The following is a 112,041-nucleotide window of genomic DNA, read 5'->3' on the forward strand; positions in this document are numbered from 1 at the left end:
AGCCTCGGATAAGAATGGAAAAGTGGACAAATATCCATGGACCAACCCACAACCTACCTAAAACAGATGGGTTGGGTTGAAATTTTCAACCCACTAACCCGTTTTGACCCATCTCGCCAGATTAACGGGTAAAAGATCGGCCAACTCATGCTAATCCGCTTTTCTTTAATTTAAAAATAAAAATAAAAAATAATTTAAAATATTAACTTTTTTATATTATATTTATATCTTTTTAAAGATGTAAAAATTCAATAGTATTGTAATTTAAATCATTAACCCTTACAACTTCTAATAATTAGTTATAATGGAATAATTTAACATGTAAATGCATTAATTAGTTTTAGAAATTTTTTATATAATTAAATATGCTTTTAATATTTATTTATATGTATATATATAAACAATTTATAAAAATAAAAAAATTTAAAGATAAAAAGTGCTCGATTGCCTGCCTTGTGGCCAAGTAAATTAATATTTTTTGTCATTTTAATATGGCGAGCTAGCTCGACCTAACCCATTTTTGGAGGGCCAAGGATGGGTCAGGCCAAAATGGGTCAGATTGGCCCTTTTTGCCATCCTTAACTTGTGGTTCTTTCTCTTTCTTGTATCCTAGAAGGTGTAAATAACAAATAATTGGAGGTGTTTTTAGCAAAGGAGGCATGGACAACATGGGAGATGTTTCATTAGGAGCGCAAAGAGCACATGGGGTTGTCTTAACCCAAAGGAGAACATGGATCAGTTGCTTGGCTTGCAAAGGAAAAAATATGACGTGTTTAAATGTGTTACATGTTTTAAATCTAAGATCTTAGTTTAGTGGCAACAAATTACGAAGTTAATCATGTTTAAGTTTGATTTAATCTTTCCCTAATCAGTTGGCCTCTCATCAATACATAAAAAGTCTCTACTTTTGTATTTCATATTTTAATATTAGTAAAGAAACTTTGGTGTTTTTATAGAGGATCAAGTGACTACTCGTGTTTTTAGTCTTATCTTGATTTTTATGTTTAAGTGGTGAATCCTCTTCACTCATATTGGATAATCCTTCTAAGTGACATTGTAGCGAATGTTCTAGCTTCAGTTGAAGTTTGTCCAATCACATGCATCCTTCATTTAGTTCAGTTGATCTTCAACCAAGTGAAAGAAAGTTCAGTGAATCTAAAAGCTTCAAGAACCTTCTTCAAGAGTGAGGATGCATGCATCTTTTCAAGGCGCCTTGGCCTCCAAGCAATGTGCTAAGGATTACTTAAGGCTCAAGTAAGCCTAAAAAGCACCTTAGTTCAAATAGTCACTTAAGAATCAAGTTAAAATGTTAAAATTGCAATTCTACAAAATGTTGTATGTTTTAATCGACTATGGAACTTACATATTCGATTAAATTAAAGAAATGCACTCTTCGCAGAATACTATATGTTTTAATTGATTTATATAGTCGATTAAATTAAAGATTGTTGTTGGGTGTGCAGTGCAACAACCCAAGTATATAAGTAAGTATATTAGGTAGTTAGTAGTATAACAAGTGTTGAATTTATAAGATTTAACAAAAAATACTATGTTTTAACTAGTTTTGTCATTCAATGTAAAGTAACAAAGATTTTAATGTGAACAAAACAAGTTTAATTTGTGAAATAAATGTGATATCTGTTGGAAAACACATTAGATTGATAAATGAGTTAATTTCATATGATAAAACTGTGTTGGAGTTCGACCTCACCACTTTTTCCTTCTCTTATAGCAAATCTATCAATACATATGATGATGCTAGTGATCAAGTCTTGGGAGTTCTCTTAGGTGTAACTCTAGGTCCATTTCTAACACCTAGAGCTTAGAATCATCACCCTTTAGTATGATTTTCAGTGGTTGCTTGAACAGATCACCTACACTAAGATCAAGACTCTGTCTCCAACTGCAACTCTAGATTTATTCCTAGCATCTAAAAGCACACAAGATAATTGATTTGACCACAACTTAAAACTAATTCCCACTAAATCTTAAGCCAGTGAAGTAAGACAAGTAATCAATTCATCCAACATTAAACATAAATCAATTAACAAACTTTGAATCAAAAGGAAGTAAACATAAATAAAGATCATACCAAATATAAGAGAGTCCAAAGCAGTTACACCTCACTCCAACATTTAGGAGATTTAGTTCTTCATAATGGGTAGAAAGAAGTTACAACTTGGAGGAAACTCCATCTCCTAATCCTTTAATGATGTTTTATTTAATATAGAAGAAATGTGTACAATTTCTCTTTAAATCTCTCTAAAAATCCTTTAAAAAAGGTCTCTCAAAGGTCTGATCCATAAAATAAAACAGAAACTCTATTTATATAAACTCTAACAACATAACTGGAGTGGTAACTTTTTGTGAGATTTTTTTCTAGGCGGGTTTCCTCCACGAATTGAGCCTTAAGTCAAAGCTTTTTGAAACCTTCCATGATGTTTTCTTCTTGTAGAAGAACATATTTGGTATCACAATTTGGAGGTACACACAATTGAAGATAAAGGCATATTTCAGTTTTTGTTATTGAATAGATGAAATAGATTATTTAGTGTTTCTTTAGGTCAATAAAGTCCAATAAAAAAATTATTCTGTTCATAAATTAAGGTCAAATGATTCTACTCTAAGTTCAATAAATATCCAATTCCTTAATTATTGTATTATTAAGCTTTTAATTCGAGCATTGGTCAAAATAAGATATATAAATAAAAAAATACTAAATATTCATAACATGGTGCTGAACGAAATAAGAACGGAACCTTTTTATGTTGAAATTATGTAGTTGGTGAATTTTTCAGATATTTAAAATAGATTCAATCGTTTACGTCAGCGTTATAGTCTTTGATATTTAAGGAACGCACCTACGCAGTTGGTGATTGCTGTTGCGCGAGCGAAGAAAATGGCTTCGTGGAATTCGTTTGAACTCGAAGTTGTGTACGAGGCTCTGGGTTGGTTCGCTTTCGTTTCCTGGTCCATCAGTTTCTACCCTCAAGTCATCTTGAATTTTCGCAGGAGGAGGTACCATCTTCCTCTTCTCTCATCCTCTATGTTTTTGATTAAACTTAAATATTTTATTATTAATTTTTCTTTTTAATTTAGTGTGGTTGGGCTCAACTTCGATTTCGTGGTACTGAATCTGACAAAGCACAGTACCTATCTCATATACAACGCTTCTCTCTACTTCAGCTCTGCTATTCAGAAGCAATACTTCGACAAATACGGTTATGGAGAGGTTCCTTCTCAAACACTCTTCAATCGTTTATCAATTAAATGAACACGACAACGTTTCATGTGTGCTAAACTCTTCATGTCATATCATATCACGCTCTGAAAGGCAATTTTATCATTATCTGAGAGAGTGGTTCTTCGCATAAATTTCTTAGACTTCTAGGAAAATATGAAGAATAAATAAAATCTACTTTTCTGCATGGTAAAATAAACTTATTTATAAGTTAAAAAATTCAGATTTTTGGAAAAGCTGATGTAAAATACTTTATGATAAATAACTCTACATTAAGTTTTACTGTAGGAAAAAACGCATTTTATTTTTTCTCTTCTAAAAGTGGTTACATTGAAGTTTATGTAAACAAACCCTATATGAATTATGTTTGAATCACAAATTGTCGTATAAGTTTCGTTTATTGAATGTAATATAACTTTAGAGTAGAATGAATGGTGATTCCCGATCGATTGGCTAGTGTAGAAGTGGTTCATATCGTGAGAACAAAAATAGGAATTGCTCTTGAAGGAACGGTTAAGGACTCTTTTGTTATTGTTTTTTGGAGAAAGTTTTGACGATTGGAAAATTGTGAATTGTTTGAGAGTTGAAGTAATATTTGTTGTGTGTATAAACATTTAGAGATCGATGATATGGTTTTAATTCCGCCTACTTCAGATGATACCTGTGGCTGCAAATGATGTTGCTTTCTCGATCCATGCTGTTCTACTGACGGCAATCACGTTGTTCCAGATTGCAATCTACGAAGTAAGAATGATATTGTTGAAAAATGAGAATATTCTTCGTTTTTGTTCTATGGACTGAGTTATCGATTTTTTACTGAACTTAATAATTGTTTGTTTGCAGCGTGGGAGTCAGAAAGTTTCCAAAGTTTCTATTGGAATTGTCTCTGTTGCTTGGCTTATTGCAGCAGTTTGTTTCTTTATTGCTTTGTCAAATCATTCCTGGCTTTGGCTTATCTCCATATTCAAGTATGTTGTCCATGCTTACCTGGTTAATTGCTTTTGTTTCGTTCTTTATGGCCTTCAATTTAATCTCATAGAATATATTCGTGGATATAGTTTTTGTTTTATAGGGGATGTTAATTGTTTTACTACTGAAGATTAGATATTGTTTAGTTTCTGACACCAATTTATGGAGCTCCCATGTGGTAAATTTTTCGGTGCTTTCTTGAGACCACTAATTCATCTCGAGCTGGCATGCTATTCACAGAATAGGAGAAAGCTTATTTCTTTTTCATCAATTACTAAGAAGATAATGTGGTCAATCTAAGCAAACATTTTCTGTTTACTCTTTATTTGGGTTGGCAGGTGCATATGAAATTGAAGATTTGGCTGAAAGTATTTATATTCTAATTTGAGAACCTTTATGATTTATTATTTTGTGACCAATCTTATAAAGAAGACATTTCAATTTTTCATGTGTTGGGGTTCTTACCACCATGGACTCAGCTTACGGTATGATGTTAAGACAAAGCATAGAATCTTCTTCTGTATATCGAACTACCTCAGATCCACCTTTGCTGTAGTGCTACAGTTCATGTCCTGTGTTGATACAAAATATTAGGTTGCTTTAGTCTTTGGATGTAATTAAAGTTTTTCTAATTTTTTTGTTTACGTTGATTTTGTTGCAGCACAATTCAAGTAACTATGACGGTTATAAAGTACATTCCTCAGGTTGGGGATTCTTTTTCAAATTTATTTGTCTTCTTTTTTATCTTTAGACTGTTATTGACATCATTTTTTTAAACTAAAATTTCATGGCCGAAACTAATTTAAGTATCTGCTCCTAAATACTAATGAACCAATTCATGTTCTTTTCCGATGTCCTTCTAGTCATTTCTACTTAAAATTAACACTTTCCTGCTAGTGATAGAAAAACCAAGTTATTAAACATAAGGAGTCAGATGGCAGAGGAAATTTGGAACTCAATTCTTTCTCTCTATTCATGGTATCCTCTAATAGTTTAAATTATTCCTGTAGTGATAGTTGAAGCACCATTTTCTATTGTTGACATCGTTCACAATTTGGGCTTTAGACATATACTTCATGTAAAATAATTGACTGGTTTGGAAAAGTGAGCTATCGTACTGTCCTAGACCCTTCCATTTAAGTGGAAAACGTAACAGATCTAGCTCCAGATCTGTAATAATAAACTCTGAAAACTTGAATGGATTGTTTCATCGATGAAATGGGCCTTATTTATCTCTTTTATGTGAGTGCATTATAACATTGAATTAAAGGAAATTATATATCATCATTCATTTTCTATTCTCTCAACAGAATCAGGCCTGACTTTACATCCTCTCGCAGTCCATGTAATTATGTTTCTTATGAATGTAGGCAGTTATGAACTTCCTGAGAAAAAGTACTGATGGCTTCAGCATCGGTAACATTCTACTTGATCTTTCTGGAGGAGTAGCAAACTATGGACAGATGGTTGTGCAATCAATAGATCAAAGTATGTCATTACTCACATCTGCTAATTATATTTCTTGTCATTTGATTATATATTTTCATATGAACTTATTTTAAATCCCATCTTTCTAGATTCATGGGTCAACTTCTACGGGAATATAGGAAAAGTGTTGCTATCTCTGGTATGGGAAGCTCTCTTGAGGATTCTTTTACTTCTTTCTTGCGTTATAATTGTTTTTTTTTTCATATATTTTGCATGCAGTTGTGATTCAAATACTGATTCTCTTTTTGTTTTGTAATCTTTATTCTAATTTTAAAGTTATACTATTATTTTCCGTTGAAGAATGATTTCTTTTTTATTCAAAAGTGATGCTCACTACCTAGTAGATGCATGTATTGAGAAACCAATTTTTTATTTTGCATAGATCTAGATGGAGCTTGTGCCTGTTAAATTATGCTTGTTTATTAGGTCAGTCATACACTGTTGAGAGAGGCTTGTGACATTGTTTTTTGTGTAATACTCAACTACAGGTGTCTGTATTCTTCGACATTATCTTCATTATTCAACATTATATTCTGTATGCTGGAAATAAATCCTCCAAATCGGATACCACTACGGAGCATGAAGATCAAATCAGAGAGCACCTGGTCAGACCTTCTGATCAATCACCACCAGAGAATGCATAAGATACGATTTGCTTCATTATGTATATTAAACTTCCTACTTGTTGATATTTGTGTCGAAATCAAATTAGGATGTTTTTATTGTCCCATACATTAGGTACACTATATTACTGAGAACTTCAATAACCAGTGTAAAAGTTTTAAGAATTATTGCCGTGTATTCTTTTATACTACTTTGTATCATAAAGTTACATATGATCAAGTGACTAGCATGATATTACCAAGCTACTGAATTTTCTAGTGGTGTTTGTGGCTAACGATCGAATGAAAAACAGATGCAGTACCCAAATAACTTCACATCAAAATTAAGTTTGCAAAAGCCAATTTCATTTAAATTTGATGGTAATATAATAGTTTTGTTTATACTTTTTATATGTAATACTATGCGCACGTTGAATCAAACCATACCTCTACTATAAGGAAGATGCCCCCATTTAAATAGAATGCTTTGTGCAGGAGAAAGCATAAATAACATTCTACCAATAATTTCTCTAAACGAAAAATGCAAGACATGCATATCCAATTTTTGCTGGATGCGTAATTACATTTGATGAGATCCTTTTGAAATCTGAATGCTTTTTAGTGATCAATCTGTTGGTTTTGATCTAGTAAAAAGCTGTCTTTTAGGGAAAATTAAACTCTCAAGTCCTTTTTCACTAACACAATGTATATGCAAATTGAGTAAAAGTAGTAAAAATTGTTCCATTATTTACCTTAATTTCCCCCTTCCTTTTTCGTGAAAATGATGATATTCAACTGAACAAAGTTTTCATTCTTTCATATTAAAACAATAACAAATAGAACTTTTATTCCAATATACTTCATATTCATTACACTTCATTTCAATTCATCCCTGGTTTTTTCCAAAAATCAAACCTGCTACTTCTTGCACCGCTTTGTTTTCTTTTTGCACCCACCTAAATTTTAAAATTCCTGTTTTACCCTTAAATCAAAGTAAAAACCCTGAATTACATTGTCATTTCCATTTTTTTCCCTTCCCCTTGGGCCGCATTGTGCCATTCGTGCGGTACCTCCTCTCATTCGTGGCACTGTTTAAAATGGAATATTATCAAAGCACAATTTTAGCTTTAAAAGCTTGATTTATTCAATAAAGTAATGACTTTATATAGTCAATACAGTAACTAATATAAAAAACAAAAATATCATGTAAACAGAATATAATTAAACGTGGTTGAACATTACTGAACGTGACTATTTTTATGGAACATAAAAACTAAGTATCCTATGCTTGAATATTACTGAACGTGGCTATTTTTATGGAACATAAAAACTAAGTATCCTATTTCTAAGGATAATATTTATTAACAAAAGAATCAAAACGTGGCTGGCATTCCTCCCTTAAACTGAACTGTTATTTTAGTAAATACAGTTAGTTTATCTCCTCAATATGGCATATACCAAGTCTTCCTCTTAACTGCATAAATGCTTCCAGCTTCAAGGCCTTGGTCATGATGTCAGCTAGTTGATCCTTAGTTCCGCAGTATACTAATTCAACTTCTCCTTGGTTTGTCAACTCCCGAAGAAAATGAAATCGAACATGAATATGCTTACTTGGATCATGCATGATTGAATTCTTTGAAAGTTTAATTGTTGAGTTGTTATCACAGTAAATTATACATTTATTTTGCTTAATCCCCAAATTCTCAAGTACACGCTTCATCCAAATACTTTGAGTAGCACAAGCTGTTGCAGAGATATATTCAGTTTCGTTGGTGGATAGTGATACCACAGGTTGCTTCTTAGAACTCCAAGCAACTAATCCATTTGACATCTTAAAAACATATCCTAAGGTACTCCTTCGGTCATCATAGTCTCCAGCATAGTCACTATCACAGAATGCTACCAACATCTCTCTTCCTTCTCTTTTGTAAAACAAACCTAGTTCAGTAGTTCCTCTCAAATAGTGTAGAACCCTTTTTATTGCTTGTTGATGCATAACAGTTGGTGCTTTTATGAAATGAGCCACTAAACTTACACTATACATTAAGTCTGGCCTAGTAACAATTAAATACATAAGGCTTCCCACCATTTGCTTATATGTAGTAGCATCAACCTTCAATCCTCCAGCATCCTTTGTGAGCTTACACCTTGGAACGATTGGATTTTTCACAACTGAACAGTTTTGAAAACCAAATCTTTCAAGTATTTGGTTAACATATTTTCTCTCGCAGATAAAAATGCCATTTGAGGTATGCGTGACTTCCACACCAAGAAAATATCTCATCTTGCCCAAATCGGTCATCTCAAATTCCTTTTTCATTGAGTTTCTAAATTCTTGGAACATTTTTTCACTATTTCCTAAGGTCATCTACATTCAGGTTCACAATAAGAACATCTATTACTCCTTCTTTCTTTGTAAATAACGTGTGATCATTCGTGCTTTTTTCAAAACATTCCTTGAGGATGTATGATTCTATCTTGTTGAATCATGCTCTAGGTGCCTGTCTCAACCCATAGAGAGCTTTCTTTAGTTTATACACCTTGTCTTCTTCGCCGATTACCACATATCCCTTTGGTTGTTCCACATACACATCTTCTGCCAACTCTCCGTGTAGGAATGCACTTTTGACATCTAGTTGATAAACTATCCAACCTCGACTGGCTGCAATGGATAAAGTTAATCGAATGGTGTCCCATCTTGCCACAGGTGCAAATACTTCAGTGTAATCAATTCCAGCTTCTTGAGCAAACCCTTTTGCTACAAGAAGAGCATTATATTTGTCTACTTCTCCTTTTTCGTTTATCTTGGTCTTAAATACCCACTTCACACCAATTTTCTTTGCTTTTGTCGATAAGGTTGTTAGTTCCCACGTTCCATTTTTGTTGATTGCTGCAATCTCATTCTCTATTGCATCCCTCCACATCTGACTTTTGACTGCTTCCTCAAAGGTGGTGGGATCAATTGAATCATATGATGTGAACATGGCAAGTTGCTGCATCTCTTGAGTGAGTTGTTCCACTTTTTGTGCCATTTCTTCTTCGTCGTCTTCTTCTGACAGTCCAGTTCCAGATTCATAGTCCCTCATCCATACTAGTGGTTGTCTTCTCCTTTTTGGGAGTTTGGTTCTTTCATCTTATGTACTTTCTTCTGCATTCTCATTATCTTCTTGATTCGTCACTGTTGAATCTTTACTTCCCTGATTTTCTTCCTCTTCTTCACACTTTATTTCAAGAGAATTAACTCCTTCTGACTTCTTCCAGTCCCACTTTTGCATTTCATCAAAAACTACATCTCAGCTAATAATCATCCTCTTTGTTTCTGGATCATACATTCGGAAAGCTTTGGACTCTTAACTAACTCCCATATATACACACTTGATGCTTTTCTCATCCAACTTCTTCCTTGTAACATCAAGAATGTGAACATGTCCTATGCATCCAAACACCTTGAGATATATGACTGAAGGTTTTCTCTCTTTCCAAGCTTCTTCAGGTGTCATATTTGGTAGGAATGAGGTTGGGCATCTATTCAAAATATGAGTGGCTAGGTTTGCTGCTTCTGGCCAATATTTCTTTGGAACATATCGTGCTGTAAGCATGCATCTCACCATGTTCATCAAGGTTCGATTTCTTCTTTTTACCACTCCATTCTGTTGTGGTGAGTAAGGTGCAGTGTTGTCTTGTGATTCCATTATTGCTACAATAGTCATTGAATTTTGATGAGTTGAACTCTCTTCCTCTAGTGCACAAACATGTTATGTTTTATCCTGTTCCTTTTTCAATCAATGATTTAAACCTTTTGAATGTATCAAAGGCTTCATACTTGGCATGTAAGAAATAAGACCACATTTTTCGACTATAATCATCTATAAAGGTAAGGATATACCTTTTATGACTATGAGATTCAAGAGTAATTGGACCACATATATCTGAATGAATGAGTTGTAGAGGTCTGAAAGCTCTCCAAGTGCTTTTCTGTGGAAAGGAAAGTCATTGCTGTTTTCCAGTCATGCATATGATGTACAACTTGGATTGATTCTTCAATATTTGCAGGCCTTGAACCATCTTCCTATATGAAAGAGTTCGTAGTCCTTTCATGTTTAGGTGACCAAACCTCTGATGCCACAAGCTTTTAATATTTTTAGAAGTTACATTTAAACATGTTGCCTTTGATATATTAGTATCAACAATAGCGATAGATGCCATAAGCACAAACATACGATTTGTAGATATCATAGTTCGTATAATTAGACCTTCAGTAGCATGATAAATGCTACAACATCCATTCTTAATTAGTATAGACAAATTTCATTCTTGAAGTTGACCAATGCTAAGCAAATTTGTTTTGAGATCAGGAATGTAAAATACCTCTGTGATGGTCACAATTCGTCCTTCTAATCTCATTCGAACATTGCCTTTTCTCATGACATTCAATTTGAAGTCATTTCCTAGTTTAACAATATGTCTGAATGATTGATCAAGTTCAATGAACCATTTCTTGTCTCCACTCATGTGATTGCTACATCTAGAGTCCAAAAACCACATTTCATCTTGTTTGTCTCCTTGCATTTCCACATATGACATAAGTAACATCTCCTTTCCTTCATCCAACTTTGTGTGTTCTGCATAGTTGACATATGTGGGACATTCGTATTGAAAATGTCCCAGCTTGTGACATCGATAATACTCAACTGTAGATTTGTCAAAAGCTCTACCTCTGCCTCTTCCTTTGCCTCTGTATCCACCCCGCCCTCTTCCTCTATTACTGAAATGTTCAGTAACTTGTGGAGCATAATAGTCTCCTGTGACTTTCAATGCTTGTTCAGTTATTTCCTACCTTTTTATCTTGTGTTCATGTATAAGTAATGAACTCTGCAACTCATCTATCGTCATTTCATGGATGTCCTTGGATTCTTTGATTGAGCATACAATATAATTGTATTTGTCAGATAATGTACGCAAAATCTTTTCAACAATATGTCCATCCTCCATGGTCTCCCCTACTCCTCTCATGTCATTTGCAATGATCATGACTCTAGAAATGTAATCATTCACGCATTCACCGTTTTGCATTTCTAGAATTTCAAACTCCCTTCAAAGTTGTTGAAGTTGCGCGCGTTGAACTCGAGCATTCCCTTGATACTTTTGCTTCATTGAATCCCAAAGTGCTTTGGAGGTAGCTTTGTTGGTAATGATTTTCAAAATATTCTTGTTCATTGGATTGAAACAAGTAGTTCTTTGCTCGTAGATTGTTCACTTTATGCTCTTCTAGAGTTCTGCTCTTGTGAGTGACTCTAGTATTTTGGGTTCTTCATAACCTTGTTCCACCTTGCTCCAGTATTCCTTAAATCTCAGCAAATTTTTCATTAGCATGGACTAGTGATCATAGGCTCCATCAAACTTTGGAATACTGAGGAAGCTGTGCCGTTAGCCATATGTTTATCCTCACTTCTTTTCTCTCGTGTTTTGCTAATATATGTATCAGGCCCGTGTATGAGCTCTGATACCCGTGTTTAAAATGAAATATTATCAAAGCACAATTCTAGCTTTAAAAGCTTGATTTATTCAATGAATTAAATGGTTTTATATAGCCAATACAATAACTAATATAAAAACAAAAATACCACGTAAACAGAGCATAACTAAAACATGGTTAAACATTATCGAAAGTGGCTATTTTTATGGAACAGACAAATAATATTTATTAACAAATAACTAAAAGATTCAATCAAAACGTGGCCCGTTGGAATACCCAATTCACAGAATAAAAAAAAAAATCTTGAATCACTGTTCTGCATAGCGAGCATAGTCGCGGGTGTATATATATATATATAATATGGTCAAGTCTTCCATGTAGATGCACAAATTATCGAATTTCACGTTTAGTTTTGCTTTTGTGTTTAAATAATAAACTATAAAACATATTTCTAGAACTTGTCAAATGCAAGATTGTTATATAGTTTATTTTTTAAAATCTAACTATTGATAACTCCTAAAATTGAACTGGACTACATTTATGAGATTTTAAAAAGAATATTATATGTAATATTTAACAATCAACACGATTTGTTTATTTACTAAATTCATCTCAGATTGTAACGACTAACTAACATGTGTTCTCGTTATAACAATCAATACAATTTCTTTATTTATTAAATTCATGTCATAGGATGTTCCAAATAATTCCATGATAATTATCGTTTTCATTACATAAAGATTTTATTAAACATGTCATGGCATGTTAGACTATACATGATTTTCTACAAATTTTAAAATATTATGCACATGCACAAGTTAGGGAATGATTAGTGGAATATAAGCATGTTATGGAAAACCTACACAGATATGGTATTATGAGTATGAAAGAAATAGGCTATAACTAACCTTCAAGCAAGATATGGTATTATGCAAAACATACTAGTATTTGAAACGTTAATATTTGTGTCATACCAATATACTTGTTCAAAAGCAAGGACTTGGACCACTGATTTTGCTCTACATTGCATAAAAAAGTTGGTCTGAAACACCATCAAAATAAATGATAAAAGTGCGGATTTCCATTGGAGAAAGCTCCACCTTTAGCTCTTTTGGATCAACGGGTCCTCCTCTTGAAACATGTCTATTTCCATCAGAGCCTTCTACTTTCCAATGAAGTCTTTTTTTCTCCATCTCTGTTCTTTCTTGATTGGCAGATAAGTTCATCTCCTTTACCTCTTTGATCTATTTTTCAAGGAAAGAACTTGAGTTAGAAAACAAGCTAAAAAAAAAGTGTAAAAAACATTTTTATACTCTCATGAAATGAAACCTATCACTTACCTTCCTCCCAGGGAAGAGCTTTTTCAGCTCCACAGTTGCCGTTACAGAGAGATCCTTGTCTTCTTCAATCTATGCATTAGTTTGATGGGCAAAAGAAAATGAGGGACCAAAGCATGAAGCAAATTCATTTTCTATTAACTATTAATTACAGTAGAAAAAGACAATGAATAATCTAATGAGCTTAAAATTCATAAGTAACAACCATGATGTATTTATTTAGTTGGCAAACAATCACCATGGCAGTAATCCATTCTATACAAAACTTGTGCCAGTCTTGGAACAGTTTTCTCCAACACTAATAGGTTCACTGATTTATTCCAACAAAACTGCAATTATTATTTTAGAAGAAAATATGCATTCTCTCCATTCATGTATTAGTCAGTGCACTTTATTTTTAATGCCGAGGCTTATAATTCATTCCAGAAAAATCATGAAATAAACATACAAGAGCAATGGTACCAATAAAACATTACAACTTCTCTTTTCAAATGTGAAGTCAAAGAAAAACTCGAGAGAAATACTAAATAAGATGAAGTGGAGAGACCTCATATAGATGTGCTAACCGTAGAAGAACCCTCCCATCTTCAAGTTCCTGCAAAGTCCAAGAAAATAGATATATTAGAAGCCATAGAATTTGAACACAACAGATTTCATAAATTGTTAGGAACCAAGAGGTAGCAAAATTGAAGGTCTATCTAGAAGGAAAAAAGATCATTTAGTGGGGTAAGGTGTTATTGTTATACAACAAGTAACACGTGTTATGGTTTTATTGATTAATTTCTCAACCCTTTAATTCTCAGGTTTCAATTTGTGCTGCGAGTTCCAGAAAAATTTATGGAGTATCGTTTCTTATTGTTTTAATAGCCATCAGTTGTTGAACATTGGTTATATCAGTAATATGTATTCGATTAGTTATAACAAGAAGGTGAAAGACATATGTATCCATTCATAGAAATTCTTTTTAGTGAATTGAATGTTCCTTGATTTCTTTTTCTCTATATGTCTTTCTCTTTCTCTCCGTTTCCACCCTTCTGATCTTGATGGCCTAACATATGGGCACTTCCTCACACACAACACAAAGAAAACAAAGTTTTGATACCATCATTGTATTAGCCCTGTAAATTCACTTGTTACTGAACAAATACTATTGAGGATAAGGAAATCCCTTTAAGCTGAAGACACATATACCTGTAATGTTATAATAGCGATATTATCAGGTAATGCGTAAGAAGAATCTATTCCTGAAAATGTTAATACATTGGAATTCATCCACTCATCTTTATCATCCTGCACAATGAAATAGACCTTTAGTACCTGATACATGATATAATTCTAAATGTTCAAAATTTATCAAATAAAAAGTAGATATATGTTCAAGAATGTTGAATATAGTAAAATTAGGTATATGATAAATCTTTCTTGTATAAAAAATACATCAAGAGTGATGTAATTATAATAATGAGAATGTGGGTTAAGCCCAAATACAAATAAATAGTAAAAATAACATAATATACATAGGAATTACGTTTTCCTAATTAACATAAAACGCAATATATCTAACACTTCCTCTCAAGTTAGTGCATATAAATCATATGTACTAAGCTCGTTACAAATATAATCAATTCTCAATTTCCGTATGAAAATAACTACTAACTGATCATTTGAGTTGACGAACTTAGTCTTGATGTCTCCAGATACAATCTTCTCTCGAATGCAATGACAATCTGATAGAATATAATGTGTATGATAGGAGGAAACAGATTAAAAAATTAGTTGTTAGGGTTGAGTGAGACTTTCTTTATATAGTGGGGGTCTTTGTAGGTAGGGGGGGAGTTGTTTTTGGATGTTTAGAGAATTGTTGATAGGATCATTACCATCCTGTGTGAAGGGAGCTTTATCCCTTGGAGGCATTCTTGCTATTCTGGGTGCTTAGAATCAATAATACCATATCTTTTCGGTGAGCTTTGGTGTTTTATAGTAGTTTTCTTGGTTTCTCTACCTAAGAACCTAACAAATTGGTCCGACTTTCCGGATAGAGGAAGAGGTGGAAGCATGGAAGCCAGAGTAAATACTTTGGATAGAGGGGGCAACAAACAAGGAAGAGCCATGAGAGAAAAAAAGACAGTATGCAAGAAATAAGGGAAATTTTCCAAGAAATAAAAGAAATGCTGCAAGAACTCATGAGTCATGGGAGGGGCAGACCAACATGAGATAAGACCATCAACCATTGTAATCGTAGGTAAATTATCCGAAAGAGGATAAAGAAGAAAACTAAGATTTGTTATCAGTGATGTGATTTGTGGCACCTGAGTCAAGAACCCATGGTCCAAGGGAAGAAGGTTGAGTTAGGCCAAAAAAAATATAGATGTGCGTGCAACAAAAATAGTGAAACTAGAGTTCTAACGATCCTCATACCATTTAAGAAATTCATAGAAAAGAGTAAATTGGTCTGCGCTATTAAAAGAGGGAGCAGAAGAAGCCACAGAGAGAAAAAACCCTAAAAAACCAAGGTTTTCCAATCAAAGCAACAAGCACATATCCTGAAAGAGGACAAGGAGACGACCTCAATGCAATTGATAATTGTCCAACTAATACGATCCTATCTAGAAAAAAGTACAATCGTTTCCGAATTTGATTCCTCTCATAACATAAATAACGAAAATAAGAGAAGAACACAAAAATAAGATTGAGATGGAAATCCCATAATCTAGCATATTGATGAGTCAGTAAAGATTTTCCACAACAACCTCAATCTTTGATAAGAAAGAGTGTTCTATGACAAGGACCAAGAGAATCCTCTCCCAATGAATTCAAAATTCAAATATTGACTATCAAAAGCTTTAGGCTCTAGATACCATATTGAATAGAGTAAAACTAGGTATAGGATTAATCTTCCTTGTACAAAAAATACACAGAGGTAATGTATTTATAATAATTAAAATGTAAGCTAAGCCCAAATATAAATGAATATGAAAAATAACATAATTAACATAGCGACCATGTTTCCCTAATTAACATAAATGCAATATATCTAACAAGGAACTATTTTGTTTGCAGTATTCAATTTCACCTTTTCAGCAAAGGCTAAAAGAAGTGGAGAATATATTTCCTGGCCAACAGTACGACGCCACTTAGCACCCTCGCCTAAGTGGTCTATTCTGTAGTAATATTTGCCTTGGACCTACAACATAGATTGTTAGTGACATATTACCAGTTATGAAAATCTAAATCATACAGCAGACATTTTCCATGAATAACATTAAACAAAATGCAGGAAAACTGCTCCAGCCAAATACATTAACAGCCAAAACTACACACTGCCAAAAAATTTGGGTAGACATAATTTGTAGACAACATTGGGAATAAATCCTTTTTAGAAAGCAATTGAAAATTGACAAATTTCTTTCTCATTTATATATCAATTAAACATTTCTAAATGTTAGAAAAATGTTTCTAATATTCTTGATAGAGGAGAAATTGCTCCTAGATAGAATACAAAGACTTTATAATTGAAAATCCTAATTTATAATGAATATAATCTATTCCTACAATTTATGATCTGTACACAAAATATAAAATATACTATCAGCTTGTTAATCCTCCTAATTATGAAATGTAATTAAATCTCCTAATTATGTAATTAAAACTGTATAAGGAAATATTAACTGCAACACAAATCATAGAATTTTGACACCCCCCTCAAGTTGGTGAGTGGATGTCATTCATTCCCAATTTGCCAACACTAGACTGAAATGTAACACCACTTACCCTTTTTGTCAATACATCTGCAAGTTGATTTCCAAAGGATACAAATGGTTGTGCTATTACCCAATTTCTCCTTTCATGATGTGTTGATCGACTTCAACATGCCTAGTTCTATCATGTTGCACTGGATTATGTGCAATATTTATTCCTAACTTGATATCATAATACAATCAATATTCAGGTCTTCTAAAATTATCTTTAACCATAGTATTTATCAAATTCCTAAGGCCATGGCTGTAAACCCTACTTGACCTTGCCACAACATTTTTTCTTTTGCTTCTCCAATTGACTAAATTTCCTGTAAGAGAAGTGCAATATCCAAAGGTAGATCATCTATCATCTATAGAACTTGCATAGTGAGAATTTGTGTAGGCTTCTAAGATAATCTCATTCCCCTTTGTAAATAAAATTCCTTTACCAGGAGTTTTTTCAAATACTGTAGAATGTGATAAACAATTTTGAGATGAGTCTCCTTTTGAATTATGAATGAACTCACTTAGAACTCCTAGAGAATGGGCAATGTCGGTCGGGCCTAGTGTGAGATAAGTAGATCCATTTCCTGACCAGTCTTTGATTAGATTGTCTATCCACAGCTACATCTTCAATTGTTTCACCAAGTTTGTGATTTTATTAAATAGGTGTCTCTATTCGTTTGCATCCTAATTTATCAGTTTTAACCAATAAATACAGCAAATATTTTTGTTTGGAGATGAAAATACCATGATGGGAACGAGCCACTTCAATGCCCAAGAAATATTTCAATCTACCTAACTCCTTGATTTCAAATTCTGTTATCAAACATTTTTTTAAGGCTTCCATTCCTACCTGATCATTTCAGGTTAGAACTATATCATCTGCATACACAATTAGTGAGGTAATTCTGCTGAAGTTGAATGCTTAATAAACAATGTACGGTCACTTGGCCTTTGCTTGTACCCCATGATCTTCATTACTATAATAAACCTGTCAAACCATGCTCTAAGAGATTGTTTCAATCGATAGAGTGCCTTCCAGGGCTTACACATCTTTCCTTCCTCGACTTTAAACCCAGGTGGAACCTCCATGTAAAGTTCTTTCTCAAGATTGACATGTAGAAAGGCCTTTGTAACGTCAAATTGTTGCAAACTCTATTTATAGTTATTCATAGTTAGCTGCTAGAGACAATAAATTCTAACTATATTCATTTTTAGGACAAGTAAAAAAGTTTCAAGATAGTAAGTCCCATATGTTTGAGTACTCTTTGCTATAAGCCTAGCCTTATATCTTTTTAGCCATAAGCCTAGCCTTATATCTTTCTAATGTCCCATCTGCCTTGGATTTAGGTAGATCCACCAATTCCCAAGTTTTGTTCTTTTCTAGATCAATCATTTCAACCTTCATAGCATTTTTTCGATTATTACTATTCAGTGCCTCATCCATAGTTTTTGGAACAGTGACAGTATTTAGATGACCAAGAAAGCTTTGGTGACTACGGGATAGTTTGTCATAAGACACAAAGTGTGACAATGGGTACCTTGGCTTTTGAGTACATCCTCAGACACCTTTCCTTACTGCAATTGGAAGGTCCCAAACTTCAATGGCTAGCATATTCTATTCTTCATTAATGTCAGGTATTTTAGGTATAGATTCATATTCATGGACTTGTGGTGATTGAATAACAGAACTTCTCCTTCACGAGTATACCTACAGTGGATGGGTAACAATGAGTTTTCTCTCCAGTTATTTTTGGTGAAGCAACATGACTGACTACACTCAGTAGATGGTGAAGTATTAGTTTCAATAGATGATGAGGTGTTAATGGGACTTAATTTTGGAAGAATGAGGTCTTTTTGTAGAGAATGAATTATCCTTATCTTCAATACACGAGCTTTTTGCCTAAACATATTTTTATCAAATTTATGTCTAATTCAACCTCACAAAACCAGTTTGTAAGATAACATTCATCCCACTCATTATACTTTAGTCTTACTCCTACCAATGTGGGATCTTTAACACATCTCCTCATTATGAGGAATGAACATCTCGAACATAGGATTATATATTTGTGAGTGGTCTAACAAGATGCCCGATAACAGTGGCATAATAATTCCAAAGAACTTGAATAGGATAGGCTGTGACTTTGATACCAATCAGAAAACTGTTATGATATTATTCATTGAGGAGCAATTGCTTAATAACTGAAAATCCCAAGTTATATTGGATATAATCTATTCCTACTATTCAGGAACAATGATCCTATACAATAGATATAAAATATAGCGTCAGCCTATTAATCCTCTTAACTATGGAATGTGATTAAATCTCTTAATTATGTAATTAAAATTGTATAAGAAAATATTAAATGCAGGTCATGGGATTTTGACACTAAATGCAAAATTATGCATTGACATTTTAGTCAGCTTTAGAAAAAGTGGATTGACATTGATTTGTCAAACCTTTTTCTGCCATCAGCATTTTAAGACCCATTTGAGAGAAATTGTCAGCTGATAAAATGAGAATATATACGCAAAATACACATCTAACATTAATAAAAGAAACAAACAACTAAATAACATAAAAATATGCATGAAATTCTTACAGTTAGACCCCTGCAATCACCACCAACACAATCTGTTTCATTTAGAGCCTCTGCAACACCTTTTGAATCATCAAGTAGTAATCTCCTGTTTATGAGAAGAAAGAAATTATAATCCTTTAAAAATGACAAAAATACAATGACAGAATCAAACAGTGAAAATAGACACCATCAAAACAAGACTTAAAAAAAAGGGGTTGCTGCTGGTTGCATGGGTAAGGGGTGGGAGATGGGGGAAGCAATCAAAAGCAATGAGAGGTCTCTTGACCATTGCATATCCCCCGCTAAGTAGACCCTCCTCACCCACTAAGGCACCAATACATTATACAGGTACGGTTGGAATTCATGAAAACTTCAAATTGTAAAAACAACACACCATGACAGATGTTTTTTTGTTCATCAAAATGCCAAATACTTTAAATCGATTGCATATTTCCTTTATAAATACCAATAAATTTAATAGCATTGTTTTTTTCAAAAAGAAGTATTGAAGAAAACCTAACATACTATGTAGTACGCTAGTAAGAAATGTAATTCACTAATTAAAAAGATAAGTAAACAATTATTGATGGCAAGGTCAAACTAGTAAGAATAACATCATTTATTCTTCATAAGAAAAAAATGACATAAATGACAGAAAATTATAGATTTTAACACCAAAAAAAAATACTTTTCACAGTTCTTGTGAAAACTTTAGAGCACAAAAAGTCATGTCAGATCTCAGATGACCAAAATTTGTACTCATGAGTTAATCCTATCACTCCGAAAGAAGCAATCCAAACTCTAGTGTGAAAAATTGGAGATCGTGATGCTGAATTAAGCAATTTATCCCCACCTCTCAAATGATGAAGACTCAACCAACATGCCCACACTTCAAAAGCTGAAGCAGATAAGTTATCTAAAAAAAGTTGCATTATGCTTCACTAAAGTACCAAATCACTAACTAAATTGTACATCTAAGAAATCTTCCCCTCCTTTCTTCCAAAACATTTTAATTATTAAAAGCTTTGCTCCCTTCTATATGCTTACACACTTTACCATAGGTGGAAAAAGACCACATTTCCAAGAAACAAGGCCTTGCAAAGTTCTAAATAAGAGTAGTTCAATTATAATTTCAAGTAACTCCAGTATAATATCAATCTATTTAACACATCATTTGAAGAACAACACATACCTGTGGACCATCAGCTCTATTTGTCCATCTTGTAAGCTGGATCCTCCAATAGATCTGTCCACCAAAACTGAGAATTCTGTTTTATTATCCTCCACGTATATCCCAAGATTAATCTGAAGGATAAAATATATAATATTAAGAACCTAAAGAATGGATATAACTTGTGGAATTTATCAAACTCCTGTGCCATAAAGAAAGCAGTCTGAATTCTGAAGTGTAGTTGGGCATACATCTCTGCAATCAATTCTAAAATGGATTTGCATGTGGATGACTTACAAAGCTCATGAAATAATGATTTCAATAAGCCAAATAAGTTAAAAAAATGCAGTTTATTATTAGAAGTTTCATATTTTAACATACAAGAACAAACAACAGTTTGCAAGCACAACAGTTTCAGCAATAGCATCCCTGCAGGAACGAGGGGGAAACTAGGTCTTGAACACCAATGATGAATATAACAGAAATGTTGTATAAGAGTTCACATACAGGATAGTAATTTCCAGCAGCGGGTTGGTTCACTTCCAGATCCCAGTCAGTTCTGTAATCCCGTATCTGCAGTGAGATGAGTTTCAAAAATTTACTTTACAACTGAAGGAAAAGAAATGAATTTTTTTTGCAGATACTTCTATATGCCATCAACAAATTTAAGATCAAATAAAAAGATATGTTGTTTCCATTTCTTGACTTCCATGAGAGAATTATATTTTGCAACAAAACCCAGCATCTGGAAATAGAAAGATGTTGGAATATCTTAGAATATCAATATTACATCTTTCAGAATATTTGAGTATCTGCAAACATATCACATCAAGTCAATATCAGTTCTAGAAATAACACAATCAGTTATTTTATTGCCTGATAGACTCCCTTGTTTCTTCTCTTAGACTCCCACAACCAAGGTCATCTAGCAGAGTATCTTGTTGATATTATATCTTCAGAATACCTTAGAGTATCTTAAAAATATATCTCTAAGGATCAAATTCTTTATTTTCTCAGTTTCCACGAACTTTAGTATTTTATGATCTGTTTCCTTTTTCAATTCGAATTATTAGTATCAATCTTCATTTTCTCCATTCCCTCTCTCTATACCTTAAACCAAAGAATTTCAACAAAAGAAAATAATGAAAACGTAAGCAAGGTAACATCTGGTGCCAACAATTATGTATGATCTAAATTACTTAGATGTAGTATTACAAGGAACATTAGTCTGATCTGCATACCCTTTTGATAAAATCTCGCCCGTTAGAATCCGTGTAAAATGTTTTGTTGGTTTCCATAGTAGTTGAAATCTGAGTGGCAACTTCTTTACCAGTTCCATCTTCAATCGGTATAGGGCCAACCTGATATTCCACATACCATAAGTTCAAATAAGCTTCCAACATTATCCATAAAATCCATATAAGAATATATCTCAATAGTTATCACGGTATTTACCAGACTACAAAGGAAATCAAGCTGTCACAGACAAATTGTAACATGACTAGGAGAATGACACAAATGTAAATATAATAACCAATTATTTAAAGCTTACGATAAACTCCACTTCAACATGCTCTTTTCCTTTGTATAGTCTGGTAATCTGCGGACATATTTGAAGCATGTTAATTTCTAATGTCAGGTAAAAAGAAGATAAAAAGTCTCATTCATCAACATTTATTACTATAATTATAGAAAAAATTAGGAGCTGGGGCAAATAGAAACTGAAGTAGAACAGGTACTGATAATGGGATTGGTTCCACTTCGCTAGCCCTCATTCATGAAGTGGGACCTACTTTATTAAGTGTTTGGGCCGATGGATAAGACTGTCTCCAGGCTATTTATGGCAAAATTCATTTATTATTTTGCAACAATTGAGACTGCCAAATAAATTACCAGTATGGCACTAAGGGTATTCTCTAAGCTTTATTTACTCTTTTTGTTTACTTAAAGTAAAAGAACATTGAAGTAAATTGCATAATGTAAAATATCAAGACCTGTTGCACCTAAAGTTTTGAAAGTAAGGTGAAGCCATAATTATCATATAGAGGAAAAACTATAATAAAATCAATTGTATTGTCTATATAAATAATTAAGAACTATCATATTAAGATTGCCAAGAAGTTAACATGCAGATCCCGTCTTCCTCTTTACACACCACATTTTATTCAAATTATTATGTGACCACAATTTCATGTAACTAAATGGGAAAGAAGTTTATTATTATTACTAAGAAAATAATATGAAGATGCTGTTAAAGATGTAACAAGCAAAATACCTGATATATCCATGGATTGATTTGTTGATGAACTTCATCTAGTAACGGTCCATTCAAAACAGTTAATAGAGCCTGAAAATTCAAGTGAATGTGACACTTGTTATGGGAATTCGTTTGTTGGGTTAGAATATAGCAGGAAGGACTTCAAACCTTTTTTTCATGGTTTATTGGAAATGTGCCATTTGGACGGAAGACATAGGCCCCGGAATTCTGTGAGGGGAATTAAATTATGAAGTTATATCCAAAATAGAATTGCGAGAGACTTAAAGGGATAAATATGTTTTTAGTTTAGCATTTGAAAATAGGATTATGTTCACTTTTAATTCCTGAAAAAATTATCCACTCTTTGGTCCCTCTTTTGTGGAAATGTGTCATGTATGGTCCCTATTTCCATAAACAAGGGAAAAAAGGAGACAGCTTTTGGGTACTAAAAGTGAACATTTCTATATTTACAGAAATTAAAAATATATTGAACCCGTATGACATTGATATCTATGGTCAAAATGTTTATCTACCTGCGGATCCTTTTGATTGGTTCCATTGTATCCAGAATAGTAGAGGTAACTTAGTTTAACCTGTTCCTCAACCTTACATGTCAAAAAATAACATTTTTAATCAAGTTCTACTTCTTTTGCTTTTACATTTTTCTATCCACGTAAAATTCGAAGCTATAGAATATATGAAAACATGAAACCAGGAAAGAGAACATCACAAAATACAGAGGCATGATTGCACAGATAAAGGTGTTCTAGTGAAAAGGGAATCATGTGGTGCAAAGTGAAGTATCACAAACCAGGTTTCTTATATTAACATAATTGGTACACTTCTCTTGATCAGTAGAAAATGTAAGCTTCAAATTTCCTTGACCTACTTCAAATTTAGACTTTTCACTACTTTTATATGTAGCTACTGACGATCTAGTTGATCCTGAAATCAAATAGAAATCATTTATTTGTTATGAGCATGGAAATTAACTCTTGTAAATTAAATACTAAAGCAATATATATTTGAACCTGTTCTTTTCGCAGTTGAGACAGTGTAGGTGCTAAAACCAAGTGGGGGTACAGAAACTGTAAATGCAAGCCAATACTTAGGTGTCTTAAGTGGAGCCTGACCCATATATGCCCTCGCATAGTAGTTTCTTAAGTCTAAATATTTCTCAGCCAGAGGAAGAAGTTGGGATTCTATTTCTGAACCGTTAGAGTCCTGAACTCTAACATTGGCCTCAGTAACCTGAAGATGGTTGCAACATTAGTTACATCTACACACACAACGGGTAAGTACTATAATAGTTGCAGAGAAAGTTACAGGCCCATTTTAGCAAATATTATATATGTCTAAGTGCATTAAAACATCAATCTCGAAAAACCTTTAACATCATAATAGCTGCCCTAAATAAAAATCTATTAGGAAGTTAGTAGCCAAGTGCACCCACCAGCAGGCTTTGTTAGCTATATATTGGCAGATTCAACTTAAAGCCAATTTGGATTATGCGAACTTTCCCAATACATATATAAACCATACTCCAAGAATTGGGACAGACAATGTTGGACATTCCCAACATCGCCCCTCTATAGATGCTTGTCAAACCATGGCAGCCTATCAAAACTAATTGTTATCAATAAGCTTTGATACCATGTCAAATTTCAACTTAAAACTATTTCTTATCAATTGAAGTTTTCTAATAGTTATATAAGCTTCACTCCAAGAATTGAGGCAGGCCATATCAGACTTCCCAACATACACGCTTAGTTGGTAACTGATTATGTCAGCTCATTTGACAACTAACATAGTCAGTTGGTGTATTTTACATCTAACTTTTATTAGGATGTAATAGACTAAAAAAATATAAATTTGGTGAGTTTGTTTTGGGCAATTTTGGTTTCTGCTTTCAAGGGTAGCCATTATAAATGCTCCCTTTTGTATTCAGCTTCACACAGATAAAAATAATAAAATATCATATCAGTTTCTCCAAGAACTTTCTAACATATTGAAGATACATTAATATTTCATGATTGAAGACCACTAGAAGAACAAAAAAGATAAAGATTATGATTATTTTCATCATATTAGTTTTAATTTCTCTATGTTCCACCATATACTGAATTTAGAACAATCAACAAATACTAGAGTGACATCACTCACCGGAAATCGAATGACTTCATTCCTCCTCCAACCAAGAGAGTTGTAAACCACAATGAGCTAAGCATGGAAAAAACTCGTGAGAAGATAGAATTTAAGAAATAAATATAAAACAATATAACTAATGAAAGGATAACAAAATATGTGATGAATTTACCAAATTCTTCCCTCGAACCAGATCAACTTCTGATGCAGGACAATAACTTATGTTCAAAAGTGGACACTGGAAAATATGAAAAAGGAAAAAGTATATTGAAAATATAAAAAACTCGAACTTAAATATGATAATAAAAAACTATCATATCTAATAGTTATTATAATCTTTTTTGTGATAAAGGGGAAGGCACAAAGCTCACATGTCATTATATAATAACGTAAATTGAACTACATCAAAATATAACAACAAAGATCGGATGGACAAACTGTATATATTAACATGTTAAAACAAATTATTGATTACAGCAAATAGAGAAATATGATATGATTTGATTACATAGGGAAATATCTTATCAAAAAGATGAAGAAAGGAATATAATCCATTAAAAATAAACAAAATCAGGTTTGACATGTCATACACCAAACGGTAATTGAGCCAAGGAATAATAAAGGATAAGAAATCATTTATCAACAGCTAAAATTTTGAAAAAAAAAATTTAAGACAAGGAAGAAGCAAGCCATTTCAGCAAATAATACAAATAGTGAACAAACTTAAAAAGATTCTAGATCTTTTACTTGTTGAAACTTTGTAACTGGGTTTTGACATCTAGAAAGCAATGGTGATTCAACCAAGCAAGCCAGTGATGATGAAACCAATTCCTCTGCCTGCCAAAAAGCAATATGCCACTAGACGATTCACTAACAAATGGTTATACACAGTAACTTGAAACAGACTCTGAAACTGCACCTCCTTGTAGCCTATTGCCAGCCGTTTGGAATAATCATTGGCAACATGCTGCTTTTCTGTGCCAGTGACTGCATCATGGTGTTGAGCAATTGCTAAAGCATCAGCTAATGAGTCTGTATTTGGCCCTGAATTCATTCTCCCCCTAAAAAATTCTAGTTGTCTTGCAGCCTAATAATTTTTTTGTAGAAAGTAAATATCCAAACACTGGTGGACTACGGATGATTATTACCTTGTAAACTATAAATATACAAATCATACCAAGTAATAGCCACTCATTAATCTGACATAGCGTTTGATAGCTGGTCTACTGGTAAAGTATCCTGTCCAGTAACCATTTGCACGATCTGCATAACTGGTATTTTGTTCATGAATATATGAGGAGAAACGTCATACCATACAAATATATAATAATTAAGCAAAATGGATTATGAAACAGCTACAAATTAACTCACGGGAAGAAATCATCAGTCTTGATTGGCCAGTACTCATTGGTAGCAAATTTTGCATCAGTATATATGGATGGCGTAGAGTAAAGAGCATTAACGCGTCCATCCTAAAGTTGAAAAATACTTAACAATCAGAGTTCATAATAACAAGAATAAGCACATGAAGTCAAACCACAAACAAATAAATTCATGTATACGAGTGAGTTACCTTGTTTACATAATGAATGAGTTTGTCCAGCTGCCGGAACCATGTATGTGCATATTGATACTTAAAATCAGTTCCCATTGTCCACATTATATGATTTGTTCGAGTTATGTTTGCCTAATAATAAAATAGTGTAAGATAGCGATTAAGATGATCCTGAATAAAAGCAATTAAAGTTCCCGCTATTCCAAAAAACTCAATAGCAAAATTCAAATTCATATTCAAGCTTCAAGTTAAGAACATGTCAGTTTGGTTGAAATGGATTTCCATTAAAGAAGGTTGGAAACATCTTTTAAAAGCACCAACTATAAGAAAATATGATAGATTATTACATACTAATATCATCTTTTTCTGTTTTTTCCATTTGCTTTAAATTTAAGGTCATGGTTGAGTTCTTGTTTACAGTTTAATATCCTTTTGAAAACTTTGAGGATTGACTCGGTAAAACCCTTTTAAGGTTCCTAGTTCGTCTAACTCTTCCAGATCATCTAATGGTTCAAGTGAGTCTGACTTCATCAGTACATCTTCATTAGTGCTTTTATCTTTTACAAAAGCGTTTGATGACATCAGATTGTCTGCTTGCATCCAGACTTTAACTTCCTCTTAGACTCGTATCATCTAAAGAGTCTACATAAGTGACGTTTAAAACTCAATAGTGAAAGCAATGTTCACAAATTTTTCTTGGCTTGTTTAGGTGTGATTTATTGAACATAGTTAAGGTAGTATGGAACATGTTTGGAATCCAAGTGTGGGTCTAAATCCCACATTGGATAGAAATGAGAAAGTAGAGCACCTTATAAAGGTGAAAGACTCATTAACCCATTGCCTTAAGGTTTTGGGTAGAGAGTGGTGTCGATCCCTAATTTAGTTGGGCTCATATCTCATTGGTATTGTGTCTCCCCGGTGAACTTCCTCCCCAATAGTGAATGCCAAATCAGCAAAGAAAGCGTGAGATATTGGAGGTTGTATATAAAGGTGATAAACACGTTAGACAAGTCCGAATACAAGCTCTCAGAGGAGAGTTTGAACTACAAGCTCTCAGAGGAGAGTTTGAACAGTTGAAGATGGAGTCCAAAGAGCATATAACCGAGTACATAACTCGGGTGGAGAAGGTGGCCAACCGACTCGGATGGATGTACTTGTTGGGTCATTAGAAACCCACGAACAAAGGAGAAGGAGTTGGGATGATCATGTTGAACCTGACGATCAAGCACTATAGGTACAGTTTGACTCAAATCAACTCTCTTGAAACTTGAAACATGCTTAATCCTCTCTTTTATCTAACTTTGTGAATAAGTTTAGCTTAGGTTATACATAGGAGTTTTCATCACTAATTCCTCAAGTTTTGTAGGCAATTTGTGTGCTTTGGAAGAGCATCTAAACTACCAAGAGTGGGAGCCTTGGAAAAGCTGCAAAAAGCAAGTGTTTTGAAGGATCATGGAAGATTTCTCACGCCAGGGCGTCTCAGGAGGGGGGCTGAGCCCCATTCAATTCGCATTTCACTACAAGTTTCACGCCAGGGCGCCCCAGACAGGGGGCCGAGCGTCATTCTTCATGTAGCTCCTGCACAACCCTCGCACCTGGGCGCCCCAGAACAGGGGGGCTGGGTGCAACTTTTGCTGACATGACACCCTAGACCTATTTAAGGCTTCCATTCAACGAGGGTGCCATCTTCTTGGCTGCTAAAGCACGAAAACACCATTTTGGACCTCTGGGAGCTGGTTTTGAGTAGTGGGAACTCTCCATTCTTCCTCCTTGCGTCTCCATCTCTTCCATTTTCTTCCATTGTAAGCTCAAGCTCTCCATGACTATGGAGAGCTAAGTTCATTTTGTTGGGGAATGATGTAACTACGAAACTTTCTTGTAAATGCACTTGTGTTTAATGAATATAAGCTTCTTTCATTTATTGTGAGTGTTTATTTCCTTCTCTTAAAGCTTGTTGTAACTTGATCAACCATAGCATGATTCTTTGGTTTGCTTGATATTGGGAAGTATTGTGTGAACCTTGAACCGGAATAAACACCTAAAGGAAATTGTGTCTAGGGATAGAGCTTGGACCTTTAGTTGTCTTAAACCTCTATTCTTAATGCAGATGAACTTGTTAGGTTACCAAGGGATTGGAATTTAATGAGTGAATCTAGGCTCTCTCTACCAAGGGATTGGGTTTGAGTAACTTAGTAGATTGGCATGAGCAATTAAATGAAGAAGTAGTAATGTGCATTTGCATAAGTGTGTAGTAGGTAAAATCATTCTCCGACGTCTCCATTCCATATCATCTCTAATCGTTTCATTTCCAAGTGTTTTAACCCCAAGAAGTTCAATCTATCACTTATAGATTATGTTTATTTTCATTGCACTGAATTCACATTAAATTGAATTATTCTTTAGTCTAAATTAGTTAGATAATTATACGATTGTAAAGTGTCATACGAGTCTCTTAGGATACGATATTCGGTCTTACCGGTTTATTACTTAAAACGATTTGGTACGTTTGCCAATGAGTTAACAAGTTTTTGGCGCCGTTGCCAGGGACTCAGCGTTAACACTTTACTCTTGAGTAATTTTTAACCAATTCAGGCTTTATTCTTATATTCTTTTTACTGTGAATAATTTTTGTCTTTATTATTTTTGAGGCTAACTTGGTGCTCTAGTACCGTTGTCTCTAGTGTATGCAGGGAAAAATCCGTACTAGAAGCACATCATCTTCTGAACCTCTTCTCTTAGATCCTGAAGTTGAAAAGACAGCCCGAAGAAACAATAGCAGAAGAAGAAGATAGAACAGGGCTTCAAGAGAAACTTTTCCCATACCTGTGACTCTTGAGCAACCCTTCATCCCTACATCTGATCAGGAAGTGGAGGATATGGCTCACAATCGGAATGGTAATGGTGATGGGCAAGCTAGACAACCTTGGAGGACTACTCTACGTTCTCAGGACCTCTCCACTTTAATAGCATTGCTCGGCCACGGGTCAATGCCACAAACATGGAGATGAAGCCTGCTCTCATCCACTTGGTGCAGAGTAATCAATTTCACGGCCTATCACATGAGAGTCCATTCAATCACATAACCAACTTCCTTGAGATATGCAACACGGTGAAGATCCATGATGTACCTGATGAAGCTATAAGGCTCAGCCTGTTTCCATTCTCATTGGGAGGCAATGCCAAGGCATGGCTCAATTCCTTTCCTGAAAACAGCTTCACTACATGGGAGGATGTGGTGGCCAAATTCTGCAACAAATACTTCCCAAAATCCAAAGTTAACAAGGGGAAACAGGAAATATCATCTTTTCAGCAGGATGTTAGTGAGACCTTAAGCCAAGCTTGGGATAGATTCAAGGGGCTATTGAGAAAGACACCCACTCATGGGTTTGATGAGCCTACAGTCCTGAATATGTTTTTGAGAGGATTGAGATCCCAAACCAAATTGATGTTGGATGCCTCGGCTGGAGGAAATATCCGATGGAAGACACCAGAAGAAGCCCATGAGCTAATTGAAAACATGGCTGCAAATGACAGTGAATTGCAGAATGAAAGGGCTCAACAAAAAGGTGTTTTTCAACTACAATCTCAGGACGCCTTGTTAGCTCAAAACAAGATAATGACCCAACAGCTTGAAGCTCTCATGAACAAACTCTCTCAATTGCCAAAAGAGCTCCAAAGTGTGTCACAGGCCCAACATCAAGGTTGTGAGTTGTGTGGTGGAGAACATATAAATGGTCAGTGCACAGGCTAATACCCAAGAAGATGTGAACTACATGGGTAATCAAAACCAGCAAAGTAACTACAACCAAGGGTGGAGACCGCACCCAAGCATGGGCCAAGGACAAGCTGGGCCATCAAACAAACCACCACAACAACAATACCAACCACACCCTTCTCTATCAGACAGGACCTCTAAGTTGGAGGACACTCTCCAACAATTCATGCAAGTGTCCATCACCAACCACAAAAGTACCGAAGCTTCCATCAGAAATTTGGAGATTCAAGTTGGCCAACTGGCCAAGAAGCTAGAGGAGAAGTCTGAGAAGAATTTTGGAGCCAATACGGAAGCTAACCCCAAGGAAGAATGCAAGGTGATCACCACGAGAAGTGGTAAGGTGTTAGTGAGGGGAGAGAAAAAGAACTTAAAAGAGGGTGCTGATAGAAAAGATGAAAATGAGAGAAAAGATGAGAATGAGAGAGAAGAAAAGAATGAGGGAGAAGAAAAAGAGAGTGTTGGAGAAGAGAAGAAGAAAGAAGAGGGGGATGAGAGAAGAAAAAGAAAAGAAAAAGAATTTGAGAAGCCTCTTCCCTATCCACAAATCTACTCAAGAAAGGAGAAGGAGAAACAATTTGGGCGGTTTATGGATATCTTCAAGCAATTGGAGATAAAAATACCCTTCTCAGAAGCACTGCAACAAATGTCGGTCTATGCAAAGTTCATTAAGTAACTCCTCACTAAAAAGAGGAAATACATTGAGGAAGAGACCATTGAAGTGCAAGGCAACTGTAGTGCCATTATCCAGAAGCTCCTCCCTCCAAAATTCAAGGATCCAGGTAGCTTCACCATCCCTTGCACTATAGGGAAGCTAGCTATTGGGAAAACTTTGATTGACTTGGGTGCTAGCATCAATTTAATGCCTCTTTCCTTATTCAAGAAGATTGGAGAGCTAGAACTCAAGCCCACTCGGATGACTCTACAATTGGCTGACAGATCCATCAAGTATCCACATGGTGTGGTGGAGGATGTTCTTGTTAAAGTTGATAAATTTGTGTTCCCGGTGGATTTCGTTATCATGGAGATGGAGGCGGATGTGGATGTACCCCTCATTCTTGGAAGGTCGTTTATGAAGATGGCAAGAGTGCTTGTTGATGTTGATGATGGCAAGCTCAAGGTGAGGGTGCAAGATGAAGAGGTGAATTTTAATGTCTTTGAAGCCATGTCCCACTCCAATGATGAGGGAGAGTGTTTTCAAGTTGATGTGCTTGATGAAGCTTGCATGAAGGTGGAAAGAGAGATACATATTTCATCCCCTCTTGTGAAGACCCTCATTAATGCGCATGAATCTCTCAATGAAGAAGATAAGAGAATTCTTGAAGAGTGTTTGACAGATCTTGATGTGCTGAAGGAGACTCCAACTCAGGAGGTGAAGATTGAAGATCTGAAGACTGATACCATTATTGAAGAGAAAAAGGTGGAGCTGAAGATGTTACCCTCTCACTTAAAGTATGTTTTTCTAGAAGAGGGTAACAACAAACCAGTAATTATCAGCAGCTCCTTATCATCTGATGAAGAGAAGAAGCTGATAGAGGTCCTAAAAAGCAACAAAGGAGTTGTGGGATGGTCTATCTCTGATTTGAAGGGGATAAGTCCCACTTATTGCATGCATAGAATCTTTATGGAAGAGGATTTCAAACTAGTGGCCCAACCTCAAAGACGGCTCAATCCCATCATGAAAGAGGAGGTGAGGAAAGAGGTTCTAAAGCTTCTTGAGGCCAAAATCATTTATCCTATTTCTGATAGCACTTGGAAAAGTCCGGTGCAAATAGAGCCCAAGAAGGGTGGCATGACAGTGGTGTGTAATGAGAAGAATGAACTCATCCCTACAGCGAAATTCCTTTTCTTATCCTTGAGTACACCATGGTCATCACTTCTCTTTCACAATCCATGGTCACAACACTACCTGATCATGGAGGGACATCCTGTCACCAAACCTGAACCATGGGCTCTGATACCATTTGTAGGGAGGTTCAACACACACACATACACATAGATCTCCACACTGGTAAGATATTGTCCGCTTTGGGTCAAGCCCTCACAGATTTGCTTTTGGTACCACTCCAAAAGGCCTCTTACCAATTGAGGTATCTTATATGTATATAAACTCATGTCCATCTCTTATTTTATCCGATGTGGGACTTTTGTTTGTACCCAACATATCTCTAGTCGATGTGGGACTTTGTTAGGTTTCTGAGTAGGAAACCTAATTAACCAAGATCACAGTAGGCAGAAAGGATAATGAAAGAATGAATTTCTCTTATTAATGGTAATAGAATTCTCTAAACAAGATAGTTGAGAGCATAACCTCCCTCATAGGACTATAGTCGTCTGTTAACAACCTCAATAATCAAAAGCATAACCCTAACAATAGAATCTAGCTCTATTTATATTAAATATTTCCAGCCATCTTATACTGAATATTTCTCTAGAATATAGCTCTATTTACTATAAATATCTTATACTGAATATTTCCCTATAATATAGCTCTATTTACTATAAATATCTATAATATAGCTCTATTTACTATAAATATCTTATACTGAATATTTCCCTATAATATAGCTCTATTTACTATAAATATTTCCCGTCCATCCTAACTGCTACAACAGTTAGGATAGTAACTCTTCAATCAATCGGTTCCAGTTCTTCACTTCTTTCCACTGTTCGGCTCGAGCTCTCACTGCCTTCAGCCGTTCGGCTCGACCTCTTCCCGCCTTCCACCGTTCGGCTCGACCTCTCCCCGCCTTCCACCGTTCAGCTCGACCTCTCCCCGCCTTCCACCGTTCGGTGCCCTTCTTCTTCTCTCCTATACTTTCTTTTTCTCTTGTATACCTTCCAACCCCTAACATTATCTATTACCTTATATCCTATCAGACTTCTAACACTTACATTAATATCTTACCCGATGGCTCATTGAATCTCCTTGGTGAATTCTCTTCGAAAGACCCAACACCTCTCAATCACTCAATTCAATTTTTAATTTCTAACCATATTCTTGCATCTCAAGTCAAATAACATTTTTAAGAAGTCTGAAGATAAACACGCTCAACTTACTTGTGATAATGCAGCTGCAACAAAGTCATTCACTCGTTCTTGGACATTGTAATCAAACAATTCCATGTTATCCTTAAGGAAGAAGTAAACAAAGTTTAGCATAACAAAGAACTAAAATAGTTATATATGTGATAACAAAATTAACAAGTTCTTATAATATTACTTGAACTATCGCTGAGTTATCATTAACTTCAAAGTAAAATCCAGCAGGTGGCTCATAATTTTCAGGGAACGCTCCAGCAAAAATCTAGAAGAACAAAAAGGATACTCAACATAATAAAAGGAAACATTTAATTTAAGAGAAACCAATCATAAAAATAAAAAGACTCTTTGTAAGTAAATTTATGTCCAATTCAACCTCGTAAAATCCCACAAAACCGTCTTATAAGATAAGGTTTGCACCCATTTATATACTATAAACTTCTCTTATCTCTAGTCAATATAGGATCTCCAACACATCTCTCTCACATCTTGAACGTGGTACTAGACATTAATGAATGGTTCAATAGCTACCCGATACCAGGTGACACGATAGGCCTAACAAATAAACAAATTTCCGAATAGTAAGTGGCATAATAAGCCGAACAAATAACAAATTCTTGCTAACATAGGCTTTAACACATGGTTCTAATACCATGTTAAGAAGTGGACTTTAAGCCTAACTCAACGCCACAAAACTAGCTTGAGGTTTGCACCCATTTATGTATTATAAACTTATCTTATCTCTAGTCGATGTGAGATCTCCAACAAATACAAAGACTCTTAGTAAGTGAACTTATGTCTAATTTAACCTCACAAAACCGTATTGCAAAGTGAGAATTGCACCCTACTTATATACAATATAATTCGACCTTATTCCTAGTCAATGTAGAATCTCTAACAAAGACAACCATAAAATATTTAAAGAGAAAAGAAATATATTTCTTGATATTCACCTGGGCTGAAGAGCCAAGGCTCTTACTACCCTGCCAGATAACCTCAAGACTCTTCTCCTTTTTGCGGTTAGCCCTATCTTGGTAGTCTATCCGACCAAAGAAAAGTGAGTCAAAGCCAACCTGCATACAAAGTAGAACCAATTGATAACCCACACAGCAAATAATAATTCTGACATATATCTTCTTCAAAATATATTCATTAGTCATTATCAAAATCATGCTTTGCTCATTATGTATTTTAGAAAGTTTTTATTTCATTCCTGCTATAATTTTATTCTTTATTGCATGTGTATATTGGTATTAATGCTAGGATTATGTATTTAAAAACAATCCCATAGTTATAGGGATTTGTTTCCTTAGAATTAGCTATCTATATTTCCCAAAATAACTACCAAGCTTATGTATTTATAGGTCCATTGCCCTCATTATTGAAATACAAGAGAAACATATTCTTTCTAAATTTGAGAGTCATGATAAGATTCATTGCTTGAAGATCTATGCCATACTTCAGCTCCCAACAGGTAGGCCTGCACAGCAGAGTGTCCAAAAGGATCAATTTGCCAACCAATTCTAGGAGTCACACCAAATTCCTCTTTCAGAAATTGATGACCAAGTGCAGTCTGATCAATCATGTCTATGTAATGTGTAACTGCCTCATCATGCATAGACATGGCGCCATTTCTGTAACAAGGAGAAAATAAAGGAAAGAAATAGCATCAATCCCTAAATAAAAGACGATTGAAGAATACCATAATGGATAGATAATTGCCCATAGATATTGGAACCCTCACAAAGGAATTCTTAATCAGGTTGTTTTCACAGTAAATGATGGCTTTCATTTTACAATTGAAGAATGACTTTGTTCTTAATCACATTGAAATCTGTTGTCAGAAAGGTATTTACATGAACTCTAGTTGACCCGAACTAACAAGTTTCTTAACAACATCCTGAACAGCTTCACTTTGATCTCTCCACCATCTCTTGAAAAATGCCTGCATTGATGAAAGTGAAAGAATTAAGAAGAAACAGCCAACACGTAAAATGAACATATAGTTGCATGCTACGTTCGAGCATATAAACATTGACAGGGTAGGAACAAAAACAGGAAATGTAGAAGGAATTTAAATATATATGGAGTTGACGCCTTGGTGTTAGACAAATCCTCAAATTTTCTTGATATTCCTATCTATCAATTTCATTAGCTAGTTAGTCCTATCACACAGCCACACCGAGTTGATCCCAAGAGAGAGCATTTCACATTAGCATTTAAAGAAAGCCTTAAAAGTAGTCCATATTTTCAAAAACATAGTTTTCCTCATTTTCCTAGTATTCCTATTTGTCAATGTCACGAGCATTAACAGTCTAGGTAATTCAAGCTTGTTGTAGGAGCAACATTAATCTGTTGCCACAAGAAGGATGTGAAATATAAATCATGAATCTGGTAAAAAAAGGTTGCAGAGGAAGGCATGAACTACATAAAGGAAATGAAATGCTTTGCCGGATTGTGTCTTGGAACATCACAGCACTACTTTTAGCCCAAAAAAGCAACTTCAAAATTTCCTCTTGTCACGAGCAGTAGCACTTTGATCCAACAAAGAAACTCAAGAAAACAACATATAAGGGATTTAAAAGAAGCCAACTTACCATCTCAACATAGATAAACTTTCTGTTCTTGTCAGCCAACAGCGCGTGCACCATAGAGTCCAACACATTCTGCACACAAGCGCCCTGCACATTGCAACATAACAAACAAGACCCTCAACTTGCAATCTTCAGACACCATTGTTCACAAGTTTAGCCAAAGAAAGAGAATTAAATCAACACCTGAATTGAATTGTTAGAACCAACATAGTACTGATCAACTGTCTTCAACCAACCAACATCGTCATGGGTATGAGCTACCAGATGAACATTGAGCTTGTCAGGGACTATACCCTGTGATGTGTTGTACACCATAAACTTGGATTGCCCACAGAGCAGTATTTCCAAAAGGGTCAACAAAAAGAGCAATTTTTTCGCCATTAGATGCTGAAAATGAGGAATGGTGGATTCACCCATGAAAGGAAAACCGTCTCAGACGCCAAAGAAAAGGTGAAAAAATATAATTTTTCTTAATTTGTCTGCGAAAATGGAAGATGGAACACCTTCCACTAGGTGATCATGCACAGCGGTGATGAAGCAAGCTCGTCAGAGTCACTTCCATGTGTTGTGTTCGAAGGTTACCAGCACACACTGGTGATTTTATCGGCTCTTAGATTTTTTACTTTTTCTTTTTGTTGTTACTTAATGGTAATCAAGATCTCGTCTTGGTAATCATCTATTCTTACGCTGACTTCGCTTCTAATCTAGCCAAAATAAATGACAGAGAAAGTACATCATTTTAAAATTAAATGTATTTCGGATAAGATTGTTTAAATTCCTTCACATTTTCATAACAATTGATAAAAAAAAAGTCTTAAAAAACACTGTTAACACTCTTAAAACAAAAATGATGAATTGACATATATAATGAGTAAAGTTTTTTAACATTCTTTATCAATTTGTATAACAAGACTTAATAATCATGCTATTAAAAAAACTACTAAAGAAAATAATGGCCCTTATTAATATAGTTTGGTGCTGATGAAATCTAAAGAAATACTTGCTTATTTTAAAAAAGTTATTTCCAAGGTTAATTAAATAATAATTGTTTTAAAAGAATTACTAAATAAAGAACACCATGTGGAATCACATATTAATAACAAAATAATGAGTTCAAAACATGTATTAAAATATATTTTATCCGTAATCAAATCGTCTGTCAAAATAAATGGAAGTCTCCTCCATCAGTTGTTAGCATTGTCTTCATTCGTCTGACATAATCACTACAAAGCATTTTCCATTGTATTTTTTAATTTAATAATTAATTAGGTTTTAGGATAACTGACCCAATTTAGATAAAGACAAGTGATTTTTTTTAAAATTTAGATCATAATACACGTATATTTTTATTTTATATATATATATATATATTAATTATTTTTTTTTCGACTTTCTTTTTTATCATATTATATATTTTAAAATATTTTTCTTTCTAAATATATTTTATATGGTGATCAATGTGTTAGATATTTATAAATTATTTCCTCTCTTTATTTTTTTTTTCTAAAACAAAAGTAAATGTGGGGTTTCAGACATATCCCAAACTTGTATAATTTCTTATCCATTTGCTGACTCAGGAATAATTTGAAGTATGAAATGTCGGCCCCACACTTAATCCATGTCTGATGTAGTTTATAGTTTTTTTACTTCATCTTGGATTATATTAACCGATTACATTGGTCTACTTTAAAACAATTTTAAAATTTAATTTATATTAATTAAAATAATTTTAAGTTTAATATAGTGATTTGATGCATAACTTATCACATATATTTTTCATGAAATAAAACTATTTTTATACTTTTAGATATAATTATTATTGATGTCATACATTTTGTTTTATTTAACCATGTTCATTTTATAAATTTATAGAACTAACCTGTCGGATCAAACTCATTTTAATTGCTTTATAAATCATGATTTAGAACATTTAGATTTTTTATTTATTTTAATAACATGTTAAAAAAAATTAAGAAAATATTATATTGTTTCATCAAGAAGTGCAAAGAAATTTATTATCATGCTGTTTAGAAAATAGTTTAAAAGTTGTAATTATTTTAATGATATATTTGATTATTTTAAAATGTTAATAGATTTTAAATAATTGAGTTTTTCTTCCTAAAAATTATTATTAACATTCCAAATTAGTAATATAAAACTATAAAAATAAAACATATAGATGAGAACTTACAAGGAATTTGAAGTTACTAGAACAAGAAATCCTATCATTGATGGATCAAAGATTATCTATTATGTTGCTTTTCTCTCAACCAAACGTTGAATCTCCTGAAAGATGTTCTTCCTAAACTTACACCATTTAAGTGATCATCGCAAAAGAGAAAACATATAAAAAGACATACAACATAAATGCAAGGGTAAGCTAGTAGATAAACAATTCATTTTATTCAAAGAAAGTTCCATCATACATTATATTACACGCATAAGATAAACATTCATCCTAAACATGTCACAGACTTAGACTTGACCATCCAAATACAGTATGAATGTCGAGCTACCATGATTCATGCACTTGTGATGGCCTTCAACAATACCCATTTAAATCCAAATACAAACACCAACCTATGTCATCCACAAGGTTAGTCCGTCAACACCTATATCCTTAATCGGTGAACATAGACTAGGACTTCCTACTACTTTTCACCACATAACAATCAATCTCTACCTGAGATTTGGGTTATTGAGAGCTTCAGGATAAACCGTTGGATTAACTCCAGTCATTCATACAAACAACACTACAAGACACTACCATGTAACCCCTCCACGAGGATCATGAAATTACATCCATTAATACCATTTAGTTCATTCACAAACTACTCATCACAATATTCATATACATCATTTTCATTCTCATATACACCATATACATATTCATTCACTTTTACATTTCATACCAACATAAAACACCATTGATCATGCATTGAAATACCATAAACAACCAAGTAAGTTATCAGAAACTACTTAAAACATAAGCATAGAAGTACAAAGCATGGTTGATGTGTGAATAAAATGTAATTGCATTCATATCTTAGTTTAGGCAATTTGCAAATTTAATTACATTAATTGAATGATTTCATCATGCATTATCTTTGTTTGAGATTATACACTTGAGTTTTGAGTTTTTTTTATAAATTGGTGTTTCTAAGCGTTAAAATCACAACGAAAAGAATTTATGTTCAAAATATAGAGTTGAAACCAAAAAGTTCCATAAATTATAATATTATAGTGTAGTTAACAATTATAAGGTACAGAAAACAATAACCAACCGATCATCCAGCGGACCGTTAATATTATACTTGAATAATTTGAGCAAGAAACCTATTAATATTTAGACTTGATTTATGAAGATAAAGTAGATATATTTATCAATTAACAAAATATTATAAATCAAGTAAGGGATGGATAGGGTTGTGTGCTCAATGAAATCGTAAAAACTAAGTTATTGTTAATCAATGAGAGATTCTGTAACACAAACAGACAAAGAATGATTAGCAATTTGTGTTCACCAATTTTTGCGTAAATATCAACTATCCACCTTTTTTCTTTGTGATGGCTTATTTAATTGTTTGTAATTTATCTTTGAAACAATTTTTTCTATCTTATAATTTGTGTTTCTGTGTTTTGTTTAGTTTTAGATTGATGAGGTTATGAAACGGTAGCTAACTATGAAAGAAAGATTGTAGCTAGCGTGGACAATACCCAACCATAATCAGTGAGTTTTGAACCCTTCACCTCTTTATCATGATATGGGGGAATCAGACGTAAAAGGAGTCTAAAGGATAGTGTGGGGAGAAAGAGGAAGGAGATAAGAGATTAAAAAATAAATAAAAGTTCAGTAATACGTGACACTTACTAACGTCAATTTAATAAAAGTGTCATTGAGCGAAAAAAAATTAAAAGTTAATTTTTGATTTTAAACAATATTGAAACTTATATCAAATAAAAAAATTGAATATTTTTCTTAATTAAACCTTAATATTATCAATAATAAATGTTTTTTAAAGACATAAATTGAAACAGAGGAAGTAGACATAGGATATTCATTTATTCATATTTTAAAGGTTAATTGTTTAGTCCACTTGTGTTTTTGGGCATTATATAATTCAGAAAAGACTTCTAGACTATGTAATGCAAAATCGATGCTTAAAATTAAAACAAGAGAGAATCTGTCAGACAACTCTGTGACCATCCTAAGCCATTGCTGACAAGGAACGATCCTCTGCAGCTGGAGATTTCACTAATCCGAAGAGAAGATCATCTAGCCGTTAATCACGCTCTGATCACAGAGTCATTGTTCATCCACCAGATTTCAGTTCCTGTCTCCTTAGAACTTAAGGATACAGAAGTACAAGCCTATAGAACAGATCCTGTTCAAGTAAGGTCGTGACCATGGTTATTTCTCTGAAGTATATAAACTGTTATAATTTTTGAAAGGTTCTCGATGTGGGACAAGCGGGCCTTCCAATACGACAAATATCCCGCATTGTTTGGGTGCAGTGATGTGTGTGTGCCATCATATAACTGAAATATTTTATTGATAACTGCTCTGGAAACTACATGCCATCATGTCTCTAAATATCATATAAAAGCCTTAAAATTATCAGTTTATGAAGCATTCAAATCACTCAAACATTTCTAATGTTTCCAATCATCATATATCTTACATACCCTCAAGTCAATTGCTGATATGTGAAAGTATGCACTTTCTTGTTTAAGGATAATGATTCATGACTAATAATTAACCTTACTGTTCTTAAAACAATCTCAATTCATAGTTGCGTAGCTCTCAACGAAATTCATGGAATAAATGTGTGAATAGGAATCATGTGCTTTTGCAAAAACATAACATGTCGAAACTTTTGTTGCAGGTGCTTGTAGAATCAGGGATTTGCCTCAGAAACAGTTCTCTAGCCATGGATTTGTTCCGGGAAAGACTTCCTTATATGTCGCTAAGGGCTTATGGATTCTCTTTTTCGTATTTGTTTAATATTTTAATGTTTACTCATTGGGACTTAGACATTATAATTGTTGCAGAATGAAATGTATATTGGCCAAACCAGTCACATTGGTTCTTTCCTAAGTCTTCCTTTTTCATTTTTAGGAGTTAGCACTTTTAATGATTGATGCATGAATTAGTAGTTTATTTTGGGGTTACTTTAGTGGTATAACTTCAAAAAAGGGGATCCAAACTCGGATTAATTCTGCATGAAAATTTCTATAGAAAACTGATGCCTATATCATTCAAGGAACCACAGATTCTGTCGCCGATCAAATTTTGTTTAAAGATATGCACTTTCAGATGAGGAGTGCTGTTTTTGATTTATTTGGGATCCTCATGTTTTCGACGTGGGTCTTCGAAGTCAAATGTCACTTGTTTCAAATCTTGAATTTCGACTTATATGTTGAAAAATAAATTTGATACTAAATGATTTTAAGCAAAATATGAAATGTTTCTTATTGTGTTATTTACCTTCTCAATAAATATAGAGTGAGCTACTCATAGAAGCTAAGCTGACATATTTTATGTACACTAAAGGCAATTAATTTCTAATCAAAGCGATATCTGTTGCAAGTGGTGCAGAAGTTGCAACAGGAGGACTCATCTATTGTAGATTTTAGTTTGTAACAAGGAGTATTATTTTTCAAAGGATGCTTAGTATTGTCAGCTAAGTCAGATGTAATTCCTATCATTTTAATTGAGTTTCATTCTTTGCTAGCAGTGGTTCACTCAGGTTTTTTAAGAACCTACAAACGCATCATAGGAAATTTATATTGGATAGTATGAAGAAGACGGTTCAAGAATTTGTTAAAGCGTGTGATGTGTGCCAACGACATAAACATGAAGTAACGTCTCCAATAGGATTACTTTAGTAGTTGCCTATTCTAGATAGGATTTGGGAAGATATTTCCCTAGACTTCACTACGAGTTTACCAAAATCGAAAGGGTTTCAAGCTATATTTATAGTGGTGGATCGGGTGTCTAAATATGGCCACTTTATTTTGATGAAACATCCTTACACTGCAAGGAAGATTGCTTAATTGTTTCCTAAGGAAATTGTAAGACTTCATGACATTCCATAGTCGATTGTTAGTGATCGAGACCCTTTGTTTATGAGCCTCTTCTGGCAGGAATTATTTCGATTACAGGGAACAACTTTGAAAATGAGTTCTTCTTATCATCTTGAGACCGGTGGTCAAACGAAAGTAGTAAACCGATGTTTAGAAGCTTATTTACGATGTTTTATGTCGAAACAATCCAAATATTGATCATATTGGGTACCCTGGGAAAAATTATGGTATAATACTACTTTTCATGGATAGATAGGAAAGACTCCTTTCGAAATCGTTTATAGGAGAACACCACCTACATTAGTGCGCTTTACATAGGGAGAAACACATGTGGAAGCTGTAGTTGTTGACTTGGTTGATAAAGATGAAGATATTCGACAATTGAAATATCACTTGTTCCAAGCTCAACAACAAATGAAGAAATTTGCAGACAAAAAGGGTAGATTCATGCAGTTGGAGGTAGGACAGTGGGTGTTTATTAAATTGCGACCACACAGACAACTAACCATTGCTCGACGTATTAATCAAAAGCTGGAACTTCGGTATTACGGGCCTTTTTTATGCAGTTGCTGGAAATAAGCCAAAGTACATCCAATTTTTCACATTTCCCAACTGAAAAAGGCTATTGGAAACCATGCAGTAGAACCAACTTTACCAACATAGTTGAGTCTTTGAGGAGGAAGATAAGGAAGAGCCTGAGGCAGTGTTAGTAGCAAGGGAGATTCTGGAGGGTGGTAACATCATCAAACAATGGCTAGTGAAATGGAAGGGGAGAATAGTGGAGGAGACAACTTGGGAAGATGAGGTGCTACTATAGAATCAATTTCCTCCTTTCAGCCTTGAGGACAAGGCTGTTGTTGTAGGGGAAGAGTAATGATAGGACTCCTAATAAGGATCATAAGGTGAAAAGTGAACATGAACCTGTTACTCAGCAAAGAACAATTATAGAAGAAACAATTAGGCCCAAAATATGGAATGTTTATGTCAGAAGAAAGAAAGTGGGGTTAGGAAATGAAAGAGTGAGAAGTTAGTTAAGATGGGAAATGACGTGTCAAGAATCCGAGGATGGAGAATTATGTTATAGGAGAGAGAAAGGAGAGTGTACAAAGTAGGAAGTTGTGAGTCGATTAGGAGGAGAGTGATCCTCTAGAGAAGTCTAATACTATGAGGTTGCCTTGTTGCTGTAGAGTTATCAACTTAATAATATTTTATTGTATAATATTCTAAATAATACAGACTTGGATATTTAGTTATTTCTTGATTTTTATCACTTTATTTCAATGGAACCTCCTCCTTCACTTTTCTTGCTTGTAAATGTGTTCTTTTACACCATTGAAAATTTGTTCTCCATATGAAAATGTGTCATGTGAATGTCAAGGGAAACATGAAGTAAATTTTATGATGTAAATTTTATTTAATATTGTTTTGTAAAAATTTCAGTTAGAGAAGAATGTAAACATCTTTATGTTACAAAGTTTTTCTATGAATTGAGAGTGTGGTAAATTATATTGTTATAAGACGATACCACTATAATTGTTTATGAAAGACAAATGGGATGTTAGAATTTGTATTGATATTAGTGAATAAATGGTCTAGATATAGTTATTTTGATTAAACACACTAATTGAAACACAGGAAATAGACACAGGATATTAATTTCGTTATAGGATAATCATTTCTTCATATTTTGAATTGTATAGCACCTTTTTTAAGCATTATGTAATTCAAAAAGGACTTCTAGATTATGTAAAGCAATTTTTTTTTTCGTAATATTGTTCAACAATCCAATCTAGAGTGTGCAATTCAATGTCCAAAGCAAGAGATCACAGGGGACCAATGAAGATTAAAGGAGATTTAGGAGGTTGAATTGGTTATAAAACTAAAAGGACAAAATTTAGCAATTTTTAAAAAATGGGAGTGTATGAGGAAAATACGTGCATACAATAAGTTATTGGTTGTTTCTCTTTTATTAGTATCCATTGTGTCTTGTACGCTAAAGCTATGTGGATTATCCTTTTCATGGAACTTGCTATCTCTAAGGGATGAACTTAGGTATGGATTCAATGTGACATAGAACTATCATCCAAACTTTTCATAATAATAATTTGATTTTACAATAGCAACGGTTATAATTTTTTGTAAAAAAAGCCTCGTTTTAATAGTCACCAGACACAAACCACGCAAAGTTTTACTTATATTTACAAGAAAACATACATTCCAATGGAACATCATCGGATTGCAACCAGACACAATGCGTAGATGCTACTTTATTGGATGCTTCGATAATTTGCCATATGATTTTCAGCTTCAGAAACTGTGTGGAGAGGATTAAAGTCAATGAAGAATGTCCGGATCTCCATTGGAGCAAGTTCAACCACCAAGTTTATAGGATCAACAGGTCCTCCCCTCACCACCTCAGGTTCTTCAGTGGAACCTTCTACCTTCCAATTTAACTTCCTCTTTTCCATTTCAGCTCTTTCTTGATTAGCAGACAAACTCATCTCTGTTACTTTATTTATCTGAAAAGGATGAGTTGTTAAAAGGAAACCTATACATGGTACATGATATCTGAAAACATAACCTGGAGTAGTTAGTTATCGCTCTTACCTTCTTGTTAGGAAACAACTTTTTCAATTCCACACTAGCCATTATTGAGTAATTATTGTCCTCTCCGATCTTTATATGTAAACAGGCACCAAACAACAATTCATGAATATAGGTTGTGATGTTTGAATACAGAGCAAAATATGTGATACTCAGGACTAATAAAAATAATGGAAAAGTTGTCGTACTTCCTAAAGATTCCAATTGATATCAGAAATCATTCATAGCTAGATTACTAATGTCTTTGCGTGGTTAAGCTTAGTCTATGGTAGCATTGACAACTGTTATTGATCCCTAACAGTGACGTAAAAAATATTATTTCCATTACTTTGATTGAAATGTATACATTTTGCATATTCATAGCATAGGTTAAGAGCAAGTAAAACATATACGTGTCAGAAAATAATTCCAATCATGGTTAAGAATATAAGATTGCAAGCAATCCTTAGAAGATCATTTTGTAAGGGACAGTTTAAATCTTTCATTATTATCAGTACATAAGTAAAAGAAATTACTATACCTCGTAAAGGTGAGCCAATCTTACGAGTACTTTTCCATTTTTAAATTCCTGCGGAAGTACATAAAAACAATAGATACTTATCAAAGATAAAGACAATGTAAAATCTTAGAGGGAATCTTAAACTCATTCTATTTTATCTCTCAATGTTCCCAATCTTCCTTGCACACCTGGAGGGTTAAAAGAGCAACGTTGTTTGGTAAACTGTAGGAAGAATCTATGCCTGAAAATGTTGATGTAGCAAAATGTAACCAATTATCCCCATCCTGCATAACGAGTGGAAGACAGTTAATCAAATGATTAAGCTACCACCTTCTCGGGGGTCTCCCTTCTTTTTACCTGTTCTGTGAAGGCCAAAAGCAGCGGTGAATATAATTCCTGGCCAACTGTGCGACGCCACTTGGCACCTTCACCTTTATTGTCAATTCTAAGGTAAAGTTTTCCTTGAATCTGTAAACATACAAACTTGTACTATTAGTAAATTGTAAGTTGGTGATATGATGGGAGCCAAATTTCAAATGGATTAGTGACTAGGACCACAAAATTTCTCAAGAGAGAGGAACATGAGCAGGAATAAAGAAGCTAGGGGAAGGAATTGCAGACCATAAAATAGACAATCTATTTTGTAAAAATGAAACTTTTTGTTTTTAGATATGTTAGAATACTCTAGAAGCTTCAAGTATATTCTACAACGCAATTATTATATAAAGAGCGCTTTCATTGGACAACATAGGCTCAAAATGCTTTTGATGAATTGAAGAAAGCGATTTCTCAGTTACCAGTTTTGGCAGTCCCTGATTTTACAAAATCATTCACCCTAGAAACAGATGCTTCTAGCAATGGTCTAGGGGTTGTGTTATTACAAGAGGGGAGGCCTCTCGCTTTTTGGAGTCAAGCCTTATCATCGGACAGAGCCCAACAAAAGTCTGTCTATGAATGGGAACTAATGGCCATAGTCCAGGCAGTGAGGAAATGGAAACACAATGCCAAATATTTAGAGAATATGGTTAGAACTGTAAGAAATATCTTCAAATATTATCTTAAAATATTTTAGAGTATCTTAGATGATCTCTTAGGGTTTATTTTTCTTTTATATTTTTATTTATTTCCTTATTTAATTTGGCTCTTTATAATTAGAGGAAAATATATGGTTAAAATCAGATTTATTATATGATTTTATGGGCCTATCATATAATGAATATAGGATTAAAATATCCTTATAATTATTCGTATTTATTGTCATCAGTCTACATAAGATGGAGTCTGATATGTAGTCCATACAACCACTTTTCAGACTCTCTTCCATCCATTTCTCTCACAACAAGAGCAAATTTTATAAATATCTTAAATGTTCATTGCAAGCAGACCAGGATCCACACACAAAAAAATGGTATGTATGGAGAGATCAACTAAATAAAATCACGTGCTTGCACTTAGTAAGACAACATGCATCTCTCAACAACAAAAGTCAATACATCGAGACCTTATCAGAGCATCAAAAATTTCCCCTCACAAATGAACACAAACAGAAATCATTGTGCAAGCAGTTGTAGACGAATTGTTGGAAAGATTTACTTAACCGTTAAGCCCTCGCACTTATCAGCAATGCAAACTGTTTCATTGAGTACCTCACCTACACCTCTTGCATCATCATGAATCAACCTCCTAACAAAATATAAAACCAAATCACAAAAACGAGTAAATGTCAATCATTATTCATTATTTCATTATTGAACTTGGCCAATATAACCCACCTATGCAGCATCACCTCCATTTGGCCATCCTCCAAGCTGGAACCTCCAACTGAGCGGTCCACCAACACTGAGAATTCCACACTACTATCTTGAATATATATTCCTAAATTAACCTGAAGGAATAGTGAAAAGCCATAATATTTATTAATATCTATTCGAAGAACAAAGCAGATGGTCTATAATGCAGAAATATCTATTTCAAACAAATCAACAAGCTTAAGAAATAAAAAAAAAAAGCATGTCTTGCAAGTGAAGCAGAGAGCAAAGATCAATGTGAGTGTAAAACTCTGTATATTGGTTAGTTAGTTAGTATTAACTACAACTTGTTCTTTACTCTAGTTAGTGTAGCTTCTTTGGTTAGGAAACTACAACTAACTTATAACTGGACCGTTATAAATGTAGATATTTGTAAACAAAGTCAATGAGTGAATGTAAAATCTTTCAATTCATAGTTAACAATTTTATTTTCTCTCAACATGGTATCATGGGCTCTTTGGTCCACCTTTTAGATGGCTTCCACTACAAATCAAGAAGGTCCAATTTGCAGGACTCTAGCTCAATGCAACCTTTCCCCAATGATGATTCTCTTCTCCAATTCCAATGGTTGACAATATTGTTTCATCAGATCATAGAAAAACTCAATGAGAATTATTGTTTGTTGTGGTGATATCAAATTAAAAATATTATCAAAGCACATAATCTGTTTGATTCGTTGTCTCCCATATATATGCTTTCTGACTAAGGAATATATTGACTAAATCTTGTCGAACTAGATGGTCAAGTTTGGGAAAAGAAGATCAACTGCTTCTTGTGCGGTGGCAACCATCTCCATCCAGCCCTATGCTTGATGTAGAATGTAGATCTCTGTAAACAAAGTCTATAAGTGAATGTATATTCTTTCAGTTCATAATACAGAAGTTTCATTTCTCTTAACACAATGCTTGGCTTTTAAATAAAAACGTGAAAAGAAAAAAAAATGCAAAAAAAATTCATTCACTCAGGGAAAGGAAAACTTACCGTAGATAGTAAACGAATCCATTCATAAAAAAGTACCTGATAGGATACAACCTCCTACTACAAAGGTTTGAGAGAAGAAATAAAGGAAAACGGGAATAGAGCTATTTGATGTAATTACAAATAGTTGGGAATAAGTAACCATGTCAATAGAGTTAGTTCAAGAATAAGAGAGGTTTGTATAAATAAGTTTGGGGTCAGAAGAAAAAGGAAGGAAAAGAATGTGGGAGGATCTTGAACCCTGGAGGAACAAGAGTTATTCTTTCTGTAATACTTTTCATTGAGTTAAATAACAAGCCACTCAATATTATGATGCTATTAAAAGGACAACAAGATGAGGAAGAGTTGGATACAGAGGAATAATTACTGAGGAGGTGCAGCAGGAAACAACTATCACTGAACAGTATAGCAGGACTCAACTAGAAGATCTCAGAAGTTGTCAGCTCATAAGGTGGTGGCATTATTTGATTGTGGAGCAACTCACTGCTTTATTTCTACCAGAAAATATTCGGTTGACATTGGTGATGGCCATAATAATGTGTGTAGAGGTATGTGTAAATGATTACTACTAGAGTTAAAGGAGTTGACAGTACGGCAAAATATTTTCTTGTAAGGAAAATTTTGATACCTTAACCCTCCAATTAAAAATTAATTGAGAGAAAAAGTTGTTGAAAGCCGAACCTAAATAGATCAAACCTACAGTTTCTATAAAAACAATTAGAAGGGTTTTGCAAGATGAGGGAGAGGGGTACGTTTTGGAATGGAAGCAAATATTAGATACAACAACGTGGCGTACCAGGGTTGTAGAGTGGTTGCACAGGGTCATTGACAAATATTCTCATGTTTTTAAAGCTCTTAGTACTCTCTATCTCTTCAAAGGAGGCAAGACCATGGATTTGGTTTTAAATCGGACTCTCAAATACCAAATATTAAGCCATACAAATATCCCCACTACCAGAAGACAGATTGAAAAATTGGTGATAGAGATGTTGGGAAAAGGCATCATTTGCCGAAGTGTAAGTCCTCATGCTAGATCTATTATTTTAGTCAATTAAAAAGATGAGGGATGACAATTTTCTATTGAATTTAGAGCTCTGAATAAAATTACAATACCCAATAAGAAAACCAAGTACATCACACACAAAAAGAGTCCACATAAGATGCATAGCAGAAACACACGAGCTCTCTCCCCAACATCCTCCAAAAGAATCATAACCTAGCATTAATACCAAAAATGTAACCCCATCTAGGATGTCATTGATAATTAACAAAAAGCTACTACTTAACTCCGATACCAACCTTTTAACAACGGAAACTAAACTTTATTCATCATGTATAGTCAAACTTCAGGATTTAAAATTCTTAACCTCAATTGAAACAAAAAGTTACAAAAAATTAAGAAATTCCTTTCTCCCAAAACTCGTTTCATCTTCACAAATAAGATACAAAACAAGTTTAAGTTAAAATATGTTGAAACAGTTAAAACAACTAAAACAATTAAAATTGTCAGATCCCTTCACCTGAATTGTTACTTCACTCTAACTCTTGATACTTCACTGTTCTGCTAACTGTATTGCGCTTAACTCCAAAAAACTTAGCACTTTTCTCTAACTCAGTATTTTTCTCTCTTTTCCTTTTGCCCTACAGACTCATAAAAGGCACCGTCCCAAAATATGTAGACTATCCCAAAGCTTTTGCACTTAAGAAAACCCTAATCACTACTTCAGGCCTCATTTCACATTTACTACTCTTCTCCTAGCCCAAATTAATTAATCTTCCAATACTTATTTTAATAGCTCTTTTTTCTAAGGAATTCAGCACCTATAAATTCAATTTGACTCAATCTCACCCAATTCAATTGCCATTCACGTAACTGCACCAATTCCACATCTAAATTAAATTTTTGAAAAAGGTCTAAAATAAAAAGTTGTTGGTGGGAGTTGAACCCAATACCTCCCATATGTTACCCAAGTACTCTATAGAAATGAGCTATATAACTAGTTGGCTATTTTACTCATTCTTAAATTTATAATTTGAACTTAACTCATTTTCATTATTCTACTAAATAAAAATTTTCTAGGGTCTTACATTAGGAACTCAAACTCGTGTGAGCACAGCTTATCATCCACAAATGGATGGACAAACCAAGGTTTTCAATAGGCTCTTAGAGGTACAAAACCAAGAGAGTTTAAACTTTCCTTGGGTAGAGTTTTGGTTCAACACAAATTATAATACATCTTTGTTAATGTCTCCTTTTAGAGCACTGTATGACCAAGACCCTCCTGCCTTGTTAAGAGGGACCACAATTATTTCTTGAGTTGAAGAAATTACTCACCAACGAGACACATTGTTAAAGGGGTTACAAGAGAATCTGTTGAAGGCCCAAGATCAAATGAAAAGATATGTTGACCATCATCCTAGAGATGTTTAGTTAGAGGTGGGGAATTGGATGTATCTCAAACTACAACCATGTAGGATGAGATCTTTGTTTTGGCTAAAAAGTTGAACAAGAAGTTGAGTCCATGCTATTATGGTCCTTACAAAATTCTAGCCAAGTTAGGGGCAGCAGCGTATCAGCTGGAGCTTCCACCTCATTCTAAAATTTCACCCAGTACTCCATGTGGCACTCAAGAAAAAAGTTATACACACAAAAGTCTCAACCCCTGCCCAAAGTACTAACAGAAGGTCATGAGTTGAATTTGTTTCCAGAAGATACTGTGTTGTCTCTTTTATCTCTGTAAACTTCATCTTCCTTAAGTTTTCTGATCAAGTTTCTATAAGTACCACAGTACACAAACATAATATAAGTTAAAAATTGGAAAGCGGATAGTGAGTCTTCAATAAAATGAAACATACTGGATAATAATTTCCAGCTATGGGTTGGTTCACTTGGAGATCCCAATCTTGCCTGAAATCTCGAATCTGCAAAACAATTTGTATTAATTGAAAAAGAAAATACATTAAAGAAAACAGGGAACAAAGCTAGATAACAAGCCATCCCCTCAAGAATAATACAAAAAATAAACATCGAAAACTAGAGATTGAATCAAGTAACATGGCTTCCCAAACTCTGCATATCTAATAAAGAAGTGATGAGATAAAAAAGTGTTCAAGATAACACTATAAATAAGTTTGAGAAAAAAATAAAAAAACACTGTCCATGATTTTGTCTAGCATGCTTTCCTGCAAATTCTAGCATTCCTTTCCAGCCAAAATCATCAGAGAACAGAGGAGAGCATGGCAACCGTTATTGACAGATGAAACCCTAATTTTCATGAAGAGAAACTGATGCAACCCTTAAGACAGACTCAACTCTCAAAAAATCCCAAATAATCTAATTTCAGAGAATGTATGCCGCAGATCAATTTAAAATAAGAGGATTTCCTGTTTCCAAACTAGAACAGGACAATAAACACGTCAGGTGACAAAGCAAAGCACTTTCAGGTAGGCCAGCACTTTGTCAGATGTCATTAGTGTTAAGCCTAAATGAAGTCCCTTCGAATTTCACCCACCCATCATGGATCCTATGTGTGAGATCCCCATTATCAAGATGGGTTCAACTCAGGGTTTTCCTATTAATTATATTGTATCTTCTACTTGCAAAAGTGTTGGAATTCTCAAATAGAAAATTTGAATAGTTTATCATAATACAAAGGCCAGCAGAGTTGATACTATAATCTAATAATCACTTGTATGCATAATTTATAATACTAGGTGGGGAGAAAACAAAACAAACCCTCTTAATGAAGTCACGTCCATTAGAATCGGTATAGAATGTCTTGTTGGTCTTCATTGTCGTTTTAAATTGAGTAGTAATTTCTTTCCCAATGCCATCATCCACTGGTATAGGCCCAACCTACATATATATATAATTAAAATGCAACAACTCAAATGTTTCTGATAATTGAAATGAAACAATTTTTACTCTTCCAGTTTGATAACGTGAAAAGTAACCTACTGTGAACTCAATTTCAGCATGCTCTTTTTCCTTGAATACCCTTGTAATCTGTATATGCAAAAAAAAAATTAGACTTCCATGCTTAAGCTGTAAGGAAATAGAAAATTACAAGAGATATAACTTCTAATTTAACTGAAATTTGAGGGGACAGGGGAAGCTGCAGGCATTGGGAGTGATGTGTGAACGGGCACATGAAAGATTATTCATATTGTTAGATGTTAAGATGTGTGTTTTTGTTATTTAGGCTTAGACTATTCTATATTAAGGGCATTGGCCCATATCTTACAATATAAATAAACTACCCTATGTGTATGCTAAACACACAAGGGATATTTTCTCCCAATCTTCTCTATTTCTCATATGGTATCTAGAGCACAGGAATAGTTCCAGTCAACTCCACGGTCTCCGGCACCCATCACTGCCGCTGTTGTCGCCGCCGCCGTTGCCGTCGTCGAAGTTCCAGAATCGACCGGCGACCACATCATCGGAATCGTCTCGGCCGGGCGACCACCGTGGTACGAAGATCGCGGCGAACGGACCACCCACGCGCCTCCACGCGCCGGAGCTTTCCGCCGCCGATCAGCACCGCCGTGATCGCCTCCTCGCCGTCTTTCTGGATCTGTGGTCATTGCGTCAATCGGAGCACTTTGAATTTTTAGGGTTTCTCCCTCTCCATGGCGTCTTCCTCGTCTACAAACACCTCTATTGGTGGTTCATCTTCTGATCCCTCAATATATACCAATTATGTGAATGTACACTTGTCCATTGACAAGTTAGATGGCACAAATTATGCAACATGGGCGTCCGACATCAAACTTTGGTTGAAGAGTCAGGGGTACTTAGATCATCTTACTCAAAATGTGACTACTGCTCCCATAGATGACACTTCCCGCTGGATGAAAATTGATGCTCAGTTATGCATTGTTATAAAGTCCACCATTCACTCCTCACTGAAACAAATGTTTCGATCCTATGAAACATGTTCAGAAGTATGGGCACGAGCGAAGTTGTTATACACAAATGACACTCAGCGTCTTTATGGTGTTTGTCAGGACCTATTAACTGTTATTGGTCCGCGCAATCCTGGTCCCATGGCAGAATATTTGGGTAAAATTCATGCCCTTCTTCATGACTTTAATGATATATTACCTCCTGCTTCCACTCCTGCTGAAGAATTGGAACAACGATCAAAGTTCTTCATGGTGTTGGCATTATACGGACTCTCTGATGATGTTTCTCATGTCCGTGATCAGATTTTGGGTTCTCCTGTCATACCCAACTTTACTTCTACTTGTTCTGCTCTTTTGCGTATACCGAGCAAACCCGTCACTGAGACATCCCCTCACACTGATGATTCCTCTATTATGGCTGCTCAACGTGATGATCGAAGTCGGTCTCGCAAGCCAAGTAAAGGACGTCCAAAATGTGACCATTGTGGCAAGTTAGGCCACAAGATTGATAGATGTTATGCTCTCCATGGACGTCCTCCTCGACTTGTAGCAATGGCAAATTCTGATCCACCTCCCCGATCACCGTCTGCAGACCATCCTACTTCATCTAATATCGTAGATAAACCTGCAATCTTTAACGAATTTCTCAGATGGTATGAGGATCATCAGCACTCTGGTTCCACTACATCTGCATCTGTTGCACGTACAGGTACACCTTTTGTTGGTCTAACTCACTCCCTCGGACCTTGGGTCCTTGACTCAGGCGCCACCGATCATATTACTGGTAACAAGTCCTTGTTTTCTTCCTTGTCATGTCCGGATAATTTACCCTCGGTAACAATGGCTGATGGGTCTAGAGTCTCATCTCATGGTATTGGTACTGTTAATATTTTTCCATCCATATCCATTGATCATGTACTTTATGTTCCTGGGTCTCCCTTCAACTTATTGTCCATTAGTCGTTTAACTCGTACTCTTAATTGTGTTATTTCATTTACTAAAGATTCTGTTTGGTTGCAGGACCGGAGTTCGAAACACATGATTGGCACAGGATGTGAGTCTCATGGCCTTTATCATCTCCGCCCTTCTCCACATGTTGGCGTAGTCATGGAGTCACCATCCCTTCTTCATGCTCAGTTCGGTCATCCTAGTCTTGCCAAACTACAACAACTTGTCCCGAGGTTGTCCACATTATTCAGTTTGTCGTGTGAGTCTTGTCAGTTAGGGAAGCATACTCGTAGTTCCTTTCCTCGTAGTGTCTCACAACGGGCGTCGTCGTCCTTTTCATTGGTTCATTCTGACATTTGGGGACCTAGTCGTGTTAAGTCCATCCCTCATTCTATCTTATTTCCTTAAGACCCTCTGCATCCATTACCTCTTCGAGTTTTTGGGTCTACATGTTTTGTTCATGATTTTAGTCCTGGTCTTGATAAGTTATCTCCTAGGTCTCACAAATGTGTCTTCTTAGGATTTCCACGGTCACAAAAGGGCTATAAGTGTTTTTCCCCTTCCCTCAATCGTCATTCTATCTCTCCTGATGTCACTTTTGATGAGTCTTCTTTTTACTTTTCACATCTATCTTCTAGTTCTGTACCTCTCCCTGTTACTGTTGATATTCCTCTTATCTGTGATCCTCCTGGTGATGCTCCACCCCTTTTGTCTTCTCCTTCTTTAGACTCTCATTCACCACAGGATCATCCTTCACCTCCACCCCTTCAGGTTTATAGTCGCCGTAATTGTCTCCCTCATGACTCACTTCCGGTGCCGCCTCATGTGTCTCCTCCGGCTCCAGCAACTGAGTCTGACTTGCCTATTTCCCTCCGTAAAGGTATACGCTCTACCCGTAACCCTTCCCCCCATTATACTGTTCTTAATTACCACAGATTATCTCCATCTTTTTATACTTGTCTCTCATCCATTTCTTCTGTGTTAATTCCCAAATCTGTGGGTGATGCCTTAACTCATCCTGGTTGGCGTCAAGCTATGATAGATGAATTAAGTGCTTTACAGGAAAGTGGAACTCTGGAGCTTGTCCAATTACCATCTGGAAAGTCTGTTGTTGGTTGCAGGTGGGTGTATGCTATCAAGGTTGGTCCTGATGGCACAATTGATCGTTTGAAAGCTCGACTGGTTGCCAAAGGCTACACACAGATTTTTGGTTTGGATTATGGTGATACTTTTTCTCCAGTGGCAAAAATGACCTTTGTTCGCCTATTCATTGCCATGGCCGCTCTTCGACAATGGCCTCTTTACCAACTTGATGTCAAAAATGCTTTCCTCAATGGTGATTTGCATGAAGAAATTTATATGGAGCAACCGCCTGGCTTTGTTGCTCAAGGGGAGTCATCTGGATTGGTATGTCGTCTTCGCAAATCCTTATATGGCCTAAAACAATCTCCTCGGGCCTGGTTTGGTAAATTCAGTTGTGTTGTTCAACAATTTGGTATGTCTTGCAGTGAAGCGGATCATTCAGTGTTCTATCGCCACTCGAGTGCTGGATGTATCTACTTAATAGTGTATGTCGATGATATTGTTCTCATAGGAAGCGACTATCTTGGCATCTCTTAGATGAAACAACACCTTTGTCATCATTTTCAAACCAAAGATCTTGGCAAACTCCGGTACTTTTTGGGTATTGAAGTAGCACAATCCAATGATGGTATTGTCATATCTCAGAGGAAGTATGCGTTAGACGTCTTGGAGGAAACAGGGTTAATGAACTGTAAATCTGTTGAGACACCTATGGACCCTAACATCAAACTCCTACCAAATCAGGGGGAGCCTTTCTCAGATCCTGAACGGTACAGAAGACTAGTTGGTAAATTAAACTATCTTACTGTTACGCGTCCTGACATTTCCTTCGCAGTTAGTGTGGTGAGTCAATTTCTAAACTCCCCATGTGAAGACCATTGGGATGCAGTTGTTCGTATACTGAAGTATATTAAAAGATCACCTGGAAAAGGTTTGCTATATGGCCCTAACAACGATACAAAAATCGTTTGTTATTCAGATGCTGATTGGACTAGTTCCCCTTCTGATAGGAGGTCTACTTCTGGATATTGTGTCTCTATTGGTAGCAACTTGATATCTTGGAAAAGTAAGAAGCAAAGTGTTGTGGCAAGGTCCAGTGCAGAAGCAGAATATAGAGCTATGGCATCAGCTACTTGCGAGCTTGTGTGGCTGAAACAATTGCTTAGTGAATTGAAATTTGGAGATGTCACTCACATGATACTTATATGTGATAATCAAGCTGCTCTCCATATTAACTCTAACCCTGTCTTCCATGAGAGAACCAAACACATTGAAGTTGATTGTCATTTCATTCGAGAAAAAATCATATCTGGAGATATCAAGACTGAGTTTGTTAACTCAAGCAACCAGTTGGCAGACATATTCACTAAGTCCTTACGAGGACCTAGAATTGATTATCTTTGTAACAAGCTTGGAACATATGATTTATATGCTCCAGCTTGAGGGGGAGTGTTAGATGTTAAGATGTGTGTTTTTGTTATTTGGGCTTAGTCTATTCTATATTAAGGGCATTGGCCCATATCTTACAATATAAATAAACTACCCTTTGTGTATGCTAAACACACAAGGGATATTTTCTCCCAATCTTCTCTATTTCTCATACATATAATAGCTATTTTAACCATATTTTACCTGGGATACCCATGGATTGAGCTGTTGATGCACTTCATCCAATATTGGACCATGCAGGACAGTAAAAGATACCTGAATGAAAACCATACAAAATAAATGTAAATTATTGTCTGGATTGACCATAAATTAAAATCATCAACCATTGAATGTTTGAAAAGAAAAGTCCATAACCTGATTATCTGATTTAATGGGAAACGAGCCATTTGGACGAAAGACATATGCCCCCGAAGCCTAAGAAAAATTTAGTATGCAGTTTTAACAAATATTTAACCAAGTTCATTAAGAATGTTACAGATTAAAGTAAGAAAGTGATCTTATCATAGTTCTAACTAGAAGACAGAGTAAAGGAAAAGCCAGAAAAAGAAACTAAAGAAAATGAGAAAACATGTACACCTTAAGTCAATCTTCTGATTGACAAATGCACTATTTATCCTGCATTGAAAACGGAAAACAAATGTTGGCTCTTTTATTGTTTCTATTTGCTAGGTTAATGAGAGCATATAGGCTCGACTTGAGTGTACTTTGTGCTGCATATACTACACTCTCAACACGGTATTTCATATGGCATAGGGAGACCATGCTATACAAATCATCCCCTTAGAACATAATTCTCTTTTCTCCTTTCACTACATGGTATGATGAGTATATAAAAGCAGCCACCAACCATATAGGGCAACCTGTTACCAAAAAGAGTCCTACCAATGAGCCAACAGCTACTGGTGGGATCATGAGACTTGTATGGTGGCCAAATCCTAATAAAGAAACCAACCACATCCGAAAACAAAGGGTGTGGCAACAATCAAGTGTAGATGCTGATGATTTGATTATAAGAGCAAAACAAGTCTCCTTTCAGCAACGGAGAGGAGAATCTCTCTGATCTGTTGAAAGCCCAGTCATTTTCAGGGGCTTTCTTTGGTACTGTTGCTATTTTTGAAGCAAATTGGCCAGTTACGATACTGTTAGGTGAAAAATGTAATTCTTGGCTGTTACGATGCTCTTTACATTTACCGAACGAAATACTATACCAAAATATGCCTAACAAAGAAATGTCATCATCCGGCTAGGACAACCTGATTTATAATATTGCACAGAGCAGAATAACAAAGACAACTATATCAACCAAAAAATTCTTCCCACTAACAATGTAGTACAAAATTAATAGAAATGATATTCAAATATATAGAAGCTTCAGTATATATGTAACCTGGGGATCCTTCTCAGTCCCATCGTTTCCAGAATAATAACTGTATGATTGTTCAACTGGTGCTGTAACCTTCAACCAAAAATAAAATAAGAAACTTCAGCATTGCTAACTTTATTCCTTAAGCAAATTGAACTCAGAAAATAATGGCATCCCTTACCAGATAACATCTGATCTTGGAGCATATTAAGACTACAAATAGAAAAACTAATAAGCTCATTGAAACTTACCAGGGTTCTACTGTTAACATAGTGAGTCAGTTTTCCCTCATCTGCTGAATAAAGTAGCATTAGATTCCCTTGTCCAACTTGTATGCTTTTATTAGTACTTCCCTGTGGACTTGAAATCTTTGAGATTGTTGAACTATCATCTATGTCATTCAAAGAGTCATAAAGTTGAAGTTAATTAGTATTATCTTTCAGTCCCACTACACTGACACAGACAACAGACCAGAGACAAATAAACGAAGTTAAGAAAGCAAGAACATATATCACTAACTTGATTGATCAGAGCTTATCACTGTATAGGTGCTGAAACCAAGGGGAGGTACAGACACTGGAAATGCAAGCCAATACTTGAGTACGTTGCTCCCAGGAGCTTTTCCTCTATATGCTTTGACATAATATTTTCTCATAGTCAAAGTAGCATTAGACAGAGGCAGAAGCTGAGACTCAATTTTCTTCCCATCCGAATCCTGAACAAAAACATGTGTAGTGGAAATCTGGCAAATATGTTCAGGAGTCAGTCACACAAAGCATAAATTAGTGTCTGAAGTGATCGAATAGTTAGAATTTATAAATAGTCAGAATGATAATCACTAAAAGTTGAATCAAAGAAATTTGTTTCGAATATCCTATCTGATGTATATGTACATGCTGTTTCTTTCAGCTTGCTTATTGGTCAAAGAATGAATCAATGCATACAATTAAAGATCCAAGGGGAGGGAAATACGAATAAATGAAACAGTATATGAATGCCTATAGTCCCTCAATTAGCTCATTCCACCAAACTTGAAGAAATTATCAAAACAAAAGTATGTTTTTCTTATCATCTTTAAGCCTTCTAACACGCAATAAATAAACTTTGTGATCCTTCAAGAGGCAAACAAAAAACTCTAAAGAATAAAATTTGCAAGAATAAGTGAATTAATATATTTTACAAGACAACAAAATGACCCAATGATACACCCAAGTAAATGGAACATGGCAGCAATCACAGATTCTGAAGTGATGGAATACACCTTTCACAGCCCAAACCCAAGTCTAACAAGAAATAAAATAAACAAACTACCAGTAGAACTTACAGGAATTCGAATTACATCTTCCCTCTTCCAAGCAAGAGGATTATAAACAACAATGACCTAAAACGGGAATAAAATTTGTGAGAAACATTTCAATTAGAAATTTTCATATCTAATTATAGTCATGCAAAAAATCAATACTATCCTTACCAAGCTCTTTCCATTAACCAATGTAGTTTCTGAAGGAGGACAGTAACTTATATTAAGAAGAGGACACTGAAAATAGATTCACATAATTTAGTATAATATCAAATGTTCTTAAACTAAGAAGATTTAGGAAGCCTAAGTTAATAAAAAAATAAGTGACTGATTGATAATAGTTAATAGGATATATCAGAAATAAAAAACAGTTAAAAGCAGCCAAAAACATTTTCATTGGGATAAATAACTCCTTTGTCGTTCATTTATATCACTTATCAAGAACATAATATGACAAAAGAAATAGGAATCCTTACCAGATAAGAAAGGTTAATGTAGAGAAATGTGTACCACTAAATGTATAAGTTTAGATTGACCATGATTCTGTATAAGTATCAAGAGGAAAATGGAGAGAAAAGGAGCTCTGATACCAAATTAAGAGATAAAAAGAAAAATATAGGGAAAAGAAACCTTTGTATTGAAAATTGAGTTTGAAAAAGTAGCTAGCTTGTTCAGACCAACTACAAATGTCGAGCAAAGCTCCTCTAGCTTGGTCTGTGTTGGAAGTTCTAGATCGACTATAGATAAGGTCAATTCACAATATATAAAAGGGTGCAAACCTCACCTTACAAGCTGGTTTTATAAGATTGAGTTAGGATTAAAGTCCACTTTTTAACATGGTATCAGAATCATAGGTTAAAGCCTATTGTAGTGAAATTTGATGTTTGTGGGGTCTATTGTTCCACTCGCTATCGGATCACCCATTAATGTATATACCTCAGCATGAGGGTGGTGTGATGGAAGTTCTGCATTTACTAGAGATAAGGTCAATTCATAATATAAATAAGTAAGTGCAAATCCTACCTTACAAGCCGCTTTTTTGGGATTGAGTTAGATTTAAGGTTCACTTCTTAACCGTCTGAATGAGATGCTACTTTTGGTGAAGACCCTAATGGAGATGGAGATTAAGTAGAAGGGCAAAACCACTACTTGCCGGAGACAAAAATAAACACTATTAAACATTTGTTGGTCACTCAAGCAATACCCATTGTGTAGGATAACAAAAATAGCGTCCTTGTAAATAACATGGTTGTTCAAAAAATTAATAAACTTTCAAAAAACCTTGTTACTCAATTAAATTCACGTGATTAAAAGTCTTCTCTTCAAGTGAAAGTGTGTTAGAGAATAACTAGCACAAATTGCTACAAGGTGGACCAAACAAAGTTAAATGTGAGAACGATCAGATACCCCATAATGTAATCCCAACAGAGAGGGGATATGTAAATCAACCCTTAATCACAAAGTCAATTCAAGACCCAATTGGACAAGGGAACACCAACGCAAGTTAGGGGCCACTAGGCATGATTGAAACATTGGCCAGACGTGCCACTACCTGCGGCTTCCAGTGACTGCTGGAGAGAAAAGAACATTTGCATCTAGTCGCATGTGGTAGCTTTGATGACCAGAACTTTGGTGGTACAGTGGTCACCTAGACAACGTGACTCCAATGGTGAGGTAGCTAGTTAGAAAGCTGACAACAGAAGCGGTAATAGCAAAAATGATGGAATACAACTGTTAAAAAATTGCAGTGAAGAGAGGATGCAAAAAATTAGAAAGAAACACAATTTTCAGAAAAACAATTTGGCGCCTATGGACAGTGAGTCCATTGTGAGGGATTGGATTCAACAAGTTTTGGATACCACCTAGAGATAAATGATAGAGTCTCATGATGGGATCCTTGTGTATCTCAAGCACAAGGGAAAACATAGAGATGGGCTGTTAGGACTTAGAGAGTATAGGAAAGGAGAAAAAGAATAGAGAAATAAGGAACTGCTGAGCGGTTAAGGGGGCGGGACAAATGTCTATATAAGAGGAGCTCTTTTATTGTTTTCAGTAGACAGTTAGAAACTTGGCTTGTGAAGACCGGTCTGAGTACATGGTGAAGGAGGTTAAGCTCCTGAAATCTCATTGTATTCTTGTTTCTTGATGTGAATACCATACTATACGTTGATTCAATTGCTTGTGCTATTCTTTTGACTTGAGAGAGAGAGGAAGATAGTTAGGATTCATACCTTGTTTCCTAACAAAGTGGTCCGACCTGCCGGATCCCATTTGGAGAGAAGTGTTGGATCCGCTTGGGAGGGGACTGCCGGATCAAGAAGTTGCCGGATCAAGAAGCTGCTGGACCAAGAAGTTGTCGGATAACTGTACGGTGAGAACGAAAACGATGGAAGGAAGAATGAACGTAGTCGAGGGACGATTGGAGCACATTGAGATGGTCGTAGACGGATTGAAGGCGGAGACCACAGCGAATCGTCAAGAATCGATAGCAATGCGCAAGGACATCCAAGAACTGATAAGGTTGATGGGGGTGCGCAACAAGCAAACAGAGGAAGGTTCCGATGGGAGTCAAGGGTCTGTAAACAATAATGGTGGAAACCAGCGCGTGGATAATGGGGACAGAGATGGTGAGGGGGAGCGATCGGGGAATTTACCTAATTGGAGACGAAGGGTGGAATTACCCATTTTCGAGGGACCTGACCCCTTGAATTGGATCAGCACAGCGGAGAAATTTTTCGGAATTCAAAAGGTAGCAGAGGAGGAGAAGATTGAACTGGCACATATTAGCATGGAGGGAAGCGCCGTATATTGGTTCAAGTTTTGGAAAGATAAGGCAAGTAACCGAACCTGGGAGGGCCTCAAGGAGGCGTTGTTGATCCGTTTCGAGAGTCGTCACCAAGGCGGAATTTTTGAAAGAATGGCGGCGATCAGACAAATGTCCACTATAGAGGAGTACATGAGGGAGTTTGAAGCGTTAACCGGACAGACGAAGGAGTTTTCCGATAACCAGTTGCTGGGTTATTTTTTGGCGGGACTGCACGAGGAGTTGAGGTGTCAAATGAGGCCCCATGACCCACGTGATCTGATGACGGCGATGAGGATCGCGCGCAACATTGAGGAGGCGCTTCGTGGCCTGGGTTTGCTGGGGTGGTCTGGGGCCAAGAACCCGCCTTTATGGGGGCGATCCACCAACGGCGGAGCAGTGGTGGCGAGAACCGAAGCGGCAAGGAGTAACCCGGGGAGGACTGTCGCAAATGAGAGCGTTGGATCGGTGAGGAGAGACAGCACGACGGGTAGTGCGGCGAGAGAAGGAAATCCTGGGGGAAGTGATGACAGAGGAAGAAACTCGCGGAACCTTCCCTACCCAGAATTTCTGAAGCGAAGAGAAGAAGGGAGGTTTTACAGATGTGGGGGACCTTTCAGGCCAGGGCACCAATGCCCTGAGAAGAGTTTACGAATAGTGTTATTGGCTGAGGATGAAGAGGAGGACGTAGAAGAGGAGGTGGTAGAAGTGGAGCTGAAATGGATGGAGCTCTCGGCCTTCTCGGCTGGCGGAATAGGATAGTTTTGCATGAGCAGTTTCAGTTCAACCTTGGGGACAAGGTAGATCTTCAAGGGGGAGTAATGTTAGGACTTAGAGAATATAGGAAAGGAGAAAAAGAATAGAGAAATAAGGAACTGCTGAGCGGTTAAGGGGGCGGGACAAATGTCTATATAAGAGGAGCTCTTTTATTGTTTTCTGTTAGATGTTAAGATGTGTGTTTCTGTTATTTGGGCTTAGTCTATTCTGTATTAAGGGCATTGGCCCATATCTTACAATATAAATAAACTACCCTATGTGTAGTCTAAACACATAAGGGATATTTTCTCCCAATCTTCTTTATTTCTCATATTTTCAATAGACAATTAGAAACTTGGCTTGTGCAAACCGGTCTGAGTACCTGGTGAAGGATGTTAAGCTTTTGATATCTCATTGTATTCTTGTTTCTTGATGTGAATACCATACTATACGTTGATTCAATTGCTTGTGCTATTCTTTTGACTTGAGAGAGAGAGGAAGATAGTTAGGATTCATACCTTGTTTCCTAACATGGGCGGCCGAGGACCATATAGTAAAATACATCTAACAAAAATCATTCATCTTTGATTTTTAATTCACTATCAAGTCAAACTGTACCAAATAGTAGGTAATTTATGATTGATTCTTCCATAAAAAATTATAGAAACTTGTGCCATGACTGTGGTGCATTGCCTGTTGGAGGTTTGTCACTAGGTTCACCCTATGCGAACTTAGTCTTTGATTTACCAAGGAAGCAAGTGCAGATGCAACCAACCTTTCTGCCTGAAAATTAAAAAGTTGTATGCATAAGTTTATGTTTATGATATCAATACTAAAGGAGAAAATTGTTAAAGTACACCTCTTCATATCCCAATGAGAGTCGCAGTGCATAATCAGAAGCAACATGCTGTCTTTCTGTGCCACTAACTGCATCATGGTGTTGGGCAATTGCTAAAGCATCAGCTAATGCATCAGTATTTGGCCCTGTTTCATCCCTCCCTTTAAAATATTCCAATTGTCGTGCTGCCTAAATGTCAATAAAAGAAGCCCAAACAAGAAAACTGAGCCTTTAGCTCACAAGCACTTAACAAATTACTTCATAAAGTAAAATAGGTCAAAAATTTTACCTGATAGTAAGAACTCATCACTCTCACATAGAACTTCAAACCTGGCCTACTTGTAAAATATCCAGTCCAATAAGCATTTGGGTGATCTGCGTACCTAAAATGTTGTGTCTTGAATTTAAAATTGGATCTTTAAACTATGTGGAAGCTTTAAAGTGAAGGAAGAGATGGGAAGGGAAGTAAATGAAGGTGGTAATCTTCCTATTTGTCAAGATCCAACTCTCACAAAAATTTATGTTAGTGTTAGAATGAAGTTGCACATATTTAATAGATCTTATCACATGTATATAATACTGATAAGCTGTTATTGAATACTATTTCTTAGTTGATCAAGTCATTAATTTCTGGACAAATGTAGCTCAAATTCCAGTTTTGGAAAACTCTCAACTTATACCAAGTGATTTTGCTCAATTTAACAAAATCATGGTATATTGTTCTTTTTTTAGGCATCCCCAACAGCACCAGAATAATAGACTTTTTCTTGTTGGTGGTCTTAAGATGGAAGAGCGTCTTCTACATTATCTTCTTGTGTGGCTTCTGTGTCCAAGACGATCCAATCATGTGCAATGCTCTGAAGTTGATCTCATGATCATGTATGGAATACTTCAAAGTATTCCTTTTAATTGGCCTCATCTCACACAGAGCATCATGTACAAGGCAAAGCGGTTGGATTCTGCTCCACTCCCTTATCCGCTTTTAGTCTCCCGCATCTGCGAATACAAAGGTGTTGATGTCTCCAGTGAACGCGTTGAGCATTTCCTCCCAAATCACAAAATTGGAGATAACTCACTGAGACAAATGGGCTTCATCAAACAAAGCAATTTATATATTCATTCTGATGATGTTGGTGCTCAAGCAAATGAAGATGAAGATGAAGATGAAGAAGATACACAAATGTCTGACCCAACCAATGTTGCGGGACCATCTCATGTGCCAGAAGAATTTAGTCTGGAAAGTTTATCTAGACTAATGATCGAGATGGCAAGGTTGCAAAATGAGATGATGAACTTTCAAAATGCTCGCCATGAAGAAATTTCTACTCATCTAAAGAACATTGATGAGAGGATCTCCGGTTTAGAAAAACACTTTCAGGATAGTAATGAGATTTAGGTTCTCTTGTCTTAAGCTGCTTTATGATTTAAAATTGTATGCTTTGAATATTGTGTCTTTGTTTAAATTAAATAAAATATTGTGTGTTTAAATGTTTGTTTAAATCTTTTGCATACATGCTTTTTATTAAGGGGGAGTATAATCTTAGGGGGAGATATATTAACACAACTTTTTAATTATGATAAAAAAGGGGGAGAAAATGTTTAAAGCTTATAATTTATTTGTGTTTATTCACTAATGTTCTTTTCTTCCTTAAGTTGTGTTTTTATCCAGATTATTACTAAAAGCTTTAAATCAAAGGAGTTTTTGATCATCATCAAAAAGGAGAGAATGTTAGCAAAATAATGAAGATGAAGTTTTGATGATGTCCAAATCAAGTCAAGAGAAATCAAGATTCAAGAAGATCATTTGAAGACTTGTATTGTTATAGAAAGCTTTTGTAATAATTGTAATTAAATGTTTAAGACTTAGGATCTTAGTGGTTTTGATACCATGTACTTTCATATTTCAAAATTGATGTTCAGAGTCAAAAACGCACTGTATTAATCGATTAAACATAGTGTTAATCGATTAATCCTGATAAGAGCTGAAAACTTAAACTGCCTCCGTAATAATCGATTAAAATACTTTTTAATCGATTAGCTAATCGATTAACAAGTGGATTAATCGATTAAAGGTGACCGTTGGAGTTTTCTAGCCGTTAAAGTAGCCGTTGTACTCATTTTAATTGATTAGCAAGTATATTAATCGATTAAAAGCGTTAAATGGCTGAAAACGAAGAATGGAAGAGTCTTTGCTTGAGGCTATAAATAGGCTCTCATTTTCCTTCAAAAATAACTCTTCCCTTATGCTCTAGAACTCAAAAACTCTTGAGAATAGTGTGATCTTGTTTAGCTAAAGAAACTCTTGTTTGTGGAGCTGTTGAAGTGCTACTGCGGTGACAAAGGAATAGCTAGTTCATCCTTGGTGCGTCTGACGAAGTGTTCAGAGGAGAAAATCATCCTTCGTGAAGTATTCGAAGGAAGTGTTTCATCCTTTGTGAAGACTCAAAGGAGGTGCAGGTTCATCTCTTGTGGTATCAAGAGAGGTGTTTTCTAAACTTTTACAAATTGTTTCTTTGTGATTGTAATTTGTAATTGTTTTGTGAGTAGTGAACTATTTATCTTGTTTTGAGATAAGCGACTGGATGTAGGATTGGTAAGATCCGAACCAGGATAAAATCATTTATACAAATTTCTCTCAACCTTACTCTTTTTATTTATCATTATTAATTGCTTATTAAGTTAAATTGAGTAGACATTTTAAAAGGCACACGTTCTTATTAAAAACCAATTCACCCCCCACTCTTGGTTTGTTATCCCACGCTAACCATTCTGCTGCAGCCGCTCTGACATAGATTGTTAAAAATATAGGTAAAGAGAATGTAATAGAGATGAATGAAAATAATAAAAGTTATTCTCTTTCTCAAGATGGTATCAAAACTCTCGATCTTGGGAGCTCCGTTTCCGCTGCAACAGTAGTCACCGTCGTTGTTGTCCGGCCAATGCAGCTGCCATGGTAGCCGATTGGGGTCGTTGATATGGCAGAAATGTGCATCTAACTCTGGCGAATACACACCGAAAATCGCTCCAGGAAAGAAGCCGCCATATGCCACCACCGTCACGAGTGCATGTAGCCCATTCGCCTAGCTCCAGCCAGACCCACTCGTTGATGCCGTCACAGAAAAGGTCGTCGAAGCCTCTTGAGTCCATTCCACGGGTAGCCCATGTGCCTACCTTCATCGAGATCCACTCGTCGCTGCCGTCACAAAAATGGTCGTCGAAGCCTCTTGAGTTCGTTCAACGGGTCGGTGAGGTCCCATTTGGCCCAAATTTGAGTAGATCTGGTTTTTTACGTTCGACTCTTTTTTTTCGGTGTAGCCCACCCGTCATCTCGGATAGAGTCAACGGAGATTCTGATTGTGTTCCAAGTCATGTTTGAAGTAAAAATTATTCCTTTGGGTCCTAATGATCTTCCAAATGTGGTGGGTGCCTATCGGTTGGATCGTCAGAATTTCTTACAATGGAGCCAGTACATTCGAAAGATTCTCAAGGGACATTCAAGACTAGATCACAAAGATGGAGGAGGGCCAAGACTAGACGACACTCATTTTCCAATTTGGGACAATGAAGATTCACTAATTATGACTTGGATGTGGCATTCCATGATTCCTGAAATAAGTCGAAATTATATGTTTCATTCTTTTGCCAAAGAGATATGAGATGATTTACAGAGTACTTTTCATTGAAAAAGGATTTTGCTACATGTTATGACATTGAAAAAGGATTTTGCTACATGTTATGACATTTAAAGTAGGATATTTAATACAAAACAGAGCTCCCTTTCCATATCAGAATATCATGGATTCAATTAGATCAGTACCAAACAATAAAGATGTGTAAAACATATGCAGCCACACATGCTAAAGTCGTGGAAAGAGGAAGAATCTTTAAATTTCTCCATGGCCCGAATCATGAGTGCGACCTAATCCGAGTATAAATTTTAGGAAGAGAAAAATTACCATTCCTATCAAAAGTATTTCTCATGGTAAGAGGGGAAGAATCTTCACTGATTCGTCAATCTGCTAGATTTTGGCATCTCTATCTCTATCTTATTTTCACGTTCTTGTCCGATTTTCTTTGTTTATGCTATGAGAGGAATCAAATTCAGAAACAAGCGTACTCGTTCTTAGATAGGATCATTTCATCTAGGCAGCAATCAACTGTGAAAAAGTCGCCTCCTTCTCCTCTTTCAGGATCTGTGCTTGTTGCCTTGATTGGAGAACCTTGGTTTTTTAGTGTTTTTCTCTCTCCATGGCTTCTTCCACTGCCTCCTCTGATAACGCAGGCCTAACTCAAATTTCTTCTCTTGGACCTTGGGTTCTTGACTTAGGTGCCAAAGATCACATTATTGGTAAGAAATCTTTGTTTTGTTCTTTATCCTCTCCGGATACTTTACCTACGGTTACAATGATTGATGGGTCTTGGGTCTCATCTGATGGTCTTGTCTCATGGTGTGGGTACGGTTAATCTTTTTCTAGCTTTAACCATTGATAATGTTCTTTATGTCCTTGAGTTCCCCTTTAACTTATGATCTATTAGTCGTCCAACTCGTTCTCTTGATGGTGTAATTTCTTTTACCACAAGTTCTATTTGTTTACAAGAGCAAAGTTTGGGAAAGATAATTGGCACCAGATGTGAGTATCATGGCCTTTATCATCTCTACCCTTCAACACATGTTGGCACACTTATGGAGTTTCCATCTCTTCAAACTCAATTAGGTTATCATAGTCTTGCCAAATTGCTGCAACTTGTTCCTAGTTTGTCCAATTTATCTAATTTGTTGTGTGAGTGATGTCACTTAAGGAAACATAGTCGTAATTCCTATCCTTGTAGTGTCTCACAACGTGCTTCGTCACCTTTTGTGTTAGTTCACTATAACATTTAGGGACCTAAACGTGTCAAGTGTAATTTAGGTTTCTAGTATTTTGTTACTTTTATTGATGATTATTCTAAATGAACTTGGTTGTTTTTAATGAAAAATCGTTGAGTTATTTTCTATATTTCAATCCTTTTATAATGAAATTAAAACTTAGTTTGGGATTTTTATTCGAACTTTGCAAAGAAATAATGGCTGCAAATACATTTTCCATTCTTTTAAACATTTTATGGCTTCTCATAACATTCTTCATGAAATTTCATGTTCTTATACACCTGCACAAAATGGGGTGGCTAAACGCAAGAATAGACATCTTGTGGAACCAACTCGCACACTTTTAATTTATGGTGAGGTTCCTCAACATTTTTCGGGTGCTGCTATTCTTATTGCATGTTATCTTATTAACTTCATGTCATCTTTGATTATAAATAACAAAATTTCTCATTCTATTTTATTTCCTCATGCACCTCTATATCCTTTACCTACTAAAGTTTTTGGATCTACATGTTTTGTTCATAATCTTAGTTTTGGTCTTGATAAGTTATCTTGAAGATCATTGGATTGCAGTCATCTTTATATTAAAGTACATTAAAGGATTTCCTAGAAAAAGTTTGTTATATGGTTCCAATAACCATACAAAAGTTGATTGGGCAGGATCTCCTTCAGATAGAAGATTTACCTCCGGGTATTGTGTCTCCATTGGTAGTAACTTGATTTCTTAGAGGAGCAAGAAACAAAGGTTTGTGACAACATCTAGTGCAAAAGCAAAATATAGAGCTATGGTCTCAGCCACTTATGAACTTGTTTGGCTTACGCAATTTCTTAGAGAGTTACAATTTGGAAATGTCACTCAAATAACATTTATATGTGACAATCAGACAACTCTTCATATCAATTATATTCCTGTCTTTCATGAAAGAACCAAACACATTGAGATTGATTATCATTTCATTCAAAAAAAGATTGTATATGTAGACATCAAGACTTGAAATTATCAGTTAATAGATATTTTCACTAAATTTTTTAGGGGACCGAGAATTGATTATATTTGCAATACGATTTGTATACATTAGCTTGAGGGGAAGTGTTAGATATATTTCGTTTTATGTTAATTAAGGAAACGTAGACTTTTGATATTGTTTGATATATTGTTGATATTGTTTTTAACAATATCTTCTATTTACCATATTTGTCTGGTTATAATATATACTTGTATCATTCTTCATTAGAAATATATTATCGTATGTGTGTTTTGGATACAAGAGAGATTAATCCTATATTTAGTTTTACTATATTCAATAGAAAGAAGGTTTACTTTCTTCCTTTTGTTCATTAGGACTTAAAGTTAAAAGAATGGGAACTGACATTTATATCTGTTATTTAATTTAAAATAAGTTATTTACCTTTCTTTTCCCTCACTAAAAAGCTCCCAAACAGAAGGTTGTGTACTTTCCACCCCTTCCCTTCTCATTCCTTACCTCTAATTTCAAAGATAAATTTAGAACATAAGTATCATAAACTCACGGGAAGAAATCACCAACTTTAAGGGGCCAATATTCATTAGCTGCATATTTTGCATCAGTGTAGATAGATGGTGTTGAATATAATGCATTGACACGTCCATCCTGAGAGAATGTAACATGATGTGCAAGTATAAGTTGTAATTCCAAGGCGCAAAAATCAGTAAGTCTCATCAATGATATAAAACAATAACTCCAAAGAAACACTTTAGACAAAAACACAAGCTAGATTACCTGATTAACATAGTGAATGAACTTATCCATCTGCCTAAACCATGAATTAGCATATTGATAACGGAAGTCTGTACCCATTGTCCACATAATGTGATTTGTTTTGGTCACATTAGCCTAGAAACAGGTAGAAAATTTATTTTGTATTTTCCATGATATACAAATACTCCATTTCAAACAACACAAAACCAACTAAAATATATGAATAAAAATAAAAGGTTTACTCTCAGAAATATACTGATTTGTCAAGCTTTTCAAAGGCCGTGGTGTTATAGATTCTTGAAAAAAGATACCTTGCAAAATTGTATTAAGACTTTAACTTAAGGCTACAAATTTGCTTTGGTTACATCTAACAAAAGTACAAAAGATGGATGTTATAAAATTAAAATGGGTAAATGTTTAGGTTAAAGGAAAATTGTTACAATTAATAGAAGCCGGATTCTTTTTAGGTAATTCATATTCTTTATCATCCATGCCTTTCGTTGAGTGATGAGAAAATATGTTGAGTTACAAGGAGATATTGTAATTATTAAAAGTGTGCTACTCTAAGATACTAGAAATCATTGTAATCATTACTCTAGAGGGTAGAGGTCTCTGCATATATTGGACTGATTTACATTGAATCAATTCAATCAAAGTCTTTTTTCCCCTTATATAGCTAGCCCTTTTCAAGTTGGTATAGATATCCCAATCTTAGGGGCTTTGCATCCGCATCTTACACATTGTCAGCTTAGCTACAACTCTTTTGTTTTAGCTCAAAATTTTGCTCATGACCTAAATTGTTTTGTAACTTTCTTTTTCTCTCATTGTGTTTTTCAGGATATTGCTACGGGGAGGATGATTAGAATTGTTAAGGAACAAGGACAGTTATATTCCCTTATAAAATTGAAAAGTGTTTGTACTTTAGTTAAGAACCTTTGAAAAATTCCTTGAATAATTGTGCACCTAACCTTGATGACCAACCTATTGCTTTGGGAAAACGAACATGGTTGTTGAGATGTAATGTTATTTTATTATTATCTCTTTTTGTGTGTACTCAACTTTAGGGTTAGGATTTGAGGTAAATGCCTTACCTCTTTTTGTAACCTCTATATTTACATCAATAAAGTACAACAATGTGGGTTGAATACACCATTTTCCTCTATCTTATTTATTCAAGTTGTTATCACATAGGGTACAATCATGCTCTATCTTCTCCTGCGTTATCACCACTATCAACATCATCGTTTACCATCGTCCAATGTTGTTCTATTGGAAGAAGTCAGGGTTAAGTACACCTCAGTGGACATGATGAAGCCAAGTTAACAATCGACCATCCAACATCATCAAGGATCAATCTACACACATCCGATTTTTGTGCATGTCCTCCACATGCCACCTTCCCATTGTCCAAACCACTTGGCAACATCTTTGTCTACTCTTTGGTCGTTTTTGTTGAGTTATGATAGGAACTCGGAAGGATTTGCCAGATTTTGAAAATTCGTGGGAAGCTCTATCAACAATCAAGGAGCATTTTCCTGATTTGCACATTGAGGGCAAGGTGCGTCTTGTGGAGGGGAGTGTTGATAGGAACCCGGAAATAGTTAGGCCCAAACACAAAAATATCTAAGGTAACAGAGAAGAAATGGCAAAGTAGGGGATCAAAATGACAGAAGAGAGAATGAGCAGAATCTTTCCATGTAACAAACTGCTAAGCTGGCACAGTAGGAAAGCAGCAATGTTGTACGGCTATAAGGCGTGGGAAGATAGTGGGGGAGGGGGAGGCTGGAATTGGTTGGGAATTAGGAGACTAGGCACTCTCTAAGTGTCTAGTGATATTTTTTACTTGTTTTACTGGTCTATATTTTCTTCCCTAAGATAACATACTGATGCAATCTTGTTTTCTTTACTAATAAAGTGATTATTCAGCTATAGTATGCTTTCTTATTTATGGTATCTATCAAGTTATAAGGAGATATTGTAATTATTACATATGGTATTGTAAGATACTAGTAATCATAATTATTATTCTAGAGGGTAGAGTTCCTTATATGTATCTTGTTGTATAAAATTATTTTGAATTAACTTTCCTATCATTGTAGCTAACCCTTTCAAGTCCTTCTTTAAGACGCATACTTTAGGTGTCAAAAAGATCATCTGGAAATTTTAAAATTACAAGTTCATAAAATACCTTTCCCACCAACACATATTTTGGCCTTCAATGTGAAAGGTAACAAATCAAAATCTACTACATTCCTAGTTTACTAACTAGAATTTAACTTGCATTCTTACACCTCCATTTAGCATTTGAGCTATCAATATAGAGATTTATATAAAAAAAAAAAAAAAAAAGCAAAAGAGGTTCAATTGTCAGCCAGATCTCACCTGAGCTAAGGCAGCATATACAAAATCGTTGACCCTTTCTTGAACATTATAGTCAAATAGTAGAATGTCATCCTTCAAATGGTCAAATAGAGAATTAAACATATTCTTCAAGTAAGTTTTAAATAAATAAACGAAGACTACCTGAATAGGAGGGGAAACATCATTTATCTCAAATGTAAAACCATCAGGAGGATCATAATGCCTAGGAAATATCCCAGTAAATATCTGCAACGAAGTGTACCCATAGGGATGATTCCTCTGAAGTACTTATATGAAGGGAAAAAACTCTAACTTCTAAGGAGAAACATAATCATTAGGGAACTAACTTGTGAAGAAGAACCAAGAGACTTGCAACCTTGCCAAATAACCTCAAGAGTCTTCTCCTTCAATCGCTTGGCTCTATCTTGGTAATCAATTCTAGCAAAAAAGAGAGAATCGAATCCTAGCTGCACCAAAGATACAATCACATAGGACTTGCAAATTCATAATGACATGCAACAACTTCAATATGATTGTGTGTGAATGACTTTAAACATAATAGTACAATTTTCAAGTGACCAGAAGTGAAATAAAGCATATTATGTTGGTAATTAGTACACATAATTGTCCAAATGGTTCAGTTATGATGAACATACCTCAGCACCAAGCAAGTAAGCCTGAACTGCAGAATGGCCAAATGGGTCAATCTGCCAACCAACTCTTGGAACCTTACCAAATTCCTCTTTGATAAATTGATGCCCAAGCGTGGTCTGGTCAATTAGATCAATGTAATGCGGGGTGGCCTCATCATGCATACACATACCCCCATTTCTTCAAAAACAGAATCAGGAACCAAAACAAAAAATAGCACAAGAATAAGAAATTACTAATCAGATTCAAAAGTCACTGACATAATATATGCCAGTTATAAATTAGGCAAAAACACTCTCCCAAATTAGACATGAATTAGAAAAGAAGTAGCTATTAACTAGCTTCAGGAAGAATAACTTAGGGTAGACACATTACATGAATTCCAACTGACCCGAGTTGACAAGCTCCTTGACCTTAATTTTCATTACTTTACTTTGCTGTCTCCACCATCTTTGGAAAAAAGCCTACCCATAAAAAAAATTAAAACTCAATTAAACCCACTAATCACTTAGTTCTTGCCATTTAAAATCCATCATGTAAAAAAATAAAACATCACAAAAAGCACAGGAAGGTACTATTATTTATTCCTGTACACAACTTCAAAACTCACTCACTCAGTTAAGCAATCTTAATACTTTCTCACTTCTTTCCTTTGTTGATGTATTTCACACATTATGCTTGCAACTAATTAAAAGATTCTCTCAAACCATCGTATTTTTTTCTTTATATGTATAATTAATATTTTAATCACTTCTTATTAAAATAAATTTTAATACTTTTTTTAAAAAACTGTCTCTAGTTAAAAACATATTTAATCATTATGCAAAGTCCTCATCATTAACCCAAAATATAGTTTATATATTCATAGACATATACTCCTTTTAATGCTTCATGAAAGAAAGAACTAATTACAATGCAGGAAAAAGATGCCCATGACATCAGCTAATAATCAATCCTGTAATTCTAAAGGAGGAGAACTTTGAACAACAAATGGCATGGACGCTAAAAGCACCCTGATAAGGATGTAGTTGGACAAAAGTATTCGAGTTTCTTCATAATTAAAATTAGTTTACACATAAGCTAATTTGTAAAATCTCTCTAATATAACTTCTTTAATTTTGGTTTTACTTGTAAATAAGCTAATTTTAACTTACAAAGCGCATTTTCACTTTTATCATCTAGAATTACTCAGAAAGAAATTTGTCCAAACATGAGTCTCTTTGGACCAGCTCATATTAATTCGTAGAATTTCTCACATATAACTTCTCAAGTATTTATTTTTAACAAATTAATTTTAGTCATTCAGATTTATCATTATATTCGTCTCTTATAAAATTCTTTACAAAAAAGTTCATCCAAAATAAAAGCACCGCAGTGCAATGCAACTGAAATACCATATATGATCAATTACCATCTCAACATATATGAACTTGCGATTCTTGTCCTCCAAGAGCGAGGATATCACAGAATCCAGCACGTTCTGCACACATGCACCCTGCAACCACAACTCACCTCAACTAATTGTTCATATTACAATTCCTAACTTTGCAGAGAAAATTAATAATACTAAATTATAACAAAAGAAAAGACAGACCCGAATGGAGTTGTTGGCCCCAACGTAGTACTGATCGACGGTCTTGAGCCAGCCAACATCGTCGTGGGAGTGAGGTACCAAGTGCACGTTTATTTTGTCTGGTACTATCCTCTGCGTCGTATTGTATTCTATGTACTCTGATTCCACAACCCAAATCGCCGCCACCAAAAGGGCGAATACCACTGCCGCACTGATCATCGCTGCTGCTACCATTTTAGCACTGATTTTGGCTATATGTACTGAGAGTTTTGTTTCATGGTTAATGAATTAAGTAAATGTGGAGTGCAAGGAAAGGCACAAGGGCCCTAAGTGAATAATTAACTGTCTTTCTCAAGGAAAAATACTTCTTTGGATGTACAGACCTGAGTGGATAAGCTTTCATAAAAGTTGAAAATAAAAAGAATAACCAGGGGAAGGAATAAAATCCAGTAAAAAAAAAGTAAATTTGAATGTATAATCTGATGTATAAATAAAATTGAGTGAAATAGATAATTATGATGTAATTTGAATAGAAATTTAAAATTTTATAAAAATTTTACTCAATTTAAATTTATATTTTAATATTTATAAATTGGTTTAATTACTTAGATAATCTTCACTTTTACGATAGTGTGTTACTTGGTTTCCGTTTTTTAAAAAGTGTCAATTTCATTTGTAATTGAGTTAACGTGTATCAATCAAATTCATTACGTTAATTATCTAGTAACATATTGACTTAATAATGATGTGACAAAACACATTTGCAACCTGTAAGTCATGAAAGTTTTTTAGTATAAAAATTCGATATTAGGATTTAGGAAAAAGATTATCCAAGTTTTGAAGCACCTCGGGCCTCCACCACCACCACGTCGGAGTCGGAGTCGGAGTGGAATTGGAGTTCCCCAACAACACCTACACCTATGACATGAGATTCCTTTCATCTACAACACATAATATTTAAACTTGGTAGGTGCAGCTAATTTATCTAAGGTTTAATGTCATCCTTATTTTTGTTCAGAATCTCAAATAGAACATTTTTCTTTAGCATATCAATTGGGTCTTTATTTTTGTAAAATTGAATCAAATAGGATATTTTTGTCAAATTAATCGGCGTTAAATAGGGCATGTTGACTGTGTAATTTTTTGTTACGTGGCATTAAAAAGAGACTGAACTTTTTTTTACTTTTAAATTAAAAAATAGAGTTTAAAATGAGGGCAAAGTTGGGAAAGCCCATTTAAGAATTTAGGTCTTTTTATTTATAATTGAAAAAAAGAAATTGATTAGGGATACAAACTTTTTTAAAGTAGAATTAATTAAATTCAATTACAGAAAGTCTCACTCTCTTTGCTACGACGAGAAATCTAACCCAAAACAATCCAGAAATGCTCTACCCATAGGCAGAAACAATACGCAAATCACCAATTCAATTCGAATAAAAAACCAATTACACTAGAAATCCCTAATTTCCCAATTTCAGCAAACCCTAATCCCCAAAATCAGAGAACAACAGGAACCCTAAACCCAAACTCGATACTGCCGCTGCTTTCTCCAAATCACGGCGTCATTGCCCTTACGCCGCAAACCGCCAAGATCTCTTTCCCCTGTAAGACGAAACAGAAACGGAAAGGAGGAGGAAGCCTCCCTCTTGCGCCGCGACCCAAAACGGAGAGGAGAAAGTAAACCTCCGCCACGACATCTCTGTTGAACCTGACCCTTCTCTCCCTACGAGGAAGCGCTAAAGGATAGAGGAAATAAGGGTTCTATTTGAATCGCGCCATCACTGCACCGTTGGCGACGCCCTCGTCGTGCACTTGCCGCCATCGTAGCGTCATAGATGATTCTCCAGGTCGGTTGCCTACGAGATTGAGGAATGGTTCAAAGTTGAACCCAAAGTTTAGACCCTTGTTTAGGATCTCTGTAAAGTGACCCTCCATTAACAAAAAACAAGGAAATTTTAATTTTATTTAAACTTACCAAATCTGATGCAGAAACTAATTAGGAATAGAAATTAGCATTAAATAAAAAAATCATTTCATTAATTAATCTTAATTCTACTTTAAAAAAGTTTGTATCCCTAATCAATTTCTTTTTTTCAATTATAAATAAAAAGACCTAAATTCCTAAATGGGGCTTTCCCAACTTTCCCCTCACTTTAAACTCTATTTTTTAATTCGAAAATTAAAAAAAAAAGTTCAGTCACTTTTTAATGCCATGTAACAAAAAACTACACAGTCAACATACCCTATTTAACGCCGTGTGATCAATTTGACAAAAAGGTTCTATTTGATTCAATTTTACAAAAATAAGGACCCAATTGAGATGTCAAAAAAGAAAGGGTCCTATTTGAGATTCTGAACAAAAATAGGGACCTATTGAGACATTAAACATTTATCTAAAAAACAAATCAAGTCATTGTTTCTCATACTTTTATAGACATAGAATGAATGAGTTTATCATCATCTCCGTGTAATATTGTTTCATTCTCTTTCTTTTACAGTGAAGCAATTTGAACCAAAATTCACTTTTGCAAACACTCATATGACCACCATGATCAACACCATCTTCACAATTTCTTCTTTGAACAATATCCAATGAGCTACACTTACTCTTTGAACTAGATTGAGATGTTGCGTATGTGGACCTTCATGATATTGTTTTTGCTACCATGGAACGCCATAGAGGATTGCATCAAAGATTAATATCGTGATGATGAAGAAGACTCTATGAGACACCTTTTGTAGTATTGTGATTTTCCTTTCCTTCTTCCTTCTTCCCCTTTTCCTTTTTTGGGCAAAGACGGGAAACCCTAACCCCAATTTTGTTTCTCTTCTTCTTTGTTCGAAATCTCAATTTCACTTCTCTTCTTCTCTATTCAAAATCCTCAATTGTGTTTTTCTTCTTCTCTGTTCAAAATCCCCAATTGAGTTTTTCTTCTTCTATGTTTAAAACCCCAAATTAAGCTTCTCTTCTTATATGTTCGAAATCCCCAAATTCATGAACTCTTCTTCTCTATCCCTAATTTCATAAACAATTGGTCGAGTCGGACACAGATAGTGCCTATCCACAACTCGATCCGCCGGATAAAATTGTATCTGTTATCCGTGCGGGTACCCGTTAAGAAAATACCCGCGAGTATTTTAAAACCTGCGGATACCCGCAAAAAATAAAACAAAACATATTTTATACAATTTTTAAAATAAAATTTAAATAAAATTACAAAAAATATATATAATATAATATAAATTAAATTAAATATAAATTAAAACTTAATTTTAATTAAATTTAGCCTAATAAAATATAGTTTAAATTTATTTTTAATTAAATTTAATTAAAAAATATATAAATTAATTTTTTATTATTTTTTCGGGTAACGAGTACCTGCGGGTCGAGTAGTATACTACCCGTACCTGACCCATTTAGAAGCGGGTATTAAAATACCATTTACCCGTTACCCGCGGGTAGTAAATATTCATGGATAGTAACTACCTGCGGACAGTAACTACTTGCAGATAGTAACTACCTGCTGTGGATTTTACCCGCAGATATCTGTGCCCACAGATTTTTTGCCTTCCCTAGTCATGACACATAAAAATACCCAGCACAGCATAACTAAGGGTCAACATTAATTAGGGATGACAATGGGTCGGATCGGACACGGATAGTGTGATACCCGAACCCGACCCGCATGAAAAAAATGTACTTGTTACCCGCCCCGCTACTCGTCGGGTACCCGCATAAAAAAAAACCGGCGAATTTTTACCAACCTGCAGATATCCGTTGGATACCCGTTAACAATGTGTATTATTATCCAAGCCCAAATTCTGACCCAAACTCTATTTTCCTTTCTTTTCCAAAACTTATAAACCCTAAATCTTCACTTCAAAACTCAGATCTACACCAAAACATTCCAGATCTGCACAAAAACATCTCAGATCTACACTTAAGGATCTGAGATCTGCACCAAAAGATCTCAAATCTACACTAAAGGATCTCAGATCTGCACCAAAGCATCTCAGATTTGCACAAAAGCATCTCATATCTGCCTCTCGTCGTCGTCTCCTCGTGTTATCGACCACTCCCGATGTGGTTCAGTCTCTCAAGCTCTGCGAACAAGATCACCTACTACTGGCTGGCTCCACCGCTGGCCGTGGACGGAACCGTGAATGGTGGAAGAGGAAGCTACAAATGTTGCGACAGTGGCAACGTGAGGTCCTTGCGACGTCGTTGGAGACGGTGATTCTTGTTGTTGGTAGGTGGTAGAAAGAAGAAGGGAAAGGAAGTTTGAGAGAGAAGAAGAAAGAAGAAGGGAAGGAAGTTTGAGATAGAAGAAGAAAGAATAAGAAGGGAGCCCAAAGGAAAATTAATTTGATTGGACCCTTTACTTCCTCTGCACCGTAACAGAGGCAAAATTAAAAACAAATACTTTAACTTATTTTCTAATTTCATAAAAAAGTAATGGGTAAAATTGGAATTTCGCTTTTTAAACGGTTAACGAATACCCGCGAGTACGAATAATGTGATATCCGAACCCAACCCGTTAACGAGTAGGTATTAAATTACCCGCTACCCGCGAATACTAAATACCCGCAACGAATTTTGTCCGCAGATACCCGCGCCTACGAGTTTTATTATCATCCCTAACGTTAACAATTTAAACGCAATAAACAAAAATGGACTTAATTAATGCACATAATATTACCTGTAAAGACCATTCAAGCAATTAAACCAAATTTATAAAGATATTTTAAATTTTTATTTTAATATAATATTTTGTTGAAATTTAATAATAAATTATATAAAGTAATAGATTGTAATCATCATTAAAATTATGAAAACACGTGCGTTGTATATGTTATTTTCTTTTTATGATAATAAAAAGTAATAAAATTATTATTATTTTATTATTATTATAATTATAAAATTAAATATAAGTAACCTTCATAATTTTATTGTAAATTTTATTTCTTTGTTTTTTAGGTAATTTTATAATTAAAAAATAGTTAAATTTTAAAAAAAAAGTCAAATAAAAAAACGGTTACACTTTAGAAAAACAATTACTTGAAAACTAAAATTAACAAAATAATTATTTTAGTTTATAAAAATTATTTAAAGGATAAAATTAGAAAATAAATGTTGCACCATATAACTGTTTAGTCTACATACCCGAATGGTTAACTCTCCCACAACAATGAACTATATCAAACCTTTTCACCAATTATCCTTTAATTTGTAATCGGTCGGTCACCAATATGAGGCCAAACGATCGATAAGGCACATATAAAATCATTTTCAAAAAGTCAACATGTTTAGTAAAGTAAAATATACTTATGGACTCTTGCACCGTAATTGAGAAAACTCTAATTAAAAGCCTACTTCAAAACTTATAAATACATAGGTAAGGTAAGGAAGTAGGTAATTGCATTTATTATGAAATTAAGATTGTACTGTGATAACCGATCAGATTCATTAATTAACTGAAGCGTCGAAGTATCTTTGATAGGTATACCCCCACTTGGCTTGAAGATAAAACAAAGAGTATTGATAACAACAATAATCAGAATTGAAGGCGACGCAGAAAGAGTAGTAATTAAGTGTAGAGGAATAGTTCTTGACCCCATTATCCGAAATATTTTGGCCCCACTATGGGGCCACAGAATGAGCAAACAAACTCAATGGTGACCACGAGAAACATGAGGCAAACAACGAGATCCTTTGGAGTCGATAGAGGAAATGTAAAGACAAATCCAGGAGATGCGAAGGAGGCACGAAGCTGAGATAGTCGTACTAAGGGTTGAGCACGTCGTCGACTGTCAAGAGCAATCGGCACAACACTCGGTGCCACTCATCCCCACACCCTCGAAGAACAATAGTCAAGCTGAAGGACTGAGCAGGATCGATAAGGAGATGAGCACCGCGACTACTAAGACGACCCTTTATGTCCTGACCGTGTAGGCTGAAGGCTTGTTACCCTTCACTACAATCTTTATGGAAGCACCGATGCCCGAGAAGTCCACACCTCCTACATTCGAGAAGTATGACGGGTCTACCGACCCGAACGATCATCTTTTCTCGTTCATGAACACAATGACGTTCTACTCTTCAAGTGATCCACTATGGTGTCGAGAGTTCTCTTTATAATTAAAGGGAGAGGCGTTGGTATGGTACAACACCCTGCCCCCGAACACATTGGACTATTTTGCCACCGTTCAATCTCTTTTTAGCAAGCAATATACTTCGAGTCACATCCAAAGTCTAACACACCTTACGATGATCAGTACTAAGCAAGGGAAGGACGAATTGTTAAAGGACTTCATATGGAACGATATAACAATACCACTCGACAGGTGAGAGATGTTAGTCAGAAGTTCATCCTCAACAACCTGTTGACTGCACTAAAGGCAGAGCCGTTCGTGGACAGTTATATGGTGCACCATATAATCGTCTGGTCTACGTACCCGAATGATCAACTATCCCACAACATTGAACCATCTCAAACCCCTTCACCAGTTAACCGGTTGGTAAGGCCAATATAAAACCATCTTCACAAAGCTAACATGTTTAGCAAAGTAAAGCATATCTATGGACTCTTTGACCGTAATTGGGTCAACCCTAATTAAAAGCCCACTTTGAAACCTATAAATATAGAGGTAATGTAAAAATGTAGATGATTGCATTTATTTTGAAATTAATACGGTATTATGATAATCGATTGGATTCATTAACTAACTTAAGCATTAGAGTGTCTTTAACAAGTATATCCCGCTCGATTAAAAGATCAAACAAAAAAAATTAATAATAACAATAACTGGAATCAAATGCAACGCAGAAAAACCAGTAAGGAATAGTTCTATACTCCTCATCCAAAACAAATGTATACACAAAATTTCCTTTTATATATATATATATATATATATATATATATATATATATATTCATGGATTATTTATGTAATATTTTTTAGTTAAAAATTTACTATATTTATATTATCTATTAAACAAAATAATTATTATAACTTTGTAATTTGAAAAACTATCAAATAAACCTGTAATTTAAACAATCTACATCGAATTAATTTAATAAATTAAATAATTAAATATAAAATTTAAAATATTAAATTTGAGTTATATTAAATTGGATGTAAATCCAATCCAATCGTATTGATATTTAAATTTAAAAATAACTATTTATTAGTTAAAATTAATTTATATAAATTAAAATATTTGAAAATTATTTTGTGTAATGTTTCAAATATTTATTTTTAATTTAGACATAGGATATTGTTATTTTTAATGATAATTTTATTTATTAAAAATTTATTCTATTTTTATTTATATATATTTTTTATAAAGATTTTAATTTATGATTTTGATATCATATATTAAAAAATAGATATTTAATTTTATAAAATCAACTTAAAATATGAAATTTTCACTTAATTATATATTATAAGTAAATCTTATATCTACTTAACTTATGACAATTTATCGATAAGTTTCTCGATAGAATCTTATTATTGTTTAGTTAAGAAATAAATAGTCTTTGTCTTTTTTAGCTTATTTGCATCTTTCTGTTAGAGACCATTACGTTCAGTATTAAGCTTAGATGCAATTATATACTTAAAACTTAAATTTAATATAATATTATTGGAAAGAAGTGTTGTATCTATGAATTGAAAAGTGTAGTAACTTTAGAAATTGAGCTAATCTTTCTGAGAGATGAAAGTTGAGTTGTCCGTTAAGAAATAAGAAGAGATCATAATACAGAACAAATAGTCAAATTAAAAAGAGTTTTGTATTAGAATAAATATATATTAAAATATAAAATAATAAATGAGTATTTCGTCATGTATTTGTATGGTGTTGGACCTCCTAAAATAAAGGCTTAAATAATCAATAACATAAATTTAATTACACAAATAATTGAAAAATATATCACATTTTTTATTAATTGTTTATTCGAGTTATTCCAATATAGATAAGTACTTTGCCAACCATATTAATATATGATTATATTTCTAAGTTGCACGAAGGTAGGTGGCTACATATGCCCCTAAGCTTGTGGTTTTGTAAGTGAAATCAATTTCTTGGATGAACAAGCTTTTATTATATCAATTGATTATAGATCGACTTTGTTCAGTTAACTATGCGGTTAAATTTTTAGTACCATCCTTTTAAAGGTAGATGCTTCGTGAACCTTTCATTTGAGCTTATTTAATTCAACTCTTACATGTTGAATGCTTTTTTATGACAAATGTTAACCAAACAGTGATTTCCAACGTTCATTTATTTCAACATTAATTTGTGACATTGTAATATTTAGATTGTTTTTTTGTTTAAAAATAAATTTAGAGAGATTTTTTAATAAATTTAAAAGTAAAGTTTATATTGTTTTTTTAAAAAATTTGAAAGTAAAAGTCAATAAATTTAAAAATAAAGTTTGTGAATAATTTGATTAACATGTTAAATAAAAAAATATTTTAATAATTATACTATTGTTAAAAATAATATAAAATAATTTTTGGATTAGTTTAAATTAATTTTTAAAAAGGATGTTAACGAATAATTTTGAAAAAATAAAGTTAATAATTGTAATAAATGACGAAAACAGAAAATAAAACTTTAAAAACACAATGAGGTGCACTAGATGAAAGTTTTTATGATGGAGAAAAGGAATAAGTTGATAAAGAGATTACTAATAAGATGGAAGCAATTGTTTCAGCTAATGATATTTTCAGAAATGTTATTGCCCCTACTTTAAAAGCAATGAGAATCGGTTTAATCCATAGCAGAATTGATTCCCCACATGCATGATTCACATAGAATTGGTTCGAGAACTGATTCCTCTCTTGACGGGCAAGTGTTTCAACTCTTATGAGATAATAATGTTGGCAAGTTGTATGAAGATCACCTCGTTAAGATCAGATAATCTAATTAACCACCCCAAATTACCCAATCTATAAAATCATCTAATGATTTTAATGATAAAAAACACTCTAAATAATATGAATTAATATTACATAATTTTTTTTAACATGTGTGTTTGTGTAGTCGAAGGATCCTTAGGCAAGTTTGCTTTTGTCCTATATTATATGCCTTTAAAGACCTTATCTAATGTTCTATCAGACGACGTATGATATAAAATTCCATTATAATAAAATCAATTGTAATGGTAAATATTTTCCAGACTAAGTTAAAATTCTTTTCGAACGGCTAGTTTGATGAATTGGTGTTAATGAAATCAACGTATGTATGATAAACTCTTTTGAAAACAAATAATCTTATGCGTGTTGGGAATTCAAGTGTGAGTCCAAGTCTCACATTGAATATAAATGAGAAAGTAGAACAATATATAAAGGTGAAAGAGAAAAAATTTGAAGATTATTATCCTTTCATTTTTTATTAAACATGTTAGTAGTTTATTTTGGAATATATATATATATATATATATATATATATATATATCAAGCACTTTAATTTGGTGTTTTGGTCGTTTCATTGAATGATTTGTTTAGATATACGTTGAATGACTTTGATCTAATGTCCTAGTTCTTTAATTTGAACGACATATCTATTTGAATATAATTATTGAGAATCACTGTTGATTCTCTTAACTGTCTTTCAACAGTTATCTGTCCTCCATGGAACCCTATATATATAGGGTTCCTTTCCCCTTTTTCAATTAATGTCATTGTATACAGTTTTTGACAATATTAACAGAATAAAGAAAGAATTAGTTTACGTTACTCACCGTTTTTCAGATCTACACTTTCTTCTTCTTGATCTCCGGCCACCACCGCCTCGGATCACCGTCGAGGGAGCCACCGGTCCCTTCTCCATCCATCGCCTCTCGTTCTCTGTATCGCTTTTCTCTCTCTTTCAATCTTCCCTCTTTCCGCATTATGCCACGCACGCAATCCACTATCAGATTAATATGCCACATGGGCCAGCAGAGGAATTGGGCCATCAATGTTGTAAGTGCACAGTGCTGGGCTTGTTTCAATATGGTATCAGAGCAGATCTAAGTGCCTGCTCTGCTTCCGTTCATCCCTCTGATCGTTCTTGACTTTTCTTTGGCCCTCTTGGTGGTTTCTTTATTCCACCATGGATCAATTTGAACCAGCAACTAACCCAGCCAGTCCCTACTATTTGCACCCAGGAGAAAATCCTGGGCTCACTCTAATCACTCAAGTGTTAAACGAAAATAATTACTCATCCTGGAGTAGGAGCTTAAGGAGAGCCTTACTGTCAAAGAATAAACTGAAGTTTATTGATGGTTCCATAAAAAGACTTCAAGAAAGTGACCCTGCTTATGACGCCTGGGAAAGATGCAACGTTATGATCTTATCCTGGATAACGAAAACTTTATCCCCCCACATTGCCGAAAGTGTGATTTACATTGAGGAGGCTAAAGAGCTATGGGATGAGCTCAAAGAAAGGTTTTCTAAGGGAGATTACTTCAAAATCTCTGACTTACTGCAAGAAATACATTCCATTCGACAAGGTGAAAGGGGGGTGAGTCAATTTTTCACAGATTTAAAAATATTGTGGGAAGAACTTGAGTCTTTAAGGCCTATACCCACTTGCACTTGTGCCACTCCTTGCAGCTGCGATTTATCCAAAATTTCTTTGAAATACAGAGAAGCTGAACATGTAATATGCTTTCTGAAAGGTTTAAACGATTCTTACAATACTGTCAAGATGCAGATACTCTTGATGGACCCTCTTCCCAACGTTAACCGTGTCTTTTCTCTCATTATCCAACAAGAAAGGCAAGAAAAACAAATCTCTACAGAGGCTAAAACTCTAGCTAATGTTGCAGGAAGAAATAGTCAATGGAAACCAGACCAGAATTGGAAAAATCAAGGAAGAAGTGCTGAGAACCAAGGAAGGGGAACTGATTTTCGTGGTCAAGGCAGAGGAAGGGGAAGAAATCCCAATTATGGGAAACAATGTTCTTACTGTAACAAAATGAATCATACCATAGATGAATGTTATTCCAAACACGGATATCCTCCTTGGTACAAAAAGGAAGACAAAAGAAATGAATGGTCGAGTGCAAATGCTTGCCAGAACAGCAATGACTCTGAAGAAACCCAGAAAATTCAAAAAACTAGCAATGGAAACAATTTCAGTTCTCTCACACCAGAACAGATGCACAAACTCCTCAAAATGATAGACAGAATAGATGAAACCCCCACACACAACATCAATCAGGTTCAAAGAAATGAAACTGAGAATGAACAAGGTATATTTTCTTGGATTGTTGATACTGGTGCTACTGACCATGTTACTCACAGTAAAAACAATTTTATTACCTTCTACAAGATCAAACCAATTTCTATAAAACTACCAAATAACACTATACTAATTGCTGAACATGTTGGAACTGTACAGTTTGCCAAAGATTTTACTATTTTCAATGTTCTCTATATACCAGATTTCTGCTTTAATTTGATATATGTGCAAAGACTTATCAAGGATATGAATTGCAGCCTAACTTTCTCTTCTAAGCATTGTCAGATCAAGGAAAATCATACTTTGAGGACGATTGGATATGCTAAATCATGGAATGGGCTCTACTACCTACAAGTTCTACCTAAACCTATTCAAAGCAATACCTCAAAATGTAACGCCCCGGCAACTCACAGGGACCATCGACTGCCCCCACAGATCACCAGCAGGCTTTCCAGTGTGCTTTGTCCTCACTCGCACACTTTCCAGGAAAACTTCCCGGAAGGTCACCCATCCCAGAATTACTCCAGGCCAAGCACGCTTAACCATGGAGTTCTTATGAGTCAGGCTACCGAAAAGCAAATGCATTTTTGGTGATATGAGTAGCCAAATCAATTCCTTTAAGCTATCCTTCAACCGTATAGTCCCATACCTATACAGTCTCCAGATCCCTCTCATTCCGGTGTATGTTCGATTCGTCCATGTACCCCTTCCACCCGAAGCTGCCAGGAGCCGCTCCTTGTCCACCAGGCTTTCCAGTGTGCTTTGTCCTCACTCGCACACTTTCCAGGAAAACTTCCCGGAAGGTCACCCATCCCAGAATTACTCCAGGCCAAGCACGCTTAACCATGGAGTTCTTATGAGTCAGGCTACCGAAAAGCAAATGCATTTTTGGTGATATGAGTAGCCAAATCAATTCCTTTAAGCTATCCTTCAACCGTATAGTCCCATACCTATACAGTCTCCAGATCCCTCTCATTCCGGTGTATGTTCGATTCGTCCATGTACCCCTTCCACCCGAAGCTGCCAGGAGCCGCTCCTTGTCTGTGCCCCCTGCACCATGCTTCTTGCACCGGCGTCACTCCCCGCCCTCGTCTCCGTGCCCGGGTGTCACACAAAAGGTGTTTTCTCTTGTAAGAATGTTGATGATAACCTGTGGCATCTTAGACTAGGACACCCAGGACATAGAACAATGAAGCACATATGTGAAAGTTTTTCATATATCAAAGCTGATGAAAATTTTGTTTGTGATACTTGCCATTTTGCCAAACAACACAAGTTACCTTTCCCTAAGAGTATTTCTGCTACTAATGAAAGTTTTGAAATTATACACTGTGACATATGGGGACCTCTAAATACTATTTCTGTTCATGGTCATAGATATTTCCTCACAATTGTAGATGACTATACTAGACATACGTGGATTTTCCTAATGAACAACAAAGGACAAACAAGAGATTTATTACAAAATTTTGTGATTAAAATCAAGAACCAATTTAATAAAATGATTAAGAACATCAGATCTGATAATGGACCAGAGTTTAAATGTGAAAGTTTCTATAATCTTCATGGTATTAATCATCAAACCAGCTGTGTTGAGACACCTCAACAAAATTCTATTGTTGAAAGAAAACATCGTCATATACTTAATGTTACACGCAGTCTTATTTTTCAATCAAACATACCTAAGGCTTATTGGTCATATGTTGTTGGGCACGCTGTTTTCTTAATAAATAGAATGCCTTCACATATTCTCAACAACAAAACTCCCTATGACATGCTCTATGATAAATCTCCTGCTTATATAGATCTTAAGGTTTTTGGATGTCTATGCTTTGCTTCTACTCTTGAAAATAGCAGAAACAAACTTGATTCCAGAGCTAGGAAAGGTGTTTTTCTAGGTTATAAGAATGGTGTCAAAGGTTATACTGTTTTAGATTTAAATACTAAAGAGTTGTTCATAAGCAGAAATGTTATCTTTTATGAAAATGTCTTTCCTTACACAACATGCAAGAAGACAGACAAGACAATGCCAGCAATGAAGAGAAAACTTAATCTCTCAATGATCTTCTAAAGGACTCTTATCCTTTGACTGAAGATAGAAATGATGAGTTTGATGACCAGGAAAGACAGGAACAAGCCTCTGTTAACAGAGACAACAATGACAACACTGAAGATCAAGAGAATCATATAAGCAGAAGATCCAACAGGCCTAGAAAGACTCCTGACTACCTAAAAGACTATGTCCATCAGGTTCATCAATCTTTATCCATTAAAAATACTTTTAAAACTGCCTATCCTATAAATAACGTGTTAAATTGCAACAATCTGTCTGCGAAATACTCAAAATACATCATGACTATTACTAATAACAAAGAACCCCAATCTTATACTGAAGCTAAAACCAAGGCTGAATGGATAGAAGCTATGGATAAAGAAATCAAAGCCTTAGAAGAAAATAAAACTTGGATCCTAACTCAATTACCCCCTGGAAAATTCCCCATAGGGTGCAAATGGGTGTACAAAATTAAATACAGAGCGGATGGTAGTATTGAGAGACATAAAGCCCGATTAGTTGCCAAGGGTTATACCCAACAGGAAGGAATAGACTATCTTGACACATTTGCCCCTGTAGCTAAGCTTACTACTGTTAGACTTCTTATTGCTCTTGCTGCCTCCAATAATTGGTTTTTACAACAACTTGATGTTGATAATGCTTTCCTACATGGAGATTTGAATGAAGAAGTGTATATGCAATTACCTCCAGGTATGGACACTAGTAAAGAAGGTTTGGTTTGTAAGCTAACTAAGTCTTTATATGGTTTAAAGCAAGCCAGTAGGCAGTGGTTTGAGAAGTTATCTGCCTTTCTTATATCTGTGAATTACAGTCAATCCAAATCTGATCACTCATTGTTTACCAAAAGAACTGCTACTGCTTTTACTGCTCTTCTTGTATATGTGGATGATATTGTGTTAGCAGGAAATTCTATGGAAGAAATTAACTACATTAAAGACCTTTTGCACAAAAGGTTTCGTATTAAAAACCTTGGAGAACTTAAATACTTCCTTGGACTTGAAGTGGCAAGATCCAAGAAGGGAATTCATCTGTGTTAGAGGAAGTATGCCCTGGACATACTTGAGGAAACAGGGATGCAAGGTTGCAAGCCTTCTTCTACTCCCTTTCTAAAGGACACCAGCACTCTATACAAAGAGGACAACTATCTGAGTGATCCTGAATCTTATAGAAGATTGATAGGGAAGTTACTCTACCTTACTAATAATAGGCCAGATTTATGTTTTATTGTCAATCTTCTTAGCCAATTTATGCAAAAACCCACTCATTATCATTATCAAGCTGTTCAACATATACTAAGATATATAAAGTCCTCACCCTCTGAAGGTTTATTCTTTGCAGCTGAATCTCCCAAAAAACTAAAGGCTTTTAGCGACTCCGACTGGGCCACTTGTCCTAACACAAGGAGATCCACTACGGGCTTTTGTGTTTTTCTTGGATCATCACTCGTTTCCTGGAAATCTAAGAAGCAGAAGACTGTTTCCAGATCTTCCACTGAAGCTGAATACAGGGCTCTTGCTGCCACTGTATGCGAAATACAGTGGCTCCATTATCTATTACAAGACCTTCAAATTGAAGAATCTGGGGTTCCTGTTTTGTATTGCGACAACAAATCGGCTCGCCATATAGCCCACAACCAAAGTTTCCACGAACGAACCAAGCACATAGAGCTTGATTGTCACGTGGTCCGTGAAAAACTCCAGGAGCGACTCTTACATCTTCTCCCCGTCCGATCCAAAGAACAACTTGCTGATATCTTTACGAAATTTCCGCATCGCGTCAAGTTTGGAACCATTATTCCCAAGCTTGGACTGGTTAACATACATTGTCCAGCTTGAGGGGAGGCTATTGAGAATCACTGTTGATTCTCTTAACTGTCTTTCAACAGTTATCTGTCCTCCATGGAACCCTATATATATAGGGTTCCTTTCCCCTTTTTCAATTAATGTCATTGTATACAGTTTTTGACAATATTAACAGAATAAAGAAAGAATTAGTTTACGTTACTCACCGTTTTTCAGATCTACACTTTCTTCTTCTTGATCTCCGGCCACCACCGCCTCGGATCACCGTCGAGGGAGCCACCGGTCCCTTCTCCATCCATCGCCTCTCGTTCTCTGTATCGCTTTTCTCTCTCTTTCAATCTTCCCTCTTTCCGCATTATGCCACGCACGCAATCCACTATCAGATTAATATGCCACATGGGCCAGCAGAGGAATTGGGCCATCAATGTTGTAAGTGCACAGTGCTGGGCTTGTTTCAATAATAATGTCATAGTTTAGATATCATTAAGTCAATGTGACATCTCTAAGAAAAGTTATGATTTTATTTAAGAACATATCACGTTGAAACCTTACTAGAAAAAACCATTAGTAGTAAAACCCAAGCTAAAGAAAAATAATACATCATGCTTTACAATAATTTGAATAAACTATATCACATTTTAAGTGTGATGCATTTGAAGTCCTTGATAAAAGTTTGTCAAATAATTCTCCAAACATATAATCAAAGGTTGTACTAAGAATTTTAAACTTATTTCAAAATAAATTAACACAAACAATAGATTTAGAAGTTAAACAAATGTTTATACAAAACAATAATATTTGTCATAATAGAGGAAAATGAGATTATTAAGATATAGCAATTCACTCATTATTAGACTTGTGTCTATATATGAGTTATTGGACTTGAAAAGAGAGACTCAAGTCTCCAGTGAAGATGTTTTAATTATTATGTTTCAAGAAGAATATGTTGAAAATGCATTTATAGAGTTTTAGCTTTCATTGTATATTGATTGAGCATTTCATGTAAGGTTTTAGTTTGTACACAACCTATACTAAAACCAATTAAAAGAAAAATATTTTATACGGTTTAAAATGTGAGAAAAATGTTTTATGGATTTTTAACCAATAAATTTTCAAGAAATTGATTAAATGGTTCACAAAAGGTTTCTGAAGAAGATAATCAATTACCAATTTAGTTAATCAATTAAATCAAAGAGCTTATTTAAGTGTTATCAATGGTCTAAACAATTAAAAGATTAAAATCTTGTATAATCAATTAACTTCTTTTTTTCTAATAAATACAAAGCAAATCTAATCAACTAGTCATAATCAATTAAAACATTAAAACATAAAGCGTCGTATTTGTTTTTCAAATTCCAGTTAGAATAATTGATTAAATACTTGGAATAACTAACTAAATAAGTCTAAACTTTCTTTAAGAAACGTTTTCTTAACTAAATAGAATCTTGGTCTCATTCTTGAAATAATTAATACTATTGAGAAACAAAAATTCTATTAAGATTGTTTGAGCTATTTTCATTTTCCAAGAGTGCTTTCAAATTTTTCTTTGAGAATCAAAGGTTGTGTTGTGTTGACTGTATCCAGCCTTATGCATTACTTTTGTTGTGACCTTTTGTACATTCCTTCTTTTTAGTAAATTTACCGTAGTGTTCCGTTGCATATCCTCTTGTCTGATCAAGAGTTATGCATATCTTCTTATGTGATCAAGAGTTGATTTGGGTTGATATCTTCTTATTAATAAATAGTTTATTAGGTTGATACCTTCTCGAGTATGTTTAAGAGTTAATCTAGATTTTTCTTTCCATATTATGTTAGTAAGTTGCTTATGATTTTTATGTACAAACCTTTTGAAGATAATGGAACCAGTTATTCTAAGATTGGACCAATATAAATTCTCAAGTAACGTTTCTCTTCATTTATCTTTTTACATTGCTGCAATCCAATATTTTTTCATTTTGACTTATAAATTTATTGCATTTTATTTTCAATTTTTTGTTAAAATTTGGTATTGATTGATACTATTATTTTTATCTCACTTTTGGTTCTTCTATTATGTTTATTTCTTTTCTAAAAGGAAAATGCAGTCCTTTGGTTTATCTGATAAAGCTTACTACTATTACTGGCGCAGTCTAGATGATTAGTCTAGATGATTTGAAGTATAAGAAACCATGCGAGATTTAAAAATTCTATTTCTATAATTTCTGATTTTTTAATTATTTTTAATTTTGTTAGGCTAGTCAAATTGTTAGCAAAATGAAGAAGATTGACATCTTGCTTCAACAAAGGATTTTGATGATGATGTTTCATGAAGAAATGTTAAAGAATTAAAGAAGTATTTGGTATCAAGAAATCCTTTGAAGACTCAATAACTTAGTTGTTAAAGACTTGTAATCTGTGTATTGTAATTAATTTAGTAATTCAAGAGTCAATAGGTAGAACTCAAGTAGCAAAACACTAAGAAAAATGATTTATTTTTCATAAAAGTCACTCTGATAATCGATTATCACTATAGATAATCAATTGTCATAGTAAGAAATTATTATTTGTAAATGTTTATGAAATAATCGATTTTCACTTATGATAATCGATTATCAGTGGTAGTTGCGAATTTAACTCTTAATTTTCTGACTTAATTTTCAAATGGAAGAGTCTATAAATAATTAACTTAAACATAACTTAAATACAACTTTTCACTTAAGAGTATTAGAGTTGTGTGCCTAAGGAAAACTCTCTATTTGTGAAAAGGGAGCTCGTGAACTTGGTGCTTGTAGGAGGAAGTGTTCTTTCTTAGTGTATCTAAGTGGTGAGTATACCTACAAAGGAGAGTCAAGTTGTTCATCCTTTCGTGCATCAAAAGGATGTGCCTTTCATCTCTTATCTGTTAAGAGAAGTGATTTCTAATCTCAATCTTTATTTCTCTATTGTAAATTGTTACTTATTTTAGTGGAAAGGTTAACCCCTCTTTTAGAAAGATTAACAACTGAACGTAGGGTCTTTTGATCTGAATCAGTATAAAAATTACCTTTGCAATTTTTCTCTTCCCTTCTTTCCTTTGTTTATTTGCTTTTATTCAAAGTAATTTTTTAGTTTCATTAAAGAAGTTTTTAAAAGCAAAATCTGTTAAAAAGTAAATTATTTTTAACTCGAACCAATTCACCCCCTCTTGGTTGCGCTCTAAAAATTTCGTTATGCATTTTCTTCAATCTTATACTAAATAAATGAATAACACCATTGTTGCTTTAAATTTTTTTAAGTATTAATAATCGGTTTGGAAAAGTTTCTTCTTTAGTTCAAGTTATTTGGGAGTTATCATTGACTACTTAGGTTAAATTTAACACAAATGGTGCAACGAAAGGTTGTCCTGATTTGGCTATTTATGTTGATATTTTTTGTGGAAACAGGGGAGAATATGTTGACAACTTTTCTTCTTTTATGGGAGTTCAAAAATATCTCTATGCTAAACTTACGAGAGCCATTTATGTAGTGGAGTATGCTTGAAGTGTTGGATTTATACCTCTTTGGTTGGAGTTTGATTTTGTTTCAATGTTCAAGGTCTTCTCTTCACAAGACATTGTTTCTTGGATTCTCAAAGGTAGATAGAGGAAATGTCTAAATATTTGTAATGATATGGAATTTAAAGTTTCACATATTTTTAGGGAACAAAACCATTGCGTCAATAAATTGGCCAATTGGGCATGGTAAATTGGGAACAATTTAAATGGTATTATGTTATGCCTTCTAGCATTAGTTTGGATTCTTTTATAATAGTTACCAATTTCCTATGTATAGGGTTGTTTAACTTCTTTCTTGTCTTGTATTATTTGATCATGAGTTTGGCTGCTCTCATGATTTATTATTCTTCTTTTTTCCTTTTAGTAATATTTTTCTTCATATGATGACAAATAATATGTACTCAACATAATTGAGATGTCAAAGTGCATATTTAGCATGAATTTTTGATTATTATAAAATTGAATTAGTTTTTATAAAGGACTTGAAGAAAGAGATTTTTTTTTAAAAATTTGTTTAGAACCAATTCACTCCCTCTTGTTTTAACTAAGCCATCCATTATTTTCTAAGATGAGAATCTTTCCTAAAGTTACCTATGATATTGATGACAAAAAATAATACAAAAGTTTGGCTATCAAATGAAGGTTTTTAGTGTGAAATGAAAGAAAAAAAAATGGCAATTTGGTTAGATAAAGATCTTAAACAAAAGCTAACGAGTCTTAGGATGTGTTAGACTCAATCTATCAAGACCAAAGGAGCCTCAAGGTAAATTAGACAAATATTACCAACACCAAGCAAATCTTATGGTGCATTAGATGCAAGTTATAATATCAAGATACTTTTGACTTCATAAAATGTCATTCAAACGTAAATATTTTCAAACTCATTCTACTTGCACTATCATTTACAAAAACCTTTCAAACATAAAACATATAATGTTTCACACAGTCTGTCAATTATATGTTGAATGCTTTATTAAATGATGCATTTATTAATGAGTTGACATATAATAAAATGTTTTGAACGCACGGTACATCTTAATGTTTATCAATGTTCAAAATATTTAATGCAGGAACGATAAAGTGTTTCGATACTTATATACCTTATTCTTGATATTTGTGCAGTTCACAAAAGTACAAAAGACTTGATCATAATCACTACACACAAGAAAAATACGTTGAGAGATATAAAGAACTTTATGGGTATGTTTCCCTTGAAGACTTCTACTCTAACACATCATACAAGCTACGTTTTGCTAAAAGCTATGACAAAACAATGTACCTCTACAAAGTAGACTTGAGTTTGACTTCTCACCTAAAAAGGTCATTTCTCAAGAAAAGCTATAAATAAATGGAAGTTTGAAGAAAATATAAGAAGGATAATATAATGAACTTGTGAACATTCATACAAGCTTATTGTTGCTCTACATCGTCTGAAACTAAATTTTCTAAGAGAAAGAACCATAGAAAAATCTTAGATTTTATTATATTATCTGTATCCTCTCCTTGATAGTTATCATCTATATTTTCTCTTAACACTCATTGTGTTGTACATTATGAAGAGAATCAAAACACTTGGTGTTTAGCTCAGTTGAGTTAAACACTCTAGACAATTGTCTAGGATTGAACCAAAAATGGTTAAAATACTTGTATACCAAGAGTGATTAAACTTAGACTAGTCGTGTTGACTAGGTGAACCATGAGTGATGATAATACTCGTTGTAAACCTAAAGAGATAAAACTTGTGTAATATTTTTGAAGATTAGTGAAACCCCTTAAGAGTTCTTAAGGGATAACTGGACGTAGCTCAGGTTGAGTGAATCAGTATAAAATTTATGCTTTATTGTTTTGCTTCTTCAAACATTTTCCTTAAAACTATTTTTAAAGACAATCGTCTAAACATATATTTTGACTATCAATCTTTTGAAAACCTATCAGATGTTGATTTGCGAAAAAATTTAAAAATACTATTCAACCCCTCCCCCTAGTGTTTTCTTGTGATTTTACATTCCCTGTCAAAAGAGTGAAGGCGCTAACCATGTAGGCATTTTATTTTTCAAGAAAGTGGCAAGACTACATGCCATTTCAAGGAGCATTACATCCGATAGAGATGTAAAAATTGTCAGCCATTTTTGGAAGGTATTGTAAGGTAAGTTAGGTATAAAACTTCTCTTCTCTAAAATGTGTAATCCTCAAAGAGATGGATAAATCAGAGTGGTAAATCAAACTCTTTTTCAACTCCTTGGATGATTTATAAATAAAAATTTGTGAACTTTGGAGGAATGGATACCTCATGTGGGATTTGGTTATAATAGGGTAGTTCATTCTACTACTTGTATGTCTCCATTTGAGGTAGTCTATGGTTTTAACTCACTAAGTCCCTTAGATTTGTTGCCTTTTGCCTAATATTGATTTTATGACTAACAAAGATGGTCTTGTCAAAGCTAATATTTTTTAGTAACTTGCATAAGGAAGTGAAGGCACAAATTGAAAATAAGACGAAGAAACTGGCTTCTAAAGCTAAGTAAAGGATACACCTTAGGAATGAAAGGTTTCCTTCCAAAAGGAAATCTAAGCTCCTTCCTAGAGGAAATCTAAGCTCTTTCCGAAAAGAAATCTAAGCTCCTTCCTAGAAGAGATTGACCTTTTCAAGTTCTTAAGAGAATTAATGATAATGCTTACATTTTGATCTACCTAATGATTATGGAGTAAGTTACAGTTTCAACATTAATGACTTGTATCCGTTTGATGAAGGTACTAATTTGAGGAAAAATTCGCTTTAAGAAAGGAATGATAAATGACTATCCATTGATCCTATAAAAGAAGAACTTGAGGAAGAGTTATTGCAATTCAAAAGACCTAACAAGGTCAATAAGCAAACATTTAGAAGAACAAATATTCTCGAGATTCATGATGTTCCATGAAGATTGTAATTCAAAGGACATGAAAATCATGGCTTGGAGTACAATTATAGAATAGTTTAGATAATTCAAAGTATTTGTAATTTTCTTATAATTTTTAAGTAGGTTGTTTCTGTTTTTAAATTTTTAAGTTATTTTTGGGTATAATGTGTTTGGGTTTTCTTTTAGGGTTTCTTATGTGGGTTAAGCATTTGTGGCTTTATATAGGGACAACAAATACATATTGGTTGGTCAATAAATGAATTTTGAATTCAATAAGAGAGAATTCTCTTGGTTCTTGTCATAGAACTTTAATTCTTATCAAAGATAGACTTCTTAGTGAAAAATCTTCATTGACTCATTAATCTACTAGATTGTGATGTCCTAACTCTGGTTCTTATCAAACATGAAAATCTTTATAATGAATCTTCATTGACTCATCAATATGCTAGATTGTGATATCCTCATCTTAGTCTTAATTTCACGTTCTTCTATGATTTATTTTTGTTTGTCTCTTAAAAATTCAAATTTACAAACAATATTATTTTTTCCTGGACAGAATCGTATCACTAATATTAGATTTCCTTGCACCACATCACCTTCACTTTGCAATTCATTCACCCTTTGCACCTCCATTGCCTTAATTTTCGAGAGCTTCAACTGATGCACTCTATTTTGGTTCATAGGTTCCTCACAACCAATGTTGTATGTCATAGTTTCCTCACGCCTGATAATCCTTTAAAAGGAATAAGTGTCATAAGACAGTGTCTCACCAAATCAAGCCATAAGTACAATTTTAAATAACAATCTATAAGCATGACTTTGGCAACAACATCTAAGTTTCTTGTATTACATCACAAATTGCGACCACATTTATAATCAACTTTTAACAATATCCAATATTACAATATTATCTAAACCGAATGCATGTGAAAAGCATAATGAATTCTACAATGATTTTTCATTTTAGATTTTACAATCTGACATATGTATTTCACGATAATCCATAATATATAAAAAGTATAAAAGATTGAGATACCAACATTTATTTAGTGTTAATAAAAATTATCTTGGTAAAATAGAATAAATTAGACTCAAAACTAATGATGTTTTCTGGAATTGTATTTTTGTATAAAATTCCACACAAATTTTCTTTTCATTTTAATAAAATTATACTTTCACTAAAGTAGTACCTTCTAAGTTGAAAAAAAGAACATTATATTTTTTAATTGAATTTTTATTATTTAATTATTTTAAGGTGACATGAATATTATTTCATATAATCATTTTAATGTCTTCATATTTGAAAAAAAATGATATTAACGCCTTACATTTTTTAAAACGTGCAAAGAGAAAAATAAAATAATCAAGTTATTCAATTAACAAAAAATTAAAAATCATAACTTATTTAAAAAATATAAATTTTTTAAATACTTAATAGACAACAAGTTTAATAAAAATTTAATTAAAAATATTTAAATTTATAAAAACTTAAAATTTAATTAAATTTAAAAAATGTAGAAAATATTATATATAGAACATGATGCTAAATAAAAATGTACGATTTCTTTAATTTTATTATTTAAAATGTTTTGTAGAGTGTATACCACCGTGAAAGGGCTAATAAAATAGTTTCAAAAAGAAAAGAAAAATACATAAAAGGGTAATGTAATGATTTAGTTGAAACCATGGCCATTGCGTGAGAAGCATCCCAAAGACTTCCGAGTGACGCCAATAATACCCTCACCTTTTCTCCCTTCTCCCCCTCTCACCCTTTCTCTATATAAACAGATTTCTGTGTACGATTTGGTGACTCACTGCAACGGCATGGAGGATAGTTTCAGAGTGCGAGTAGAGAGAGCCTTTGGTTCTCTTCCAATACCCTCTTCTTCTATCAACTCTCTGTGGTCTCTCACCGAAGACGAAATCGATAACGCACGCTCCAAACGAACCCTCCAACCCCAACCCTACCCTTTTTCCAGTTCGCGGGTTCAGCCGGAGGACCTAGACGATCTTGAAGACGACGACGTCGACGAAGAAGCACCACGTGGACCCTCTAAACCCCCCGATTACGATGATGAACAGTGGCAGATTAGGTCTGGTATTGGCCAAGATTGCACCCTCGATTACGAGGTATATATACCATTCATCCCTCTTTATTCTTTCCCCCCAATAATATTTTATCATGAACTAACATTATGCAGTTATAATTTTAATTCAACCAATTTGATGATGAAAATTGCTTCTTTTTTTCCTTTTTGAAAAAAAAAAATCATTTAGACCTGCGATGAAGGAAAGCTTTTTCCTTTTAATTTGGGTTTACTATCCCTCTTTTTTGTGTGTGAGGAAATTGTGTAGGAAGAAGATTTAAATATATAAGAGTCTGTTACTGTTACCACTTAGTCCCCCCATGGGTTCACTGTTGTTCCACCTTAACTAGTGGTCTCTAAATTTGAGGGTTTTTTGGTTTAATGTGAAAATTTGTGTAGGAAGATGAGTTTATTGAAGAGTATATTATGAAGGTGATGGACTAAGATTGTATACTTAAATTTCATATATAATGAAACACATGGATCTAATCGGATGGGGTTGTTTCATTTTAGTTAAATGGTTTTGTGTTTGAACCCATGGTATGCCTGCACCAAATTCCTTTTATTGTGGTTGTTATCATTTGTGTAAGCAAATATATAATTAAACTTGAGAAGGGCTATCTGTTTTTTCTCTGTGATTCTTGTTTTGTTGTCAGTTTTTGTTACCAGTTTTTCACTGTCAAAGTTTGGATTGGAAAAGAAAATTGAGTGAATCACACTTTATGTAGGAAGAGGAAGATCAATATGACAAACAGGCTATTGGGAAAGAGGATTCGGGTGATCGTGTGTACATGAAGGATGTAAAGGACGATGGAGTTGAGATTAGTTCTAGCAGTGTTTTCCCCACCTCGTTTAGAGATTTTGTGCGAGATCCGCGTGCAAATCATTTGGCTGCAAGGATTAAGCTGAAGCAGGATGATGAAGCCGCTAAAAAGATAGATGCTCTACATGTCTCTGAGAAATCCACACCAGACGTAGGCAGTGGCGGAGATGCTACTAATCCCAAGTCAATTTTGAAGAGTAAGGATAATTCTGGGGAGTCCAGGCCTCAGAAACGGGTTCGGTTTGACCCTGAATGTGATGATAAAGATAATTATGATGATGATGGGCACGAAGAAGCTAGGGATGTTCGCATGAAGACCTCTTCAATGGAAGAGGTTCCTGCTTCGGACCAGTTGTCAAAGTCACAGGAATTTAATTTAGCAGTTCCGGATTACATTCGAAATCCTTCCAGATACACTCGATATACCTTTGATGATTCTCCTAGTGAAATGGATGACAAATCAAACAAGGAAGCATACATGAGCTTCCTTTCGCAGTTGAATAAGGGAACTGCATCTCAAGCGGATGATGTTCTGGATGATCTTCCATCTGTAACCTTTATATCAAAGAAGAAATCCGGTGATTCCTGTATGCGTGACAGTGAGATGGTTTCAAAGCACAAGCTTGATGATGGCGCCCTGAATAGAATAAGCTTCCCTGTTGGCATTGCTGCTGGTGACTCTGAAAACAGTGACGTTTCTGCAATGGAGGAGGATGAACAAGAAGTTGGGGATGTTAAAAAGAGCATGCAGAAGTTCAACCGCAAGTACAGGAAGAAAACCCAAGAGGAGTTGGAGGAGCCAATTGTGTAATATGGTGTAGTTAGTTAAGAAACCTGTGTTATTTGCCATAATCAGACTTGTACCTTTTCCCCCTTTGTGTCTCTCAGACTAATGGTCCCATTCATACATTTGTTGAACGACATCATGCGCCTTCAGTTTCTGGATGGATAACTGCTGTAGATGTACACTTTAACTCAAGCTTTATAACAAGAGGTAAAGATTAAGATGTGTTAAAATATTCGTATGTTTAAGAGTATCAAATGCTGAAGAGTTGCCCGTAATTTTCATTTGGTTTAATTCGTTAATTTCAATCTGTTTCGCTGAGTTTATAATGTGGCATGTTACAATTACTTTTTTAGGTTGTATATTACAATTGTATGCAAGAATTAAAAGCATGTGTGTAAAGTTGAATCACGACATTGGGACCCTCAGACAGGAATTGTGTCGTTTATTTCCTACAATGGAGTAAAAGACTGTCACTTCTTTCACCCCAATTATTTCTTCTGCACCTCCCCAATAATTTTAATATCCACTCTACCAGGTAAAAGGTAAATCCTAATTTTCATCCCCATCGATGCATCTCCATCCATTGAAAAGAAAAAACACGTGCACCTCCCTCGCAGTCTAACCTCACAGTTAGGCCGCCGCTGTAACCGCTGTTTGGTGTTGTACAGAGGTCGAGTTGAATGAGATGCTGAGGGACATTCTGGTGGGTTATTTTGTGGACCGTTCTGAAACGTTTCTTCGAATTCAGAAATATGTTTTGGAACGGTTATTTAACAAGAAACAAAATTATATTTCCAATTTTTCGCTTATTAAAATTTATAATTAACATAAATTATATAATTTAAAACAAAATTTCATTCTTATTTTATTAAGAAACTCAATTACAAATATATCTTATTGAAAACAAAAACTTAAGTTTAAACACTATACCAAATGTCTCGTTATTCATCTCCCTAACATCATATATCTTCCTCACCTGAATTAAATATGTTTCCGTATAATAGATAGAATAACTTTTCAAAAAAGAAAAAAACACAAACTCAAACAACAATTCAAATATAGTCGTATTTTCAAAACATGTCATTAGAACAATTTATATAATCATAAGTGAACTCAATGTTAGGAATCAATTTGTAACTCTTCCATGCAGTTTACTAATACAAGTATCATTTTTCGTTACTTTCTTTAGAGGCTTGACATATACAATTATCACATTCCATTACTTTCCTTGAGAGCCTCGACGAAGTACATAGGTGTCACTTCTCATTATTATCTTCGAGAGTCTGGCAAAGTTCACCTCTAGTACAACTATGTAGAGTTACCTTTCACCACATTTTACTGAGTCACCACATATAAACACGCAAGAAGACAATAAAAGAAAAAAAATGTAAACTCCTCTTACCTTTTACTCTTCACTTCTTTCTTCTTCCCCATAAAAATTAAGCCTCTTTAAGACTTTCTCCCTTCTTCCTTAACTTGCATTGTTTCTATTTAAACACTCTAGCTTAACTTGCCATTGTTTCTATTTAAATTCTCTACCTAGACTTTGTTCTCTTGTATATTTATAAGTCTAATATTTTTAAAGAAAATACAATATTTTATTTTCACTTATTATTATCTAACAAAAATATATAATTATATTTAATAATATCTTAAGATATCTTTTAATTTATAACAATATAATAATATTCAAGATTATCAACTCATATACAACAATATCTAAAATATCTTTTCTAATTGAATAATTATTCACAAAATCTTATTTCTTAGAAAATCTTTTACAAATAAAATAAATCCTTTATATTATAATTAACAAACTGTTTTATCTTTTTACTTAAAATATTTAACCATATTTATATTTTTTTTAATTATTAAAATTTCTATTCAAGATATGGGTTAGGGAGGTTAGTAAAGAAATTTAAGTTTGATGTTATTTTGATGATAATTTTGTATTTTATATACACATACATTATGTGTACAATCGATAAAAATTGAAATTGGTAACAGTGGCAAAATGGGCCAACCCAGCTTGTTTAAGCCCAACCCAATATTGGCCCCCTAAAAATGGGCAAGGCCATGCCAATTGAAAACAAGTTAAACTTTACAACTCGACCTGGTGATAAGTGTCCAATTTAAGTGAATTTTAAGATAATTTTGACACATCTTGTTTTGATTTTGTTTATATTATGCTTAATTCACCTGTATTTATTTTGTTTTTCAATTCTTGATATCAATAAAGAATCAAATGAAAAATGAACAAAATAGAGAAATTTTAAGCAATTTTTGGCAAACTGAATTTGGTGCGGCTTCAACATGAAACTTAAGGCTTGAGCCACATGAAGAAACCCACCTTAGAGGAAATCCTCAAGCATTGGATCTGAGACTAAGTCATAAAGAATCCTTCCCATAGAAGTTATCTTTGGGGCTGCAATACAAAAGCATGGGGCTTAAACCACAGAGGAAATCCATGTTGGAAGGAAACCTTTGTAATTGTAGCCATGACATCATCGCTGAAGCCACGCCCTAGACAATTTATAAATACAAACCTCATATCCTTATTTTAGGCATTGAGTGGATGATCAAATATGTAATAATAGAGTTAGAATGAGTTAGTGAGGCTTGAGAGAGATGCTTCCATTGTAAATCTTATGTCTAGATGTTGTCAGGATTACATTGCAATATTTATGAGTAGTTGAACTCTCTTGTGTCAAGGTTGGATGTAATCAATTCTAGTTCTCTGTACTTCTACTTCTTGGATATTTATTTATGCTTTCATTCAATCCGTTTATGAATTAGTTTGTGCGTTTTGTTAGATGAACTGATCACTTGTCTTATTTCATTAGCTTGGGATTGAGTAGGAATTGATTCCAAGTTGTGGTCCAACCAATTCTCCTCGTGTTTTTAGATGCTATGAATAGATCTAAGGCTCTAGTTGGTTATAAAGTCTTGATCTTAGTGCAAGTGATTCATTCAAGCAGTCAATGAGGAATCAAACATAAGTTCGATGAACTTAGACTCTAGGTGTTAAGAATGGACCTGGAGTGGTGCATGAGTACACAGACAATATCAATAGTGGTGCAGTGGAAGAGGATGAGATGAAATCCACTCATAACCTCTACTTCACTCAATCTATATAATATATACTATTATCAATATTTTTCAAATACAAAATCCCAAAAGAAAAATTACCAATATGCTTGTTAAATCCCACTAGATAGGATAACCCTCATTCTATTGTACTACAAATGACTTGGTGCACTTGCCAATTGGGCACAATTAAATAAATCTTTTAAAACTTGATATTATGTGATTTTATGGATTTTGGGGCTTAAACCTAATGAACATAAAAATCACAATCCAAGATTACCCCATTAATATTTTGGATGTCGTTAATGGAGATTTAGTTCAAGTATTTGGTAGTTCTAACCATTATTTTTCTATGTAGATATCTTGTAAATATTGGATTTGTATAGTTGTAAAGTTTATTTTTTTTACTTTTGTATAAGTTTTGTTTTCATTTTCTATTTTGCTCACACAAATATTTTAGTTTTATGTTTTTCTCTCAAACCAGAGGAAAGTTAAAAGATATATATTTGTATTTTTGTTTGGAATGTTTGTGTATTTTCTACCGTTGAAAGGGAAATTCTACATAAAATATGCTCTTTAATTAAAATATGACAACTCGGATCTCTACTGATTGTTTGATGTATAAATTTCTTTATAGTTATTCAATTGAGTTGATTATTTTGTTTTTATTTTGTTTTTATTCAATTTTATTTAATTTGAATGTAAATTCCTAATTTTTGGAGGTATTTGGAAGGTGCAGTTTAATTCTGAAAACACCAAACAAATTGGTGATGATGACTTGGAGAGGGTTACTCCCTACAACACTTCTGATTGCTCCCTATACCACCACATTTTTTAAAAATTTTAAAACAAATCTTTATATTTTAAAAAATTCTACACCCCCACTTCTTTTTTTCAACGAATATGCCACATCATTAACGGATGTGTTCACGTTCTTTTAAACTTTATGTTTTTTTTCTAAGTTTTTAGTTAATTAATTTATTGTATTAATAATTATTATTTAATTAAATAAAATAAAATTAATTTAAGTAATATATTATAATAATCTATAAATTAATTAAAATATATTATTTAAATAAACTAAAAATTAAAAAAAAACTTAAACGGATGTGGCCGTAACGGATGTGGCACATTCATTTATTATAATAAATTAAAAAAATTTATAATTAATTAAATTAATAATTATTATTTAATTAAATAAATAAAATTAATTTATTACGTAATTATATATAAATTAATTTTATTTAATAAAATAATTATTATTAATTTAATTTATGTATTATTTTTTAATTAATAATTTAAATATTTTTTATATAATTACATAAACGGATGTGCTACATCCGTTAATGTTTTCTTTATTATTTTTTTTAGTTTTTAGTTTATTAGTTTATTGTATTTTAAAATAATATATAAATATTATTTAACTTTTTTTAAATTTATTACATAATTATATATAAATTAATTTTATTTTATTTAATAAAATAATTATTACTAATTTAATTTATGTATTATTATTTAATTAATTATTTAAATATTTTTTATATAATTACGGATGTGTCACATCTGTTAATGAACGTGGCCACATCCATTAAGGTTTTTTTTTTAGTTTTTAGTCTATTAATTTATTGTATTATAAATTAATATCGAAATATTATTTAATTTTTTTTATATTTTAAATTAATTTATAAAGTCTTAAATTTTTTTGTTTTTTTATAATATATTATGTAAATAAAAAATATTATTAAAATAAAATCTAAAATAAAAACAATAAACTAAAATATAAAAAAAAAGTTAAAATATGTAAATGGATGTTAACATCCGTTCACAGATGTCAACAGCCGTTGAAGGTGAAACAGATGTTGACATTCGTTTTATAGCAAGGGTAAATTGGGTATGGGCTGGTGTAGGGAGCATTTGGTGGTGATGGAGGGAGCAACACTCTGACTTGGACCTTTGCTACTTGTTTGATAATAACTTTCAGGGTGTTGCTCCCTCTACCACCCCAAGTGCTTCTGCATCTCCCCACTATTTTCTTTTATTCCAAAAATGTTCTACACCTCCTCATTATTTTCTTTTATTCAGAAAATACTCTACACCTCCCCACTATCCTCAATAATCTTTCTCTTTTTCTCTCTACATTAATGGAACATTCATATGGCTTAGATTTAAACTTGTGATATATTGCAAAATATAAAATTCAGAGAAACTTCAATATTAGTGCTTCTATCACTTCCATTTTATAAACTTAAAAGTTAGATGCAAATACAAAATAATAAACATAATAATATTAATAGTAAATAATATATTATTATTATTATATACTAACTTTATAATGACGAAAGAACTAAATAAATTCCAAATCTTTAACAAATAATTTTTCTTTTATATTTTAAGTATTTAATAATATTTTTATGTTATTTATCTAATAAATTAAATACTTTATTCAAGTTATTTGAGTCAAACATGTCGGTAAGTTAAAACATAATATAATGTTAAAAATTATAGATATTAAATGTAAAAAAAAAACATTATAGAGTCGCGCAACGGAATAAAATACTCGGAAAGCGTGTTACGGTCACAAATCAAGTTTTGATGGTCCGTTTTAGAAAAACAATTTTCTTAGAGAAAATTTATCAAACACTTTATGTGCATAAAATAGTAAAGAGAGTAGGGAGTAGAAAAATTGATACATTGGAATTTTATCCTGGTTCGATTCAAAAGAATCTACATCCAGTTGTTAATCACTATAAAAAGTGAATAACGTTTTCACTAAAATCAGTTTCACAAATTACAATAAGAGTGAATTAAAAACAGAGAGATAAAACCTTCCTTCGACGAATGAACCAGAAGATGACCACCTTGTCAACTCGAAGAGAACCGCTCCGACTATCGACACACGAAACGCGAGCTTCTCCTATTCACGAGACCAGGAAAAGCACTTGAACTAGCTTTTTAGAACTTCCTCAGACAAACTGTATTCTCAAAAAGCTCAGAGTTAACCCTCTAAGGGTTTTGGAACAACCTTATATAGCCAACTGGTCTAAGTTCGCAGAGATAGATTATAACTGCCACAGATAATCGATTATTGTTAGTGATAATCGATTATTTGAGTCCGTTACAAGGTTTTTCAAAAGTGATAATCGATTATTCTGAGGAATAATCGATTATTCCAGAGACTTTGGCAGTTCTCATCAAAACCAATGATAATCGATTATTTGGAGTAATAATCGATTATTCCAGAGCAGCGAGGTTTTTTAGAAAAGCTCAGGATAATCGATTATATCTTCTAATAATCGATTAAATATGTAACAGTTCTGGAAGTACAAATTTTTCTAAGTATTACATGTTCAAAGCCTTTCCTAATACATTTATAATCTACAAAGTGATTTTAAAACAATTATAACAGTCTATCTTCTTGCAGCAGCATCAAAATCATTTATCTTCAAATTTACCAATGCTCCTCATTGGTAACAATCTCTCCCTTTTTGATGATGATCAAAAATCACTTTTTAAAAGCAACTTTGGGTTATCTTCAAAAGATACAAACTAACAGACAACAAGAAGAGTTAGTAGTAACTGCACATATTTCTCCCCCTTTTTTATCATAAGCAAAAAGATTTATAATTCTCCCCCTTAAGATATGCTCACCCCTCAACAAAAGAATAGGTGTATTTTAAACTTTCATAACATGAAAGAACAAAGTTCATCATAGAACACATAAATTTAGCTCTTAATCAAGAAATACAAGTAAGACTTTAAAAAGGAGGGGTTGAAGAATAATAAGGAGGTGGAAGATGTCAACCAAAATTTTCTCCCCCTAAATTTAATATTCCCCTTTTAAAAAAAATTCCAAAAATTTAAGATTTATTCAGTCCAATGCAATGCATAAATTTGTAACAGTCAGTTCAAATTAGGCTTTGTAATTCCAAAAGAGTTTAACATGAAAGCATTACAGCTAGCACAATTAGTTTTAAACTAACTTTGACAGCACAATTTACAACTTCCTAGACAACAACTGTCATACATGCATTCTCATATCACAATCTGCTCAATCCCATAAATTTAGCTATGCATATCAAAACAACATATACAAAAATTCAACCACAAGAGCTGATTCAGGTTTTATCGTTCAACAGTTTTAAACAAAATAATTTACATCAAAATTATGCAAATTTGATCAGTTCATTTTCTGCATCCAGGCTCTCAATGTATATTATCATAGCTTATTCGTTATGCATTTGAACTTAAAAACAAATCTCCACAAAACCAACTTTGAAATAGAAATGACAATTTAATTTCACATGTCTTAATCATCCAAAATTGCTAATGAAAATTTGTCAGCCAACTCATTTAAATGACTTTTTCATAGTTTTTGATGCTTGACAGAGATTACACCAAAGATAACTTCAAAGTACTCATGAAATTGAATACTAAGCCAGTTAAACACAAATTCAATAGATAATTATCAACAAAGCACTGAAATAACAATGCACATGGCTTTACATGACATGAATGAAATTCAGCACATGAATATCTTAAATAGATGAATTTCACTTGTAAACAGACAAGAACACACCACAAGATGAATGAAACAGTGATGAACATATCATTTGCCTAACCAAAAATGAATATAACAGTAATTAAATAATGGAAGATCAAGTAAAAGCAAGATGCAACATCATAGTTTAAACAACACTTAACTCAAATACTTGGTGCTTGAACGAAGGCTTTGGGTACCACTTGATGGAGTTACATCCTGGCTTGTAGCATAAATTCAAAGAGCATAATACCATAGAGCTCTCTTATCCTTTTGAAAACTTAACCTGCAAAGTAAAAACAATATAGTTTTTGTACCCATAATCTCATTTGGGTCTTTTGAGATTAGAGACATATTACTTTATAACAGGAATCCAAGCATATTTCCCATTTGAAACATCAAAATGTTTAATTCTACATTTGTTTGAAGTATGTCCCTTTTTCATGCAATAAAAACAACAAACATCATGCATCTTGTTTTTCACAAAAGTCCCTTTCTCAACCCAAACTCTACGATTTCTCTTAACTTTAGACTTTTTATGATGATGCATGTTTATATTTCTAACATTGCTCTTTCTAAAAACATTTTGAACATGTGAGATAGGCTTGATTCCTTTAGAAAGTAAATTTTCTAGTATGTCAATGTCAAACATGTGACTTTTACAAGATAAACACTCAACAGGTTTTTCATTTGGATTAGATTCAGACAATTTTGTTTCAAGATTACTAACTTTGTTTCTTAATATGACTTCCTCATCTAATGCATTTTTATATTTCCATTTCAATTCTTTAAATTCCTTTTTCATATTTTTATGAGCAACATTCAATGTTTCAGATTCATCAAGTAATTCAAGAAATGCCTTTTGTAAATCAAATTCACTAGATTCATAGCTAGAATTACTTACTTGGCTTCCAGCATCATCAAAATTAGCTGTCAAACACAAGTTTACTTCTTCAACAGAATCACTTGAACTAGAGGTGGTTGATGCATTATCCTCCCAAGCAATGTGAACCTTCTTCTTCTTGTGAATTTTATTTTCTTTTCTTTCTTTACTTCTTTTGTTTCTTGAACAATAAGCTTTCACATGGCCTCTTTCACCACATCCATAACATTTGAAGCTTGAAGAGGAACCTTGATAGTCCTTCTTTCCCTTCAAGATTTTGCTTTCAGATGATTTATCGTTGGCCATCAAGCATAGATTTTCTTGCTCATTAGAATCGCTTGAGCTTGAGGAGTTTGATGTAGAGCATGAGTTCGAACAAGTCAACTTAGCCACATTCGATACTTCATCATGAGTGACTCTTAAAATTTTCCACATTTCTTGAGCACTTTTATAAACAGACACTTTGAAAAAATAATCAATGGTTAGTACAGATAAAATTATATTACGAGCCTTAATATCAAATTGGGCTCTTCTATTTTCCTCAACAGTCCAGTCAAAATATGACTTTTCTACTTCCACACCATCAACTGTATTTTTAGGAATATATGGACCATTTTGTACGGCTTCCCAGATGCCTCTGTCAATTGACTCTAAAAATATTTGCATTCTTCTTTTCCAAAACGCATAATTTTCCCCCGTAAACAAAGGAGGTCTATCAATAGAAGCACCCTCAGCATAAACTTGGTTATGACCGCCCATTTTCGAAAAATTTGAAAAACTATTAAAGCAATCTCTGATACCAATTGTCGGAACAATCGGTACCGTTATAGAGTCGCGCAACAGAATAAAATATTCGGAAAGCGTGTTACGGTCACAAATCAAGTTTTGCTGGTCCGTTATAGAAAAACAAATTTCTTAGAGAAAATTTATCAAACAGTTGATGTGCATAAAATAGTAAAGAGAGTAGGAGTAGAAAAATTGATACATTGGAATTTTATCCTGGTTCGATTCAAAAGAATCTACATCCAGTTGTTAATCACTATAAAAAGTGATTAACGTTTTCCCTAAAATCAGTTTCACAAATTACAATAAGAGTGAATAAAAAACAGAGAGATAAAACCTTCCTTCGACAAACGAACCGGAAGATGACCACCTTGCCAACTCGAAGAGAACCGCTCCGACTATCAACACACGAAACACGAGCTTCTCCTATTCACGAGACCAGGCAAAGCACTTGAACTAGCTTTTTAGAACTTCCTCAGACAAACTGTATTCTCAAAAAGCTCAGAGTTAACCCTCTAAGGGTTTTGGAACAACCTTATATAGCCAACTGGTCTGAGTTCGCAGAGATAGATTATAACTGCCACAGATAATCGATTATTGTTAGTGATAATCGATTATTTGAGTCCGTTACAAGGTTTTTCAAAAGTGATAATCGATTATCCTGAGGAATAATCGATTATTCCACAGACTTTGGTAGTTCTCATCAGAACCAGTAATAATCGATTATTCCAAAGCAACGAGGTTTTTCAGAAAAGCTCAGGATAATCGATTATAGCTTCTAATAATCGATTAAATACGTAACAGTTCTGGAAGTACGAATTTTTCTAAGTATTACATGTTCAAAGTCTGTCCTAATACATTTATAATCTATAAAGTGCTTTTAAAATAATTATAACAGTCTATCTTCTTGCAGCATCATCAAAATCATTTATCTTCAAATTTACTAATGCTCCTCATTGGTAACAAAACACACATATATATAAACATTTTTCTAGAAATTTAGAACAAAATTTTACCATTTATTAAGTAATTTGAAGAAAACAAAATATATTGAATAGTGAAAATAAGATTGAATCAAACTTATATAAGGGAAAGTGTAAATAAAATTTTGCAATACATCACAAGTTTAAATCTGAGTCATGTGAATACTCCATTAATGTAGAGAGAGAAATAAAAAGATTATTGAATATAGTGGGGAGGTGTAGGGTATTTTTAAAATAAAAGAAAATAGTGGGGAGGTGTAGAGTATTTTTGGAATAAAAGAAAATAGTGGGGAGGTGCAGGAACACTTGAGGTGGTGGAGGGAGCAACACCTTAACTTTCACCACAGTTATCCAATTCAATTGATTCTTTTTTCTTTACATTCTTGATTAAAAGATATTTAATTTGAATGGAAGAAAAATATTTTTTGGAGTTATGTGGAAGGTGCAGTTTTTAAAACATCAGACAAATTGCATAAATACTAATTTTTTATTTTAAGTGTTTCAAATTTTTAACTTGTGGTATTAGATGTTGTGATTATAGTCTAGTTTTGAACACTAAACTTAAAAGAAATATTTGAATGAAAGTTGGATAGAACCTTAATGATTTGCTGCAATCAATAAAGAACAAAGCAGATTAGACGCCAATTTTGGTGTTGAGCAGAAAACTTACAAGGAACTTTGATTTTTGTTTTCTCTGTTATTTTGTATTCTACATATTATTTGATCTTTTTTAACAGGCTAGAAAGAAAAAGTAAGAACTGGGCTAAAAAAGATTAAAAAGAAGTTCTTCTTCAACAAGTGAGATGCCTGATCAAACTGATAAGGAGATGGTAAAATCATCATTTGAGGTTTTGATTGATGGGCCTTATGATTTAAGGAGATTGTGTCATGCACCTAAGACCTAGAAATTTTTCTAGATTTTTCATTTCACTTATAGCAAGAGGAGTATATTCTAAATATGCATTTCTTAACCTTATTCTTCACATTTATTTTTAGGAAAAGATCATGAAGATTCTTGAGCTCACATATACATGTTGTGCAACAAAGGAAACTAAACTAAGGAGGCTTTAAATCCTTGACCCTCACTTAAAAGACACAACTAGTCAATACTAAAGTTAACCAAACAAGTCAAGGATATAAACCAGAAGCATAATTTGTCAATGTTGAAGCTGGTTGCCAATTCCATAAATTTGTCAGTATCGAAGCTAGCTAATGAGTGCATATTTATTGTTGGGTACAAACAAAGTCCCACATCGGATAAAATAAGAGATGGACATGGGTTTATATACACATAAGATACCTCTATTGGTAAGAGGCCTTTTGGAGTGGTACCAAAAGCAAATCCGTGAGGGCTTGGCCCAAAGCGAACAATATATTACCAGTGCTGATAAGTGGCCGGATGTTTCATGAGAGGTGGAGAGCAAGAGATGCTCAGTGTTGTGACCATGGATAGTGAAAAAAAAGTTGACCATGGTGTACTAGAGGATAAGAAAAGAATTCAATTCCGCTGTAAGGGAGGTGGAGGTAGGAGAACCATAGTCCTTCATTGGTTTTTGTACTTTAATAAAATATTTTAGTTAGGATTTGCTATACTTGGGTTTATTTAACATAATATACAAAAACATGTTAAAATTAGATTTTAGTTGCAAAAATGTTCTTTGGATATTTTGAGGTGTGTTAATGCAGTTGCAACTAAGTTGAACTCATTGAGGTGTGAAAATAAATTGGTTAAAGTTTCATTTAAAGATAAATTCAAGAATAGCAAATGATCAAGACCACAAGGAGGCAATCCAAGCATAGCATGAAAAGGTGAAGAAATTTGGTAAATTTGTTTTTTTTTCGTAATTTTTGTTTGAGAAATTTTTTTGGGAAATTTGTAAAACTAGTTAGGGAATACTTTGGCTAAGGAAAAATAAGGTATTTAAGTTGTCCATTGAGACATACCTCTCTTTCTTGGAA

At 34.1% G+C, this 112,041-nt stretch overlaps 4 protein-coding genes and 1 non-coding gene across 7 annotated transcripts; 2 read left to right on the top strand and 3 right to left on the bottom strand.

Moving 5' to 3' along the window:
• The first annotated feature begins 2,728 nt into the window (after positions 1-2,728).
• Positions 2,729-6,567, top strand: LOC108327882 (cystinosin homolog). Its single transcript, XM_017561608.2, has 8 exons — positions 2,729-3,018; positions 3,100-3,232; positions 3,896-3,985; positions 4,085-4,209; positions 4,872-4,914; positions 5,581-5,698; positions 5,788-5,837; positions 6,187-6,567. The coding sequence occupies exons 1-8, from the start codon at positions 2,900-2,902 to the stop codon at positions 6,340-6,342; spliced, it is 834 nt and encodes a 277-aa protein (XP_017417097.1). The 5' UTR covers positions 2,729-2,899; the 3' UTR covers positions 6,343-6,567.
• Positions 6,568-12,680: 6,113 nt separating this feature from the next.
• Positions 12,681-36,602, bottom strand: LOC108329130 (probable alpha-mannosidase At5g13980). 2 transcript variants are annotated; one of them, XM_052873098.1, is made up of 30 exons: positions 36,478-36,602; positions 36,158-36,361; positions 35,978-36,061; positions 35,237-35,325; positions 34,840-35,014; positions 34,334-34,453; positions 33,562-33,645; positions 33,399-33,470; positions 26,585-26,698; positions 26,383-26,483; positions 26,189-26,282; positions 25,931-26,098; positions 25,759-25,848; positions 25,184-25,249; positions 25,030-25,086; positions 23,898-24,117; positions 23,678-23,811; positions 23,400-23,471; positions 23,035-23,094; positions 22,885-22,956; positions 22,162-22,209; positions 21,851-21,970; positions 21,117-21,182; positions 20,631-20,743; positions 19,460-19,544; positions 16,187-16,297; positions 14,305-14,403; positions 13,661-13,708; positions 13,117-13,185; positions 12,681-13,020 (listed from the first exon to the last, which is right to left on the bottom strand). In XM_052873098.1, the coding sequence occupies exons 2-30, from the start codon at positions 36,353-36,355 to the stop codon at positions 12,796-12,798; spliced, it is 3,054 nt and encodes a 1,017-aa protein (XP_052729058.1). In that variant the 5' UTR covers positions 36,356-36,361; positions 36,478-36,602; the 3' UTR covers positions 12,681-12,795. The 2 variants fall into 2 exon arrangements, with proteins under 2 accessions (XP_052729058.1, XP_017418674.1); XM_017563185.2 differs by having other exon boundaries at positions 36,158-36,578.
• A 3,553-nt stretch (positions 36,603-40,155) lies between these two features.
• Positions 40,156-40,377, bottom strand: LOC128195665 (small nucleolar RNA U3). Its single transcript, XR_008247462.1, has one exon. It is a non-coding gene; the product is annotated as a small nucleolar RNA U3 (small nucleolar RNA).
• A 3,750-nt stretch (positions 40,378-44,127) lies between these two features.
• Positions 44,128-74,941, bottom strand: LOC108328905 (alpha-mannosidase At3g26720). Of its 2 annotated transcripts, XM_017562804.2 has the most exons (29): positions 74,611-74,940; positions 74,428-74,511; positions 73,392-73,480; positions 73,022-73,196; positions 72,713-72,832; positions 72,528-72,611; positions 72,387-72,458; positions 70,026-70,139; positions 69,796-69,896; positions 63,688-63,781; positions 63,420-63,587; positions 63,254-63,343; positions 59,173-59,238; positions 59,026-59,082; positions 58,221-58,443; positions 57,953-58,092; positions 57,726-57,794; positions 56,693-56,752; positions 56,522-56,593; positions 51,909-51,956; positions 51,687-51,806; positions 50,807-50,872; positions 46,937-47,049; positions 46,763-46,847; positions 45,522-45,632; positions 45,353-45,448; positions 45,186-45,233; positions 44,669-44,737; positions 44,128-44,580 (listed from the first exon to the last, which is right to left on the bottom strand). In XM_017562804.2, the coding sequence occupies exons 1-29, from the start codon at positions 74,821-74,823 to the stop codon at positions 44,329-44,331; spliced, it is 3,099 nt and encodes a 1,032-aa protein (XP_017418293.1). In that variant the 5' UTR covers positions 74,824-74,940; the 3' UTR covers positions 44,128-44,328. The 2 variants fall into 2 exon arrangements, with proteins under 2 accessions (XP_017418293.1, XP_017418294.1); XM_017562805.2 differs by lacking the exons at positions 56,522-56,593; positions 56,693-56,752 and having other exon boundaries at positions 74,611-74,941.
• A 22,848-nt stretch (positions 74,942-97,789) lies between these two features.
• On the top strand, positions 97,790-99,945 carry LOC108326858 (uncharacterized). Its single transcript, XM_017560449.2, has 2 exons — positions 97,790-98,242; positions 98,928-99,945. The coding sequence occupies exons 1-2, from the start codon at positions 97,937-97,939 to the stop codon at positions 99,831-99,833; spliced, it is 1,212 nt and encodes a 403-aa protein (XP_017415938.1). The 5' UTR covers positions 97,790-97,936; the 3' UTR covers positions 99,834-99,945.
• The last annotated feature ends 12,096 nt before the right edge of the window (positions 99,946-112,041 follow it).

The sequence above is a fragment of the Vigna angularis genome, chromosome 2 (assembly GCF_016808095.1).
Source record: "Vigna angularis cultivar LongXiaoDou No.4 chromosome 2, ASM1680809v1, whole genome shotgun sequence".
Lineage (NCBI taxonomy): Eukaryota > Viridiplantae > Streptophyta > Magnoliopsida > Fabales > Fabaceae > Vigna > Vigna angularis.

Excerpts from the sequence above, each read along its gene's own strand:
- LOC108328905 (XM_017562804.2), bottom strand. The coding sequence starts at position 74,823 with ATGGTAGCAGCAGCGATGATCAGTGCGGCAGTGGTATTCGCCCTTTTG. Across the intron at positions 73,197-73,391 it reads TCGGGTCAGTTGGAATTCAT|AAATGGGGGTATGTGTATGC; the intron begins GTAATGTGTCTA and ends CTGTTTTTGAAG. Across the intron at positions 59,239-63,253 it reads TAGTGACAAACCTCCAACAG|TGTCCTCTTCTTAATATAAG; the intron begins GCAATGCACCAC and ends ATCTATTTTCAG.
- LOC108329130 (XM_017563185.2), bottom strand. The coding sequence starts at position 36,391 with ATGGGTGAATCCACCATTCCTCATTTTCAGCATCTAATGGCGAAAAAA. Across the intron at positions 26,699-33,398 it reads TTGCAGCTGCATTATCACAA|GCAAACATAACTCGAACAAA; the intron begins GTAAGTTGAGCG and ends TTTTATTATTAG. Across the intron at positions 23,812-23,897 it reads CTCAACTGCGAAAAGAACAG|GATCAACTAGATCGTCAGTA; the intron begins GTTCAAATATAT and ends ATTTGATTTCAG.
- LOC108326858 (XM_017560449.2), top strand. The coding sequence starts at position 97,937 with ATGGAGGATAGTTTCAGAGTGCGAGTAGAGAGAGCCTTTGGTTCTCTT. Across the intron at positions 98,243-98,927 it reads ATTGCACCCTCGATTACGAG|GAAGAGGAAGATCAATATGA; the intron begins GTATATATACCA and ends CACTTTATGTAG.
- LOC108327882 (XM_017561608.2), top strand. The coding sequence starts at position 2,900 with ATGGCTTCGTGGAATTCGTTTGAACTCGAAGTTGTGTACGAGGCTCTG. Across the intron at positions 5,699-5,787 it reads TGTGCAATCAATAGATCAAA|ATTCATGGGTCAACTTCTAC; the intron begins GTATGTCATTAC and ends CCATCTTTCTAG. Across the intron at positions 5,838-6,186 it reads GAAAAGTGTTGCTATCTCTG|GTGTCTGTATTCTTCGACAT; the intron begins GTATGGGAAGCT and ends ACTCAACTACAG.